The 144179-nt window shown below is 36.1% G+C and overlaps 1 long non-coding RNA gene across 1 annotated transcript; it reads right to left on the minus strand.

Annotated features, from left to right (window-relative positions):
* Positions 1-16599: 16599 nt before the first annotated feature.
* Positions 16600-64891, minus strand: LOC115832301. Its single transcript, XR_004027709.1, has 5 exons — positions 64752-64891; positions 21422-21534; positions 20703-20750; positions 18272-18349; positions 16600-16762 (listed from the first exon to the last, which is right to left on the minus strand). It is a non-coding gene; the product is annotated as an uncharacterized LOC115832301 (long non-coding RNA).
* Positions 64892-144179: the final 79288 nt, after the last annotated feature.

The raw sequence follows: 144179 nt of genomic DNA on the forward strand, positions 1-144179 counted from the left end.
AGTTGGTAAAAATTACAGATTTGTTTCTTTTTCTGAAGCTGGCCAGGAGTCAATCATCATTGTGAAAACTTTGTTTTGTTAGACCCTAAATACGGTCTTTGTTTTGTTAGAATCTAAATATGGTCTATATATTCTGTATTCTTATTCAACAATGTTGAACCATGAAGAGAGGCATCAACCCCTGCCCCAAGGAAAAATGAAAGGATGGATTGTAACAATGTGGTCTTAATATGTTAGAGTCAATTCTCATTGTGAAGTCTGTTTGTTAGACCATATTTAGGTTTCACAATGAGGATTGACTCTAACATAATTAGACCACATTGTTACAATTTATCCTTCCATTTTTCCTTGGGGCAGGGGTTGATGCCTCTCTTCATGGTTTAACATTGTTGAATAAGAATACAGAATATATAGATTTCTCTACATATCATCTATAATCGAAAGTGGTTATTCATTGATGAAATTATTTTACTCACCACAGCAGTCTCAGCTGTGTTTTCCAATATAGCTGCCAATTATCTTACAGATTCTATGGACACTCTGATGTTGTCTAGACAAGAATGTGAAATCATGTATATACTTTTTGTAGCTCGAATGTACTTAGAAATTAGTGTCATAGTAAAAAAATAAAAATCAGAAATTGAATTAAAGAAGCTGAGACTTACTCACTAATTAGTTCCTATATTTTCTTACCTAGCATTAGTTTAACCTTTCTGTAAAAAAGGACTGTGAATTACATTGCCTATCATTTTATTTGTCCCTATCATTATCTGGTCCATCCTTCTCACCCTTATTTTTATGCTTTAATCAACAAGGAAATAAAAACTCAGGAAGTTGAAGTTATCTGCCCAAGGTGTGGGTATGTGTGTGTGTTTGTGTGTGTGTGTGTTTGGCAGAGCCAAGAATAGTACCTAGATTTAGTTTCAAGGTCAACACATTGGGTACATTTTCTTGTTGATCTCTGCCTATCTTTTGAAATGTTAAATAGATGAGATTATATACCTCCTAGATTATCAGAAAGAAGCTGGTAAAAATAGATGTTTCATCCTTAAAAACTGAAGGCTGAGAGTTGATCACAGTAAGTCACCTTCAGGAGTGGAGCAGTGTATGATGAAGTTATCATCATCAGCACCTAGTGTCATCTCCCTGTTACTCTTCCTCTGAAATACCTAAGGTCATACCCCTCTCAATGCAATTTCTGCTTGATATGGTTTATTATTTATTAAGAGCAACTTAATGTGGCTCCCACAGCTCTCTCAGCCCAGAGGACTGAAACCCCCAAATTAGATCTCTGAAATGATGCCACCAAGCTGAACCCATTTAATTTTGTCTGGTTCTATCCATTTGCATAATGAATATTGAGCTTATTTATAGCTCTATGAGAGCACTCCATATTAGCTAGTGGCAAAATAAAACTCTTTTATCACGAGGATTTTGTAAGTAGCATTCACCCAAAATAACTGAAGAAAATATTTAAATTGTGAATTCAACTAAAGATAAGTCTATCTGTATATTTTCAAAGTTAAACAAAAAATTGGAAATAAAAGGAATAATTTGTTATTTAGTATAATTTAGTAATAAAACTAAACGGAGAAGAATTGGGAAAGATGGGTGATTAAATACGTGTTTCTCGTCTGCACTTTTTGTCATCTTCCTGCTTGACACTTGAACGCCTAAAATAATTAGAACTGGCTGTACTTGCCTAGTGGAGTACCAGACATACAGGTCAAAACACTCATGAAAACAAATAGAGGCCGAGTGTGGTGGCTCATGCCTGTAATCCCATCACTTTGGGATGCCCAGGCAGGCAGATCACTTGGAGCCTAGGAGTTTGAAACCAGCCTGAGCAACAGGTGATACCAGGTCTCTACAAAAAATACAAAAATTAGCCAGGCGTGGTGTCCCATGCCTGTAGTCTGAGCTACTTGGGAGGCTGAGGTGGGAGAATCACTTGAGCCCAAGAGGTCAAGGCTTCAGTGAGCTGTGATTGGCCCACTGCACTCCAGCCTGGGCAACAGAGTGAGACCCTGTCTCAAAAAAAAAAAAAAAGGAAAGAAAGAAAAAAAACAGATGCAGTTTAAATTGTGTATGCATCAGAAACCTGCAGGAGCACATAATATTGAGCTAAGCCAAATACCTATGACCATACACTTAATGATTCTATTAATATAAAGTTCTAAATAGGCAAATTTATGGTGATAGAATTCATAATGGAGTGTATTACTTATGTATCACTGCATAACAAATTACAACGAATTTAGAGGCTTAAAACAACACATTCATTATTTATTTCATGATTTCTGTGGGTTAGGAGGTCGGGCATGGTTTAGCTGGGTCCTCGGCGTAGGATCTCACAAAGCAGAGATCAAGGTGTCTGCTCAGTTGAGTTGTCACACGCAGGTTTGGCTGAGAATTTCTTTCCAAATGCGCCCAGGTTGTTGGCAGAATTCATTTCCTTGGCACTGTAGGATTGAGATATCCCAGTTCTTGCTGACTGTTAACCTGAAGCTGCCCACAGGTCCTAGAGGCTTCCTGCAGTTCCTGCCCTCAATTCCTGACCATGTGGTTTCCTCAACATGATCACTTACATCATCAAGCCAATAATAAGTGTCTGCAGAGCCAATTTGCCAGGAAATGAAGTCATATATAATATAATTTAAGCTCGAGTGACATCTCATCACCTTTGTTGTGTTCTTTTGGTTAGAAACAAATCACAAGGCCTACCCATACTCAGTAGGATGGGTTTATACAAAGGCATGAATACAAGAAGACAGAGTTATTGGTAGATGTATTAGTCTGATTTCACACTACTGCTAAAGACATACCTGAGACTGGGAAGAAACAAAAGTTTAATTGGACTTACAGTTCCACATGGCTGGGGAGGCCTCAGAATCATGGCGGAAGGCAAAAGACACTTCCTACATGGCAGCAGCAAGAGAGAATCAGGAAGAAGAAGCAAAAGCGGAAACCCCTGATAAACCCATCAGATCTCATGAAACTTATTCATTATCTTGAGACTAGCATGAGAAATACCAGCACCCATGATTCAATTACCTCCCCCTTGGTTCCTCCCACAACACATGGGAATTCTGGAAGATGCAATTCAAGTTGAGATTTTAGTGGGGACACAGCCAAACCATATTAGTAGGGCTTTGGGGGAAGCCCCTAAAAGTCTGTCTGCCTTGTATGTATACAAAGTTGTACAGTGGGAAATTACTGAAATGGGGCACAAGGGAGATTTTTTTGAAACTGAATATATGGCATTTGTTTTGGTGGTGGTTACAGCAGGATGGTCATTTCATAATAGTTTAGCTAACTATGATTTTATTTTTGCTACTTAAGAATGTTATGTTTTCATTAAACGTGTATTTAAAATAAAGGAAATGTATATGCACGCATTCATTTACAATATATATTTTGTATTTACTATAAATATGGTAATACATTATGTAAATGCAAAAATAGAAACTGGCTTTATTAATAACAATGTTTCATTCAATGCTAACTCCGTTATTTAATAATAAAGGGATAGCTTTCTTTTCCAATGTATACAACCTATAGTGATAGACTAGTCATTACCTTCTTGTACCAAACCTCAAAGCAGGGAAATACATAAATGAAGGTATTTTACAGAATTTGATACATCCAGTAGTCAAAAGTCAAAATTTGAAATACAATCAAGTATTTTCACAGAGATCATCACATGTATACATATTCTTTTCTTAAATTGATGAAATATTCACCGAAAAGCCCACTAATGTAATTATTAACAGAAAATCTAAACTTCCAAATATTTGGTACTTTATAGGATGAATTCTTTTATCATAGTCATATCAGATTACATAACAACAAAGAAATGAACCCATAACAAGTAAACAAAATTTTACCCCTTGAAAGGTAAGAAACAATATTATAAATATTTCCTAATTAAAGTGATGTTAAACCCAGAATTATAAATTATCTAGATGTGAATCAAAGTAACAAATCATAGCAAAATATGAATTTAAGCTAAAGCTACACCCGGAGAAACATTTATACCTCTAAATATTTTTAAATTTAAAAAATAAACTTGTGAATAAATTATTTCTTTCAAGAACCTAGTAAAGTAAAACTAAAAACCAAAATATTGAGAGGAATGTTTTAATAAAGATACAAATCGAAATCAATGAAATAAGAAAGTGGAGAAATTACATGTAATCCAATAAACAGCTACTTTTCAAAACATTGGTTGGTTTGATTAAAGAAAAGAAATAAATACATCCAAAATTAAGAATGAAAAGTATTAACCTGATTTCTGTAAAAATTATAGAAAGTTACAAAATACCATTGTGTAGAACTCTTTGAAAATATATTTAAACTATGAAAAATAGATAATTTTGTAACAAAATATAAATAATACTTTGAGAAAGTTATAAAGCCCTAACAGAAAAATAATCAAAGGAAAGTTTTAGAAATTTGTTAAATAAATGTAACTTAATTTTATTTATTTACTTTGAGACAGACTCTCACTCTGTTACCCAGGCTGGAGTGCAATGGCGGGATCTTGACTCATTGCAACCTCTGCCTCCTGGATTCAAGCAATTCTCATGCCTCATCAAATACAAAAATTAGCCAGCCGTGGTGGCGGGTGCCTGTCATCCCAGCTACTGGGGAGGCTGAGGCAGGAGAATTGCTTGAACTTGGGAGCTGGAGGTTGCGGTGAGCCGAGATCACGCAATTGCACTCCAACCTGGGTGACAAGAGTGAAATTCCGTCTCAAAAAAAAAAAAAAGTGCAAAACTCAGATGAGTTTGCTAGTTCCTCAGGAGTTACATAAAAATTTAGTTAAAGCTGATTTATAATTCTTGTAGGTCCGTACCAAAGAAAAGTCCAATTAATTTTATGGGTTAGCATAAATTTTCTTAACCAAACCTAAAATAGATAGTGCAAACACCATAGACAAAACTCATCTATAAATATAGGCGTGAAAAAAAAAATAAAAAATAAAAAAAATAAAAAAATAAATAAATATAGGTGTGAAAATCCAAGATAAAATATCAATAAATCATATGTCACAATAAGATACTTCTCAGCAAGTTGGAGTTATTCTAGGAGTGCCAGAAATATTCAGTGTTAATCTATCAAAATGCGAACACTGTCTCTAAATTAAAAAGTAACATCTACAAAATATTAAATGAGGCATATATTAATGTAAAAGAACAAAAATACAATCTAAGTAAAATTCAGTGAAAGTAAAATACAAATAGTAGGAAACTACCTATATATGATCCTATTTATCAATCCCAAACTAATAGCAAGCATCATCTTAAAAAGCTAAATGTTGAAGTCATTTTCACTGAAATCTGGATCCAAACAGGTATGATTGATATCGCCACTATTAATCAGTACTTTAACAGATGTTTATCCAGTTAATATGATTCAAAATATTTCATAACATGAAAAAAATGCAATTAACTTAGAAGAATTGATTACATGCTTGTATTTTAGAAAAATCCAAGTGAATCCAATATATTGGAATTAATAAGTTAATTAGATGTTTGATTATAAATCTAGAAATTCCGAAAGTTTTCTTTATTCAAAAGTAATGTCAAGAATGAAAATGAAAGAGTATTTATTATAATGACCACAAAAATATAAAATACTTAAAAATGAATTTAATAAGATAGATATACATGTATATATATGGCACCTAATATAAAGAAATCTAAAGAAGTTATAGAAGAGCATAAAATAAGATCTTGATAAGTAGAGTAACAGATCATTTTACTACATGATATCAATTAACATGAAAATGATGTTTCCTACCAAATATATTAACATCGGATTATTTAATTATACTTTTAAAAACATACTTTGAATCATATCACCAGCTGACATTTTTTAGAAAGAGAAGAAAATGTAGGCCCACAGGTAATTTCATATAGAAGAATAAATATATGGAAATAATTAAGAAAAGGAACAAAAATGTGGTCAATAGTGATAAAGCATTTGTATCTACCTCACATTAGAAAGTTCCTTTCATGTTAATGGTGTGTGATTAGAATAAGGATAGGGAAGTGGATAAGCAGAAGAAAACAAAGTTCAGGAAACATTTTTATTTAATAAAGTAATTTAATATATGTAAAAGATGGCCATTAAATTTAGTGGAAAAGGGATCGATTATTTAATCCGGAATAACTAGATACTTTCCATTTATCCCTCTATATTGCTGCTATAAATCACATATGTAATTTCAAACTGTAGCCACAATTAAAAAGTAAAAAGAGGCCGGGCATGGTGGCTCATGCCTGTAATCCCAGCACTTTGGGAGGCCGAGGCCGGTGGATCACGAGGTCAAGAGATCCAGACCATCTGGCCATCATGGTGAAACCCCCTCTATATTAAAAAAAAATGCAAAAATTACCTGGGTTTGGTGGCGGGCGCCTATAGTCCCAGCTACTCGGGAGGCTGAGGCAGGATAATCGCTTGAACCTGGGAGGAAGAGGTTGCAGTGAGCCGAGATCGTGCCACTGCACTCCAGCCTGGCAACAGAGTGAGATTCCATCTAAAAAAAAAAAAAAATGTAATATATTACCATTTCAGTGCAATGAATATAAACAATTATAAATGAGTATTGCATATTCATTTTCTTTGTTTTTCCTACTAATTCTTTGAAATCCAATACTTATTTCATACATACAGAACATCTCCAGACTGGCCACATTTCAAATACTCAGTAGCTGCCTGTAACTAATGGCTGCCATACTGGATCCTGTCTCTAACCCTCACCATTCACTGAGACCAAAGGTGTGGACTATCTTGATCGGTCCCCTTGTTATCTGGTTTCTTATTGAATTCAGCCTAAGACAGACAACAAAGAAAGAGATGGACTTAGAGAGTAAAAGGAGAGCGATGTTGTGTATATATTCCTCCATGTACCTCTCTGTTGGACTGTGAGTTTGTTTCATTGCTCTCCTGGGGCAATAAATTCATTTAGGTGGCCTTCTCCTGCAAGGTCCTGATAACACATCTCTCCTCCTCTTACCTCTCCAAGTCTAATGAAGGAGAAGGATGCTTCACTGTTTCTTGGTTTCCCTCAACCTTGCCCTCTCCCTTATAAATTATCCTTTTATTAAGTTGTCTACTTTTACCCTGTTTGATATTTTTCATACCAGGATCCTGATTGATATAACTATTCCATTAGAAGAATATAAAAGTATACCTCATCTCATATCACATGCAACACACACACACACACACATACACACACACACGATGAGTTACACCTTTAAATATAATATATAAAAGACAAAACTTTTGAAGAAAATATCTGTATAATTTTGTGGAGAGGAGCAAAAAAGCCAAGAAGCCATAAAGTAATAAGTAAAACAACCCCGACAGATTAGATGACATTGTACTTAAAATTTTTATATGGCTAAATGTGGGCTCATGCTTGTAATCTCAGCACTTTGGGAGGCTGAGGCGGGCGGATCACGAGGTCAGGAGATCGAGACCATCCTTGCTAACATGGTGAAACCCTGTCTCTACTAAAAATACAAAAAAAAAAAAAAAAAATTAGCCGGGCATGGTGGCAGGCGCCTGTAGTCCTGGCTACTCGGGGGGCTGAGGCAGGAGAATGGCATAAACTCGGGAGGCGGAGCTTGGAGTGATCTGAGATTGCGCCACTGCACTCCAGCCTGGGCGACAGAGTGAGACTCTGTCTCAAAAAAAAAAAAAAAAAAAAAATTAACAAAAATCGTCAAAAGGAAAAAACAAGAAGAAAATATTGACATCACAAAAAATGGGCAAAATGTTAATTTCTTTAATATAAAAAGATCTATAAATTGTTTTTAAAAAGAACAACAGAAGGAAAATGGACAATAAATTTCAGTAGGAAATTCACAAGAAATTAAATGCAAACATCAAACAAGCCCATGAAAAGACATCCAACTTCACTAGTAGATAGATAATTGCAAATTAAAACAATAATATGCCTTTTTTTTTTCTATTGGCAAAATGGAAAGGATTATTTTCAGTTGGTACTAAAAAAAAAAGCCTTAGGAATAGCTGCATTCTCATAGACTACTGATGTGAGTGTAAATTTAAACAACCATTTACTATCCTTCTTGGATAGTAAACCCCATGATTACTCGCCATAATGAAGTAAACGTATACGTTAATCTTATCAAAAAAAGAAAATAATAAAGGAAAAACACATGCATTTATATGTATATAGAAAACGATTATGAATGGATAGGTATAGTATTAAACAATTATATCAATAAGTTGGAATTGAAGAGGGAGAAGTCACAGTATTACAGTTACGTAGAGAAAAATACGTAATTGTTCAAATACTTTGAAATAAGAATAAAGAACAACAAAGGAAAGCTATACAAAACATTATGTAATCTTTAAAAAATATAACAACAATGTTCTGTTAACATCCTAAACTCAGATTCTGGCTTCAATCTGGGTACCTGAACGTTGCAAAAAGAGAAGGTTTCCACTCATACAAAACCAGATTCCTATAAGACTGACCTACTGTCAGACCTTCTGTGCATAGAGATCAGTTACCAGTTTAGTTCCTTATGATCATTGTGTATTTATGAATTCATTAACTAATATTAATATAATTATTTGAAAAACTTATTTGACAGTTTTGGCAATAGATCTGTCCAAGTTTAATTCAGGAAAAAAAAGTCTGAATTGGGAAGTGTGAGTTTCTATATCAACATTTTTTTCTATATTAGGGGTACATAGTCAATTTTATACATCTTAACCTAAAATGGTTTTGTAGCACCTGAGGAAGTTGAATAAAATCTATGTCATTTGTTATTAGAACTTTTAATATTTAGTAATCCCTATTCTTGTACTTAGCTATTCTTTAGTAAAGATTTTACTATTTTATTGTAAATGATAATTTCTTTGTTAATTTGTTTTCTCTGCAGATATCTGTACATAATCTGATTTTATAGTAGTATTGATATAGTTTATGAGAGCAAGAAAGAAAACTACAAATTCCCGCTATTCTAAAATAAATGTCTGTTGGAAAATGGCCAACAGATACATGAAAAAGTGCTCAACAGCATTAGTCATCAGGAAAATACGAATCAAGACCGTAATGAGATCTCTCTCACCTCTTAGGATGGCTATATCAAAAGGACAAGAGAAAAGTGTTAGGAGGATTTGAAGAAAAGGGGATCTTTGTACATTTTTTATGGAAATACAAATTAATACAGCAATTATGGAAAACAGTATGTTTGTTCCTCAAAAAAAAAATTAAAAATAGAACTATTGCATGATTCAGCAATCCTACTTCTGGGTATATTTTCAAAGAAAGTGAGATCACTATTTGGAAAACTTATCCTTATCCCTATATTTATTGCAGCATTATCCACAATAGCTAGGATATGAAAATAACTTAAGTACTTGTTCATTGTTAAATGGATTTTTAAAATGTGATAGCCACGCACACTGGAATATTATTCATTTTTTAAAAATAAAGAAACCTGACATTTGTGACAACATGGAAGAGTCTGGAAGACATCATGCTAAGTGAAATAAACCAGAGGCAGAAAGATAATTACTTAATAGTCTCACTTACATGTGGAATGTACTCTCAGAGAAACAGAGAAAGAAAAATGTTACCAGGGATTGAGGACCAGGTGAGGTATAAGAAATGGAAAGATGTTAGTCAAAAGTACAAGCTTTCAACTTTAAGAGGAGTAAGTTCTGGAGACCTAAAGTATGGCATAGTGACAATAGCAAATAGTAAAGTAGTGTATTCATGATATTTGTTAGGAAAGTAGATCTTAAATATACCTACCACAAAAAACAAAATGATAGCTATGTGAGCTGGCAGATATGTTAATTAGCTTGATTGTGGTAATCACAATGTTCATACATATCAAAATATCACATTGTACACAGTAAATAGTACAATTTTTATTTGTCAATTATACCTTAGTAAGGCTTGGGGGAAAAAAGAGATGCCTCTCTTTGGAACTCAAGACGAAAAAAAATGAAAGTTCTTGAATATAACCAAAAGCAAATAAATAAATACAAACAATCAGAATGTGCTGCCAAACAAAACTTACCCTCTGCTTGTTAGGGCTCTCTCTCTTGCCCTTGCTCTCTCTCTCTCTCTCTCTCTCTTCTACTCTCTCTCTCCTTCTCTCTATGTATATAGATACCTCCAATATCTATCTATCTATCTATGTATCTATCTATCTATCTATCTATCGAGAGATACTATGCTATTATGCAAACTGAGGAACTAGCAAAGACAGTGGTGTCATTCAGTCCAAGTCTGAAGGCCTGAAGACCAGAAAAGCCAATACTATAACTACCATTCTTATTCCAAAGTTATGAAAACAAGGGGTGTGTGGCAGTGATTTAAGTCCCCCCAGGCCAAAGCCAAAGGAATAAGAGTTCTGATGTCTAAGGATGGGAGAAAATAGATGATCTAGCTCAAAAAGAGAGAGAGAGAGGAAGTCACCTTTTCTCTCTCTGTTTTATTTGGGCTCTCAATAGATTGGATGATGTCCACTCACATTGATGAGGCTGGACCTTCTCGGCCTACTGATTCAAATACTAGTATCTCCAGGAAATATCCTCACAGATACATCTAGAAATAATATTTTACCGGTACAGCTATCTGGGCATTCCTTAGCCCAGGCAAGTTGATACATAACATTAACCATCACATGCTCTAAATCCAAAATCCTAATATGACAAGTCTATAGTTGGCAACTCTGACTGGCTGTTATCTGGGAGACTACCAAACTTAACATAAATTTATTTTGCTAGGAACCTATGAAAAATCTTTGTAGGTAACAATATGTCTTTTTAGTCCTGCAATTTTCACTTCCTGGCAAGTCCTACCCAATTCTAACCATACCAAATATTTTTTCTACCCAGTCCTTGTTTAAATTCAACATTTTCCGTAATGATTTTCTTAATTACAGTGACTGGAAATTAAATTTATTTTATCTTATCTAATACTGCCATATAATTTTGATAAGTGTCATGAGTTTTGGGATTCTTAATACATTGTAAACTTCCAGTTAGTCAAACTTTGCACATGACATCTTTTTTCATAAGAAAAATATTGAATATCAGAGGATCTTTTATCCTTTTTACACCATGTTAAAGTAATTCCTTAAAAAATTTCAATATGGATGTTTTGGAGAATTGCAGGTACAGCCCAAGTTTCATAACAAAAACTCGTTCATGAGTTAGAAAGTGGGAAAACAAAAGGCAGTCCACTGGTTCCATATCTATTTTATAATACTTTAGAGACCAGAGAATATTGGAATCAGGAGATTTATAAAACACTAGCCCTCCAGCTTTCCAATGTTTAGTTTTCCAGATGGTACATTGCATATTGTGGTTATTCATACAATACAGAGAAGATTAATCAAAAGAGCAAAACATGTAAGTGTCTTTTTAAATTATTACTTTAATACTCTCCTTTCTCCACCTCCAAAGATTTGGATAAAATATTTTTCCACATTGGCAGTATTTTTCTTTGGAATGCAAATTCCTAGTGTGGACCAATCCTATAATTATTCAGGCCAGATATCTCTAAAATGGTAAACATAAGCTGAAGGTTTACCTCTAAATTTGTAGTATGTATTCAAACTCACTGATGATTTTAGATAAACATAAGTAGAGAACCTAAATGAAAATATTTACTTACCTTAGGGAAATAAAGCTTGGAAAGCTGGTATCAACTTTCCTTCTGTCATATAAACCTTGCTTATCCCTACTTCTGACCATTTACTCATGCACTTCCATGCAAAACTTTCCTCTTCTCAGCTCCTTTTTATGAGTTTATATTCAGTGGTTAAGTTCTATCTCAAAACTAGTTTCCTCCAAGTTACTGTTAAAGATTTTCCTACTCTGAAAATTTCTTTACCTAGATTTCCGTTTAGTACATATCTAACCATTGTCGTATAATTTTCTTATCATGTATATGTTCTAACTTGCTAATATGTTATTTTGCCATTATTGGATGGGATTGTCTTTTGTACTTGGAATATAAGCTTCTTAATATCAGAAACTTTGTTTCAAGCTTGTCTAACCTGCAGCTGAAGGGCCACGTGTAGCCCAGCATGGCTTTTAATGCAGCCCAATACACATTTGTGAACTTTCTTAAAACATCATGAGTTTTTTTGGCATTTTTTTTCTAGCTCATCAGCTATCAGTAGTGTTCATGTATTTTATGTGTGGCCCAGGACAATTCTTCTTCCAATGTGACCCAGGAAAGGCAAAAGATTGGACACTCCTGCTTTATTCCATTAATCTTCTACTTAGGGGTTAAATATTGATGGTGGAAAAACACATCATTAATATATTAAATGAGAGAGTTAAAAAACATTAGAGAATACTGAAATCCTGGACTTTGTCTGATGAGGTGAAATTTTGATAATTGTATTATCTTTTGACTCACAGAAACTACAGCCCAAATGCATAATAGAGATATATTGTAGCATAGAATTATATGTGAAAAGGCCAGTGTTATATTTGGCTCTAAACTAAGTCATTGGGAATCAAATCTGCATGTTATAGAAATGATACCTATTGAGAATGGTTGGAGTTCATGATACAAAACTGAAGGAAGGCTCATGAGTTAGGTAAAGCACATAAAAGTCAGTTCATGAAAGCCTTGCATGTCATTATTTTTAGGCCAAGATTTATTGAGCACTGAACAGATGACAGACACTGAAATTAATCAATTTCAGCCCTTGCACTATCCCTAGGATATAGGTGGTTTTATCCACACATTATAAATGCAAAACCTAAGCCTTAGGGAAGTAGAATAGCTAAAAATAAGTAGAGAAGTTTGTATTGGTTATTTGCTATGAAGTTGCAAATAACCAAAAAGAAAATAGTCAGTGAAACAATTTATCCCAAAGAGTGATAGTGTCAGATGTAGTTATAAGACAGAGGGAAACTTCCTTGATTTTCTGTAAAAAATAGTAATCATGAGAGGCGGGAGACCTGTATGCAATTTGGAGGGGAGAGGATAAAACTTGAGATTTTAGTAACCTCTCTACTCACCCATTTGAGAATCACTGTTTCACAAACATTTGTTGACAGCAACATGGAGGGGGGACTTCTATTATGCCCACTTCAATTTAATATTCCAAGAAAGAGAATGTTTGGTCTGTTCTCTGCATGGTCTGTTCTCTACTTTTAATACATCATGTATTTGCAAGGCACTAATTAAGATAAATTGATAAAGTGCCTGTTACTCAGGGTCAAGGAATTAGGATGGTGAAGGCAAAAAATCATTTTATAATCAAAAAGAAATCTGGACATGTATTTAAAGAAGAGAATATTTGTGCAGTGGAGGAAATATGCATTTTGAGTGATCACAAAATATAACTTTTTCAGGGTTCAGCTTGATATAAGTAATTTTTCATAATCATCTTCTACATTGGAATGGATTGTCATTGAAATAGGTGAATTTCTAATCACTGAAGGTTTTAAAACATGCTATGCAACCTCCATAAAAGGCATTATTCTCTCCCAGTTTTTCCACTGGATATGTGAAATTCTTTAACACCAGTATTTTCTATGTTCCAAGCCTACTCAAACCAGCTTAACTTACAAGGGAATTCATTAGCTTATGTAAATGGAAGTCAGGAGATAGGGCAAGCTTCAGGAATAGTTAAGACCCAGAGGGTTATCTACGCTTGATACCAGAGGTATAGTTTCATTTCTCAGGCTGGCTTTCCTCATGTTGACTGCAGGTTGGCATTGCTCTTGAGTTACATGCATCTTGGTTCATATTTAGACAAAAGAAATGTTTGTTTCAATACATTTACCACATTCAGTTTCATATCTATCACTGATAGTTATAATGGTGGAGGTCTCCGTTATAAGCCCATCTCTGACCCAAAACTGTCAGAAATAGATGTGAATATATTGATAAATTTGGCGTATTCCCCTGAGCAAGAGTTTTCAAACTTTGGCATTGTAAGAATCACCTGTATTGCTTGTTAAAACAGATTCCCAGGCCCGACATCCAGAGTTTCTGATTCAGCTGGTGTGAGATCCAATGATTTATATATTTTTCTTTTATTGCATATGTTTATTGTATGCAACATGACATTTTGAAACATGTATACATTATAAAGTAGCTAAATTGAGTAATTAACATATGCATTCCTTCACATAAAATTTGCATTTAACACCTCCCCAGCTGATGATGATGATGAACCACTGCCTAGGCCTGATCTCAAAATAATTAAATGGGAATCTCTGAGGATGGAACCCAAGCATCTGTGTTTTTTAAATGTGCATACAGATCGCCTGGAAATCCTGTTAAAATGCAGATTCTGATTCAGTAATTCTGGAGAGGGGCTTGAGATTCTGAATTGCTAATAAGCTCTCAGATGATACTGATGCTTCCGATTTGAGGTACTGACTTTGAACAACAACAACTCGACAACATTCTGGTTGAATTAATCTGAGGAAGGGCCAGGTGTTTCCAGTGGGTAGACGTAGATGAGAATCATTTTCTGATGTCATCAGGACCCAGGAATTAAAACTCAATGCAAGAGAAAGAGGAGGAGTGGGTTTCTTCTGGAAAGACAGTCCCTTTGCTAGGCAGTGGGTAATTGGATTGGTTGGGTGATCTTTAAGGTATGTTGTAACTTTTAGTTTCCAGGAATTGTCTTGAGTTCTTTTGTGTTAGCCCACAAAAAAACAGAACTTAGCTTCAGAATCAATTTATAGTTGAAAAATCAACTTAAATATAAATATTTGTTTTGTTTTGTCAACTCAAAAGGAATCTGAAATCATAAAAATCTTCCATTACTGGGCTCCAAGTCATCCTGTTTTAAGTCACCAGCATCTTAATCTTTCCTTAGAACCTTAGGCACTTACACAGCTGTCATCATGGAATAAAAGGAAAAAACATTTTCACATGCCACACAGAATTTGGATAAGCACATCAGTGATTTTTTTCCTAACTCTTCTGCAGTGTTTAGTTTACCTTACCAATGTGTCTTGCTTACTAATAGCTGCTGATCAGAGCTGAATGAATAGATTTGTTTATAGGAAAGATTTGCATGATTGAGAATCAATAAGGCACGTTTAAATCCTCAGGTGATAGGAAGACAGGAAATAGGATAGATTAAGCTGGTGAGTGTTTACAATTTAATTGTGAGCAGACAGGTGAAAAAAAATCTACTATGGGAAAAAAAAAAGTTCTATAAAGTCAAGGGTGAAAATATCAGAAAAATGTAAATACAGGAATCTGGATATTTTAGGCCTGTGCCTTGGCCCACACTCATTAAAACTGATTTGAGCTTGTGGTCCATCTGTCCATTATCAATGGGAGAGAATGGCTTCAGGAAACAACTCATTAAATATGCACTCTGTTTGGCCCAATGTGAAGTGATATATCTAAATGGCATTTGTAATTGCTTATGTGAAACTACTTTTAGAAGTGTCTTAAACCACAAATAAAGAGATAGAAAGGAAAAAGAGACATCTTTCTGCGGATGCTTTTGTTCTTGCGGGTACTCATTCTTTTAATTCTGAAGCCTGGTTGGTGGAATTGAGATGAATTTGTTAGGGTCATATTTTAAACCTCAGGTAGCACTTCCCCAGCTATCCACTATCTTTCCATGGCATGTTTTATAGTTTAGATCTGCAGGGTAAGCCTCATAAAAATTACAAATTTTATCACCCCACATTAAAGTGACTGGTATGACGATCTGTATGAGTTAAGAGCATGGCTAATTATCTACCTCTTAGCATTTGCGAGGTCAGTGCATCAGCCGCTAAGAAGGTCAGTACTGGGTGAAGGGCTGACAAGAATTTGGGAAGTTTTGTGAAAAGATCAATGACCTTCATTTGTCTTAGGAGGCAAAACGGGCTGAAACAATTCCGGTAGAGGGCAGCAATACCTACATCAGCATGGCACTGTGTCAGAGGCCAGCAGCAGATGGCAATAATGATAGTTGTAGCAATAACAACAATTACCAATAATAGAGTTTATTACTCTATGTCAGGCTTTTTATATGTATTCTTCCATTTAATTTTCAAAACAACCACATAAGGTTTTTATTATACTCATTTTACTAACAAAGAAGCAGGCTTTGATTTAAGTAATATACCAGAATGGGTTGACCAGATGTATATAATAGAAGTATGACTTTTGAATCAAGGACTGGCAGGCAGGTCAGCACTCCAGAAAACGATGGGTACTACAACTACTATAATTCATAGTGTTCTGACCATGGTCAATGTGACTTCCTCCAACTGTATTCTTAGAACACTAACATTCCTGTTAAGATGTTACTGAGTGTTCTTTGTGTGTGTGTGTGGTGGGGTGGTGGTGGTGGGGTTCCCACATGGGGAGGAGTTGGATAGGATTTATGACAATGTCGAGTTATATAATTTTTAGCAAGTTTATCTCTTGTATTATTTTTGCAAGGAGAGATACAATAGGGAACATGATCAATATATTACAGAATATTATCTCCAGTGGAACACAATTTATAAAGAGCTGAATGAGAAAAAGAATACAAGATCAATAGTTAAAAACCTAGTGTCTTAGTCTATTTGGGCTGCAATAACAGAATACTACAGACTAGGTGCTTATAAACAACCTACATATACTTTTTTTTTACATTTCTGGAGGCCAGGAAGTTCAAGATCAAGGCACTGGCAGACTTAGTGTCTGGTGAGGGCTCGCTTCCTGGTTCCTAGTTGTCCATCTTCTCACTGTGTCCTCACATGGCAGAAGGGATGAAGAAGCAATCTATAGCAAGATTGATTTTATATGTGTATAAGAAAAGAAAGCAAAAAATATCAGACTCACTAGTGAATTTAGTGGATCAAGCCATAAGAAAAAGTAAGAATGCAGACTTCTAGAAGATAATAAATAATATATGGCAATTAAATAGTTTAACCTCAACTTGCTTCTAAACTTCTCAGTGTCTCAAATTTAAATGTCTTCACCTAGTGACTTTGCCTTGTCACTTGGAATTGAAAGTTTGTTTTCAAAGTAGAAAACAAAAACCAAAGAATAGGAACAAATTATATTTTTAGGGGAAATAAGAGAAGAAACTGCAGAAGTTTAGAGAAAGTTAGGAAACAGAGCCAGAGGATTCTGTTTGATCAAAAATACACATTTTAAACTCCTGTATCTAGAGACCTTACTTGAAATGTATACCTCTTCTTCTCTCCAACACTGTATCTATGCAATTCCCTACTTTGATATGAATTGTAAACATAAAAATGGTATTATAATATGTGTTCTTCCCCTGTGGGTCCAAGATATGTCTGCCAAATAAGATTTGCAGAATATAGAAACAAAAGAAAAAATAACATCTGGATTACAACATCAGAGCACATGGTTTAAATGGGAATTTGTTTACTTTGGAGATGGACTAAAAAACAACATCATAGAAACCCTTAAACCATTGGGAATAGAAGAGCCTCACATCTGGCATCCTTTCTACTAAAACAGGAAATTCTTTTTTTGACTAAGATGTTGCCCCCATTGGCTGGGCACAGTGGTTCACGCCTGTAATCCCAGCACTGTGGGAAGCCAAGGCGGGTGGATCATGAGGTCAGGAGATCGAGACCAGCCTGGCTAACACAGTGAAACCTTCTCTCTACTAAAAATACAAAAAAATTAGCTGGGCATGGTGACACACACCTGTAGTCCCAGCTACTCAGGAGGCTGAGGAAGGAGAATCACTTTAACCCGGGAGGCAGAGGTTGCAGTGAGCTGAGAGTGCACCACTGCACTCCAGCCTGGGCAACAGAGCGAGACTCCATCTCAAAAAAAAAAAGAAAAATATTTGCCCCTCTTACTAAGTGTACTCTGCAGGATTTATTTGAACCAAAATTACCTGTACTCATAGAATAGTAGTACTTCGGCTCAAGAAAGTTAAGTCAAAAGAGGCCTTGAGGGGACCAACATTTTCCAAATAAGAAAACTGATGCCTGGTAGGGTGCCATGCTTTCTCAAAGCAGCTTGATGACAGAGCCAGGGCTTCAAGTCTGTAGTCACCCTGTATGCAACCCTTTGAGAAACTGTCCATTTGTCATTTTTATATCTACATTCTCAAAACTGTAGTGTGTTTTATAACTCAAAGAGTGTCAGAGCTAATTGGAAGTCAAAAGAAAAAGGTATCCAATTGAACATCTAAAAGAAAACAGATTTCAAGTAGGCACGCATGGAAGGAGAATGACCTGTGTTTCTGCTTTAGAAAGTGTTTGGGGAATGAGCCTAAGCACTTAAGAGTTAGTTAATATTTACCATGCTATGTTATAATCACAGGAATCTGAGCTGATTCTGTTGGGTAAAAATGGTCTCCATCTTTTCGGAAAGCAGCTTCTACCCAGCCATGGGGACAGAACAAACAAGACCATGGAGAGACATGACTGAATTATTAAAAGCCTCGTCTACTTGTAAGGATTAATTGTGAGTTCTAAATCAATATTTTATCATTTTAGCTAGTGAAAAATTTATGAGACAGCCTCTTTTTTGCAAGTACCCCAGTATAATTAAAAGAGATCTAACCTTTCAATTGGCATATTTTTCTGCTTACACCTAGATGACATTGATTAGCTAAGCCCTAATCGAGCTAGGAACAGTCTCTTAGACCCTCTTTACTCAGTATCATTGTACCCATATTCCCTGTATACACACAATGCTTAATATATTAATTTATTCACTCACAAAACACGTGTTGAGTACTCAAATGAAAATCACTGAAACAGATGCCATGGGGTGTATAGTGATAATAAATATATAGTCCTGGTCCACCCACAAAACCCAAATATCATTATGATTAAGCACCTACCTGTAATCCAGCTTTTCTTAGGTCACACCACTGTGTATATATGTGTGTGATGTGTGTTTTTGTGTGTCGTGTATATGTGTGTATGCAATGGATATAGTTATTGATTCACAATAACAAAACAAAAAGCCTAAATTCTCCTGTCTCCTACTTAACATTGTCAGATATATTCTATATCCTCTTTTTAGTATCTTTCCTAAGATATTACTTGTTTGAAAGCTCTGAAGAAGTGATCCACATAGAAGCAGTGTAAAAAAATGGATGTCAGCATGAGCTTGGAATTTCAATCCAGACTACACAGCTTAATAGTTTTGCTACCATAGACAAGTTTCCTAATCACAGTTTCACCATTTGTAAAATAAAGATAAACAAAGTACCTCCCTCCACATATTTGTTATAAAGATTAATGAGAATAAAAATGTTTGGTACAGTGCCTGATGTAAAATAAGTGATCCATTGTTATTTATTATAAATGTATGTCTAGTTTTATGTATCATATATTTCATTGGCTCTGAAGTGCATTTTTTTCTATTTCAGCATCTTTGAAATTGGGATGTGATTTAGAATCTGCAATGTCTCAAACGTGATGAAAGAGAGAATTATATGAAAGAGAGAATTATATAAAGCACATACTTATATAACAATAAATGATATGTATTATCATGGGCTCATGGACAATTACATCAGCAGTGTTAATATTTCTATTCTTTTATTCCTTCTTGATCCAGTTCAGTGTGGTGAGTCAATGTTTAGGTCCAGGTATCATGATGTGGGCTTTATAGCTGGGACCCAACAAGACTTCTTGCTGTGCTGTTGTCGCTTTTGCTGTCTGCTGATACCTGAACTGGGGTGTCTAGCAGTCAAGATCTGGTGCATCAAGGTAACTATGGAGAGCATTAAGGCCTATTACTACAAGAGTGATTTGAGCTTATTATGACAAAAGTCAGTGTAATTTCTGCTAACGTGGGAGATCTTTTGGCTATACCTTTGTATCACACTCTGTTGCCCACAACTCAAGGCAGTTCTGCCTGAGACCCCTTATACTTGAATGTATTCATTAAGTAGCTCATTCAGGTTTGGTTTGCAGACTGTCCTTGAGCTCAGGCTGGAGGGAGAAGTTAAGTGACTGGCAATGTGTGCTTATCACGCATTGTCCCTTTCTCAGGAAAATATGAATATCTGACTCTTATTCAAAGACAAATTGTTTCCTAGGTGTCTGATCACTCCCAAGTCGCCTGTGTGCACTGCACAAATATCACAGCAGAGCGTTCAGGTGGGGATGTGCAGTGTGTGGTATGGCGGTCCTGGTGTCTGTTCCTGTGCTGTCTGTTTCACTTGTCTGTGCTTAGGTGCATTTCCTGCATTTCCCCTGCTTGGCTTCATATCATAGGGGATTGACCCCTGCAAACACTGTTTCCCAGGACTCCCTCTCCTTCTGGCTTCCAGCTAGGTCTGGCCAACAGTGAACACTCACAAGAGCTTGAACAGGGAGAAAAGAAAAACCTGGGTTAGTTTTCGTTTTCTCTGTTTTTGGCAGTGTTGTTAGAGAGGACTGCATGTCTCCTGTGGTTCCTGTTCTTGCTGGACATCTCCCCTTGACCTCACCTCCTACCGTTTCTACCCCACCAAGGTAACCAGTCTCACGGACTCTGGAAATTCCATTCCGTCCCTTATTCCTATAGCCTAAGGGTGACAGCAACTTTCTGCTTTTGCTAATTTGGGGGTTACCTTTTTATCAACTATTTGGTATTTAAGCTCCTCCCACATGTTTGTAGCTAGTTTTCTATTTTAAAATCTTACTAGTTGGCTACCTGGAATGGGTTTCACTTTCGTGATGTAGGCCCATGCAAATAGACCTCAGGAGTCCCAACCCTACAAAATACCTACCCAGGTGTATCTGAACACTGGTGAAGGCAACATAGACTTAGCTTGGATCTGTAATAAGGCATATATTGAATCAATTAACATATGGTCAAATGTGAAGACAGAGTCATTCAAGAGCCATCTGGAATGATGGAACTTTTGAACGGGCTGACAGAAAAGATGGCGAGGGTGGTGATGAACGTTTCAGTGCATGGGGTTCAGGATGAGGGGTGGCATTTCTGAAAATTGAAACATCACATTTATAGAATAATGAATCATTTAGGCTGGGCGTGATGGCTCAAGCCTGCAATCCCAGCACTTTGGAAGGCTGAGGTCAGAGGTTCAGTTGAGCCCAGGAGTTAAAGACAAGCCTGGGAAACAAAGCAAGAACCCCCCTCTACAAAATAATACTAATACTGCTAATAATAATAATAGAATAATGATTCCGTTTGGAGTATGGTATACTGTGGAAGACAGGGAAGATATTACAAATTAATAACAATTATCAGTGACAACTAATATTTATTTTCATTTTAATATTTGCCAAGCACTAAATGGTCAGTATACATTCTGTAATTTATTCTTAGAAAACCTTGTAATGGAAGCATTGTAAGCCACATGTAATGATGTGGAAACCTAAGATGAGAAATGAGAGTAACTCTTTTAAGTAGAAAATGAAAACTGAGTGGCAGAGCTAAACTATGAAATGTGATGCCAGCCCCATCTACTCAGCCCAGACTTACTTTTCAGCCTTCAGCATGCCAAGCTGATGTCCACTTCAGGGCGTTTTCACATTTGCTTTTATATCCTTGGAATGTTCTGTCTCCTGATCTTCACCTTTTCCTCTTTTTGACATCTAGAAATAGTGTATCCATGTATTTGTTTCTGATTATTTTCCCCTGCTCCTCCTACTTTAGCTAGAATATAAACTTCATAAGAGCAAGAACTTCAGCTCCCTTTCACTGTTTTATGAATTCTGCCCAGAACAGTACATGGTATGGAGCTACATCGTAATTATTCATTGAATAGAAGAATGGTACATAATAGGGCTTTAGTGAATATCCATTCTCAACTCCCTGTGTGTCCAAAAGTCAGTCCCTCAGCCACTTTCAAGGGTATAGACTGCATACCCATAAAGGTCAATGGATCTGCTTTCAGAAAAAAAAAAAAAAAAAAAAAAAAAAGGGACAATCTATAAGCGGCAGCATTTGGGACCATCTCTCCCAGCTAACTATTATCGTTTAGGCTGAGAAATGAGATTCTTACCCTGCCAAACTATTTATACTTTTTAGGTAACTAAAGTAATGAAGTTGTCTGGGAGCACAACACATTGTGTGCTATCCCCTCAGGTCCAATTCATCTGCTTTAGTTTCTGACTCTAGTTAACAGTTTTATGTTGGAAAATCACATAGAATAGTGGGAATTCATGCAGAGCCGCACGAAGGAACAAGCTATTTGCTATTTCCAAGAGAGAAATGAATGAGGAAAGGAAACAGAGCTTAAGTCTGCTTTCTCTGTTTCATGCAAGAACTGTGTATTTTAAATAGGCCTAATGAGGCGTGGGGAGTTTCAGCCTATGCAACACGAGCCCTCTATATGGACATTGGAAAGCACTTTGTATTAAAAAATATATACATAAATGTAAACATATAGAGACAATTTATTTTGCCAGAGATCAGTGTAGCATAAAGGGTATGTGTATTCCTGTAGAAATATTTTTCTCAAACAGGACACAAAGCACTGTTTCTTTGTATGACAAAGCCTTAGGCAGGAAATTGCCTCTAGGGTGGATAGTTTGAGCTTCTGCACACCTTCAACAGCCTCTTCCTTTCTACAAGTTCAGCCTAAGAGGCAGAAGTCTTAAGGCAGGCTCCCATCTATTCTGTCTGGAGGCAATGGCTTTCCTGGTTCCCTACCTCGGACAGCAGAGACCTTGGCTACAGGCCAGCAGGAACACAGACATGCCAGCCAGCAGGTTAGTTATGCTTTCTCATTAGTCACTGCCAATCTCTGGAACACTTTCTTTCTTTTTTTCTAATTTTTCCCTCATTTGTTTTACTATGTAGATGGCTTTCAAATTTTTCTTCAAATAATTACAAATATTCCATACCATTCCAGTTGAGATGTAGAAAAAAGAGTGAAAATATGATGTTCAGAACACTGGGGAAAACCCACCAGGTTTCCTCTCGTCTGGGCCCAGACAGTACTGGGGGGCAAGGTAAATAAATCTTCAGATCTGCCTATAGACACTGGAAGCCACATGTGTGAGCCAATTTTGCTGTTTTTCATGCTGATGTGTTTTACTACGATTCTCTTCACAAATACCCCTTCAAAGATCACCTTCCATCCAGTTCTGATATTCAGATCATGTGTACTAGAATGGCTATATCTGGTCTTTTTGTTTATTAAAAAAAAAAAAACAGAAATATTTCCATACCAGCTGGTAAATAGCCATGCCTTGAGCCCCCTAGATTCCCCAGCTTCCCTGGTCACCTTGGCTCAGAGAACCCTTGATTTTCAGGATCCAAGTTTATATCTGGCCCCACAGGTGGTCTGTCAACCTCTGTTTCAACACTGTAGATGACAGCAGTTGTGACTGCCTGACCAAGTTTTGAAGATTAGGAATAGCACTCCTGCTTCTAATAAAAAGGGGGTTCATCTTTATAGTGCCATCAAGTCTTCCCTCACTTTGGGAATAACTTAGATTCCATGAGAATAACTAGAAGCACTGTTAGGAGACAAAGCTGTACGGCACAATACAGGCTTGGGGGTCAGCCTGAAATGCATTTAAATTTTACTTGCCAGTTGGATGAGTTTCTGCAATTGTCTTCTCCAAACATTGCTATCATATCTTGTCTCTGAACTTCAGTAGCCTGATCTGTGAATCAGAGGGTAGTAATTGGAATGCAAGCAAGAGGAATCAAAGTGACTGATATTTGAAAAACAATTTTTAAGGATGCAATGAAAAATAATTTACTGTAGTTCACAGAGTCAAAGGATGAATTGAGCAATGGAGCATTGATGGGAAGAGTAAAAACCACAGCAGAGCCAGGTGTTTCTGAACAGATGGCCGGGCTTCAACTATGTTCCATTTCCCTTTATATTTTATTTTATTTTATGTCTTGGAGACAGAGTCTCTCTCTCTCTCACCCAGGCTAGAGTACAGTGGCATGATCTAAGCTCACTGCAACCTCTGCCTCCAGGGTTCAAGTGATTCTCCTACCTCACTCTCTCCAGTAACTGGGATTACAGGTGTGCACCACCATGCCTGACTAATTTTTGTATTTTTAATAGAGATGGGGTTTCACCATATTGGCCAGGCTGGTCTTGAACTCCTGACCACAAGTGCTCTGCCCGCCTCAGCCTCCCAAAGTGCTGGGATTACAGGCCAGAGCAACCATGCCTGGCCATTCCTTTGTATTTTATTAAGATTCATATTTTTGGACAGAGAATCTGGTTGCTCTAATTTGTTCTCCTGTCTGTTCCTATATCTAGGAGAGCAAGTCTGTTTTATTGGCAGCCCCAACAGAATAGGGAAGAGGAATTTCCTGAAGAAAAGAAAAACAATCAATAAACAACAATAATCAAGATATCTACTTATCCACTAGACATTAATCACAGGGTACCACAGAGTTTAAAGGAGATAACGTATATCAATTGCTTAGATTAGTATGTACTTCAAACACTCAATAAATAGATCAATGGCAAATCTGAGACTCATTTTCTTCATTAGAGAATGAGGGATATAATAGTTTTTTTGAGTTACTAAATTAAATAACATAATGTACATAAAGCACTTACGGTTCACGGCCAAGTACTAAATTTTTTATGTGTGTTATATGTCCTTATGTGTATATATGTATATATATACCTCTAAACCTAAATGTATATATCTTTATCTGACATATATGAGATTATATCTTAGGACTTTAAAAGAATCATAAAATCCACGATTAAGGTAGGTTTGAGGTTGTGTCTATAGGTAGCCTTTCCTTGACCCACTTCCATCTATAAATAGGCCCTTAGCATCCACGTGTAGATAGAACTGGCATTTCATTCTATAAAACACATCTGCCTCTTGCAGTCTTTGTGTAAGAATATTGTTTCCTCATCAGTTTTAAGGGTGATTTATTGTTGTTTTTGTTGTTATTATTTATTTTCAAATCCCACATTATTCAAAATTAATAACAGCTGCATTTGGAAAATGAGATCTAGGAAGAGATGAAAGAATCTGCTCAGGAAGCAGACCCCAGTCCTGCGTGACTCAAAGCCCACTCCATGCCCCTTTTCTGTGCTTCCTTCTGGAGAAGAAAAGCTCAGAGCCAGAGGGGTTGATGTCATTAAGAACAAATGGACACCTTCCTGGTGACTTCCTTGGGAATTGCTCCTTTGCTTTCCTATCTGAAGTCCACCTTGATAAAGCAGCTGGCCCTTTGTACTGAAAGGAGGGGTTATCTCTTTTCAGGGAAATCTGTGCTTTGAGTTATTCGTCTTTGAAAGTAAATGAATTAATAAAGTTGTCTCACTACAGAAGAGGACACATTCTATCAACCTAGGTCCCCATTATGTGTTTTGTTGGTGATGTTCCAGAATACAAGGGGAGGAACATTAGGCAGAAATGACATTAAAACAGCTTGAGGTCAATAGATGATGGAACTAAGTAGTTGTGACAGTGGTAGTTTTCCCCAACAGCTGCTGTCCATTCAATCCTGGCTAATTGTTTACCCTTTGACACACACCTAGATGTATTTAAAAGTGGTCCCACTCAACTATTTAAATAAATTATGATGCAAAGATATAGTGTAGCAGCGGCAGCTGTTCTTTTTAAAGACTCTATGATGACATGGGAGAAATCTTTCAAATATATTGTTTGGTGGAAAAAAAATGTCAGGATATAAACATGATGTAATATAATCTCAAATAATATGCTTATATAATTTTTTTAAAAAGGCAACTATTCAAAATTCTACTTTCCAAACATTCGATAAGAAATATATGTTTCTTTATAGACATAAAAAACAATGAATAACTGCTCTGCTGTTAAAGAGGGCTTCAGCAGTTCTTTTATGCAGCCTATGGATCCTGGTAAGGAATGTCACTGGACCCACCCATCCCTGGAAATCTAGGATGCCCTCATCCCTTCTCATGAAATTTATTCTTCTACATGTGATTGCCGAGGAAGTTACTTTAGTTTACTTACCACTTAGACTTTGAGATAAGATTCAAAGTCTATACCTGACCACATTATTTCAATTTGAATGGTGGAATCTTGCCACTTCCATACTGAATTCATACTAAGGAATTCCATTATATTCCCCAGTTCATTTTTCCACCTTGTTTTATGATGTATGTACCTAGTAAGCTCTCTCCCTCCAGATTGTGGGCTCTGTGGAGGACATAGAGTGTTAGATTCTGCAATACATTCTTAGTGTCAGCAGATCACCAAAGAGCAAACAGTGCTAAAAATTGGTATGAGCAAATTCTTCTTAATGACAACTGCTTTGGGGTCTGCAAAGATTACTATATTCCACATCTTTTTCTGTCAAGGAGAGAACAAGGTGAGATAAATATGGTGATTATGTGTGACAAGAATGCAAATAACTATTATATGGTTATAAGAGAGAAGACGTGTCAGGTTCATATAGTATAAGCAAAGACTTGAGAGATTCAAAGGAGATTGAAATCATATGGTTTAGTGGGTTTCGGAGGATGACTGATGAAGGATTTGTCCCTCATGTTGGGACTTGAAGGAGATAGAATTTGGTAGGCCGATAATAGGGTACTTGAAGCAAAATGCAAAGCATGAGTAATTGGAAAATGTGGATAATTTCCAAAGATGGGTATATTTCTGGGAGCCAAGAGAATTTACATCTTACTGTGTCATAAGGAATAATATAGAGAATGCAGGGTACTTAAGTCAAGGCCCTATTGCCAGGGTTAGTTTGTTACAGGGAGGTTATTTTCAACTTGGTAGGAACTGGAAAATTACAAGTGGTTTTCATGTAAAGTTATGATATTACTCAACTGTGTGGAAGCCTGATTTATTTAGAAAGAATCTAGGGATGGGGATACTAATTAGGGGATTATTATCTTATTTCCTTAAAGATAAAAGGGGAAACTTTAGATTTGCAGCATCGGGAATAGAAAGGAGAGAAATACTGAAATGCACAAAATCCATGTATCTAAATCATAGCCATTTTGCAAAGTACATAATGTTCTTTACAACCTGTACTTAATTTGTAACTCATGCAATAATGGATTACAAGTCTCACCTACACACATGCATTTTCTGCCTCCATGAGCACATCATTCTTCAAGCAATTCCACATCATTCTCTAGTCTGTTGTTTTGTGCATGCCATCTTTGTCCAGAATACCCTCTCACTAGCTCAAGTGCTGCTTCTCAGTATCTACTGACTCCTCCAGGAAGTTCCATTTAACTTTTCTGACAATATTTAGTCTAATATTTGATAATGCGTGGTAATCTAAATGAATGCATATCTGTCTTTCCCACTAGAGCCTGAGTTCTCACTCCCAACCTCGGGATATCTGCAAATTCAAAAAGCATTTCTTTTAAGCCCTCTAAGTCATTTCCCCAAATATTAAACAGGACAAGGCCAATATTTTTAAATATTTATGGAGGACTGCACTCTGATGAATGCTGTGCAGAATTTAGAAAAAGTAAAATACATACTTCCTGTTCCCAAGTTGCTTACAATATAGTGCAAAAACAAGACTAACACTTGTAAAACAATTAGAGGACAAATATCACATTATATAATTAAGGGTTTAATTGTATGGTGAAGATTTACAGGAGACTTAAGTGGAGGGAGATTGGAGAGCATGAAAAAGTCAAGAACGGCTTCATGGAAGAGATGGAAAGAAACAAAAGACAAATAGCAATAGGACTGGAAGGTGTTTCCTAACTAAACCACCTGCTCTGACTTTTTCAACCTTGTGACATATACCTCTGAGACTTGTCTGGGACAGATGGAGACATGGATGTGCAATGGCTCAGAGTCAGGGTATGAGGCAGGAAAGGACGTGAACATAGACATTTTGAAAATAAAGAACTAAACCAGTAGTTTTATAGGACAAATCAGCTTTATATATGAACAGTTCGTTTCATCTGAAGTTAGAAATAGAGTTCAGCTGACATATTCACTGTCTCTTTCATCAAGATTCAAAAACGTTGGTAAACCAGGAAGAAATTGATTCCTTTAAAATAATTACTAAAAGGTCCTTGTATCCAAATCTTCTTTCCTCTGAACAATTTGAAGCAGTCAAGGAATTGAACTCTAGCTATTCAAATGAGATAAATTTTAGACAACTATAGACATAAACATTAATGCTGATATTTATTTGAAATTATTTGACTTTGATCTATTTTTGGCTTATCATTCTGGAATCAATGACAATACATGATTTGCAGATTATAAAAACCTGGCTCGGCTGGGCGCGATGGCTCACGCCTGTAATCCCAGCACTTTGGGAGGCCGAGACGGGCGGATCACGAGGTCAGGAGACCGAGACCATCCTGGCTAACACGGTGAAACCCTGTCTCTACTAAAAATACAAAAAAATTAGCCGGGCGTGGTGGCAGGCGCCTGTAGTTCCAGCTACTCGGGAGGCTCAGTCAGGAGAATGGCGTGAACCCAGGAGGCGGAGCTTGCAGTGAGCTGAGATGGCGCCACTGCACTCCAGCCTGGCTGACAGAGCGAGATTCCGTCTCAAAAAACAAACAAACAAACAAACAAACAAACAAAAAAGCCTGGCTCAAGCCAGGTATCCTCAGAAATGAGATGTATTCCATTTCCGCATTAAAGCTGCATAATGTTAACACGGTGCATGGAACAAGAGGTTGCCATCAATGAAAACCTGCTGCAGTACTGTATTTTGTCCATAACCTTGTTTTTCTTCAATATCAAGAAATCAATTTTTAAGCTGAGTTTTTTAGTCCATGCATCTGAGAATTAATAACTGTGTAGAATTGAGGATGAGCCAAAAAATCAAAATGTGAAGGTAGATTTAATATTTCTATCTTCAAATGGTTTGCTGTTTTTTTGTATTGATATTTTATGAACACCACCAGCAAAAGTATGCATATACACATATACACACACGTATATGACAGTGTATATACATATATTTTTGCAACACACTACACTTTTCTTGTATAATAATATTGAAACAGAAAGATATTTCTCTGAAATCTTTAGATTAATTTGCATCACTTTCTTTTATATAATTTTCTCTCTGTATGATTGAAGAAATATTTGGGTTGTCAGGCTTAGTTACATATAAAGAGAACAATCAGAAATAGTGAAAATTTACACGTGATATGCTTTTCTCCATCTGACTTTACTGCCTTTTACCCACAAGGTGGCAGTCTCTAGATATGTCTAAATTCAAGCCTTTTTAATGAAGATACGTCAAAATAGAAATCTTCCTCAACCAACCTTCATTGTTAACAGCCTTCCCAAAAAACAAAGTGAATTCACAAATGCAGTTTGGAAAACTAGTATGGTTAAATGTATCACATAGATCCCTAACAAGATGTCACTGTTTATATTGTAAATCTGTAAAGTCCTTAATTCTGGATCAGTCAATTTAGGTCTGATTTTGTTCTCAGTATGAACAGCAAAGCGGATTGTCCCTACTAAATCTGATTAGTCTTGAGGCACCTCTATTCAGTATTTCTTCTTAGGAAGTACACAGGCGCAGCCCAGAGGCTGGGGTTTATGGAGAGAAATCGTGTGCTGTGATTGCAGTGACCACATGTCCCCAGTTTTTTTGGACAAAAATAAATTTAAATGGGCTATTCTAATAACCACATCTGGATATTCATACTTTTAGAGAACATCTTCCTTTCTTCCTTTTATTTTTATTTATTTATTTATTTTGAGACGGAGTCTTGCTGTGTCGCCCAGGCTGGAATGCAGTGGCGCGATCTCGGCTCATTGCAAGCTCCACCTCCCGGGTTCAAGCAATTCTCTGCCTCAGCCTCCAGAGTAGCTGGGACTACAGGCGCCCACCACCATGCCTGGCTGATTTTTGTGTTTTTAATAGAGACAGAGTTTCACCATGTTGGTGAGGATGGTCTTGATCTCCTGACCTGTGATCCACCCGCCGCTGCCTCCCAAAATGCTGGGATTACAGGCATGAGCCACTGTGCCCGGCCCCAAATTTTTAAATTCAGAAATAGTTAATATTAAAGACAGTCTTGATCTCCTTCTCAACCAAGTGTACATGGAGTCTGTTAGCAACATGACAACAGATGTTCAGTCCTTTTTTAAGTTCAATATTGGCCCTGGGAGATGTCCTATTCATTGGCCAGTGGATGCACAAAGATAAGGCTCTGGCAGCTAGATCCTAGGATCAAGTCCTCCCTATCAGCTTTCACTGCCTTTCTTAGAAGCTGTCTCAGGAAAGAGATATGCCCTTTGCTTGAGACACTTCCTTTGAAATTGAACTCTTAAAAATCAGAGAGAGCATACTCCAAAAATAGTTCCATGGATCTACATTCTAGTTTTTCAGTCAGAATTTTATAAAGCCTCTTTTCTTACCATTGAATAATTATAAAATAAAGAGTTTTTCAGTAGAGAAAATGGTGTATTTTCTATATCATGCAATTGCTAGGTACACACTGGGTAGTGCCTACAAATAAGAATATTAGAGATCTCGCCCCTCACGGACCCCCTTATGTATATAAAAGAAAAGCAAGTCATACTGTAACTGGTTGTCACTAAGACAGGTTAGAGTAAGGTAACAGATTTGTTACAATCCACATCTCTGCCTTTTACCTAGGTAGAGATAAATCAGCAACAAATTCTACATTCTACTAATTATTCTACTAGAGATGCAGTCTGCTTATGTTTCAAAGCATTTTCTTGGTACATGGAGCAGCTGATTAAAATGTCCATGAGGGAAAGCTCATGTATAAAATGAACTCAGTTTGAATGAAAGGAGGTGGAGCCTGTAGAAATTTCAAATACAGAAGAATGTGAAGTGGGTAATGATTACCAGGAACCAGCAAAATAGAATAAAATAAAAATTCGATTAACTAAAAAATGGACTAGACAGAGAGAGGCATTGTGTAAAATTTTCATACAAACAATGTCCTCCCTTGTATTATTATGAAAATGACAACTGGGAGGAGTTATGGGCTTGCAAAATTGAGTAGATGCAATAAAATGGGAGTTTTGCTTTGGGAAACATCTTTGATGCATATGGTATTGTGAAAAGCATTACAGCCCTAGCATAAATAATCTAGGTATAAGTATGCCTGATAGACACTTGCAGGCAGTAATGTAAGTGGAAAGTAAACAGAAGGATTTGATTTGATTTAAAATGAGGAGGGAATTTGATAAAACAGAGACTATGATAGAGGAGTCAAATGGAAGAACAGGAGTTATAAAGCAGACACAAATCAGCATAAAGAGATGAATATGAATATAGAGATGAGCGAAATACCAGCCCAGCACTAAATATGTTATACATTGGGCTCCTGCTGTACACAAAGGATATATGCTACCTGACCTCAGAGGCTACAAAGGGGAACAGCATGACACAGAATCTTTTACCAATAATATTATAATCTTATTGAGGAGAAAAGATATAAATACATTAAAAAGTTAGGTTTAATACAAGCATTAACAATACAACAAAATTTTTACAACATAATTCATGAAGAGTTACAGAGAGACAAATCACATAACTGTAAATAGAGTTTATCATCAACATTAAAAGGAAAAAATAGATAATCAATATCATATCAATTTCTTGGACACACTTTTATACAACTGTTTGAACTCTGATAATAAGAACTAACACAAGCTAAGGTAAAATGATATAGGCATATCGAGACTTTGCTTTAGTATTTATGGTTTTCCAAAATGTAAGCTTCAGCCTTTCAGCTCAGCAATTTAAAACTGTAATGGCTATGTTTGATAACTCGGAAAAATATGCTTTCTAAGTCCTTTATTTTTATATGTTTATTTGATTAAAGCAAAGGAAAAAAGACCCTAAAATAGAAAAACGGTCTCTATACTTAAGTTAATTTAGCTTGAGTACCAATATTTTTAAAATTAATTTTTGGATCCCAGGGAGAATCACCCACTCATATTAGATTTTCTTTTTAAATCTTGCCAGTGGTCATTAATTATGTACAATCATTTGTGACATTTAAAACTGTTAATTTCCTTTGTGATTTAGGCTGTGGGGATTTTATTTTTCAAGGAAACAGTTTCTCAAAACCCATACTGTAAATGATTTTAAAAATACCTCAATGAATAGTAACTGTTTCTTCTTATTATTATTCATCTATTTGAGTACCTAGGGCAGGAAATATGTATACATCAACCCTAGTTGACAAATTTGTAGTTAAGTCATTCAAAAGACAGAAACACTCAGAAAGGTAAAGTGGTATTACCCAGCTAGAAAATGGTTGAGGGAAGGTTTATTTCCAAATCTGCCTAATTCCCAAATCATTGTTCTCTCCACCAGCTAATGCTGCCTCCTTAGTGAGAACCATATTGAGATATTGCCATATTATAGATGCCTGTGTGTGTGTGTGTGTGCGCGCGCATGCACTCAGAGGCTTTCACACAAATTTTTATATCCTAAATAAGTCTCTAACCAGCTTTATAATTTGGCAAAAACTGAAGTGCAAATTAGAATTAGATTATTTATTTTATCTTTTCTGTTCTCGGCCTGCACTACCTTCATCCTATTCAAGAAAAGAAACTTCGTTGGGTGGCATGAAATTGGTTGCCAACGACTCTTAGGTGTCTTTTTGTTTTGATTTGCTTCCAGGGACTGATATTTCAATGGCTGCATAGTACCTGACCTAAAGAGGATACTCAATAAATCTCCTTGAAAGACTGAATTGTATTAATCTGTGTTTACATCTGATTGTTCCACACAGAGCCCTTGTTTTCCCTCAAGCCTTGAAAATACCCAAATACACATTGCAATTTTACGTATTAAATAAAATGTATTCTCAGATGCACTTACATATGGACAATGTTTTAAAACTCACTTATATTTGCATTTGAAAAGCTTGTATCAGACCATTATATAATCTAAGAATTATTAGGGCTCTTAGAGATACTATGGTTGAACCCTTTCATCTTACTGAAAGATAAAATTGAATCTTTGAGAAAGCAGGACATCTTTGTTTTAAAATTAAATAAGATTATAAATTCACCTAGGAAATTTAGAGATGTGTTTCTTTCAATAATGGTAGTGTTTCCTTATGTTGGTGACCGCTCCTTCCCTTGCTGGCTTACCTGTTGTGGCTGGGTAGGAGGCAGTGTTGCATGGAGTGTTGGGGTCAGAATGACCTGAGTTTGGGATATAACTCTGACATGCTTGACATGTGGCTTTGAGCAAATTACACAATTTTCTCTACCCAGAATTTCATTTTTGAAATAAATTAATTATTATAATAACTATCCCCAGAGATTATTTTAAAGATTAAATGAGATAGTGTATGATAAGAACTTAGCATAATCCTCTTACAGTAAATGTTCAGTAAGTCTCAGGTTTTAGCACTGTTGTGACATAACCACTGCTTATAGTCTTTGAATTTGAAGATATCTATTTAACCTCTCTAAAATACATTGAAATGAAAAATGTTAATCATTCCTGCTCTGCCTACTGTAGCACTCCTACTGTGATTCCTTACACTAACACCTCCTTTACTGGCTTTTCTCCTGCTCTGAATTTCTTTCTCCACTCTCATCATCTTGTTAAATTTTTACCTTAAATTAACTATGTGCACCCAAACCTTTGACTCAGGCTCTGTCTGTAGGAGAGTTCATCAAAGACAGCCCTTTATATGAATTCACTTTCAGAGCTAAGTAAATTAAAACCAAATTTAAAGCGATTGTTATGATAAAGAAATTTGTTCGATTCACACAATTCAAAGTCCCAGAAAAAATATTTATTCCTGCACTTTTACTAAAGTGCCAATATTACAAAGATTTGATTTCTCTCCAACACCTTGCTTAGACTTCGAATATACCGGCTTTATCCTATGGTTGCTATTCCTCATGGTCTCAAGATGTGTTCCAGAAGCTTCCAAAGTAAGATGCATTGCCATTTATGTGTGATGTGAATGACGTGATGTCTTCATTCCAGGGTGCTTAGAAAATTTCCTGAGATTCACCCTGACTGGATCAGCATATGTTCCATGTCTGTGCCTGTACCAATCACTGTGACCAGGGAAATTAAACATGTGGATTGCCTTAGATTCAGTTATGGGTTTCAGCCTAGAGTGGGTGAAGGAAGCAGCTTCTTTGAACCTATAGAGATTCCCAAGCAGAAGTTGAAGCTGTTGGGAAGGGCAAACACTTGGGAAGGTGGTGAGCAGGAAATAAAAAATGTTGGCTGGGTGTGGTGGCTCACGCCTGTAATCCCAGCACTTTGGCAGGCCAAGGCAGATGCATCTCTTGAGGTCAGGTGTTCAAGACCTGCCTGGCCAACATTGTGAAACCCAGTCTCTACTAAAAATACAAAAATTAGCCAGGCATGGTGGTGCATGCCTGTAATCTCAGCTACTCGGGAGGCTGAGGCAGGAGAATCACTTGAACCTGGTAGGCAGAGGTTGCAGTGAGCCGAGATAGCACCATTGCACTCCAGCCTAGGTGACAAGAGCGAAACTCCGTCTCAAAAAAAAAAAAAAAAAAAAAAAGTCTGCTACTTGACTTCACATGATTGCAGTGAAACAAAAAGGAAATGATATTTGTGAATATTCTCTGTATAGTATAGCTATAAGCTGATATACAAATATCTGGTTATTATCATTTGATTTTCCTTGGCAGGAGCATCTCAAGAGGTCTATCTGTTTGTCTTTAACCCAGACCAAGGACTCTATGCAAAATAGTCCCAAGACCAACTTCACTTCTCCTTGGTGCTCAGTGAGAGTGGTTGCTGCCTTTTGAGCCATGGCACACCAGCAGATGTGCATGGGCAGAAATGCGCTGATGAATTTCTATATAGACAGAAAGAGCAATGCATGTGTTCATCTGGGCAAGATTTGATATTCACTGAAACAGCTGTTATCTCTCAGCCGTTGCACATAAGGTTAAAGTGAATAGGATATTGTTAGTATAGACTCAAGCAGTTTTTTTTTTTTTTTTGTAGCAACAGAACCACAGCACATATGAGCCATTCTGCCATCTATGAGACTGTTCAATTTTGTTCCTCACAAGAGGAAAGAAATAACTTGAATCCACAGAAAACGTTATAATCTACCCTAAATATAGCATGCATTCTGCTTTCCATATTCCAAAGCTCTGAAACAAATTCAGGAAGTAACTTTGACTTCTTGTCATCAACTATGATTTATTTAAGAATAGCATTCCAAAACCTGAGTCCCAGAACCAACTAAATTAAAAAGATGAAACACATTTTAAAATATGTGATGGTGTTTAGATCAAAAGGATCCCAAATGCTGAGGTAATTGTCTTAGTAAATAATACGATGGGCACTTCAAATATGAACAAGTGATGGTCAGACCACAGATAGAATTTTTAGATGACATTTAACAAAATGCAGTGAAGACAGCCAATGTAAATGTTTTTCTTTTTTTCTTAATAAAAGAACATAGGGGCCATATGCTGAGGCACAAACAGTTGGAAAATGCACTAATCCAGGAAAAAGTAGCAGATCAGCATTAATTCTAGCCTTGCTTTGTAGCGATAAATGTGTTTTTTAAAATGACTAATTGAATACATGGCAAGAAATGACATTCCTGGAAAATAACTAGCACTTGAGAACATATCGCTACCTTGCAGAAACCGACTCATAGTAACTTATACTGAAACATGAAGTCAAACAAACAGAGTTAGAATTAATAAACCACAGCAATAACTCAGGGCATTGTGAAATGACTGAAAAAAATAGTCTTTACTCTGCAAACTTTTGGCAGAAAACTGCTTCTTTAAACCTGCTTGTTTTTGCGGGAAATCACACGTGATGAATGATTCTATGAGTAAGAAGTCATGAATATTTCAGGCTATAGTAGTCGATTAAGTACACAGGAAAGGTGAAGAGGGAAATAGCTTGAACTGGTTATTGGCAATGTCTACGACTTGATGGTATATTTACAAAAACCCCCAAAGCATCACCTGGTTTTATGAGTTGTATCCTATCATCTGATGCCACAGATAGGGTGTAGTAGCATGACCAAATCTGAGCCAATTGTATGGGAGAAATATTGCAGGGAAAGATTCAAAATGTCACTATATAAAATACATGAAATATGCAACATTGGGATAGAAGGCAACTACAGTAACTCAGAGGCAAGAAACTGTATCAGTTCATTCAATAGCACTCCAGAGGACACATTCATACAAAGAAGAAAAAGGAAGTTAATTTCAACACAAGACAAAGGAAAACTTTCTACCACTGAAAATAGTTCAAAAGTAGAAGGTCTAATCAGGTCCTTTCCAATGAATGTGGTCAGAGACCTCTACCCCTAGAGATGTTGCACATCCACCTTGGGGCTGAACCAAACAACTAGGTGAGGATGCAAAAGCTCTGGGGGAAATCTTTTTTTAAATTGTTATTGTCAACATTCTTTTTATTTCTTTGGGACTTTAGAAGTGAGGAAGGAACTTCTGGAGCATTTGACAAACATTTTATATGGAGATCTGCAAAGAAGGAAATTTCATGGAAATTCTCAGAATTTATAAATTGCAGGACAAAGTTATTGGCTTTAATTTCTTTGAAAATAGATATTTTTTTAAAATGAGAAGTGTGTATATTAGGACTGAAATTGATGCGGATGCAAAATAGCATTTAAGAATAGCATTACTAAACCTGAAGGCCTAATATGACCAAAAGAGAAAGTTAAAACTTCAGTCGTCAATACAGAAATGTTATGAGATTAAATGAGAATACACGTACTAAAGGTATGTCATATAAACACCAGTTCCCTATCTTTTCATGGAAAACTCAGAAGACATACTTTTATATGTGCATGGTAGAAGTGTACAAATTCTAAAGACCTCTAACTTGGTAGTAATAGTCTACAGTTCAGAAAATCATCCACCCCTAGATTTCAATCTTTGGTTATTTAATCAGGGGCTCTGTAGTGTCTATGAGTTCTTGGAATGAGAGTGTTCAGGTTTTCTCTGCCTTGGATTGTGGTTGAGATTTAAAAATGCCTTGGCACATCCTGTTCGAAGTACAGTAGATGAATCAAGTTCTGGCCATGTCCCAGCTATGGATGCTAAAATGGTATCATCTCCCTCAGCAGCTAAGCTTCCCAGCCATAAAGGCCAGGCTGCTTTAAGGGAAAGTTTCCATGGGTTTATTGACACTTAGTGAAGTTTTATTTATTTATTTATTTATTTATTTTTAATACAGAATGGCACAATCTCTGTTATCTCTTGAGAACAAGATGGTAGAGTTCTGGCTATGGTGTTCCGTTGTACATCAAGGCATAGCCCACTCGGCGTGGGGAAGTGTAAAATGTAATACATTTGAGGTTCCCTGGTAGAAAACAAGAACTTCCCAAACATTAAGAGATGCATGGAGAGAAACGTGGAGATAGCATGCATGTTCTCTCCATGTATGAAGAGAAATCTTATTCATAGAAGACTTGAGCTAGAAGGGGATAAACTGTGACCTTGCCAGGAAAACAGTCTTGGAAGCTGAGGTTACAGCGATGTGGCAAAGTACAGGTTTTTTTTTTTTTTTTTTTTTTTTTTTTTTTTTTTTTTTTTTTTTTTGTGCCTGCTACCTTTGTTAACTGATGGGAGTCCTTCAGAGTGGTTCTTTAAAGGAATAAGATATTTCAGTATCTTGCTTAGGCACAAGATCCATACTTTTAGATGTCTTCGCTATTACACAGTCACTTCTTAGGTGCAAACCAGCCTTGACATTGCAGTGACCTTATGGATTTGGCACCAAGCCTGCTACAGGCCAAGAACCACTCCCTACTCTACCTGAACCACTTAATCCCCCAAACATGGGACATCTTATACACATCACTCCAGACAGTGAGGACTAGCCCCTTGCAATTACCCTCCCAAGGAAGATGACAAGTGAATTCAAGGTGACTTGTCAGTCTCAGTGTGTACTCTGAAATGTTTGGCTCTATTCACTGAATAAATAAAGATGCCAACATACAGTCTAGTGATACATCTTTCTGTTAGGCATAATGTCAGAAAAGATATACAATAGTGTTAATATTAGTGTTAATATTTAAAGCAAACACTCCCTCAGTGTTCCTTTTCAAATCTTCTAAAGTTCATAGGTGAAATTTTTAAGGTAAATTGTAAGATAACTTTGTAAAAAATGTCATCAGGATTTCAATTATGTTTGGTACATATATATTATTTGCAGAATTTTGAAAATATTAGATATATTTATTTCTTCCCACCAGATGAATGATCTATTCCTCCATTTATTTGAACTTTTTACACGTTTTATGATGAATTTCTGTAGTTTCCTGATTTTGGTTCTAGACTTTGTTTTATGACGAAGAGTTTTGGAATATAAAGGGCTAAGAGCTTTATATATATTATATTCTCACGATTATATCTTCATTGTTTTAAAGTTTTAGAGTTAATTTTCTTTTATTTCTAGGGACAGTCATATCATTTTGAAGTAATGTCTGTGTCCTTGTTCTCATTTATTATAATCTCAGTTGACTTTTTGTATTATTCCTGATCTTAGGAGAAAGCATCCAATCTTTCACCCTCACATATGAGATTAACTGTGAGTTTTGATAGATGTCCTTTATCACGTTGAGCAAGCTCCCTTTTTTCCCTATCTTGTTGAGTGTTTTTTTTTTCTAACCATGAAATGAGATTGGATTTCTTTTCAAATACCTTTATGTATCTAGTGAGATGATTGCATAGTTTTTTCCCTTTATTATATTAATATGGTGTTTTGTATTTATTGACATTTGGATATTAAACCAGCTTTACAACCCTGGGATAAAGCCCACTTGGTTATAGAGTGTAATCATTTTATGTGTTATTGGATTTGGTTTGCTAAAATTTTTTCAATATTTTTTGTGTCTATGTGTTTATATTCATAACAAGTATTGGCCTGTAGATTTCTTTTTTTGTGATGTCTTTGGTTTTAATATCAAGGTAATACTGACCTCATAGACAATTTCTTCCTCTTTAAAAAGAGTTTGTGAAGATCTAGTATTGGCTGTTCTTCAAATGTTTGGTAGAAATTACCAAGAAGGCCCTCTGAATCTTAAGCTCTTCTTTGGGAAAAGTATTGAAATTATTAATTTAATCTCCTTACTTTTTATATTTACTTTTTATTTGTATAAAACATCAAATATACTTTATTTGTTAATTTCTTTCAAATTATGTGTGTTTGGTAATGATTAAGAGAATGTCAGTACCAAACACACAGAAATAAAGGAATAATAAGGAGAGTATTGTAACTATGCCAATCAGAGCTTCAGTTGCAAACATATTTCAGCCTTTAGATTTACAAATTTGAATCTTTTATCATTTTTTCTTAATCATCCTAAATTTTTGTCAAGTAAGTAATATTTTAAAAGAACCAGTGTTTTTGTTGATTTTCTCTATGTTTATTTCCTTTGTTCACACACTTATTTTAATTATTCCCTGTCTTGTGCTTGCTTCGTGTTTAGCTTGTTCTTCCTTTCCCAATTTCTTATGGCAATAGATTATCAATTTGATTTCTTCTTTTTTTCCAATATAGATGTTTAAAGCTATAAATGTCTCTGTCAGGACTATTTTAGTTTCATCTTATAAGTTTAAGTTTTAGTATGTTGTATTTTTGTTTCCATTATCTCAGAATTTTCTAGTTTATCTTGTGATTTCTTCCTTGACTCTGGTTATTTAGGAGTGTGTCATTTAATTTCCATATATTTGTGAATTACCCAAATTTATTTTTGTTACTGATTTCTAATTTAATATCATTGTGGTCAGGAAACATGGTTTATATGATTTTAATGTGTTTAAATTTACTGAAGCTTGATTTATAGTCTAGCATATTGTCTGTTTTGAAAATGTTCCATAGTACCAGAGAAGAATGTGTATTCTTCTGCTGAGTGAAGTGCTGTATAGATATTTGTTAGATTTAGTTGGTTCAGTGTTGTTCAGGTCATCTATATCTTTGTTATCTCTCTAGTTCTATCCATTATTGAAGTGAATATTAAAATATCTAACTATTGTTGAATTGTCCCTTTCTCCCTTCAACTCTTACAGACTTCATGAGTTTTGGGGCTGTGTTGTTATGTGTATATTTATTTATAATTGTTATTCCTTCTGGATTTATTGATGCTATTACCATTATAAAATATCCTTCTACTGATATTTTTGTTTCAAAATATATTTTGCCTGGTATTAGTATAGGTCAGTTTTTTTATGATTGCTGGGTACCTGCTATATTTGTCTTCTTCCTCTTACAGTCCAACTGTTTCTATATTTGAATCTAAAGATACAAAGTATCTTTCCATCCTGAGAACAGAATATTGTCAGAAAATTTTTTTTAATACATAAAGTCTAAAAAACCCTGCCCTCAATGCATTTGCATGTAATGTTGTTATTGATATAGTTGGGTTTAGGTCTGCCATTTTTCTTTTTGTGTTTTGTATGTCTCATGTGTTTTCCTCCTATTTTATTCCTCTTTTACTGACTTTCTTTGTGTTAAACCAAGGTTTTCTGGTGTAATGTTTTAATAACTTGACATTTGTTTTCACTTTTTTATTCTCTTAGTCATTGGTCTAGGGCTTGCCATATGTTTGTTATCAGAATCTACTTCAGATTTATACTAACAATTATAATGAAATATAAAAATTTATTCCTATATATCTCAATTCCATCTTCTTCCTTTTCATGCTATTATCATTTTACATATTATATTCATGTTGTAATATAAAAACACATTATTATAAATGATATTTTATATATTTATTAAAAACAGGAAAGAAAGAAGAGCAAGTATATATTTATAAAGTTTACTATATTATTATTCTTATTTTCTGTTTCTGGTTGCCTTCTTTTGTTCCTATGGATTCAAATGACAACTGATGTCATTTTATACTTCAACACAGCTTTGTTCCCACCTGATCCCTCTGTGCTGTTATTGTCAAATACATATGTTCCTCCACTTACAAGGGGTGGTACCATAAACCCATTGTAAGTCAAACATGCATTTAATACCCTTATAAACTCATTATAAAATCAAACATTTATAAATCGAACCATCATAAGTCCAAATGCTCCCCAACTTAGGATGGGGTTTTGTCCAAGTAAACCCATCATAAAGTCTAAAAATCATAAGTCAAACCATCAAAAGTTAGAAACTGTCTGTATACTAGATTTCTGCATGGTATATGCCCAATATAAAAAGTACAATTATATACAAATTGTGTTAGACAATATTTTATCAATCTGTTGAGAGTAGAAAAGAGACAAAACATGCATTTATACTATCATTTTCAATTACACAATACCATTACCAATAATCATTCTTTATTCATGCAGATTTGAATTACCATCTGGGATCACCTACTTTCAGCCTGACGAAATTTCTAAGTATTTTTGTAAGATGAGTCTGCCAACAATGTATTTTCTCAGTGCTTCTGTTATCTGAGAATATATTTATTTCATCTTCATTTTTACAGATAGTTTTGCTGGGTGTATGATTCTTGGTTGACAGCTTTTTTTGTTTTTTTTATTTCTTCTTTCAGTACTTTGAATATGCCACCCGACTCTTTCCTGGTCACCATTATTTCTGATGAGAAGATCTTAATCTCACTAAGATTCCTGTGTCCAAGCAAAGTCATTTTCCACTTGCTGCTTGCAGTATTTTCTGTCTTTAGATTTCAGCATTCTTACTCTGATATGTCTGGGTAGATCTTTTTGCATTCATCCTACTTGGGGTTCAGTGGGCTTCTTTGATTTGCAGATCATTTTTTCATCCATTTTTAGTTTTCACTCATTATTCTTAAAATATTTTTTCTGCTCCTTTCTCTTCTCTTTTTCAGGTACACCCTTTATGTATATGTTGGTATGCTTAATGGTGTCCACATTTCTCTGAGATTCTATACATTTTTTAAAATTTGATTTTCTCTCTGTTTTTTGGGTCACATAATCTCTATCAATTTATCTTCAAATGTGCTAACTGTATCAAATATACTGTTGAGCCTCTCTAATGGATTTTATATTTTGATGATAGAATTTTTCACTCCAGAACTTACATGTGGCTATGTTTATAATCTTCTCAGCTAAAACATTGTCATCATAGCTTCTTTTAATATATTTAAGCATGGTTCCCTTTAGTTTTTTGATATATTTACAAGGGATACTTTGACTCAGTTATTTTTATTCTGTTAAATCTGATATCTGGGCCTTCTTAGAGGCAGATTCTATTGTCTGCCTCTACAAAGCAGACAGTATTCCTGTATATGGCTCACACTTTCCTGTTTCTTTGTATGTCTCATGATTTTGAATTGAAAACTGGATATTTTACTTCATATACTATAACAGCTCTGAATTCTTAGCTTTCTCACCCCTTTTGGCACTTCTTGTTTGTGTGTCTATTTGTTTAGTAACGTGAGACGACTGGACTACTTCAGTGAATTCTATTTCCCCAGTAGTGTATAGCATCTGATGTTTCTTCTCAGAATGTGCAGACTTGGCATGCATAATCTGTATGAGCACCTGGGAAAGTCTGCTTCTATTAATATCACACCTAACTTTTAGCATCCACAAATTGCTTTCTGATTGTTCTATTTTTTTTTTTTTGAAACAATGCTTTGAGGTATAAATTGTTCCACAGTGTGATCCAGTTAAAAGTAAGGCCCCTTTGAGGGAGGATCTTTCCAGTCTTGAAGGCTGCTCCGAACTCATGAAGGCTCTTATCTTATTCTCTGGTTCTCTCTATTAAATATCTATCTCATCTACAATTTTGCTTTTTGTTATGGGTGTCAGAGAGCTACAAGTCTCTTTTTAATTGCTCATTTGGTGATCTCCATTGTGTTCAACAATGCCCTCAGTCATGAACTCACAGTTTCTTCCAAATCAAGTAAACTCATTTAGGAAAAGATTTGAGCTCTTTGTTCTTGTTATCTGCCTCTCCTCTGGATAGAACTTCCGTTCCACTTTACCTGGGCTGATGGTGAAGACAGTGGCCCCACTTCTTTCAGGGTGACACCTCTGCTCAACAAGTGGTACTCTGGGCAGGGAAATAGATCCTGAACTTTTGAATTTGTCCTTGTTGACATTGAAACTCTACCCTAAGCAAGTTGGGCAGGGCTGTTATAGATTCCAATTTCCTCGATCTGTTGTGCTTGGGGCATAACTTCTGCCACTGGAGTGGGTGTTGGGGAAGGTAAAGGAGATCAGTGTTGCCACTCATGGCTACCCAGAATAGAGATTCTGCAATTTAGAGCTGGAGTGGAATGACATGTTCATTCTGTTCCTGGAGTAAAACTGTAATCCTCGACTGAGAGCGAGGTAGGGAGGAAGCCCCATGTCTTCAAATGACTGAACTAGAGTTTTCATCACACAGATCTAGGAGGGGCAGGATAGAAACAGTAGTGAGTTGTGGCTTAATTGCCATATATTTTTGCTGTTCTTACATACATTTAGTAGATTTTCTTGAATAAATGGTTGTTCATTTATTAATATACCCAGATGACAATTTCCAAAGACTTTGCATGGTTAGTTTAAAAAAAAATTCACTCACTAAATGATTTTTATTTTCTACTTGGGAAGGTGGTTCAATATACGCTTTACACCACTATTTCGATAGCAAATTCCTCTGGTTGCCCTTAAAATAACATCGTTGCCTTTGATACTCTGCAGGCTTACTATAATATATATAATTGGACTTGCTTTCATTTATTATGTTGGTGGCTCATTTTATTTCTCAATCTGAAAGCTCTCTCCTCTTTCATTTTGCTGGTATTCTCAGCCATATAGTTTATAACATTGCTTCTTTTTAAATGTGTCCTATTTAATTTCCCCTAGAATATTTAGAGTACGTTGTACAATTTCTATGTTTCTATATCTCTTAACCTCTCTTTTATATTCTCCAGTACAGTTCTCAATTTTGCATGTATCAGAATCATCTGGCGAGCTTCTTAAAAGACAGATTACTGATCCATATCCTTAGAATCTCTAATTCCACAAATCTAGGATAGAGTTTAAGAATTTCATTTCTAACAAGTTTTCAGTGATGCTGAAATTCTGATGTGAGGACCACACTTTGAGACTTACTGCTCTAGTTCTTATATTCCTGTGCTGGATTCAGATGATTTCCTCAAATTTATCATCGGTTTACAGATTAGCCATGTCTGATTTGCTATTTACATCTTCTACGTTTTAAATTTCAATGACTAGTCTTCATTTATAGAAATTCTGTTTTATTAAATCTCTTCTGTTTATTCATGGCTTCTTATTATTTTTTGGTTTATTTTCTGTATTTTGTCTTCGATCCTTTTAATCTCATGTTTTATACTTATTTAAGAACCTATTTCAGATTGTACCATTATATCAAGTTCTGTGATGTTATTTTGTGTTCTGCCAATAGACTGCCTATTAGATAGAATTATTTCTTCATGTATTGGGTGACTTTTGATAAGAGGTTATCGTTGGCAAGAATTATTTGTCCATGAGAGTTTTGCTCATGTTGGGTTATAGTAGTTTCTGTTTTATTGATTAAATTTGGAGTTTTATTTCTGCCAAGAGCTTGGAAAACTTAATAAGCCTAGACCTATTTTAACAATAAGTTCTCATTACATAATTTATGCACCATGTGTGGTGTAAATTTGGATCCCAATTTTGGATTCCATGGGGGATATTTTATTTTAGTTTTACATCTCAGGTTCTGGAGGAATACCAGATGAGCAGAATTTTCTCTATTCCCTTTTGAATTGAGGAGGGTTGATATGTGTGTGTGTGTGGTGTGTGTGTGTGTGTGTGTGTGTGTATAGGCACACATGCATTCATGTGGACAATTTCCCGTCTAGTTTTTCTACCAAATAAGGTCAAGATTTTAGAAACACAGCAGCATATATAGAATTGACTACTACCTACATCATAAACTGGATTGTAAAGTATTATCACTTTTTTTCAGAAATCACTATTTTAGGCTCTGGAATTTTTGTGCCATTTGCCTTTCATATTTTAATCTAAAATTCATTATCTTAAACCAATATTTATCAATTTCTGTATATGAAGCTGGGGACGTACACATCAGCTGAGTCTTACGAATATTGGGAATTTATATTATTTTGTAATCCAAAAAAAATGTTTAAAAAGTTAAAATGAGGTGTTAATCAAGGAATGTGCACTTATGATCTGTACACTTACTGTATGATATATATATATATATATATATGGAGGGAGAGAAGTTTTAAGTATAGGTAGGAAAGCTACTTATACTGAATATTTATAAACAAGCATGCCCTATATTTAAGATTTACATCTTCTGGTTATGTTAACTGTCTTCTTCTATTGGCTACTTGTTACACCAGTCATTGTTGTAATAAAATTACCGATTTAAAGTGTCTTCTATTTCTTGAGAGTCAAAGAAAAGTTGAATTTACTATCACTTTTCAGCAGTGATAGAACTGACAAGCAATTGGACTGACATGTAAGTGCTCTGGTGCCATTATGATGGACAGTTTCCCAGTTCTACAGAAATCATGGTGTGTAGGTACCCCTAGCTTTTTATTTACTGGTATGTTCTAGAATATAGAATAGTGTGTGGCATAAAGTGGATATTTAATACAATTGTTGAACAATGACATGAAGCTGTGAAACTGATCTAACCAAGGAAATGTGACATTTGTAATCAAAGTCTGACATTCCACATATTAATTTCCAATCAGAGCTCTAGCCCCTGAGTCCCCTTTCCTAACTGAAACCCAGAGAATGTTCTAAACCTGACATGAATGTGAAGTAATGGCAAGAATGAAGGTGCTTTGTAGAACTACGACTATTTGTGAAACTCACCACTGCTTAAAACCTTAACTTTGCTGAGATTTTGCGCTTTCTAATGAAACAACTGCTCTTCAGATTAAAAAATATCCCATTGTTTAAGTGTCAGGCAGTTAGATTATTGTTTTAACAAACCCATAAAGAGGAAAAGTGAGCTCACATGCAGAGGCTGGTTAATTTGCTAGTTACTAAGGTCACAACCTGGGCAGAGGATAGGATGAAAGCCAGCACTATTAGAAAGGTCCACTCAGAGCCACAAACATATCCAGTGTTCTTGCTTTTCCCTCATAGACAGAAATCTTGTTACTGGATAGGAGCAGGTAACTGACATAAGGAAAAATTGGCCTTCTTCCAATAGTCTCCAAATATTTGGCCATGGGGTCACATCTGGGCTTTGATTAATGAAAATTTCCCATAGAATATTACAGGTGTTTAATGAGTATTCCCAGAGTGTAATCATTTGTGTGATTTTAAGAAATTCTTCAATGGAAAGTGAGGTAAGGCTGGATTAGACTTTGCCAGTTATCTGCTAAGTTAAAATCAAAGCTTTTAGACTCCTGTTACTTAATTCAAAGAGTTTTTCTTTCCCAGTTTGTCCATCAAGAGTCAGCTCCTCAGAGATCTTTTATTTCAGTCCCAGCATGATCTAGGGGCCACTTCTAAGACTAATAGAGCACACTGAATATACACTAGCATTACATTTACTGTGACTTTTATTAGTAATTAATTAACATACTAGTATTTCCTACTAGATTCTATGCTCCTTGAGAATAAGTTCTGAATCTCATTTTCATAAACCTAGTAGCTGACACGGTACCTGGCACGTCACCTACTCAATACATATTTGTTAAATAAATGCGTGATGCTCCACCCCACCCTACATGATGATTCTCAGCAAAAGCCTCCAAGAATCCAGCAGCATGAAAAAAATCCTTTCCTCATGAGATTACTCCTTCCCACTATTATGGAAAGCACTTGAAATGTCTCTCTGTGTGAGCCAGATGGATTCAAATTAATATAGCTAGAACAATGTGGCTCATCAAAAGTTAAAATAACAAAGAAAAACTGGACCCCCCCATTTTAAAGTCCTCATATTATTTTTCTTAAAATACTAAAATATTTTGTTAAAAACAGAATATTGGAATGCTTAACATGTAGTTTGCTAGTTAGTTTTGTTTCTTCTTGAAATTTTCCTCCAAGGGGTGGCAGACAGAAAAGTAAATGTTGTATTGGAAATTGTTTTATTTAATCAGTTAATGATACAGAATCATCTCCTTTCACCAAAGTGGGTCCCCTGATTAACGAATCTCTTCTGGTTGTCATGACTGAACATTCTTGGGAAGTGGGAGAGGTGGGCAGGAATAGGGGGCACAGAGACATCAGCCAGGAATTTCAGTAAGCCAGACCTGGGTCGGGCACACTGTTTCTCTGCTTTCGTTGTCCTCATCTACTGAATGAGGGTCTTGATCTAGAATATTTCTTCCAGTTTTAACATGCCATCCTCTCTCTGAATTCTGAAACAATCCTGCCCTCTCTGGCACTATTATCACCAACTGATAACAGAGGAATCATATATTTGCAAGGGATCCACTGGGCTTAAGATACAGAAGTAGGGTCAGCGTCAGAGTTTGGGCTGCTGCATCTGCACACAGTCAGGTACCATCAGGATCCTCCATGTGCACACCCTTCATGGGAATGCAGGATTTTCAAATACCAGCATGTTTTCAGGGGATTCTTCTGTAAGGTGGCAGGGTAGGGGTAGAAGAATGGTATATAGCAGGGAACATGAAAAGGAAGGGTGGGGTACAGTTATTACCATGCTTACTACCCATTAATCTATCAATCATTAAACACTTACTGTATACCAGGCACTGTGTTATGAACTTCCACCTCCAAACTCAATCTTCAAAATAAATCTGTGAGTTAGGTATTACTTTGAGTCCATTACACAGATGGAGAAATTAAGTCTCAGAAAGGTGAAATGACACAGATTTTAAGTGGTGTGAATGGTAAACCCAGGCAGTCTGACTCCAGGGGCCAACATCGTAACGACTGACCTATAAAGAGTTTCTCACTTTTGCTAGTTAAAGACAAATAAACAAATGAAACACAGTGAGAAAGAAAGATCTGACGAGTTCCCACATTCTCAATGTGAGCATCAAAACCTGCTCCAAAGAAGAACCTTTGTCTCGAGTTCTTGGAGCAGTTCCTACACCTGCACCTGCAAAGAGCCCTGAATGTGAGATGGTGCAGGATCAGCTCTGAAATGTAGTCCAGAGAGCTAAATCAATAACATATAAACAATGATAATGTTTGATTTTCTGGAGATATATATATATCATTGAAGTAAAATGGAACTCTGCAGGAGCCTAATTTTAAAACATCAATTTCTCAATGATCATGTTAATGCATAAAATGTTTTCTTTTCCTGAGTGTAGGAATTTGCAAATACTTTCTCTATAATTTGATGCCATTATCAAACTTAATTCAATGACACATTGATTTGTTATTCATTCATTTATTCAACAAACATTTATTGAATGCTTTATGTGCGATGGGCACTGTCCCACACCCTAAAAAAGAGTTATAGAAAAATTAGACAACAATCACTGGCCTCATAGAGTTTATGTCATGGTGATATTAAAGGATTTGAAGTTTTATCATTCAGGTTTTATCTATCATCTGAGTATTGGTGGAGAGTAGAATGTTATGACCTTGGTTCTCAGGATCTGGGAGCTACATGAGGAAAATTTTTGCCTAGAATCTTGAAGAAGCTTCCCTATTCCCCACTCTTCTTTAGAAGTTTCTTAGGCCAATAATCTAGAACAGAGAAAAAATAGAGAGCAACTTAATCTGCAGAGTCTAGAATCTCTGGCTATGAAAGAAGACTTGGGGAGAAAAGCTTACTTTTCTGTTTTTCTTCCCTTCAACGTCACTATGGCCAGCATAAGTTTCTTAGACAAAAGTATGTATGGTATCAGATGAAACAAGACAGTCATATTGGGCCACAATGAGGGGGATAGCCTTTAATACGCTTGTATTATAATAAATTTTTGATTTCTTATTAAGTGTTTTTCTCCATGTTTAATGGTCTCACTTCATTTTTTTCCAGGGTACCATGAAGTGCTAGTCCCAGTTACCATAAACCAGTTGGGCTTGAGCACTGTAAAACATGGCAGAGCATGAATAGTATACAGATGTGGGTACCTGGGCATGACCAAGTGTATACTGATTTTCCAGAATTAAATCCATGGTTGTCTTCATTTTTCAAAATTAAAACACAAACATAAATCACTGTGTTTTATCAGAAAACATTTCACTGTCTAGATGTAAGTAGTCACCGGAAAAGAGTCTATAGCCTGAATTTTGATCTTCCTTGGTTTCTTTTAGGATCTCTGCAATTTTAAAGTGACATAGGGTCAAAAATCAAAGCATCTTTTTGATGCTAACTTATCTCCTTTCTTTGGAGATTTATGATAATATCTTAATGGTCCATGAGCCTGTGCCTAATCTTTGTTAAGTCACTTAAAATTTTCCTTTAATTGCAATGGGTGGCTACATTTCATAAAATCATGGAATTGGAAGGTAACTTAGGTGACACACACACACACACACTCACTTGAAATCCCTGTGTGTCTTTGGCCAGTGCTCAATCAAAATTTTATTTCACTGATTCTAGTAAATGTAAGCTGTATCTGAAGGCCACCTTTTCTTTTTGAGCATATTTTTATTAAGAAAGTTATTTAGTTATTATAACACATTTCATGGTTACTTCTATTGCTGTTTTGTCTTTTCTGGCTCCACATGAAATAGCATGTCCACTTCCATGTGAGAGTCCTTCCTGCGTTTGAAGAAAGCTTTTAGAAACTTTCAGTTTTCATGATGCTTGCCCTTTCTATTCATTCTGTTTCTCCAAACAATCAAAATGTATTTTTAGCATTTTGCCTAGATTACAGAATCAGAATATAAAATGTCCTGAATCCTATCATCCCCAAATCATCACTGTAAATGTTTGACTGCTGCCTGTATATTTAGTTTCAGAAGAGCCCATAGCCTTGCTGAGATTCTGTCATGCTGTGACACTCTACTCCATCCTAGATTCACGGTTTCCTTCAATATATGGGGTCAGATGACAACTAGCCACGAAAAGTCAAGAATTAATATCTTCTTTTACAAATCCTTGATCTACATTTTGTGGTACACACAATAAATAAATACTAGAAACTGGAACTATGGCCTCTATCCCCTGTAGCACTCCTGCAGCACTTCTGTGCAATCTTGGTTTAGAAACTATTGGGGACATAAAAGAAGGAAAGAGCATCTGCCACCAAGAAACACACAGTTTACTTAAGGAGTCATGGCACCTGGAGGATATTATACTAAGTGAAATGAAATAAAAATATTGTATGGTCTCTCTTATATGTGAAATCTAAAAAGTGTAACTCACAGGAATGGAGAGTAGAACTGTGGTCACCCAGGAACTGGGGATTGGGGAAAATGGGGACATGCTGATTAAATGGTACAAACTTTTAGTTTTAAAATGAACAAGTTCTGGCAATATAATGTACAGCATGGGTGGTATTTGAAGTGTTAATTTTATTTTGATAATCATTACACAATGCACAGATGTTCTTTGGCTTGTGGTGGGGCTACATCCCAATAAATCCATCACAATTTGAAAATAACGTCATTTGAAAATCATCTAATACAAAGCCTATTTTATAATAAAGTGTTGAATATCTCATGTGATTTACTGAAAGTGAAAAGCATAATAGTTTTATGAGTACTGTATAAATGCCTATCACTTTTGCACCATTCTAAAGTTGAAAAAATGTAAATTGAATCGGCATAAGTTGGGAACTATCTGCATACATATATCAAATCATGTTGTATACCTTGAATATATACAATTTTTAATAAGTTATGGCAGATGGTCATTAAGTAAAGAACAAAATATATAACACATTTCTGTGACATCATCTTCTGTGATTACTTGTGTTTTGTGTGTGTGTGTGTGTGTATTTGTGTGAGATAGTAGAAATCAATATGACAGGGTTATTTGGAAAATTATTCCTAGGAGAGGAGGAATGCAAGTTTACTACTTTGATTACTTCAAAATATAAATCATCTGAAAGAAGAATACTAATGCTTGGTATTTAAACATTTATATTCCTTAAATTCCAGTAAAGCATGGGATTTTGCTATATCTTAATGATTTATGTGCTTTGAATTTCATGTTTAAAAGAGAAATAATGTGGGGTGCCTACACTGTAGAGCCTTAATGCAAAATTATTTTCCACTTCCTCCTTGCCCCTATTCATCTAGCTAAGATTTCTTTCTTTTCTCCATGGTCAGCTAAATAACTGTGGAAGATAATAACTCATGGATGTGAACTTCATTGTCATTTTTGCACGTGTAGATATGTCCCTTGCTTTCTCAAATCCATGACCACAACTCTAAACTCTAGCAGGTACCAGAGGACGTAAGAAGTAGTTACAGAGTATTATGCTACATGAAAGGTTCAGAAACACCACAGTTTCTGGTTTATTCTTTGCTTTTTATACCTTTATCTAAATATTGATTTAGATAAATATTAGAGGAGTGGTAACTATATGTGTGACTTTGCAGTTTTGTTTTCTACTTATTCTTTCTTGACTTATAGGAGAAATATAGCCAAAACAAGAGCTGCAGTGTCATAATGCAAAATAAAGTTAATTAGTTCACACACACACACAAACACACACACACCCCAACATCTGCGATGGCTGAGAAATTAAAAATAGAACAGAATGAGAGTTTGCGTGACATATTCCAGCTTGAATCTTTAAGAGCAGTTTAGCTGAGGCCCTTTGATGAAAAATAACATTGTGCTTCTTTTGCTACCATCTTTGTCTTAATTTCTAATCCAAACCTTAAATCTTGACAGATTGGTGGGGGTGGAAAGAAAAACAGGGCTTCTTGCTTCTAGCAGAGTCTCAATGTCCTGCTGAGTTTCCTGCCAAATCTGCAGGAATCCATATAGCCACCACTGCCCTATTAAGTGGGTCATCAGACCCTATAGCTAGAAAAGACTTCCATATGCTGTCCATTTCAGTTCTACCCCATACCTGTTGCAATCACACTCCTGGCTGGCATGAACCTAAATCCTAAACTGGAGAACTAGTGGATGCCTAATCAACCCAATGGTTTTTATTTTTCTTATTTTAAATATTTGATTGACATCATATATATTTAAGATAGACAATGCAATGGTTTGATACATGTGTAGACTGTGTAATCTTACCACAATCAAATTAATACATCCATCATTAGCCATAGTTATCATTTGTGTGTGTAGAGGGCTGAAGACATTTAAAATCCACTGTTTCCATACAGTATTATTAACTATAGTCACCATGCTATGCATTAGTCCTCACAACATATTCATCTTACAACAAAAACTTTTTAGAAAGTTTTAGTCTGATCGGATGGTGACTACAGTTAATAGTGACGTATCATATACCTGAAACATGCTGAGCAAGTAGATCTTAAATGTTCTCGACACAAATAAGTATGTGAAGTGATGAATATGCTAATTAGCTTGATTTAAACATTTCACAACACATATATCAAAAATTACATTGTTCATACATATATATGATTTATATTTGTCAATTATACCTTAACAAAACTGAACAATAATTTTAAAAAGTTTGTTCCCTATGAACAATATCTCTCCACTTCGTCCACCCTTCAGCCCCTGACAACCACTGTTCTACTCTCTGCTTCTATGAGTTTTACTTTTTTAGATTCCATACATAAGCGAGATTATATAGTATTTTTCTTTCTCTGTCTGGTTTATTTCACTTAGCATAATGTCCTCCAGGTTTATCTATGATGTAACAAATGGCAGAATGTCCTTATTTTTATGGCTGATAAATATTCCATGATACATGTGGCATCCATTAATGGACACTTCGATTATGTGTAGCTGTTGACTATTCTGAATAATGGTGAAATCAACATGTGGTGCAGACATCTCTTCAATATACTGATTTCAGGTTATCAAGATATATCTCCAGAAGTATATATTGCTGGAAAATATAATAATTCTATTTTTAATTTTTTAAGGAATCTCTATACTATTTTCCATAATGGCCGTGCCAACTTACATTCCCACTAATGGTGTACAAGGGTTTCCTTTCTCCATACCCTGGCCAACACTTGTTATCTCTTGTCTTTTTGATAATAGCCATTCTAAAAAGAGTGAGGCAATATCTCACTATGGTTTTGATTTGAATTTCCTTGATGATTTGTGATGTTGAACACCTTTTTCATATACCTGTTGGTCATTTGTATGTCTTCTTCAGAAAAATATCTATTCAGTTTTTTGTTCATTTTTAAATCAGGTTTATTTGTATTTTTATATTGCCATATATATTGAATTATTTGGATTCCTTATATATTTCCATATACCATATATATTTCCATATACCTGGTCAGATATATGGTTTGCAAATGTTTTTCCCACTCTGTAGGTTGCCTTTTCATTTTGTTGATTTCTTTTTCTTTTTTGTTGAGATAGGGCCTTGCTCTGTCACCCTGGCTGCAGTGCACTGGCATGAATACAGCTCACTGCAGCCTGAACCTCCCAGGCTCGAGCAATCCTCCCACCTCAGCCTCACAAGTAACTGTGACTACAGGCATACATCACCATGCCCAGCTAATTAAAAAAATGCTACTCAGAGAGGCTGAGGCAGGAGAATGGCGTGAACCCGGGAGGCGGAGCTTGCAGTGAGCCGAGATTGCGCCACTGCACTCCAGCCTGGGCGACAGAGCGAGACTCCGTCTCAAAAAAAAAAAAAATGCAGAGATGGGGTCTCACTATGTTGCTGAGGCTGGTCTCGAACTACTAGGCTTTCAAGGCATCTTCCTGCCTCAACCTCCCAAAGTGCTGGAATTACAGGCATTTGACATCATGCCCAGATGATTGTTTTCTTTTCTATGCAGAAGTTTTGTTTTTTTTTTTTAATTTGATGTAGTCCCACTTGTTTAGTTTTGCTTTTATTGTCTATGCTTTTGGTGTCATATCCAAAAAGTGATTGCCAAGACCAATATCATGGAGTCTTCCCCTATTTTCTTCTAGGATTTTTATGGCTTCTGGTCTTACATTTAAATCTTTAATCTATGTCAAGTTAATTTTTTAATATGGTATATAAGAAGGGTCCAATTTCATTCTTTTACACATGGATATCCAGTTTTCCCATCACCCTCTATTGAAGAGACTATCTTTTCCCCATTGTGTATTCTTGGCAGTCTTGTCAAAGTGTAATTAATCATATATGTATGGGTTCATTTCTGGGCTCTCTATTCCTGTCCATGAATGTATGTGTCTGTTTGTGCCAGTACTGTGATGTTTTGATTACAGTAGCTTTGTAATATATTTTAAAATCAGGGACTGTGATGCTTCCAGCTTTTTTGTTCTGTCTTAAGAATTGCTTTTGTTATTTGGGCTATGTAATGGTTCTATCCAAATTTAGATTGTTTTTTCTATTTCTGTGAAAAATGTCACTGGAATTTTGATAAGGATTGCATTAAGCATATAATATCCTCTTTGGGTAGTATGAACATTTTAACAATATTCTTCCAATCCAATCCACAGAATAGTTTTTCATTTATTTATGTCTTCTTCAATTTCTTTATTCAATATCTTACAGATTTCAGATAGTTTGTTGTTAGTGTATAGAAAACAACTGATTTTTATATGTTTATTTTGTATCCTGAAATGTTATTGAATTCCTTTCTTAGTTCCAACAGTTTTTTGGTGGTCTTTAGGGTTTTCTATATGTAATATCATGGCATCTGCAAACAATTTAACTTCTTTTTTATGACTTTAATGTCTTTGATTTCTGTGCCTTTTATCCCCTGTGTAAGGTCAATGCTCATTGTTTACTTATATGATCACATTTTTAAGTAGACATTGTAGTTATTCCCACTTTAATTATAATGAAACTGAATATTAGAGAGATCAAGTGACTTGGCCAAGATGCTTCATTAACAAATGGTAAAGCCAGATTAAAATTCAGATAGATCTTCCTTTCTCCAAAGCTCACACTGTTCACTAGCAAACTATACTGTCATCTTTTAACTTAAAATACAGAATCTCATTAAAATGCATATTACCCTGGAGATTAAGAAGTTGGAAAGGAAGTGGTAAGGGGATCCTAACAAAGGGAGTTTGTCCCTTGCTGTAGTCTCCTAAGGCTGCTGTAACCAAGTACTGCTAAATGTATAGCTTAAAAGGACAGAAATGTGTTCTCTCACAGTTCTGGAGGCTAGAAACCTGAAATAAAGGTGTCAGCAGGCTCCTGCTCCCTCTAAGGACTCTGTTTAAGCTTGCTTTTGTGTCTTTTCCAGCTTCTGGTGATTACTGGCAGTTCTTGCTATTCTTTGAACTGTAGCTTTATCATCCTAATATCTAATTCGGTTGTTATGTGGCCGTCTTTCCTCTGTGTCTTTGTGTCTCTGTGTCTTCACATGGCCTTCCATAAAGGTGTCAGTCATTGGATATAGGGCTCACTGTACCTAGTATGACATTATCTTAACTCCTTATGTTTGTAAAGGCCCTATTTCTAAATACGGTCACATTTATAGGTACTGGGTTTAAGGACTTCAGTTTGTCTTTACTGAGGACACAAGTTAACCCACAGCACTACCTTCCCATTTTCTTTTTTAGCTATGATTCCTTCAAAAGTTATGCTTGGGTTAGCTGGTGATTATTATATTTCTTGTAGGATGTAAAAAGACCATTAAAACTGTCTTTCCACTCAATCCTAAGGATTTTTAAATAAATTAGTGGGAAGAACAAAATCTTCCATTGCCGTATATTTCCCCAGGCCTATCTTTTGAGCAAATGAGCTGTTCACTAAAAGAGTTGCACATTGGAGAGATGCTCACTGTGTGCAACTGCGCTCTCCTACTAGAGAAGGAAAGGAAATAAGTAAGACCCCCTAAAGCTACATAGAATATTCAGGGAGTGATATAGTGTTGTCTTTCCTAACGTAGTGCACATTGCTATTTGTTGATTGTTGAATAAACAAGGATCATTCTTCCCTTGGAAAGTCTCAGTATGATTTGAAGAGCCCTGGGAAATATCATGCCATCTCACTATTTCATTCATACTTTTCTATTCTTTATTTATAAACTGCATTGTTCCAACAATTTAAAATAACAAGCTATAATAAATGTAAACTAAAGAAAATAAAAGGATGTAGATGATAATATTTTAGAGTCTGGTTCCTCCAAAACAAATCTTGTACTCTCCACTTGATGATTTTGGTGTCCCATAAATTAGTTAAAATTTGGGTATATTAAAAATATAGTGAACTGCTATAACTAGAATATTGTGTAGCTAATTGAATCCAGGAACAAATAACTGTACTTTAAAGGGAAGTGATATATTTGAAAAGAATTGGTGAGTTGTTTTTATCTAATCTTTCTGGGTGCTAGATGCTTGGCTGCTTGCAATGAAACGTCCTCAAAAAGTAAGGGACCTATGGCCCTTTGGTCATTTCTCCAGGGCAACCTGAGGCAAGAGAGCAGGCATGTATCAGGTCATACAACTGCCATCTATTTGCTGAACCCTGATCACAGAAACACTGTGCCACTTGTGATTCAAGTCAAGATCCACTTTCCTTGGTGACCAAGAAGCAGAAAGATGTTAATTAATTTTCCTTTTTCAGTGTCAATATTTGCCATACCTGCTCTAGAAGGGTGAAAATCCATTGGTTGAGAATGCTTCTCTTTATTCCCACTTGATTTAGGAAAAATAAGAGGGTCCACTAAATCGTGATTGTTTGTTTGTTTCCTTTTCCCCATGATTTTTTAAAAAAATGGTTGAATTGTTTAAGTTGCCTTCATTAAGAGAAAAATGGTTCTTGGAAAAGCATTTATCATCAGTCATTATGTTGGGACCACAGGCATAAACTAGGATTGTTTATGGGTCCCAGGCACCCCAGAACATGTGGCTATGCTGTATGTAAGTATCATCAGTGTATGTTTATAGCATTGCAGCAAACTCTGATTCTGTAAAAGCAATTCTATGGTGAGCAGGTAGGAGGGATAGATTGGACAAGTTTGTTTCTCAGACGATCTGACTCAATGGAAGGATAGATTTTAGAGAACCCAGTGTCATCAAGAGGTAGCATATTCTCCAAGCAGTCCTCCACCAGTACTTTCTGATGAATTTTGAAACCTGAGCTCCTAGGAATCTGAGATTAACTTTCTTGAGAAGTTCTTGGATTGAAGGTTTTCCAGATTCATAGTCAAATGCAGCATCTTAGCCTTTAATAATCAAATATAACCAAGTATAAATTGACCTTTTCTTTAAAGAAATGTATGGATACCAACACACACTGAAATAGGAGGCCTTGCTTCATATGCTCTGATGTGAGCAACATTTGCTTCTACTTTGCAAGCAATGAATGCTTTGGCTTATTGGCAGCTAGTCGCTCTCTACCTTTTCCACATTCTACATTTGTCTACTGGTTATCTGGGTGCTGAACAGACTCTGCCTGGAACTTATGGCATGTATTCTACGAGGCATTCCATCATCTTGATTTCATCGTCATTAAAAAGTCCCTGGCAACTCAGATGTTGAATGCTCATAGCGGGTCTGCCTGGTGGGGCACCTGTCCTCTTAGTCACCATTGGCTCTCTCAGCCGTGGTTTCTTTCTTTTGGCAATATTATCAAAACGTTCATTTCATTCATAATACCATCAACTTTTCTAGTCTGAAATAATTTCAAAGTTCATCAAGTTCACATATTTTTTTTTTTTTTTAGAGTTACGGAAATTGAAGTGTAGAGGTCATATGAGCTCTTAGTAGCAAAGCCCATAATAGAATCCAGACATCTTGACATCTAGCTTAATCTATTTTCTGCTTTTGTAAATTTCAGGCCGTTCTGCTGAAAAAGATTGAACACACTTGATTTACACATCCCTCTTGCTCAAACATCTCTTTATGGGTTAATTTGTCATTAAAAAATGTATTTTTCATTTCTCCCAGAATGTATCAACTGCAGGCAAGTTCAGGTAAAGTTTTCCATTTGGTTTTTCAGTTGACTTACATAAATAGGATTTATTCTCCAGGCTTGATATCACCTGAGATACTATAGCTCTCATGACTTTGGAATGTATCTAGTTGTGGTCAGATAAATACTAAGCACCCCCAGAGCTTCTCTAATCTGAAAATCTTCGAGAACGGGGGTCTGCAAACTGTAGCCCCTGAGCCACATCTGGTATGCTGCCTGCTTTTGTAAATAGTTTTATCAACCATGCTCGTTTGTTCACAAAGGCTGCTTTCAACTACAGCGGCAGAGTTGAGTAGCAGTGACAGAGAGTGTTTAGCGTGCACAGCTTGAAATATTTAGTCTGACCCTTTATAGAAAAGGTTTGCCAACTGCTGCTTTGGAAACTATAAAAATCCCTTCTAATAATCAAGATGCTGTTTGTTAGATACTATTTCTTTTTTATTTTCTACAAGAAAAACATTAGGTAATTTTAGAGTCATGCTAAGGTTTGTAAATAGACAATTTAGTTAATGACTTCCAGAACAATCAATATTGTTTTCCTTTTTGTTGTATGGTGATTCTTCCTGTGTTCTTGAATATTCATTTTTCCTGAAAGCTGACAGGTAATTATAAATTGAAATGACATCTCTTACATAAACATGGATGGTTTCTCTTTTTACATGTAGGAACCTGAAGATACAAATGTGTCTTTGATTTGTGAATTGACATTTGCAAGGCTTTAATGAATTATCCATAAGAAGAATATGGGAGAAATCAACATGCTTTGAAATTACTCTTGAGTTTTGTCCCCACTCTTGTTCTTAGTGAAGATGCTGAGGCAATAGATTTTTTTTTTTTAGTGATTATATTCATAGAATTGGCTTTGTAGTAAATTGCCAAAGTCTTGGATAATTTTTTGAGAAATTTTCAAGCAAATCTAATAAACAACCTGGCACCATTTATAAAGTTGACTTAATTTTGTTAGGTGCATTTCACCATTCAGCCTAATCATATTCTAAACAAAAAATAAATATCTGCACTTTGTATGCTTAGTCTTTTTCTTCCAATTTTCTCCAACAACACTGGTCAGTATTTCAATGCCTTTTCTTAGTATTGATATTTTAGGCAGTAGTTACTTTGTTACTGAATTCTGCAATGATTAATCACCATCACTCTGAAACTATCCTTCCTTCATCATAGTCATGAGTCGCTTAACAGTGGGAATGTGTTCTGAAAAAGTATTCCTTAGGTGATTTTGTCATTGTGCAAACATTATAGAATGTAAAAGATTTAAAAAACAAAAAGGTATGCCTATGTAAGGTACTTCCTGTGACTGAAGCATACAGGACTAAATGTTGCTCTAGGTGAGTGAGTGAGTTGTGATTGAATGTGAAGGCCTAGGACACTGCTGAACACTACTGGAGACTTCGTAAACACTATATAATCAGGCTACAGTACATTTATAAACAAATATTTTTAATAATAAATTAACCTTAACTGTAATTTTTTACTTTATAAGCTTTTAATTGTTTAACTTTTTGATTCTTGTAATAACTTTTAGTTCAAAACACAAACACACTGTATAGCTGTACAAAAATATTTTCTTTCATTATATCATTATTCTATGAGCTTTTTTCTATTGCAAATTTATTTATTTTACTTTAAAACTTTTTCTTAAAAATTAAGACACAAGCACACGTTTTAGCCTAGACCTACAAAAGATCAAGATGATAAAGATATCATTAGGTGGTAAAAATTTTTTGGCTCCACAATAATCTTATGGAACCACCATCGTATATGTGGTCTGTTCTTCACCAAAATGTTGTTTGGTGCATAGCTGTACTATAGTCACTTATTTTAAAATCACTCTTTCATTTGTATGTTCCGTGAAATCAGACACCAACTATATACTCATCACTGTTGTATCCTCATTTATTAGTAACTTCTTTATTCTGGACATATTATTGAGCATGTGCTATTGAGCTTTGCTAATCCTGAAAAGGAGCAGTTTGAAGCAGTCATGTCCCAATCCTCCTGGAGTTTGCAATTATTTCCTAGCACAGTACTGAGCACATAGAAATTGCTTAGAGATCCTCATTGAAGAAATATATTAATGGAGGATATTAGTGTTTGGTACTAAATCAGTAACAATTACAGTTAATTTTCTTTTATTCCACAGCTACAAGCCTCACATCTCAATAAGTAAGACTATTGACAACAAAAAGGATGAGAAATAGTATAGTTCAACACTCATCCACTACTAGAAAAATAATACCTGACAAATTATGAGTGATGCAGAAAAGTTGAACTTAAATTTCATTTCCTATTAAAATTTTTAAGTAAACATTTGTATTTATTGGGTATAAATGCCAAGATATTTATAGAGGCCTCTAAAGGCCCATATAATCTGGCTCCCCTGGAATTATAACCCATATCCTACATCTCTCCCCTTCATTCATTCTGCTCTCACCACACTGGCCTCTTTGTTCTTCAATCATGTCAGATGTGTTTCTGCCTCTAGATCTTTATTCTCTTTCCTCTATCTGAAACATTCTTCTTCAAAGAATGCACAAGGCTTACATTCTCAGCTCCTTTGGTCAGATCTTACTTTACTCATGTTATCTTGTCAGAGACCCTCTCTCTGACTTCCCTATCATAAGTTGAATACACCCCTCCCCAGGTACTAACTTTCTGCTGGCTTTATTCATTCATTTGTTTCTGCATGTATTTATTTTTATTTTTACTTCATCTATCTGTCCATCCATTCATGTGTTCATTCACATATACTCAGTTATTTACATTCTTGGACCATTGTTACTACAGATTTAAGGGTCATTTGTATATATTACGAGAAGCAAAGTTATATCAACATGGGTAAGGTAATGGAGCGTGCCTTGGCAAAATACAAATACAAATTTAATGCTATTAACATTCAAAAGAGTAGTGGTTACTGAATATTTCAATAATATCAAAAGAATCTAGTCTCTGTTTCTTACTAAATTTAGAACTCATCTGAACGAAAGTCAATGGCTACAAATGTTCATAGATGGTTTCCAAATATTCTCTGATCAATCTCTGTGCAACATTTGAGCAAATGCTATGTGCAAATGACTCATGTATTTTTTTCGGCATTTTGAGGTCCCGAGGTATGACCTTTTCACTCTACTCCAAAATTTCAAATGGTTATGCTTACTAGAGTCCAGGCTGAACATTGTTCAGGGTTGAAACAGGTAAAAGCTAGAAGCTACAGACTTTTGCCTTTTGATTGTGTTGTCTCAATGCAGAAGTCCTTGAAAGCATCTTTTAAACTTTATCAACCCAAATACCAAAACTTGCTGTGCTCCCTGGAAAATGTTCTGAAAATTCTTAACCCACAGTGTCAACTTCACCAAACCTAGGACCAGCAACTCAGGCATGCAAGTATGACATATTGTTTCCTATGCTATTCCTACATGGGCTTGGCTTAGATAAATACATCATACTATATAAATCTCAATATCTACATGGAGTTACGTGAATTATGTTGTGTAAAAACAGGCCACAATTTCAAAATTCAAAATCACTACTTTGATAATGATAAGACTACATTAGAGGAAGCATATGCAAGTACAGCCAGACACCTCACCTAAACATTGTCGTGCAATCTGCAAGCCAGAGGAGCCACTTGACTTTCAGTAGATGAGAAAACATGACACTTAGCTGTGGAGGGGAAATTGGACTTTATTGTTAGAAATTAGCCATTTGGAAAATTGTACTGATAATACATCTTAAAGGACTGTGGTACTTATCCAGGACAATATTTTGACTAAAAATAAAATTATAATTTTTGTTCATAGAAGTGTTTCAAAATCTATGAAGAGATTACAATGTTGTGAAGATTTTCTTTGGGAGGGAGGAATAAAACTTTAGGAATTTCTTCAAAAGTTGCATTTTATGTTTAAGAATATGAACCCAGTCTAGAGTTCTGTTGATTATGGATGCAGATTTTATTTTCAGTGTGTGTAGATGTTTGTAGCCATCTTATATCCACATATATCTATAAGTGTTTATTTGCAGGTTCTGAGGGTGCCACATAATTTTTGAACATGCCATGGAAAGTTATCTTTTTCTCCCAGTCCAGCTGTTAGCTTGCTTAGTGTCCTTCTCAGATATCCCACACACTCTTTGGTCGCTGTTGGAGACAGTTTGATACCACAGCCTGGGATCATGGACCCTTCTGCCCAGGGAATGCATGACACATTTGCTGTTGGAGAACTGTAGTTCACAAGCCCAAGCCTAACAGGTCTCCCTAAGCTTGCATGGTTCCACAAGAAAGCAGGAAGTAAAGGGTGGTTGAGTAGAACCTGTTGGTTTGCAGATCTCATTCCTAGTTTAGAGTAAATCAGTCACAGAAGATGCTGAAGGCAGCTGGTTTCTCAATCTCATCTGAAAATTGTAGTTCTATCATCATATATTTTCTATGGTAAGTAGAAATATATATGATTGAATCTATTTCCATTAGTTTTCTCATTTAAGAAATTAAGTCAACATTCTGTCTTTCACCTTGAGGCTTTCTCTGGTCAACAAATACATAATTGAGCTTTGTTAGAAGCTATGAGCTTCTTCAGTGGCCTGCATTTTGCCCTGGATCCTAGTACTGGATATCCTACTAGAAATGTTGGCAGTTCTTTCCTAAAGGCATGTTGAAGCCTTCAGTCCAGGAACATATGACCAAGGAGCAAGCCAAGAGCAAGGGTAGAGTCAACTGAATGGCACAATCAGCAAATTTGGGATAAGTCAACTTTTCCTAGACCCTAGCCTTGGTACTAGCTCCACTGCATTCATTTCATAGACGCTGTTCTCATGGCCTTAATATTTTCTCCAGGACCTTGTAAAACAATATGCATGGGATTATCAAAATCTGTGATGATTTCCATCAGGAGCCACAAACATCCTATCCCATGTTATTATCGTTAAGATTATGTAGAAGTCATTGAAATTGTGGTTAGAAACAAATGTGGTATCCATTTGTAGACGTAATTGTTAATGGGATTTAGTCTTGAGAAAATACTGTACAAAGGTTGAAGCAAATCCTTTATTATCTGGATTATTTTTCTAGAAATCATCTCTGCTTCTGCCTACAGAGCTCAGAGATAGGCTAGACACGGATCGAATTCCCATGTCTATAAACGTAGGACTGAAGCACAGGTAAACAACAGGTTAACTAATAAATATTGACTTTAGTAAAACAAGTGTCATCTCAATTAGTAAAACAAGTGTCATCTCAATTGCTTTCTCATAGCTGTGAGCTCTAAATGATGATATAGAGTACAACCACCAAAATCAGAAGAATCATTTTTGGCAACAGCACTCTTGAAGAAATAGGAGAGCCATAGTAATAACAAAGCAAGTGTTTTGTATTATACCTCAGGGCAGGGTTTTGTTTGCTTTTCAAGGAAATGGGATTAATAAAGAACTAGAAAGATTTTATTCCGAGCCTAGTTAGAGCACATCTCACATTCTTGATCTGTTTGAATATATTATGGCAACTCGGAAAATAATATAGTAATCTAAATCATAGGTACTCTGGATTTGTGTGGCAGGCAGAAACAAGACATAGGTTCAGAAGAAATGTATGCAAAATAGTTACAGGTTCTCTGTGAATGTCAGACAATACGTTAAGCCAGATAAGATTTCTAGAATCATTGAAAGAACTGTTCCTTCTAAAGTATCCATCTTAGAGCTAATGATATCTCTTTTCCTCCTCATCATCCTGGTAAGGAAAGGAAAGTCTGCTATGTAGGAACTTGTTTGTTAGGCTTCTATCAAGCAGCTGGTTTATTTGTTGACATTAGGATTAGGTCTATGGTATACTAGTGCCTGAGTTTTTATGAGGTTATTTCCAATATACTCTGCTTGATATCATCTTTGCTGGACAAGGAAGTAGAACTGACAGTTTGAATATCAGCTTCTTTCCTGGTTTTACATTTGAAAGATTTGTTTGTAGAAATATTCATATGAATGACTTTAGTGTACAATTAAAGATATTTTAACATTATGTTATAAATTATAAATTAATATAATTATAAATTATAATAAATTGTTGCATTCTCATGCAACCCTATTCCCTGTTAAGCAACTAGGGTCATCCTTTTGATCCTATATATGAATCTGCCCTGGCAAACCAGAGGCTTCTGTACCACCTGCAAGGGTCTCATCATTACCCATATATTATCTCAGGGTCCTCTACAGTGTCTCGTTTTATATTCACTTCCATGGAGGAAATGATGTCAATCACCAAATCAAGAGAATTCTTTGGGTTCTTTATTATAAGGGGACTAATCTCATTCGTGAGGGCTACACCCATGTGACTTAATCACCTCCCAAAGCCTCCACCTCCTAATACCATCATCTTGGGGGTTAAGATTTCAACATATGAATTTTGTGGAGACACACATATTCAGACAATAGCACTTATATTTTGGTGACCCCTCAGAAAATTAAAAATAGAATTACTGTATGATCTAGCAATTCCATGCCTGGATGTATACCCCCAAAAATGGAAAGCAGGATCCTAAAGAGATATTTGTATACCCTTTATCATAACATAATTATTCACAATAGCAAAAAGGTGAAAGCACCTCATGTGTCTAGAAACAGGTGAATGGATAAACAAATGTGGTATATACATACAAGGAAATTTTACTTAACCTTATAAAGGAAGGAAATTGTGACATATGCTACATCATGGATGGACTTTGAAGAAATTATCTATGTGAAATAAACCTGTCATAAAAACACAAATACTGTGTTATTTTATTTATATGAGATAAGTAGAGTAGTCACATTTATTAAAAACAAAAGTAGTAGGGAGGTTGCCAGGACTCCAGGAAAGGGAAGAATAGGAATTGTTGTTTAACGGGCACAGAGTTTCAGTTTTTCAAGATGAAAAGAGTTCTGGAGATTGATTGTACAACAATGTGAATACACTTACCACTACTGAACTGTGCACTTAAACAGCGCTAAGATGATAAATTTTACATGTGTTATGCCACAATTAAGAATAAAATAAAATATAATACTCACATATTAATGCCGCATTTGATATTTTATATCTTCTTGGTAATCTTTAAAACAGTTTCATTCATTTCCAGGGCACCAGTCCAGAGCAAGAGGTTCATCAAGAGTCATTTCTGTTTTGTTAGGTTTTGTTTTCTCTAGGATTCTATGTGTGGAACACTTTCTCTTGGCTGCCTGGCAAATCTTCAACAAGACCCCATACACTCTGACATCAAGGAGGGTATTGTCCCAGAGCTTTCTCCCAAGATACTCAAACCTGGTGGTTTGCAGGCATGAGGTGGCCACCACCAACCTTTAGTCAATAGCCAGCAGGCTGTGCATGGGCATCAGCCCTTGGTCACAAAAGTGACTGAAAGGAGCTGCTAAATGCCCCAGTATGAGCATGAGTGGGGCTTCTGAGAAGAAAGGGCAGCAGAGCACCAGGAGGAGAAGCCTAAAGAACAAAATGCATTTGCTGATCCTGGGGGAACTTGCAGTTTCTATGCCCTTGATACTGTTACCAAGCTGAGCAAGAGGGAGAGGAAGCAGCGCTCAGCGAGTAAGTCCTTGACCAGGCCTTCTGTAGCCTGAGATTTGCCACAAGCTGTTTCAGCCCCAGCTGTTGCAAGCAGGATGAGCAAGCGAGAATATTCACCTGGCCATCCACTCCAGTAGTGACGAGGTGTGTCGAACAGTGTCTGCAGCTTGGGTCATTCCAGGTACATGTGGATAGAAGACATCTCAGAGACTAGCCCAAACTTCTCACTTTACGTATGAAGAAAACTGAGGTCCACATTCATAGATTTACAGTTCAGTGCTTACTTTACTTTGTTTGAAGTAAGTTATGTGCCAAAAAATGTGGGGGTGACGTGGAGAGTATTAAAATAGTACTGAGCTCCAAAGGAAGAATTTCTAGTATCTTACTCTCTCCTATTCCCAAGCCTTCCCCTTTCTTCCTAACAGAAAGGAAGATTCGTCACTTCCATCGTCTTCTTTTTCTTGCTTTCAAACTGGAGAAAGCCCACCTGTATTTTACCTTTCTTCTCTCCCTTCAGTAAAAAGATTATGGTAAGTAAAGTACAATATTCTTCACTCACCAAAGATAAAACCCAGGCATCTTTCTCCTCCTCTCTCCCCTCCAGAATCTACCCCAGCAGCCAGGCTGGAGAAGCTGTCTGGGTGATCTCCCTTAACATCATCATAAGTGAACATTCTTTCTTGGTTTGGGTCTTTCTATGATTATTACCTTTGTTCTAGTCCTTCCTTCACATCATAAGATAAAGGTCTAACTTTTACGTTTGAATAGTCCCAGACAAATGCAGAGTGTCAAGTCTCTCCTGTCTATAGAACTTCAACATTTAAACCAAGCTACCTTAAACATAAGTTTACTAGGTTGGGCATGGTGCCACATGCCTGTAATCCCGGCATTTTGGGAGGGTACACTGGGAAGATCACTTGAAGCCAGGAGTTTGAGATCAGCCTGGGCAACAAAGCGAGACCCCATCTCTTAAAAAAAAAAAAAAGCCAGGCATGCTGACACATGCCTGTAAGCCCAGCTACTTGGGAGCTGAGGCGAGAGCATTGCTTGAGCCCAGGACTTCAAAGCTGCACTGAGCTATGATCTTCCCACTGTATTCCAGCCCAGGTCACAGAACGAGACCGTCTCAAAAAAAAATAAAAATAAAAAAAGGAAGTTTACTAAATGTTCTAGTCCAGTTTATAAAATACTTTTCATTTTATATTTGATACCTAAGTCACTACTTAAAAAATATTTTTTGGCCAGGCACAGTGGTTCACTCCTATAATCTGAGCACTTTGGGAGGTTGAGGCAAATGGATTTCTTGAGCCAAGGTGTTCAAGAATCCCCATCTCTCCAAATGAAAGTATCTAATTCAAGTATCTATTGGCATGTGTGTGTGTGTGTGTGTGTGTGTGTGTGAAGGTGCACAGGGAAAAGGCACCTATCTTCATAGATTAATGTTATTTAGCATCCCTGGGAAAATAGTAACTCTGACTACAGAAAAAAACAATCTCCAATTTAAAAAAGTTTATATAACTTCCAAGGTCAATGGTTACCTTATTTAATTTCAGATGATAACCAGAACTTCTTGAAATTTTAAAGGACTGCAGAGTGGTTAACCAGGGAAAAACTGTGATTAAATTCTTACTGTAAAGAGCCAGATCAAGCTAAGTGAATATATTTCAAGGAAATGACTGCATTAAGGAATCAATATATAGTTGCAAGAGCTTTCCAGTGAGTCTACCATCCACAGAGTAAAACATTTTCTACAACTATTATATCAATATGTGGCAAATAATATCTTAAGATTTATTCACAAGTTGTTCCCACTTGAATATGTAGCCTGTTCTTTGAAATTACGCTTTAAAGTGATTATTTGTAAGTGTAAGAGTAACTGCAATTCTTGTGTCTTTCATTTCAAAATATCAGAAGTCATTGGTGAATACATGGGTAAAGATGAAAGAAATTAATGATTGCTAGATATATACTTCAGGTTTTAATTAACTTCTTTATGTCAGTGATTTATAAATAGTTCTGTGGAACACAAAGTCTGAAAAATGTCCTAACAGAAAAGTTAAATGTTCTGTGAAGCAATGAATTTTGGAAACACTGCCTTACTGTAATGAGGAATATTAAAGAGATTTTGATTTGGAGATAGCAAAGGGATTTGGATTTGGGGATATAATATAACCAAGTGGGGTTCATCCCAGGTAAGTGAATTTAATATTTAAAATCTATTAGTAATAATGATTTTCTCAATGGAAAAAAGACAATTTAATATAATTAAACACTTATAATAAATATTCTCAACATACTTGAAGCAGAAGAAAACCTTCTCAATCTGGTAAAGATTTTCAACACAAAGGCATCAGATAGCATAATTCTTCATGATTAAATAAGTATTGAATAATGTCCTTTGATTTTAGGAAGTAGACAAGGATATGTATGATCTCATTTTTGTGTCTGGCTTCTTTCATTTAGCATAATGCTCTTGAGATTCATCCACGTTGTTTCAAATATTAATAGTTCACTGCCTTTGTTGCTGAGTACGAGTTAATTGTGTGGATATAGCATAATTAGATTATACATTCACCAGTTGAATGCGTATATTGTTTTATATTGTTGAATGAACCATATAAATGTTTCCAGGTTTGACTATTATTAATACAGCTGCTATATACATTTGCGTTCAGTCTTTGTATGCACGTGTTTTGTTTCTTTTGGGTGGGGTGGAATTTCTGGGCAATAGAGTGTCTGTGTAACTTGACAAGAAACTGACAAACTCTCTTCCAAAATGACTATTATTTTTATTCTTTCTAAAATAAACATTTAATCCTATACATTTTCCACTAAACACTGCTCCCACAGCATCTCTCAAATTTTGATATGTTGTATTTTCATTTTATTTCTCTTGAAAATATTTTCCAATTTCTCTTAGGATCTTCTCTTTGACCCATGGACTATTTGAAAATGTATTGTTTAATTTCCAAGACTTTGGAAATTTACCTATCTTTCTATTATTTATTTATAGTTTAATTCAGTTATGGTCAGTGTGTTAGTCTGTTTAGTGTGTCTATAACAGAATACCTGAGACTGGGTAGTTTATTTTCTATATGCATTTATTTAGCACAGGATTCTACAGGCTGGGAAGCTCGAGAGCATAGGGCCACATGTTGGGTCAAAAACCGGCATGGGAAAAGAGATCACATGGCAAGGGAGGAAGAGAGAGTGTAGGAAGTCCATCTTGCTTTTCTAACAGTTCACTCTCTAGGAACTAATCCAATCCTGGGAGAGCAAAATTTCACTCCCATGGGAGGGCATGAATCTACTCATAAAGGATCACCTCTGAGACTCAAACACCTCCCCCTAGGCCTCAACTCCCAGCAACACCACACTGAGAATCAAGTTCCAGCATGAGTTTGGGTGGGAAAACCACAGCAATCAGGGAACATATTTTGTATGATATCAATTCTTTTATGTTGTTAAGATTTGTTTTATGAATCAGGATATCCTTATTTGGTGAGTGTTGGGTATACACTTGAAAATAATGAATATTTTCCTGCTTGGGGTGGATAATTATGTAAATATCAATTAGAACCCATTGATTATTGGTGGTATTCAGTCCCTTTATATCTTTGCCAATATTCTATCTACTAGTTTATCTATGACTGATAAATACATCTACAGATATAATTGTGGATTTTTCTACTTCTCCATTCAGTTTTTTCAGTTTTTCCTTCATGTTCTGAGGCTCTTTTGTTATATTCATGTACATGTAGGGTTGTTATGGCTTATTGGTGGATTTACCCTTTTATTGTTATGTAATGTGTCTATTTTGGTAATTTTCTTTGCTCTGAAATCTACTTTGTCTGATACTAATATAGCTATTCTAGCTTTCTTTTGATTCGCATTTGTATGGGAAATGTTTTTCCAACCCTTTAACTTTAATCTAACTCTATCATTGCATTTGGCATGAGTTTGTCATAGATAGCACTTGGCTGAATCCATTTTAAAAAATCCATGTTGTCCGTCTCACTTCTTTAGTTAGTATATTTAGATCATTTAGAGCCCATTGGTTTATAAACAACTTCATGGGTTTGTATTCCTGAGCTCTCCCTAAAATCTCCCAGGTATTTTCCAGTTCCCTAGTGCTTTCTTTTTCTGTCCTCTGGCCAGAAAGCTGGAGCATTGGTTACTCTATGCTGCCATATACTACCCATGGCCGTGTCAACATTAGGGGTAGTGAAGATCATAGTAATTGAAGCTCCAGGTTTCTGGCCTGTGGGAAGACAAAGAGGAAAAAATATATAATTGGAGTTTTCTCCACTCTCTTGGGACAACAGATCCTCTGGTTAGAGTGGCAGATTTTCCTCCCTCAAAGTTTATATGCTCCTGGATGGATGTACAATCATTTTGGAGGTCAATATGCAACGCAATATCTAACAAACTTGAAGATGAACAGCCCTGTAATCCTGTTCCTCATCATACACCCTAAAGAAACACTTCAATGTGTATACAAGAGACAAAAATTACTTTATCATTTTTATAGTAGCAAAAGATTAAAATTAACCTAAATTTTCATCAACAGAGGAGTGAACACTTTGCTTCCTCACTTTATTCATGTCTCTGACCTAAAATGCAGCCTCTTTAGAAAGGCCTTTCATGGCCACTATATTAAAAATAATACAATCTTCTCCATCAACCCCTATCTCCTTCAATCTCCTTATCCTATTTTATTGCTCCTAATAGTTCTCATTATGATCTGACACTAGATCGTATTATTAGCTGGTCTCCTGTTGTTCTCTCCCACCATAATCCCACACATATGTGGATTCTTTGCTGTTCATTTTATATACTTCATTACTTCACATTATATACTTATTTGTTAACATGTTTGTTTACTACCTCTCTCTCCAACTAGAATATAAATTCCATGAGATTTGGGAAATTTGTCTTAGTCACTGTTGTATCACCCATGTCTAAGAATGTGTGGTACTTAATAAGTGCTCAAAATATTTGTAGAATATATCAACAAATAAATTATGTAAATCTTAGTAAAGACTGCATGACATTTTATAATACTCTATGTTTTTATATTTTATACCTTTTTTTTTTTGAGAAAGGTTCTTGCTCTGTCACCCAGACTGGAATGCAGTGGCATGATCTCTGCTCACTGCAACCTCTGCCTTCCAGGTTCAAGCGATTCTTCCACCTCAGCCTCTGAAAGTGCTGGGAGTACAGGCATGAGCCACCGTGCCCAGCCTATATTTTATAACTTTTGAAAGAGAAAATAACAATACATTCTTTTAAATAATCTTTCAGTGATTAATTTATAAGTGATTTTTTCCTTATGTTTTATTTTTAAAAACTTCTTTGAACAGATTTTATTTTTATAAGTATAATAATATTTTTGCTATTAATATTTTATTTTATAATTTAGCTATAACTCTTTTGGTTAGCATTCAAGGTCTATTTCATTTTATATCTACTCCCTTGCCAACCTACCTTTCTAGCCCAACCATTCAGTAGTCATGAACAAGTATTCTGCATGCAAAACAAAATGGAAGATCGGTAGTTTTCATATTATGCTCTGTGCTTATTTCTCTCACTCCTGACTTGCACTGTTCTCTTCATCTGGAAAGAAAATCCTTTCTCCCAGCCCTGTCACTTTTTCCCATCAAAATTGCAATCCTTTTTCAATGGCACCTTGAGTGACTTTTCACACTTTCCTATGGCAATAAATGCATGCAGCAGAGGTGTTATTTGTGTATCTCCCTATCTTCTTGCCTTAATGTCTTTGTTGACCAACCCCGTTTCCTAAAACACATTTTACAAAATTCTCATTTCACAGAATGTTAATCTAGGTCATATGGAGAGAAAAAAAAATGATTCCATGGTAACTCAATTTTGAAATGGCTGTATTTAAAAAAAAATTTAAATAGATTATTTTAATTTTGGACCTATCAAGAATATTTTGTCAATGTCCATTATGAAACTTCAGGAGGGACCTATAATATTCAGACTTTCAACTTGTTGTCCATAAAACTACTTTGCACATTTTAATGGTTTCCCTCTAAAAATTTCTTTGTGTGAGTATTTCACAGTGTGGGCAATTATATTTTGTTATATTTCATATTTCGTGTGGGAACTTATCTCTCATTTTACCTTCAAAATTCACTCACTGCAGTTGATTAGCATAATAGATACTATATCAACACGATAAATACATGATTAATCTATTTCTATTAGGAACTTCTATAGAGAGTTTAGTACTTTGTCTAGTGTGACCCTTTAGGAATATACTTTTTTAATCATCTTTTTTTAGATAAGGAAATCTAGCCTGTGAAATTGACCCCCAAGTCTAATCCTCCTCTGCTTTCCAAAGTTGATAGTGAGTTGATAAAGTATCTGTGGAGAATTCATCCTCTCTTGTTACCGCTGAATAGTTCACTGTGTGAGCATGTTCTGTACATATGAGTGAAAATCAATTTGACAGATGACAGTTACCTTCAAACTTTTGATGGGAATGAGAGGACAAAAGACAACCTGAATTTTTCTCCACTTGTTTAATGCTTGTTGATAGTGGAAATTTGTAAGAATTAGTAAGACTGTGGTTGTAGAGAAAGAATGGGTTGGAATTTTATATGGTTTCATGGTCAAACAAATTGACTAATTTGGATTAAGGCTGAGTTCTGAATGGAGACTTACTTTACTTTCATAGAATTTCAATGTTTGTCCACTTCAAAATGTATTCAGAGAATGAGCCATTTTTTCTCTACATGTTTTGCATCTGACAAGTGTAATCCTTGTAGAAAGGTTTCGGCTGAAATCACTTACGAGCTAGAAAGGCCTATGGTGACAACATTGAATTTGGGAAACCCTTCTGTACTTTAAAAATTATTTCAGCAGAATAATGAGTAGATCCCTACAAAATAGTTCCAATTAGGGCTTCATAATTCATATTATTGACTGACTCCCAAATCTGTAAATGTCTTTTTATGATTGTCTCTGCTCATTTACCCTCATTTTTTGATGATTGAGGCATGTTTCCAAATTATGTGGTAGTATTATTGTTAGCACTAGTGTTGTGATTAAAACCTATTGTGCATCAGACATTTCCTAAAGTACCAGGAAATATTTTACATATATTATTTCATTTAATATTTTACATACATTATTTAATATTTTACATATATTTTAATATATTACTTATTTTACATATAATCATCTCCAAAGTTATGAGATTAGTGGAATGTTACTCCTTTTTATTATCCTCTACCAGTAAGAAGACTTACATGACAAGAAGATTAGTTACTTTGTTCAAAGTCACAGAAGTAGTAAAAGGTTAAATTGGGATTCAAACACACACAATCTTAATCCAAAACCTGAATGTCCAGTTATGGCTATACAGTATACAAATGAGTTTAAAAGTATAAGCTCTCAAGTAAAAAAGTATTCCAAATTGTAGGCTCTGCTCTATATTAGTTGTATGTATTTGGGTTCATTGCTGAATCTACTTAAACCTCAGTGTACTCAAGTGTAAATTAAGGCTAAATAAGGCACATATTTCAGATGGTATTTGTAAAGACTAAATAAGTTTATGCACATGCATAGACGAATAGAGTAAATGATCAGTAATTGTTACCTATTGACATGACATCTACCAGTATTATTGTGACTATGTTAAGAAAGTTTCTCCAAATGAACTTGTTGATTTCTCTATAGAAAGTTCTGTCAAAAGGCTTATCTGGGAAAAAAAAATGTAGCAATACAGTAAATTTTAGTGTGTTTTAAGTCAAAGATAAGATTTCCTGCAAGAATATATCATTTTTAAATCAATCTGGAATTAATCTTTTCCTTTTTGAAAGGGGAGCAGTTCAATACCATTATCATAATCTTTATCACCAAATATCACATTCATGATCAATAAAGGCATAAAGAAGTATTTAAAAATGTGTGCTCCAATCAGCAGAGAAACAGCACTTCTGTCCTCTCTGTTGACCACAGAGGCAGCCTCACTAATAGATTCTTCAGTGTTCTATGTGGTTCCAATCAGCTTCTCAATCCATAACACCAGATCAGAGATTCTACTTGTGGAACAGATTGATGATTTGTGAGAAGATAATGTATGCACTAATTCATAATTCTTTAACAGACACAAAGCAGATTTACCCTCCTTAAAAGACCCAGAAAATAATAAATTCCTAAGGAATATTTTGGAAAATTAGTCTTTTTATTGCACGTATTATATGAAAAATGGCCTTCGATACTAAACAAGTTCATAAATTCTGTTTATTTCTCACATATTTTTTGTGATCCAGGTACTTTTTAAAGTAAATTTATTCTTCTCTCTAGAATTCAGATTTAGTCATAATCTACTTAAAAGCTCAACTCAAGTTATCGTCTTCTGCAGGCAATTTGCTGGTTTCACACACAAATCTCCCTTGGCAGAATCCAGTATAGTAAAATGTATTACTGCACATTACAGTCATTGTCTATAATTCCTTTGATTCTTCCCTACTTTTTTGCAGTACCTAAATTTGTCAGTTTGTATCTTATTCTTGAATTGCCATTATTTCACTCTCACACCCATAATGTTTGTGGCTGCAGTCTAACTATATCATTATGTGTCTACAAAGGGGTTTTTGCATTATAAAGATAAGGCAGTGGTAAACTGTATTGTGTCTATAAAACCAAAAGTCTGATTGTAGAGACTTTCTCAATTTGGGTCTTACACTGTTGCTTCAACAAAATAATGTAGAAAACAACTGAACAGGTGATTTTGAAATCTGCTACACTCACTTTTGCCTCTTATGTTGTTCATCTGGACAAAGACATTTTTGTTAGGGATTATTTAATTTTACCCTCCATGATTTTTCTCTTGAATGTAACGTTAAAGGCTTTATCTTGTGTCTATCATTGACTGTATACAGTTCTAAATAGCTTCCCATAAGTGGCAAAGGCAAGGGCCTCTTTGGATTATCAATAAGGTATTGCATTTTTACAAGAAAACTTCACATATTATCATATTAAGTCTCCTCCTCTAACATGATGTTTATCCTTTAGCCCCCAATCAAGAAAGGTTTAGTGGTCCCAGACACCACCTAGATGCCAACATCAGCTCTAACATTTATGGTTTGTCCTTTCCTGAGCTTGCTTGCCTTTTTTTTTTCTTTTTGGCTGAGGAGGGGGTAAGATAAAAATTAATTTTTTTGACTCTGTGAAAATGATCTAAAAAGAGTTGACATCTTCTAACAAGTCTATACTACTTTTTATTCATCTTCATTTTCCTTCCGCTCTCTAATTTGCTCCATTCTGTTCCAACTTCCATATAAACTGCTCCTTTCAATGGCCAAATTAAATGGTCATTTCTTTCTGTATTTATCTTGCTTTAAGTCTCAGCAGCAGCGTTTTTAAACAGTTTTCTGTGGCATTTGACTCACTCTCCTTCTCTCTCTTGCTCTCCCTCTCTTCTAAAACTTTTCTTAGATTGTAGGAGATCATGCTCACTTAGTTCTTAGGTATCTCTTGTTTCTCAGTGTCTCTTCACAGCTGCTCCTTCTCAACTTGTTCTTTGAGTACTGAGAAGTTGAATCTTCTTATATAAAGACCTATATATATATACACACACACATGCACACATATATGTCTTTATGTATATAGATGTCTTTATATAAGACTCAACTTTATATATACACACATATATGTCTTTAAGTACCTCATTTATGTCTATATTTATATATAGACAAATAAATGTCTTTAAGTACCTCATTTATATACATTTATATATAGACATATATATGTATGTCTTTAAGTACCTCATTTATATATATTTTTATATAGACATACATATATAGTCTGTCTTTGAGTACCTCATTCAGTTCCAGAGCTGGAAATACTCTGATGACTCTCAGATTAGAATCTAAAGTCATGCACTCTCCCTTAAGCTTGGATTTAGACATCAAAATGAACATGGAAGAACTAAGCAAGATATACATTAAAAATCTCAAATTTGATATGTCCCCCAATTTCCCACAGAAACATCTTACTCCTCTCTCTCCTGTCTACATAAATGGAGCTACAGTCTGCCGTCTTTATTTACTCCAAAACATAGACAGTTATACTTAACTGCTTTCTGCCCTTTATTTTGCACTTTCTCAGAGAAACTGATCAGTTCTGTCCCTCAAATATGCCTTTAATTTGTTCACATTTCCTCACCTCCACTGTCACTGCTACATATCACTATCAGTTCTCACCCGATTTACAGTGGTGGCCTTTTAACTGGTCATCAATTTTCCTCTCTTAACTTTCCCAAATCAGGATGCACTATAGTAACAGAGGGATGTTTTGAAAATGAAAATCTGGTTGTGTCATTCCCCTTTGATGACTTGTCACTGGATTCCTACAACTCTTAGAATAAATTCCTAAATCCTCACCTTTGAGAAGACAACATGAACCGGCCCTCATCCAAGGTCTGGCCTCATGCAGCTTTGGTAGTGTACATCTTTAATAACGCCAACTCATTCTCTCCTTAGTGCTTAGCATAGATGCCCTTTCCTCTGGCTCTTCAAATCTCTGGCTCCTCATTAGACAGGTTTCATTTCAAATATCACTCCCTAATGGGCCAAGCCTTTTCTGAACACTTCACCTATGTAGCCCCTCCCCAGTCACTCCCCCAGCCCATGGCTTCATTATCTTCCTTGCATTCATCAGTATCTAAAATTATCTGATGTATTTTTTTCAATTATTTATTGTAGTTGTCTTTTCCATTAGAATGTAAGCTGTCTGTGGACGAAGACCCTTTTCATTTTGTTCATTGCTTTGCCAGCTGCCCAAGAAGAGTATCAGAGACATAGAATATATTCAATATATATTTGGAAATGAAAGAGTGAATGTATTTTCCATGAATGTTTACTCATTCTTGCTGAATCCTGACTTAGGTGCCCTGAACAGTCATTCTGAGTTTTTGTTTCCAGTCACTACTTTAACTCTTTGTTGCTAAGGACCTACTGTGCATTCATACCATTACCAGGCCTATGACGGTGGCCCATTTCAATTTCTAGAAACCTGACAGTTTTCTTCAGGGTAGTGAAAGTTCTTGGCTGGGTGTTGTGGCTTACACCTATAAACTCAGCACTTTGGGAGGCTAAGGCAGGAGGATCACTTGAGGCCAGGAGTTTGAGATCAGCCTGGAGAACATAAAAAGACCCTATCTCTACAAAAAAAAAAAAAAAATATATATATATATATATATATATGAAAATTAGCTGGGTGATGCATGCCTGTAGTTCCAGCTATTTTGGAGGCTGAGGCAGGAAGATCACTTGAGCCCAGGAGGTCAAGGCTTCAGTGAGGCAAGATCATGCCATTACACTTCAGCCTGGGCAACAGAGTAAGACCACGTCTCAAAAAAATGTTATAGATGCCTATTCGCAAATCTAAAATCTATATTTTTCTGGAAACCACACCTCTACTGCATCTGCTTTCCATATGTCCAAGTAGCTATGACATTAAGGACCACTTGGGCTGTACTAATTCCTGAGAGCAATTCCTCTGCTGCACTGAGGATTGAAAGATGACCTGGAATTACTGATGCCTGCCCTCCCAATGCCTGCTGGGCTTGAACTCCACCTCCTCATGTCTAGTGAATACAACCTGGGGAGGGAGCAGGGCATCAGGCTGCAAGTCCTGATGAAGAGTCTTGGATGTGCTTAGGAGAAATGCTGTCAGAGAGAACAGACATGAATGAATTTAATGGTTCTGCTGGGTTCTGGTATTGCTTCATTCAAACTGCATTATGGCCTAGACACTGCCTGCTGAAGAGGAGACTCTTATTTTTATCAGTGAGGATTAATGAGTAAAGTATCAAGGACAAAAATCAAAGGAAAGGAATGAACCTCAGATAGTTGGGATGTGGTGTGTGTGCGTAAGGTATTATGACACTGATGGTCTCTAGCATGGAAGCCCAACAAGCTGGGATAGACATAGATATTTTACGTGGATATTAAGTTTGATATATATTATATATGTATATATAAATTTTCATGTGAAAGAAATGGACAACTATAGGGTTTCAGAAAAGAAAGATATTGCATCCAGTTTTGTTTATTAGGACAGACGTGATGCTAAAATCCTTTCGAATGAAACGAGATAGGAACAAAATGTTCAAAGAAGAACCAAATCTCAGAGAATATGAATCAATTAATTTTAACCAAAATATATGGTTTGTTTAGGACAGTAATAGTGGGAGGCTCTTAATGTAATGATCTATCTGGCCCAATCTCTTTAATCTCCTTAATTTTTGTCTCATTTTCTTGATTATCCTAACAGTCAGCCTTCTGGATTTGTAACTTTTACTATATTTTTATGTTGCATGTTCAATGATGAGACCATTAAACATAATACAATGAAATTCTAATTATATTCTAAAAATGTGTCTAATGTATAATTGTTGAAAGAAATAAAAGGACACATTTCCAGACTTAGGATATTTTAACTATAATGTTCCTCTTCTGTGAACTATTTTCATTTTAAAACCATTGCATTAATGGCTGTAATTTTTATTATGAGCAGCTGACTCCACAGATGTAGCATCAAGCTCATTGACAACCCTCATAGGAGGCAGAGGTCAAAATGAACATGACTGAATCAGTTTGCACATGGAATCAGAGGAAACACATCTTTATCACAAGGCCTTTCATTCTTTCATTTTTTTTAAATGTAGAAATGAATTCACTCTGATGTAAGAAAATAAAACAGTGATGCGTAGAATGTTAACTATCTTTATCTTATATCATCAAACTTCATGAGTGGAAGTGAGTGAGCTAGTCTCCATGTTAAAATGTTTCAATTCATACACAATTTTCAACTTGGAAAATAGATAGGGTTGAAAAGCAGGCATTTTATATAATTGAATTCCTAAAAAGAAAGACTTTTTGTATACATGGAATCACGTACCTTTGAAACAAGAATGAATTCAAGTGAAGACAGTGTCTGTCTTCTTGGAAGTTAACAAGTCCAGAGGGGGAAGAAAGGAATGTGGTTTCACAAGTATCACATGATTCTTAAACAGATGCTGTCATAACTTTTGAGGGTCGGGGTAAATTGCAAATGCCAGTGTAAAACGCAGCATTCCCATACATTTTTATTAAAATAATTGTGGGGAAAGCTACCCCTTGCAATTAGCCTAAAGACCATTCTGGAAATGTATATGTTTGAAAAGCTACAGTGGCAAAAAATAAAAGAAAATAATTGTCTAATTGTAAGGCAGCCAAGGAAAGACCGACTGATCCTCTACTCTTTATCCTACTTCTTTCTCAGAATTCCCTTCCTCTTCCCTTTCACTCTGCACTGGGAAGTATGAGAAGACCATCAGAAGAGGAGCAGAAAGTACTCCATTATCCAGCACCCACCATCTGAAGACTTTGGTGGTATTTATAAATATTTGACAAAAAAAAAATGGTACTTTTGGAGACAGGTGCTCCTACTCTAGATGAACTTACTTAAACCAGGGGTTGGCAAACTTTCTAGATGAAGCCAGATAGTAAATATTTTATGCTGTGTGGGCCATATAGTTTTGTTGCAGCTATGTAACTTTGCCATTATAGGGTAAAAGCTTCCATAAATAATATGCAAGCAAATAAACACGGCTGTGTTCCAATAAAAACTTTTTCTCTTTTCTTTTCTTTTTTTTTTTTGAGATGGAGTCTCGCTGTGTCACCCAGGCTGGAGTGCAGTGGCATTATTTTGGATCACTGCAACCTCTGCTTCCCGGGTTCAAACAATTCTCCCTGCCTCTGCCTCCCAAGTAGCTGGGATTACAGGCACCCACTACCATGCCAGCTAAATTTTTTGTATTTTTAGTAGAGATGGGGTTTCACCGTGTTGGCCAGGCTGGTCTTGAACCCTTGACTTCAGGTGATCCGCCTACCTTGGCCTCCCAAAGTGCCGGGATTACAGGCGTGAGCCCAATAAAACTTTATGTACCAAAACAGGTGAATGGTCAGATTTGGCCTGGAGGCCTTATGTTGCCTATCGCTGTCTTCGACTATTGAATAATATTTACTAAGGGAGTATTTATTAGAAAAAAAAGACAAATCTTTAGTGTAATATTCACTAGACCCATGGTTCTAGGGACCTCGCTCACTGAGGGCATCCAGTTCATGTAAACACACACACCCACACACGGAAATAGAATATATGTAACCTTGTAATGTTTAGTTTTAACTGAAAATAAAAGAATGCTAATTCAAATATATAACAATATGCTATTTACGTGATGTGGGGGAATAGTAAACAGAATTCCAATATCTGAACCCTGATTTTTAGAGCTGCACTAAAAGGAAAAAAAATATACTTAAATGGCTCTGTTTGCTGTCATCTTTTTGGAATAAATTGAGTCATACATTTGGTAATTTTTCAGTAAATCTCCTGTTAGGGCTGTAGAAATCTCTCTCCAAACTTTCTGAGAGCTCTTAAGCCATGTCTGAAATCTTAAAAGCTCTTTGAATGTAAATAAATATGCTTTAAATCCACTATAGCTGAAGTAGGAGGTACAATTGCAACTTTTAAGAATTTACCATTTACTCTTCTAATTACATCCTTGTATATAATTGTCACTATATTCTAAGTATCTTTCACCAAAGCATCAGATTTGCCATCATTTTAGATTGGAAAAGAAACATTTGTAAATCAAGCTGTTGTTAGCAATGTTAAAAAATATGCAAAATTTGGATCCAAGTAGTAAGCATATACTAACAAGCACGTAGTTTTAGACACAAAGGGTCAAACTACCTTTTCAGTAGATTCTAAAAGCTTTATACATGCTACGGAATTGAGTCCAATCTTCAGGAACTGCTTAGATTTTAACCTAAAAATAATGATATATGAGACAATGGATGGAATAAAGGAAACACTGGCATAATTAGATACTAGTGAAAAGAACATGGAGCTTAGATTATAAGGCAAGTGAGTTAAGGTCAAACCATTGAAAGATTGTTATGGGTTGAATGATGGATTTAAAGAAAGAGTGTGGGATTTTTTAGAATCTGTAAATTGGAGGGTTTGAAAACGATCCTCCTTACACATTGACAAAAAACCTCTTTGGCTGTAAGATTCACAATCTTTTTACCCCACAGGTTGGTATAACAAAAACATCCAGCAATCCATACAGCCATTATTAACAAAAAGTCCCAATTATTTACAAAGATATATTAAATAGATTTTTGTTTTGTTATGTTTCTATTTTCCCACTATGGAAGTTAGAACATGAGTGGTCCCCTAAAGAAAACATGATCTTAAGAATGCAAAACTAATTATTCTCTCATTAGGATTTGAAGAAGGAAAGAGAAAGCAGTAGATTATTTTTTTTTCCAGTTAGAGTACAGCAAATTTTCATGTTCACCAGAGCCTATGGAATTGTTTCAATTAGTCACTGTAGCCTAGTACCAAACCTCTTGCATACTGTCTAAAACACATGTAGGCCACCCACAGTCCTAGAAGAGCTGCACATATTTCTGAATTGTGTACTGTGGCTTTAACGTCCATAGATTCTTGCTTTCTATAGCAGCCTTAGGATGAAAAGGTACATTTTTATAACACACCATGATGTGCATAACGTTTTGCCTCCAGTCCCTGTATCTTAGAAGTGTATTTTCTGTGACATATAGCATACAAGGTAAATGCGCTGTGGAGTAACAAATCAAAAAGCTTTTACAGAAACCTCTAAATACTATTTATGACTCCCCTGGTATTACCTAAACTTGTTACTGCTCAAATAATTACACGTTTTCCAATGAGCGTGAGGTAGGCATTGTTGACTAACAATAGATGCAATGAGCAGTGCAATTTATTTTGAAGGCTGAGCCATCAAGGTAGTTTTTATCAATGATGTCCTTTGTGTGCACTGCCGGGGAGACAATGAGAAAGGGCATTTTTAAAAACGCTGGTATTTTTCTGCACTGTCACAGTTCTTCCTGGGTGAGAACACCTCAATCCTGTCCCTTTTATTTAGTATATAACATCGATATTATTTTTAAAATGAGCAGATACACAGATACACTCACCTGGTTATATAGGAATTTAAATATCGTGAAAAGTTTGCAGTGCATCTGCAGTTATATAATTAATAAATTTAATGAGACCTATCTATAGGCTGCAGTCCCAGCAGTTTGGGAGCCTGAGGTGGGCAGATCATTTGAGATCAGGAGTTTGAGACCAGACTGGCCAACATGGCGAAACCCCATCTCTACTAAAAATACAAAAATTAGCTGGGCGTGGTGGTGTGTGCCTGTAATCCCAGCTACTTGGGAGGCTGAGGTAGGAGAATCACTTGAACCCAGGAGGTGGAGGTGGAGGTTGCAGTGAGCCGAGATCATGCCACTGCACTCCAACCAGTGCTACAGACCGAGATTCTGTATCAAAAAACAAACAACAAAAAAGAAAAGAACAGAAAAGTGGTTTTTTGATCTCAAGGGGATCATGATCTAGTAAATAATTCTTTGGTTTATGATTCTTTTTCAAAACAATGACAAAGTGGCGTGAATTTGATTCATCCAAAATTTATTGAGCATCTACTATGTATCAGCTATTGGCTAGACTCTGGGACTCAAACATAAATTCCCTGGCCTCTGGATGTTCATGATCTCCCGAAGGACGGAGAAGGTTACATAAATAGCACTTGTAGATGGTAGACAGGGGTAGGTGATCTGAGTTCCAACCAATGTGGTATTGAAGGAGGCAAATTAAGATTCTGAGTGGATCTGAGGGGGTATTAGGAATAGATATTAGGAATAAGGTAGAAGGTGAGCTTGCAAATGTGATTTAGGACTGGGATGAAAGGGCTTTCCAGGTAAATAATGACTTATTTTTTAAAAAAATACATGAAGATAAAACTAGCAGAAATATATAATTTATGCAAGACTGAATATCAGCCAGAATTATTATTTGGACAGCTGTTTGATGGGATGATATAGAGGTAAAATTAAAAGAAAAAGGATAATTATCGTTTTCGTGATACATGCAGCCTAACTGGAGAGTAAAAGAATCCATTCTGCGGGATCAGATATGTTTCCACATATTCTGTGTAATGATAAAAACTTGGATTTTGAAGCGTAACAGTTGTTCCCACCCTATCTGTTAGGGATTTTATGACTATAAAGAAGAACACACTTGGAATTGCTTTAAAAATTTTTAAACTTCAAAGAAATGTCAATATTCTGGAATGAATTGAGAGATATATAAGTACTGCTTGTCCTGACATATCACACAATTGACTTCCCAGCAATCCAGCTGCTGTGTTGGGCAGTGCAGACAATGCTGGCCATTTGGACATGACTGGCAGTGACAAAATACTGTCTGTAATGATGGTGCCTCTTTGGCAGGTCAGATGATGTCATATTTTACCAGGCTATGAATGCCCTTTGTGCAGCTGACAATCAAGAAGTCTAGAAAGAAAGTTGCTATCATTTACAGAGAGTGTCAGTGTGGTAGTCTTTGCCTCTCATGTTGGAAGCCTCAGGTCTGCCTCCATCAGTGAGGTGGGAGACACTAGGCTGGACCTTTAAACACATAAGCAACAAAAAGTACAGAAGCAGCAATAGCACAGGTGGCCAGGAATCCCATACTTGTATAGAATGCTGATGGAACCTATTGTCATTCCTGGATGGAACCACGGGTTTTTGGTGGCTTGTTGGGTTGTTCTGATTCCTTGCTTTATTCCCACTTAGGTGAGTCCAGGCTAAACAGGGCAGATCAGGAAGCCCTCTGAAATGTGGGATTATGATGGGAAGGATTACCTCAGGATGTAGAGAAAGAAAAAATTGCAGAGATAGACTCAAAATCAATCCTAACTGATTATGTAAAGGTGGATCCTTCTTTCTTTGAGACAGAGTCTCCTCTGTCACCCAGGCTGGAGTGCAGCCTGACTATCACCACCCACTGCAGCCTCCACCTACTAGGATCAAGTGATCCACCCACCTCAGCCTCCCAAGTAGCTGGGACCACAGGCAGGAATGACAATTCCGGGCTATTTTATTTTCAGTAGACATGAGGTCCTGCTATGTTGCCCAGGATGTTCTCAAACAGCTGAGCTCCACTGATCCTCCCACTTCGGCTTCCCAAAGTGCTTGGGATTATAGGCCTGAGGCACTGCACCTGGGCCTGGATCCTTCTTGTGCAGCCCAGGCTGTTGTTCCAAATACTCCCTACTACCCACCTGATATGGTTTGGATTTGTGTGTTCACCCAAATCTCATATCAAATTGGAGGAAAGTCTTGGCGGGAGGTGATTGGATCATGGGGGCGAATTTTCCCCTTGCTGTTCTTCTGAGAGTGAATGAGTCCCCAGGAGCTCTGGTTGTTTAAAAGTGTGGCATCTCCCAGTTTTCTTTCTCTCTCCTGCTCTACTGCGGCAAAACGTGCGTAATTCCCCTTCACCTTCTTCCATGATTGTACATTTCCTAAGGCCTCACAACCAGGTTTCCTGTACAGCCTGTGGAACTGTGAGTAAAGTTCTTTTCTTCATAACTTACCCAGTCTCAAGTAGTTCTTTATAGCAGTATGAGAATGGACTAAAGTACCACCCATATTTTAGTTTTAAAATATTTCATTTTTATATTTTTCAGGTGAATCATATTATTATGCCCCCTCTAGTCCTCACGCAAATCTGAAAAGTAGATGAACACTGTATTTGATCTCTTTGACACTTCGTGTTGTTTTTCCATGGCTCCTCATTTCTCAGACCCTTTATGTATCCGTGTTCTTTTCTCTTTTTTAAATTTTATTTTATTTTAAGGTCCAAGATACATGTGCAAGACACGCAAGTTTGTTACATAGGTAAATCTGTGCCATGGTAGTTTGCTGCACCTATCAACCCATCACTTAGGTATTAAGCCCAGCTGCATTAGCTATTTATCCTGATGTTCTCCCTCTCCCTGCCCCACCAACAGGCCCCAATGTGTATTGTTCCCCTCCCCGTGTCCATGTGCTCTCATTGTTCAGCTCCCACTTATGAGTGAAAACATGCAGTGTTTGGTTTTCTGGTCCTGTGTTAGTTTGCTGAGGATAAGGGCATCCAGCTCCATCCATATCCCTGCAAAGGACATGATCTTGTTCTTTTTATGGCTGCATAGTATTCCATGGTATCTATGTACCACATTTTTTTAATCCAGTCTATGGGCATTTGGGTTGATTCTATGTCTTTGCTATTGTAAAAGTGTTGCAATGAACGTAACATGTGCATGTATCTTTATAATAGAATGATTTACATTCCTTTGGGTATATACCTAGTAATGGGATTGCTGGGTCAAATGGTACTTCTGGTTCCAGCTCTTTAAAGAATTGCCACACAGTCTTCCACAATGGTTGAACTAATTTACATTACCACCAACAGTGTAAAAGCATTCCTATTTGTCCACAGCCTCACCAGCATCTGTTGTTCCTTGACTTTTAATAATTTAATGCCATCTGAATGGCATCAGATGTCATCTCATTGTGGTTTTGATTTGCGTTTCTTTAATGATCAGTGATGCTGAGCCTTTTTTTCATGTTTGTTGGCCACATAAATGTCTTCTTTTGAGAACTGTCTGTTCATGTTCTTTGGCCACTTTTTGATTTGGTTGTTTGTTTCTTGTAAATTTGTTTAAGTTCCTTGTAGATTCTGGATATTAGACTTTTGTCAGATGGATAGATGGCGAAAATTTTCTCCCATTCTGTAGGATATCTGTTCACTCTGACAATGGTTTCTTTTGCTGTGCAGAAGCTCTTTAGTTTAATTAGATCCCATTTGTCAAATTTTGCTTTTGTTTGCTTTGGGTGTTTTCATCATGAAATCTTTGCCTGTGCCTATGTCTTGAATAGGATTGCCTAGATTTTCTTCTAGGGTTTTTATAGTTTGGGTTTTACATTTAAGTCTTTAATCCATGTTGAGTTAATTTTTGTGTAAGTTATAAGGAAGGGATCCAGTTTCAATTTTCTGCATGTGGCTAGCCTGTTTTCCAGGCACCATTTATTAAACAGGGAATCCTTTCCTCATTGCTTGCTTTTATCAGGTTTGTCAAAGATCAGATGGCTATAGATGTGCAGTCTTATTTCTGAGATCTCTCTTCTGTTCCATTGGTCTATGTGTCTGTTTTTGTACCAGTACCATGCTGTTTTGGTTACTGTAGACTTGTAGTATAGTTTGACATTGGGTAGCGAGATGCCTCTAACTTTGTTCTTTTGGCTTAGGATTGTGTTGGCTCTATGGGCTCTTTTTGGTTCCATGTGAATTTTAAAGTAGTTTTTTTTTTTCCTAATTCTATGAAGAATGTCAACGGTAGTTTGATGGGAATAGCACTGAATCTATAAATTACTTTGGGCCATATGGCCATTTTCACAATATTGATTCTTCCTATCCATGAGCATGGGATATTTTCCCATTTGTTTGTGTTCTCTCTGATTTCCTTGAGCAGTGGTTTGTAGTTCTCCTTGAAGAGGTCCTTCACTTCTTTTGTTAGCTATATTCCTAGGTATTTTATTCTCTTTGTAGCAATTGTGAATGAGAGTTCATTCATGATTTGCCTATCTGCTTGTCCATTGTTGGTGTATAGGAATGCTTGTGACTTTTGCACATTGATTTTGTATCATGGGACTTTGCTGAATTTGCTTATCAATCAGCTTAAGGAGCTTTTGGGCTGAGACAATGGGGTTTTCTAGATATAGGATCATGTAGTTTGCAAACAGACAGTTTGACTTCCTCTCTTCCTATTTGAATACTCTTTATTTCTTTGTCTTGCCTAATTGCCCTGGCCAGAACTTCCAATACTATGTTGAATAAGCATGGTGAGACATGGCATCCTTATCTTGTGCCAGCTTTCAAGGAGACTGCCTCCATCTTTTGCCCATTCAGTATATCTGCTACAGGTTTGTCATAAATGGCTGTTAACATTTTGAGGTATGTTTCGTCAATACCTAGTTTATTGAGAGTTTTTAACATAGAGGGATGTTGAATTTTATCAAAACCTTTTCTGGATCTATTGAGATAATCATGTGGTTTTTGTCTTTAGTTCTGTTTATGTGATGAATTACGTTTATTCATTTGCATATGTTGAACCAGGCTTGCATCCTGGGGATAAAGCCAACTTGATGATGCTGGATAAGCTTTTTGTTGTGCTGCTGTATTTGGTTTGCCAGTATTTTATTGTGGATTTTTGCATAGATGTTCATCAGGGATATTGGCCTGAAGTTTTCTTTTTTTGTTCTATCCCTGCCAGGTTTTGGTATCAGGATGATGCTGGCCTCATAACGTGAGTTAGGGAGAAGTCCCTCCTTTTCAATTGTTTGTAATCATTTCAGAAGAAATGGTACCAGCTCGTCTTTGTACCTCTAGTAGAATTCAGCTGTAAATGTCTGGTCCCGGTCTTTTTATGGTTGGTAGGCTATTTATTACTGCCTCAATTTCAGAACTTGTTATTGGTCTATTCAGGGATTCAACTTCTTCCTGGTTTAGTCTTGGGAGAGTATATGTGTCTAGGAATTTATCCATTTCTTCTAGATTTTCTAGTTTATTTGCATAGAGCCATTTATAGTATTCTCAGATGGTTGTATTTCTGTGGGGTCAGCAGTGATATCCCCTTTCTCATTTTTATTGTGTCTATTTGATTCCTCTCTTTTCTTCTTCTTTATTAGTCTAGCTAGCAGTGTATTTATTTTATTAATTTTTTTTTCAAAAAAACACCTCCTGGATTCATTGATTTTTTGAATGGATTTTTGTGTCTCTGTCTCCTTCAGTTCCACTCTGATCTTAGTTATTTCTTGTCTTCTGCTAGCTTTTGGGGTTGTTTGCTTTGGGATTTCTAGTTCTTTTAGTTGTTATGTTAGGATGTTAATTTGAGATCTTTCTAGCTTTTTGATGTGAACATTTAGTGCTATAAATTTCCCTCTTAACACTGCTTTAGCTGCATCCCAGAGATTCTGGTACATTGTTTCTTTGTTCTTTTTGGTTTCAAATAACTTTTTGATTTCTGCCTTAATTTCTTTATTTACACAGAAATCATTTAGGAGCAGGTTGTTCAATTTCCATGTAGTTGTGTGGTTTTGAGTTTCTTGATCTTGAGTTCTAATTTGATTGCACTGTGGTCTGAGAGATGTTACAATTTCAGTTCTTCTGCATTTGCTGAGAAGTGTTTTACTTCCAATTATGTGATTGATTTTAGAATAAGTGCCATGTGGTCCTGAGAAGAATGTATATTCTGTATATTCTGTTGTTTTTGGGTGGAGAGTTCTGTGGATATCTATCAGGTCCACTTGATCCAGAGCTGTGTTCAAGTGGTGAATATTCTTGTTAATTTTTTTCTTGTTGATCTGTCTAATATTGACAGTGAAGTGTTAAAGTCTCCCAACTATTATTCTGTGAGAGTCTAAGTCTCTTTGTAGGTCTCTAAGAATTTGTTTTTTTATAAATCTGGGTGCTCCTGTATTGGGTGCATATACATTTAGGATAGGTACTCTTCTTGTTGAATTCCTCTCTTTACCATTAAGTAATACCCTTCTTTGTCTTTTTTGATCTTTGTTGGCTTAAAGTGTGTTTTGTCAAAAACTAGGATTGCAACCTCTGCTTTTTTTCTGCTTTCCATGTGCTTGGTAAATTTTCCTCCATCCCTTTATTTTAAGCCTATGTGTGTCTTGCGCATGAGATGGGTCTCTTGAATACAGCATACCAATGGGTCTTGACTATCCAGCTTGTGATTCTGTGTCTTTTAATTGGGGCATTTTGCCCATTTACATGTAAGGTTAATATTGTTATATGTGAATTTTATCCTATCATCATGATGCTTGCTGATTATTTTGCAGACTTGTTGATGTTGTTGCTTCATAGTATTATCGGTCTTCATACTTCAGTGTGTTTTGCAGTGGCTGGTAATAGTTTTTCCCTTCCATATTTAGTGCTTCTTTCAGGAGCTCTTGCAAGGCAGGCCTGGTGGTGACGATTCCCTCAGCATTTGCTTGTCTGAAAAGGATTTTATTTCCTCCTCATTTGTGAAGCTTAGTTTGGCTGGACATGCAATTCTGGGTTGGAAATTATTTTCTTTAAGAATGTTGAATATTGGCCCCCAATCTCTTCTGGCTTAAAGGGTTTCTACTGAGAAGTCCATTGTTAGTCTGATGGGCTTCCCTTTGCAGGTGCCCTGGTCTTTCTCTCTTGCTGCCCTTAACATTATTTTCCTTAATCTTGACCTTGGAGAATCTGACGATGATGTGTCTTGGGATTGATCTTCTCATGGAGTATCTCACTGGGGTTCTCTGTATTTCCCGAATTTGAATGTTGGCCTGTCTTGTTAGGTTGGGGAAGTTCTCCTAGATGATATCCTCGTATGTTTTCCAACTTGATTCCATTCTCCCTGTCTCTTTCAGGTACCCCAAGCAGTCATAGGTTTGGTCTTTTTACGTAATCCCATAGTTCTTGGAGATTTTGTTCATTCCTTTTCATTATTTTTTCTCTAATCTTGTCTGCCTGTCTTATTTCAGCAAGATAGCCTTCAAGCTCTGAAATTCTTCCCTCTGCTTGGTCTATTTAGTTATTGATACATGTGTTTGCATTGTGAAGTTCTTGTGTTGTGTTTTTCAGCTCCATCAGGCCATCGCTTCCTCTCTAAACTGGCTATTATGGTAACAGCTCCTGTAATGTTTTATCATGGTTCTTAGCTTCTTTGCATTGGGTTAGAACATGCACCTTTAGCTAAGCAAAGTTTGTTATTACCCACCTTCTGAAGCCCACTTCTGTCAGTTTGCTCATTTCAGCCTCTGTCCTTTTCTGTGCCCTTGCTGGAGAGGTATTTCAATCATTTGGAGGAGAAGAGGCACTCTGGTGTTTTGGGTTCTCAGCATTTTTTCGTTGATTCTTTCTTATCTTCATGAGGTTGCCTAGCTTCAATCTTTGAGGCTGCTGACCTTTGAATGGGGTTTTTATGGGGGCTTTGTGTTGATGCTGTTGTTGTTGCTGTTTTTCTTTTAACAGTCACGCCCCTCTTCTGAAAGGCTGCTGCTGTTGGCTGGGGTTCCATTCCAGACCCTATTTGCCTGGTCCTTCCCGCACCTGAAGGTGTCACGCATGGAGGCTGCAGAACAGCACAGATGGCTGCCTGCTCCTTCCTCTGGGATCTCTGTCCACACAGAGCACTGACCTGATGCCAGTGGGAACACTACTGTGTAAGGTACATTGGGGGTTCTCACCCAGTTAAGGGGCATGAGATTCAGGACTCGCTTAATGAAGTACTCTGGCTGCCCCTTGGTGGACGGGTTGTGCTGTTCTTGGGGAAATTCCACTCATTTGGGCTGCCCAGATTCCTCAGATCCAGCAGGGGGAAAGACTAAGTCTGCTGATCTGTAGAGACCACGGCCACCCTTCCCTAAAGGGGCTCAGTCCCAGGGAGATCAGAGTTTTGTCCCTAAACCCCTGGCTGGAGTTCTGAAATCCCTGCAGGGAGGCCCTGTCCGGTGAGGAGGGATGGGGTCAGGGTCTGGCCTAAGGAGGCAGTATGGCCATGATCTCCCACAGCTGCTGTGCTGCGCTCGTGGGGAATTCCTCCTGGGTCCAAACCATCCAGTCTTCCTGGCACCAGCAGGAAAAACATGGCAGACTGGAGCTGCAGTGATGGCTGCTGCCCCTCTCCCCGGGAACTCAGTCATCTTAGGCAGCAGGCAGCATAGTGATGGCAGACACCCCTCCCCCCGGGGAACTCGGTAGTCTTAGGGAGCGTCCAGCAGAGCAGCTACTGGGAATCGGCACAGCTTTGTGCTTGGGACCCAAGGCCTTGGTGGTGTGGACTCACAAGGGAGATCTCCTACTCCACAGGTTGTACAGATCTATGGAAAAGCCAAGGCTGCCCTGACAGGGTAGCACAATCTCTCACTGCCTCCCTTGGCTGCCAGTAGGAGCTCCCCTTTCCCTCTGTGGATCTCAGGTAGGTCGTTGCACCACCCTGCAATTTCTTTGCCCTCCATGGGTCATGCCAACTGCCTAGTCAGTCCTAATGAGAGAACCTGATACCTCAGTTGCTGGTGCAGGATTCACTTGCCATTTTGATTCTTCTCTGTGGGAACCTCCAACACAGCTGTTTCTAGTCAGCCATCTTGGCCCCTCCCCCACATTATTTTCTTAATGTTCCAATATGGCTTTGCCCAGTTCCCTAGATTTTCCTATTCCTGCCTTTGGACAGATAGAACTAATATTGGCATCTCATCTATATCATGTTCTAAAATCAATAATGGCTACTGGCATTTATTCTAACTGGCCTCTTTACTGACAGTTTCATAGCCTGAGAAAGGAGTTGGAGCATAAAAAATGTACTGTTCTCTCATATTTATAGCTCATTCAAAGCCCCAATAGATTCTAAGTCATTGGGAAATCATCAATGTATCTCTGTGCATTGCCACATCTTTATAATCTTTAGGCAGAATTTATCCAAATTGATGCACTGGTATCCAAAGATGATGAATAAAAATGCAAACTAGATGGGTACACATAACTCATTTACCCAATACTTAATACTAGAAGTCTGGTGCATATTACCCCAAATTTCATCTAATTGCTTTTATCTCAAGTTTAAAATGACTCACAAATATTCATATAATTAGAAAGTCCAATTATTTCAGTTGATGTGTGCTTAGCAGAAGGTGTCTCAGACCTAACAAAAATCTTTCTATATTTGTGCACGTTAAAAGATTCTGCATTTTCCCATTTTCTGTGATCTTGTATGTATTTTAAATACTAAAGGATTAAGAAGCTTTAAAAAAAAGATTGTCATGGGTTGACCTGCATAGATAAATAAAAGTGTTAATCTGAGAGAAGAAGATTTGAATTAGAAATGAGATAATTAAAAGTGAAGATATAATGGCACAAATAAGTAGATAAGGATGAAATATTTAGGTCTACCAATGAAGAGAGTCTTAATAATTTTGCCATGCTATCTCATTGATTTGATTAACTTAGTGCCTACAAACTGCATATTCTTAGTGGAAACAGTAGGAAGTCTATCAATCAGTAATGTGGTGTAAAATAAGAAAGCCAACCAGCACTTTACTTGATACAATATATTTGGGCCCATCACCAATGAACCATGACAGTAGAAACCACATTTTTAAATTAATTAATTAATGGTGTGCCCTTTAAATGACCCTGGTGTCTTTGATATTACTTTCGTGGCTCTTTACATTTTAGCTCTGGATCGCCTTTCACACAGTTTTCATAATGAGCATTAGTCTGTATTGCTTCATTTGCACACACAGGAGGCAATCTCTGCAGTAAAGCAATAGGGGATGCATTTCCTGTTCCGGCGTGACTTCTTTTGCATGAGGTCCCAGGAGCAAACTGGGGACTATAATTTCTTTAAAATGGATGGAATAATATTTCGACATCTATTACTTTGAAATGCTGAGTGTGTAATTATTCCATCTAATAGGAATAGGACATCTCGGTGTTATAAAATTAATATAATTCACGTTGGAAAGTACACCAAGTGTTTAAAATTATTACCACTATCCTAAGTCTTGTTTTCTAAGTCTTATTTTCTATCAATAAGAGAGGGACTTTAATAGTGAGCTGTTGTCATTGTCATCAGGTTATTTTTTTTAGTAATATTTTATTCCCAAAAACAAGCAGTTTTCCAAAAATACTTAAATGTTTCTCAAGAATTTTGAATACTCTCTCATTATACCTAAGAACATTGTGACTCTATACAAATACAATTTCACATAACTTTGGATGGATGCTATATTATTCTGTTTTCAGTGACTTGAACCGTGTTACTGAAATGTTGATCCAAAAATAACCATTAAAAAAATTCTACATCACCTGGTTAATTCAACAGTGGTGAAAAGACACTGTCTCCATCAGGGTCTGGCCTATTGTGTCCTACCCCAGGTGACTCGTCTTATAAAGAGAAAGTCCAGATGGCATGTTCTGCCTGTTTCCCTATACCTGACAGTGAAGCTGCAAGAATGAGAAAGTATCTGTGAAGTGTTTTGAGATTTCCAGGTGAAAAGAAATCTGTAAGTGAAAGGCATCATTGTTATTATAAATGGAAATATCATGGATTCCTGGGAGGTAATTCTAGAGTCCTGATCATTTTCCAAAACATTGCAGTGCCCTTTTCCTCCCACTATCCGTGATCAAACAAAGAGAACACTCTCTCCTTTTCTCCACCAAACTTAAACATTTGTGCTTTGGATATTGTGTTATAGATGTCCCTAACTGGCTGTATATAAATGAACATTTACTCTGACAGGTCATTCAATATGTTCCATGCTGTCCAGCCAGCATACAGTATGAAATGAAATTACAGGGCAGCACTTTCTATCAGCAGGAATATATAATTACAATATATTTACCATGTGTATACCTGGAAGCTTTATTAAATTACCATGTAATTAAAAGGCAGTATGTCCTTCACTCAAGCTGCTACTTTTCCCAGTATGTGTGGAAGTTTCCTATAAACGTTAAAGAAACACTGACATTTTATACAACCGTTGAGAACACAGGTGAATAATCTAAAAGTAAGTGAATGCAAGCTGTTTTTATTAACCATTTTTTATTAACCATTCATTGGACTTCAATTAATTCCCATTTTAATTCTGTTTCATTATTTCAGGCAAAAGAAGATAGTGCTCTTTCTGGTGACCAAACACTCAGTTGGATAACATGGTAAATAGTTTATTAGACTGATAATATTTATGTTACCTTCTTACATTTTTTTATTTAGTACAAAGAATGAAGAACCTTTTGGAAAACTTGTTCCTGAAAATACCAGGCTTATAGACTGCAGTAGGTTCTGTTCCACTTCACAGATCCTAACCCAATGGTAAAAGCAGAATGACAACTGGTCAGATTTATTATGCATTTAGGTATACAGATATTAAGGAGAGAAATAGTAGATGGTGGCAAAAGACCATTCAGTAATAAAATCTAGCAATAATTTTCTACTCTCCCCTCCCCCCCCATATTTGGTTACTACATACTCTAGAGCAGAGATTATGAAGATCTTGTTTACTGTGTTTCCGGGGGATGACTAAGAACAATGTATTTCAACTGGAAATGCTTAAACAGTCCAAATTTTAAGTTACCCTCGAAAATATTAGGGGGAAACTAATGGCTGCAGCAGAAATTGGCAATTCAAATAGCATTCATTTTTTTCTTCTGTGCAGCAAACTGCTTTCATTCAGAAAAACAACAATGCAAAGCCAAACAACCCTATATATGCTTTGAATACCTACCACACAGAGTAATGTTGAAGTAGTGCTAATTGTTATATCACTATGATTTCTCATCTAATTTTATCAATGCTTTGCAAGGTACAGTTAATGTTTTAAAATATTTTGAATTCAGTAATAATTACCTGGACCTTTCTCATACTCTTGCCGTTAAGGTCCTATGCATAATGAGATAGTTGTGTGTTAACATTGATTGGGTGCTGTTTCTTTTCATCTTTTCTACACCCATAATTGGGCCTTTGGTAAAGGAGTAGAGCAGGAATAATAGCACAGTTAAATTTCCTCTCGGGGTTTCTTTTACCTGCAGATATTATAAGATTTGCATTGTTTATTTTTTCATCAAAAATTATGCTACAATGCTCCAAGTCAGCTAAATAAATGGTGAGGTCAGCCATCTAAAAGAATGTAAAAATAGACAAAACCATTGGAGATCCCATCTTACTTACAGTTCCACAAAAGAGAACCACCTGGAATTCTGCACAAGCTGGAATTTGTTTTTCAGGCATCTCCCAGGATTCATCCTGTGATGAAAATAGATTTGTCAGGTGCAAAGAAAATTTGGCAGAGAGGAAAATAAGTGGTAGATAGAAGATAAAATAAAGAAGAAGTAATTTGTCTACATCATTCTAAAAGAAGTTTCTAAAAGAAGTTTGAAAAGTAAAAATAAAGGTAACTGGGTATTACAGAACATATATTGGAATAAACACAAAATTGTCTGATGATTTCTCTGAATCAATAGGTTGCTTTGTGATTATATAGACGGAGCCTGAAGAGCTATATGTGAAAGGCGTGCTTCACTTTCCTCCTCAACACAGACACAAAGTTTTGCACATACTTATGCATGCCCATGCAAACGCACACAACTTTTATTTTTTACTGGAATACACTTGTATTTGGAATAGTGACAGACAGGTTTGTAGAAATAGGGAATAATTACTGTTTTGTTTTCTCTCTGATTGGGTTCCAAGAAAGATACAACAAATAAAACACGAATGAGTGTTTCATATACATTCTTTTAGATTTTTACCTATGTTTGTATGTATTTTTCCCATTACTCCTCTTCTTTTTCTCTCTTCTATTTTTTATTTATTGCCTCAGAGGAGGGATACAAAATAGAAAATGTGCAGAGCCCCCTGGCTTTGGTTTCTAAAAGCCTATAAACCGTTTCAGAAACAAAGCCTTCAGAATCTCAGTGAAATAATGGGGAGAAACATAGAGTAAAAAGGACCTTGCCATTTTAGACGAAAAACAGATTTGCTTAGCCAGTGAAGCAGGCAGAAAAGTAACGTAAGGAAAGACACTGATGTATTGAAGAAAAAGGAGCTTTTGCCTTTCTCATACACAGCTCTTGAAAAGTGTGTCCTGTAATATAAGGCAGATTGGACCACAGAAAGGCTTCAGGAAATTCCTGTATCCCTGGTGTGTCCTAGTTGCAGTAGAGATAATCCCATTAAACCAACATTGGCAGGGAAACATTAGAGAGAATTGATAGACAAATTTTGCCAGCAGAGCACCGTCAATCTGTGCAGACCAATAAAAATTCACATTTGTCAATTCCTGAGCAGTACATATTCAAGTCATTTGAAATACCAGAAGGACTCTAAAAAGACTGTGGCTCAATTTTCCCATCATCAAACTCCATTTTCCCAATCCTAGTAGATGAAGGCTTGAGATTAAAATAACTGTGGTTGTAGAACGCAGTAAAATGGTTACTGTATACCTGAGATTGTAAACTGCTGAGATTGTAAACTGCTGATTTTGAATGCAGTTAGGCTCAGTTCTCAAATGGTGTATTTTCTTAGGTTAAGTTCTCATGAAAAGAGAAGTTAGAGACAAGGACATATTTGCAGACAGTTTACTTAGGAAGTCATCCCAAGAACCCAGAGTGAGGGAGAAGGGGAAGTGAGGCAGAAAAAGAATAAAAAACAATATAATGGTGTGTCATTGTGGGTTACTGCTGCTGATAATAAGGGATTGATTGATTGATTCTTCTGGGATTTCTGAGAAACATAGCAACAGCCTCCCAGAATTGTTCACTGGCTCCCATACCCCACTGATGAAAGGTGGATTCTTGCAGGGGAAGTTTAAACTTTCACTCTGACAATTCAGTGATTGAGTCCTTCTGCTGAAATAAACTGGCAATAGATAAATTACCAGAAGAAAAGTCATACAAATTTATAAACATGTACATGAACCTGGAAGTCTCACAAATGTGAGATTCAGAGAAAAGCCAGATGGTTGAGACTTAAATACCCTCTTAATAGGGAAGAGGGAAATCATAGAGGGGGGCACTTGTGAGGGGTAACAAATGAAATAAAGTTTTTCTGAGCTCTAGGGGAGGTAGGTGGTGAGAAGGTGCAGGGAAGAACTTCACTGTGAACAAAGTTATCTTATTACACAGATAAAGTCTCCCAGGTAACCTCTTGAAGCTGCTCTCAGAATAGGTGAAAAGTATGTGGGACATAATGTGTTTTAGTCTTTTCTGCTGTAGTTAATCTTTCCTGGTTTGTTGATGAGATTCCTAGGGAAAGAGTCTTAAGACAATTGCTTTTTTTTTTTTTTTAGAAGAAATTTTTCTTAGATAAGGGAACATTCCGAGAGATCCCCTCCCTGCACTTGGAGAAGAAAAGCAAGACAAGGTTAGAAAGTCCTTGTTTCTGAAGCAGCTTCTAAGACCTTCCAATTTTCTTCAATTCAACAGTGCTCAGCATGCCAAAGCACCTCACTTTGAGAATATCATTCTCTGTGCCCCAGCACTTCTGAGAACAGTAACTATTAAGTCTACATTATGTTTTCACTTAGGATGATTGGAATTCTGTGGCTTTCGAGGAGGCCCGGAAGTACAAAAGCAGAGAAAGGCACACAGTAGGCGTGGAAATGTTCACCACCATGGCATCAAAAATTAGAGTTGGGCCAACCAAAAAGGATAAGGAACATAAAAAGCATCTGCTATAGTCCCATCATTTCACGACTCGGGTTCACTTTTGCTCAACATTATGTACACTTCTTATTGACTCTTGCACGTGGGGCCAGACACAATCTCTATAATGAGCTTAAATAAGGAAGGATTAGTGGAACATGCTACAGGCCCTACTGTTACAAACAAACAAACAGTGCTGAATCTCTTCCTGTTTCCACCGAATGTACATTCCGTACAATTTTGCCAGCCCTTTAGCTGTGCTGTATTACTTGCATGTTGAGGTGACTCAGCTCTCATCCCTGAGAGATCCGAGCACCAGGTTGCCTTGACTTTGGTAATCTGTAGTTGCTGACACAAAAGCATCGAGAAAATCCCCCCGTGAACTTCTTGAGTCCTAAAGAAAGATGTTTTATCCTGCCTCCCATTATGAAGCAGCAACCCTTGCTCTTAGGAAAAGCAAGGTAAAAACAGTATTAATAGTACAAGGTGATCAGAATGCAGTTATAATTATAGGTTTAAAGGAAAATTTGTTGTATTCCCTTATGGAAGCACCTCCCACTCCCAACACACACACTCTCTCTCTGTCTCTATTGGCTACCAAGGCCTCTAATCTAAAAGAGGATGAGAAATACAAATGCTGAAAGTGGCTCACTAGGAGTAATGGTGAGAAAGATCAATTTTTTCTTCCACAACTTAACCACCAGAACTGTTTATTTTATATATATTCTATCTACTAGAGACTCAGCATCATCTATTGGCTACTAGTTTATTATTGCATATATTGTATTCTAGAAGACAGAAACCCAAATCTGTAGGATGCTATTCTTGAACCTTAGAGGAGCTTTTAATTGTCCTAACATTCTATTAGACTAATTTCATGTAAGGTGGCATATGGTAAGATAAGTGAGTTATGTGATCATGCAATAATTGTTATTTTTTCTTTACTTTAAATGTGGCCAATTAGTCTGACATGATGTTATACAACAGCAGTCTTCAACCCTTTTGGCACCAGGGACTAGTTTCATGGAACGTAATTTTTCCATGGATTGGGCATGGAGGTGGGGGGCTGGTTTCAGGATGATTCAAGCACATTACATTCATTGTGCACTTTATTTCTATGATTATTACATCATAATATATAATGAAATAATTATACAACTTACTATAGTGTAGAATCAGCGGGAGCCCCGAGCTTGTTTTCCTGCAACTAGATGGTCCCACTTGGGGGTGAAGGGAAACAGTGATAGATCAGCAGGCATTAGATTCTCATAAGGAGTGTGTAACCTAGATCCCTCACACGCATAGTTCACAATAGTGTTTGCACTCCTATGAGAATCTAATGCTACTGCTGATCTGACAGGAGGCAGAGCTCAGGTGGTAATGCAAGCCATGAGGATGGCTGTAAATACAGATGAAGCTTTGCTCATTTGCCCGCTTCTGACCTCCTTCTGTGAAGCCTTGTTTCTAACAGGCATTGGACAGGTACCGGTCCATATGATGTTCCCTGGGGGTTGTGGACCCTTGTTATACAATATTCCATGTCAGTTATCAAATATTCTGTAAATACTATGGTCATGCTGCTATAAAATCTCTTTGAGAAGAAAAACCTATGTCTAAGTTTCAAGTCTAATAAGGATCCATAATTGCCGGAATCAAAGGATCTAATATCAGCTTCACACAAAGCACCAAGCTAGTCTCCTCAAGGGATTTTGCCACATGAGAGTCTCAGACTTGGATTGTGCTGCTGATATGCCCAGTGTTCAGCCATTTCGGTAGCTGGATCAGCTTACTTAGAAGGAGACTTTGCTCCTGGGACCATACACTGACTTCATTCAAGATAAATATACCTTTTCTTTCTAAGCCTATTGCACAAGCAATAGAGTGACAGAACACAAAAGCTGGCTAGAGTCCATTGAATAATTCTGTATACCTGCTATTGGGCGCCTTCTTTGCAGTGGTATTTCTCTGATGTTTATTTATATGATACGCAAATATCCCATATATTTTATGCCCATCTGCGTAAATTCATGCATAGACATCTACCCAAAGCTCCTTAGATATGATGTTCCTGTATTTTTTTTTTTTTCAGTCCACTGACCACAGCCAAGCTATTTGCAATTTTTCGGGAGTCTGTATACATCCCAACTTCATATCAATTCTCTTACCAAACAACACTGGCAAAAAAAATGTACTTTTAAAGTTGTCCACTAAGAACAGTTAGTGTTATTTAGGGCCACTTCTGGAACAAGCTTTAGAGGGGCAGAGTAACATTGTCAGCTTGCACTGATATAGTTAGACAAAGCATCACACAGCAAGCCTGAATGTTTTCTTCTCATTAACCTGGTTATAAGGAATGCTGCACAAGGCCATAGCCATGACCACTGGTGCAACCTACTTAAGCAGTATGAGTGTTTGATCTGTATGTTCATGAAACTGACTTTTACTCTCTAGACCTGCTTGTGTATGATTCTAAATGTATTGTTTTCATCATATGATAGATTGCTCCTTATTAGCATAACGTTATCAATAAAGAGTTCAAATACAGTGTTCTACAGAATGTGAAGATGATTAACATTCCTGTGGTCTGTATTATGATGGAGATCAGAAGAGTTACGTTAGCCCTGAGTCAACTGAATGTACATTTCTGTCTTTCCCACATAAAAGCAAACTGAATTGTATCCTCCTTATTGATGGGGTTTGAAAAGGCTGTAATATCAGGTAAACAATTCCATACCAAATTGTTGATGTATTCCGAAAAATAAATCATCTCTATCGGAAAAGTTAAACCACTTCTATATCAGACAAGTAGGATATCAGTTAATTAAGTTTATATAGTAATGACTAGTCACCCAAAACAATCCTCTAATTTTTGTAAGGGTTATACATTCTTTCAATTTTTGAAAATGGTGTTCATCTATAACATGTAATGGATTATAGGGTACCATTATACTTCAGGTTTCGCTGTCAGAATGAGGACTGTTTTAGAGGCTTACATTTGGCCCTACCTACTGTAATATTAATATAGGGATCATGAAACCAATGTGAGAATCCTGGCAGCTGCTAAAAAAATCAACTCCAATTATGCTCCTATCTGTACTGCACAAAATATTTAAAAAGTATTTGAAGACACTGGAGAAGAATCAAAGTGGAGAAGAATCAAAGCAGGCAGAAATCTGAGGAATACGATTCTTGGAAAAAGAGATGCACTAGGTAAGCTTCATACTTACCTGCCTTTCTGTTTAAGGGGATTCCCTACTTTACCCCCAAACAATATGTTGCAGTCTTAGTGGACAGAGAAGAAAGAGTCATCTTTCACAGACTCTAGATTTTGTGCATTACTGGCATTCAATCAATCAATCAAAAAAGTATTATTTTTAAAAAAGGATTCGTTATTTTAAAACTAAGAAAAGCAATCAAAGTGACTCAATAATAAGTTGTTTAGATATTAGAGTTGAAGCAGAATTTTAACTATTAAAATGTATTAAAATAGAGGAAAAGTTTATCAAAATTGAAGGTAACAAAATACAAAAATCTGGTTTAGAACTTAAAACATATATGCAGAATCAAAGGCACATTGAATGGATAGTTTAAAAGTCTGGGCATAGTAGAAAACAGGATTTGTGAATTCAGCGACAGGTCAATAGAAACATATCTAGACTGAAGCACAGAGAAAAATAAAATGTAAAGAATATAACAGAGTGTAAAAGGTATGTGATACATAGTCAAAAGCCTAACATGTATAATTGGCAGCCTATAAAGGGAAGAGAGAGGGAATGAGGAAGAAGCAACATTTGAAGAGATAATGACTGAAAATACACTAAAATTGACAAAAAAATCTCAACCCACACATTGCAGAAGATCAGTGAAACCAAAACAGGAGAAATACAAAGAAAAATCCCACTTAGACGCATCATAGCCAAATTGCTAAACATCAAAGTTAAAGAAAACCTTAAAGGAGCTAGAGAAAATAGATACATTATCTTCAGAGAAGCAACAATAAAACTGGTGTCTGGCTTTTCAACAGAAACTATGGAATCTGAAAACAATAAAATGACATTTTTTAAAGCGTTGAACCAAAAAAGAACTCTAATCTTAAACTCCATACCTAGTGAAAATATTATTCAACAGTGAAGTCAAAATGAAGACTTTTTCAGACAAACAAAACCTGAGAAAATTGATCATCAGAAGATCCATGATGCATAAAATAAGGGTAATCCTAAAGAAAGTTTTTCAGGCTGAAAGAAAATAATTTCAGATAAAGGCTTTGAACTACGCGAAAGAATGAGGGATTCCAGAAGGAATAAAGTTGTGACAAAGACTTTATGACTAAAACACCCAAAGCCATTGCCACAAAAGCAAAAATTGATAAAAGGGATCTAATCAAACTAAACAGCTTCTGCACAGCAAAAGAAACTATCATCAGAGTAAACAGAATGGGAGAAAATTTTTGCAAGTTACCCATCTGACAAAGGTCTAATATACAGAATCTATCAATCAAGGAACTTGGAACTTAAACAAATTTACAAGAAAAAAACAACCCCATCAAAAAGTGGCTGAAGGATATGAACAGACAATTCTCAAAAGAAGACATTTATGCAGCCAAAAAACATATGAAAAAAAGCTCAAAAGCACTGGTCATTAGAGAAATTCAAATGAAAACCACAATGAGATACCATCTCACGCCAGTTAAAATGGCAATTATTAAAAAGTCAGGAAACAACAGATGCTGGCAAGGTTGTGGAGAAATAGGAAGGCTTTTACATTGTTGGTGGGAGTGTAAATTAGTTCAACCATTGAGGAACACAGTGTGGTGATTCCTCAAGGATCTATAACCAGAAATACCATTTGACCTGGCAATCCCATTACTGGGTATATGCCCAAAGGATTATACTTCATTCTACTATAAAGACACAGGCACACGTATGTTTATTGCATCACTATTTACAATACCAAAGACTTGGAACCAACCCAAATGCCCATCAATGATAGACTGAATAAAGAAAATGTGGCACATATACACCATGGAATACTGTGCAGCCATAGGAGAGAATGAGTTCATGTCCTTTGCAGGGACATAAATGAAGCTGGAAGCCATCATTCTCAGCAAACTAACAGAGGAACAGAAAACCAAACACTGCATGTTCTCACTCATAAGTGGGAGTTTAACAATGAGAACACATGGACACAGGGAGGGGAACATCACATACCCGGGCCTGTTGGGGATTGGGGGGGCAAAAGGAGAGAGAGCATTAGGACAAATACCTAATGCATGTGGGGCTTAAAACATAGATAACGGGTTTATAGGTGCAGCAAACCACGACACATGTATACCTATGTAACAAACCTGCATGTTCTGGCACATCATGTATGCCAGATTTTAAGTGAAATTAAAAAAAGATGTGAGTAAATGTGAAAGAACACTAACTATATAAAACAATAATAATAGCTATGTCTTGTGTAACAGATATAGAAGAAAACTATATGATAGCAAAACCACAAAATCAGGAGGGGTAGAGTTAAACTTTTAAAGTTTCTTGCATTTTTCTGGAAGTGGTAAATATACTAATAAAAAGTAGGCAATAATTTGACAAATATACACATCTTGGATATCTACTAAAAGGACAACACAAAAATTACTAAAAATGTTTAGCAAATTACTAAAACTTCCTAAAAATTCAATAAAATACTTATTCAATTATAATTTTGTAATCAAGTAGGGGAGAAAAAACCATAGGGTGTAGCTGAGGGGCCTTCGCACACACTGTTAGATGGAAGTTCGCCATGACCGTATTTATCACCTGTCACTTTAGAAGCTCCCACCAAATCAGAGCTCCATGATGGTATTTTTAGTCTCCTGGTGTCAATGTCAGATCAGACCCTGTATCTGTCACCTCTCATAAGTTATGTGATTAATGGCTGCAGGTCCACTTGCAGAAGGATTGGCAGGTTGATTATTGTATTGACTTTCAATGGCACTTCATGGTCCCTACTAGCCAAGTAGAAATTGGCCTCCCACCCAAACGGCAGGATCTGTATCTGAAAACTGGAGATGGAAATACTTTTCTATTAAGACTGCTGACATCAGGCTTCTCAGAAGCTCTGTCAGTCATTTTTCTGTTTTTACAAGTCAAGCAGTACCTTCATCAGCTGCTTCTCTATCTTACCCAAGAACCCCACGTTTTCTTAGCCATTAACATAGACCTTTGCATAAGGTGTAAGGAAGGGATCCAGTTGCAGCTTTCTACATATGGCTAGCCAGTTTTCCCAGCACCATTTATTAAATAGGGAATCCTTTCCCCATTTCTTGTTTTTGTCAGGTTTGTCAAAGATCAGATAGTTGTAGCTATGCGGCATCATTTCTGAGGGCTCTGTTCTGTTCCATTGATCTATGTCTCTGTTGTGGTACCAGTACCATGCTGTTTTGGTTACTGTAGCCTTGTAGTATAGTTTAAAGTCAGGTAGTGTGATGCCTCCAGCTTTGTTCTTTTGGCTTAGGATTGACTTGGCGATGCGGGCTCTTTTTATATGTTAGACCTAAAACCATTAAAATCCTACAAGAAAACCTAGGCAATACCATTCAGGACATAGGCGTGGGCAAGGACTTCATGTCTAAAACACCAAAAGCAATGGCAACAAAAGCCAAAATCGACAAATGGGATCTCATTAAACTAAAGAGCTTCTGCACAGCAAAAGAAACTATCATCAGAATTAACAGGCAACCTACAGAATGGGAGAAAATTTTTGCAACCTACTCATCTGACAAAGGGCTAATATCCAGAATCTATAATGAACTCAAACAAATTTACAAGAAAAAAACAAACAACCCCATCAAAAAGTGGGCAAAGGACATGAACAGACACTTCTCAAAATAAGACATTTATGCAGCCAGAAAACACATGAAGAAATGCTCATCATCACTGGCCATCAGAGAAATGCAAATCAAAACCACAGTGAGATACCATCTCACACCAGTTAGAATGGCCATCATTAAAAAATCAGGAAACAACAGGTGCTGGAGAGGATGTGGAGAAATAGGAACACTTTTACACTGTTGGTGGGACTGTAAACTAGTTCAACCATTGTGGAAGTCAGTGTGGCGATTCCTCAGGGATCTCGAACTAGAAATACCATTTGACCCAGCCATCCCATTACTGGGTATATACCCAAAGGACTATAAATCATGCTGCTATAAAGACACATGCACACGTATGTTTATTGCGGCACTATTCACAATAGCAAAGAGTTGGAACCAACCCAAATGTCCAACAACGATAGACTGGATTAAGAAAATGTGGCACATATACACCATGGAATACTATGCAGCCATAAAAAATGATGAGTTCGTGTCCTTTGTAGGGACATGGATGAAACTGGAAAACATCATTCTCAGTAAACTATCGCAAGGACAAAAAACCAAACACCGCATGTTCTCACTCATAGGTGGGAATTGAACAATGAGAACTCATGGACACAGGAAGGTGAACATCACACTCCGGGGTCTGTTGTGGGGTGGGGGGAGGGGGGAGGGACAGCATTAGGAGATACACCTAATGCTAAATGACGAGTTAATGGGTGCAGGAAATCAACATGGCACATGGATACATATGTAACAAACCTGCACATTGTGCACATGTACCCTAAAACCCTAAAGTATAATAAAAAATAAAAAAATAAAAAAATAAAATAAAAAATAAAAAAAAACATAGACCTCTGCATGAAAAGTCACCTTGGTTGTTGCTTTAGTCTTGCTGTCATTAGAAGAAAACTGTCCACTTTGCCTCTTATGGTTGAGTTTCACCACATGGTCTCTGTTAGTTATTTCCATTGACACTAGGGAACTAAGCTCCAAGGCAACTCTGTCACCACCAACCCTGCAGTACAGAGAACAGTCACCCTAAACCAAGCAAGAGTTCTCGCAACCTAGACAGTTCCTAAGAAATTACCCAGGCATTTCTACTTTACTCACAAATCTGAGGGTCCCAAATAAAGGTCCAGACTTTACCCTGGGCTGCCTGTCGAGGTTTTACATTATTTACTTGGCAACTCTGCTAGCAATTAAACTCTGAGCCTAATTTTCAGCACAGCACTGACTTCACGGAAAGGCCTCTAACAACGCCAAGAAGATCTTCAGGCTTTTGTCATTGTTCTGATACTTGAGACCTTGTCATTCCCTTTCTTAAAGACTTTCAAGAAATTTAACAAAAACCACCCACCTCCTAATTTTTATTACCATTGTCCCACACCATTCAAGGGCTAGAACTAATGCATAAGTTAGTTAATATGTCCTCTTTCAATTGTATTTAATTTTAGTCCATCATAGGTGAGGCTACTGGTGGTTGTGACATTGACTCACACATCAGAAGTTATCATCATTCTGTTTATTGCCAGTAAGAACTGATATCTGAGCAGTGAGAGATCCAGTTCCGAAATCCCACCTTAAGAATATGTTTTTTAGGAGCACTTCTGGGACAACTGTCTTTGTTTAGGCATGCTCAATTATAGGGCTTGAAAGAAAATTTGTGAGGGGAACTATAAAATAGTTGAGAGAGAGAATGAAAAAGAAACATTTAAATTAAGGACAAGTATTCAAAGTAGGTCTGAGGGTAACAGGGACTCAATTCTACTGACCCTTCTGAGAAGCATACAAAATACCTCACACTATTATATGTCCAATAAGCATGAGAGCACCCACCTACTGAGAGTTGCTTCTGGAAGCATTAACTCCTCTGCATTTTAGGACCAAAAAAAATATGTAAACTGAACGAATTTCTCAATTTTAGGAAAATGATCTGAGGTTGAAAAGGAGAAAGACGTTTTCATCATTTGAAATGGAAGTCTTTCAATATGCACGAAACTATCTACCACAGTTGGGGCTAAAATCAAAATAGGCCCAAGAAACCAAAATGGTGTACAAACTAATATGCTACACACAGGGTTCTGGATCTGCCTTAATCAGGGTCTTTGCAAACAGAGTGAAAATTAAAACATACACATTAGACCATATTGGTTTACTCAGTCACGTGAGATGACTTGGAACAGACAACTACCGTACATTGAAGAATCTGCTGAGGAGAAGTAGAGGGATACTTTTTGGCTCTCTTCTTCCATTTCTGTCACCAATTCTCCACAAGGCTTTAAATTGCTGCATTTCCTAGTTGTGTCACTAGGCCTCTCTGGATATGAGTGTGGAAACTAGTTGCTGTTCTTAATGGAATGGTGCTTTGTCTGAGTTGAGAGTTAAGTCAAATAGGAGCTTCTGTGTGTCTGCTTCTTTCAGGCTTGATTACTAATGCTACTTTTGCTCCTACCAGAGTGGACATATGGATACCATGCCAGAAAAGTACTCTAACTAACTTCAGAAATCAAAACCAACTGGGGCTATTAGGTGATATAACAGCAGTGACTGAGTCTCCTTAATGACCAAGTAGGGACTGGGAGGCAAGTATATTTGGTATGCAAATAGATTATTTCTTGTGGGGGCCTATGTATCAATACAATCAGTACATACAATGCATATATATGTCACTCACAGGTTATAAGTTATTTCTAATTTATAATCAGATATCAATTCTATTTTCCCTTCAAGGAGCAAATGTACAAGTTTTAAAACAAAGTAAGGCTGGTGCTGTTTTCTATTTTATTTATTTATTTATTTATTTTGTTATGTGATCGGCTTTTTTGCCCTGGGTCTTTATGGCTGTGGACACAGGAAATGCATAAAATGATGCCCTTGGTAAGTGAATCTATGTTAAGCTGCTGTGAGACATTGCTGGTCACTCAAGCTATGCTGTATTCCAATAGAACTTTGTTGAAAATTTCCTCATTTAAAAAGTCGTATGTACCATATTGTTGTGGTAATATCCAGGTCAATGTGAAAGTCAAATAGCAAAACTTATTAAAAAGTGGAAACCTTTTATGTCTATTTGCTGGTTTGTAGCATTTTAATTTTTCCCCTTTTCTTTTTCTAAATAGGTGGCAAGATACATTGCATCCAAGCTGAGAACCCAAGAAAACTACCCATAATGACATCACAATTATATGTGTTGCTTCAATTATTAGTTTACTCAATCACCAGTTCCCAGAAGATATTATTGAAATGGTTACATTGTTGAAATGCTAAACAAAGGTGGTACTTGGTACCATATTTACTTGAGAAAACAAAATCTGACTGGTAGGAAATTTTTATGCCTGCCATTCCTCTTTGAACTTGACATTAGGTCTGTTTGTTACACAAGAATATATCTGAGTCCTGTCTGACATAAAGGATACTACTTTGAAGATGCAAAGAATATGTGGACCTTAAGCTGGCCTTACAATACTCTTTTCTTGTTCTAACATATTGCAAGTCAAATTTAGCCTGACATTTTATCAGATTGTTTAATTTCAGGAATATGCATCCAATCATTCTGATGGCTCTTTCTTTAAAATTCTCCATGATTTTTTCTTTGTTTTAAAATTAAGTTGGCAGAACAGAGATCCAACCCTTATTTTCAGTAAAATCAAAGCAATTGCTGATTAGAAAAAAGGGAAGAAACATTCAGACCTCATGATGATAGATGATATTACCAACCTCGAGCTTCATATAGTTACCCCTTAAGTTCCTTAACAATGGATAGATTGAAGCATCCTTTAAATCCAGTTCCCTTTTCTAGTTTGAGTAATTGTTACAATGAGATTGCCTAGTGTATTGCTCTCCAGAAAGTCTCCAGAAGTCATACGTACCAGATCTTCAGGCATCAGAAACTTGGTTTGCATATGCAAAATGTCCCAAATTTGATATAGTTCAGAATCACATATAAAAGTTATGAGGCCCTAGTGTAAAACTTCTGGAATGGTGGAATGAAAGTCTTTATAAACCAGCTCCTCATAAAGCAATTAAATTTCTGGCAACATTGTCAAAATCAAAATTTTCACAACTCAGGAAATTAAAAACGAAATCAGTAGACACTGTCCCAGCAGGCATCCAGATGTTGGACTTAGTATACAAGACTTTACATATGACTCTTATAAATATGTTTGAAGAGCTATGAAAACATTGCCTAAAATATGACAATGATGTCTCACCAAAAAGAGAATCCTGGTTAAGAGAGAGAAATTTGTAAAAGAACCAAATATTCATTCTTGAAAAATGAGGCATTACCAATCTTATAAAAATAAAATGAATTATAACAAAATAATATGACACATCAAAATCATCACTGTCCAAAGACAAATACAAAGAGAGGATTTTGAAAGCAGCAAGAGTGGAGACTCATCACATACAAGAGATCCTTAACATGATTAGCAGGTATTTATAACCAGAAACCATGAATGCTGTAAGGAAGTCGGAAAACATATTTAAGATGCTGAAGAAAAATTTCAAAAATCAGGAATTCTCCACTCAGCTATTATCCTTGGAAAATGAAACAGAAATTAAGACATTCCTGCCACTAACAGATATTCCCTACAGGAAATACTAATGGGATCTCATCAAGCCAACATGAAAATATGCTTGAATCCAAATGATAAAATTAAGCATATCAATGTGGCAGGCTGAATAATAGCCCCTAAAGATGTCAATTTCTTAACCCCTAGAACCTGTAGATGCCGCTCTATTTGACAAAAGGACTTTGCAGATGTGTTTAAATAAAGAATCTTGAGATGGAAAAAGTGTACTAGATTACTAGGTAGGCTCTAATTATAATCACAAGTATTTTTATAAGAGGGAAGCAGAGGGAGACTCAACTACATAGGCTGAGAAGGCAATGCGATGATGGAAAATAGATTGGAATGATGCGCTGCGAAGAGAAAGGAAGAGGCCACAAGCCAAGCAAATGGGTGGTCCACTAGAAACTGAAAAATTCAAGGAAAAAGATTCTCACCTCAGAGCCACTAGAAAGAACTGGGCCCGCCAACAAATGTACTTTGGCCAGGGAAACTGACTTCAAGTTTCTGATCTCCAGAAATGCGACAGAACAAATATGTGTTGTTTTAGGCCACCAAGTTTGTGGCAATTTCTTGCAGGTAAATATAGGTAAATCTAAAGGAGAGTAAGTATAAATATATATTTGTAACTCATCTGTCTGATTTAAAAGGTAGCTGTATAAAGCAATAACTATAAAAACTCTGTTGAGTTTCTACCGTATAAAGTTGCAATATGTATTACAAAAACAGCACTAAGGAAATTGAAAGGAATGGGGCTCCATGGAAAAAATTCTGTATACTACTGAAATTAAGTTAGTAATAAAACTAGATTTTTTTTGTTAAGATGCTAATTGTAATACCCAAGGCAACGACTAGGAAAATAACTAAAATATACAGAACAAAAGAAACAACAACATAATTAAAATAGTACACTAGAACATATCTAGTTGACGTTTAAAGATTCAGTAGTGTAGAAATGGAGAAACAAAAAAGGCAGGACATATAGAAAACAATCGGAAAATAGAAGACATGAATCCTAATTTATCAGTAATTATATTATCTCATTGTTTCTTTTATTCATATTTTTAATTATTACCTTAGTGGCTGCCTTGGATATTATAATTAGTATCTATATGTCACCACATGAAGTAAATCTAAATTAATGTTGACTGTACAAAATACTCCAACTGTCCTATCAGGTTTAAAATGCACATAAAAATAAAATATGTCACAAGAACACCACAGGTGATAGTGAAATGAAATAAAAATATTTTAGTATCTCAGTAGTGCCAGAGGTAATAAAAGAATAAAGTTTAGGTTTCCACTTGGGGAAGCATGATATAATTTCTGGGGTATTTTTGAAATAAATTTTTTAAAAGTATAAATAATATGCAAATAGAAAAGATAATGGATTAGCAAAAAAAAATACTTCATTAATCTAATACGAGATAAGAGACAAAAAGGGGAAAATAATGGGACAAATAAAAAGTAATAAATGGTAGATATGTAACCAAATAGATCGATGATTACATAACATGTACATGAACTATTTTACTAAAAAGAAAATCATTAGACTACATAAAATATAAAACTCAACAATATGATGCTTACAAGAGAGGTCATTAATTAAAAAGCAGGAATGTTTTGAAATAAAATGTATGGAAAAAGAACAAAACATACCATTCAAACACTGACCAAAAGACAAGACCGATTTCAAGGTAAGTAATATTGCTATAGGTTGAGAGGCATATCATAACAATAAAATGAACAATTCACCAAAATAATATATCAATTCTAAATTGCCACATACCTCATATCAATTCTAATATATGTAATATATTGCCACAAGCCTCATAACAAGCTTATAAATATTTAAGCAAAAGTTACAATATTAAAAAGTGACTTGGTAAACAAACAAACAAAAAAAAGCATTTGCCTCAGTGAATCAAAGCAACTATATCAAGAACCAGTGTGATTGAAATATGACATCAAAATTAGAGATAAGGAGCTGATAAAACTTGCTTAGATTATATGAAAATATTGTGAATACCTTTTAGGTTTAAGTATATTTTGCTTTGTTTTAAAGCCTGGAATAGAGTTCAAGACACAGAATCACTTATATTAGATGCAGTGATTGTACAGTCTCCCTTAATGCCTTGATCAGCTGCTTATGAACATGAGTAGAATAATCCAGGAAGTTAGTCGTGCTGTTATTTTGATATTTGTATTATTTTATATGAAGACTCCACACAGTACCTGGCAAATAAAAATTATTAAATAAATGTTATTTGCCTCATTTTATCTCATTTACCCTTCACAATCACACTAAGATTTCTTATGTTAATTTTAAAAATAAAGAAACTGAGTCACATAGCAGAAAATTAGCAAAAGTCACATAGCTAGTGACCTGGAGCTGAGGTTCAGACCCAGGTTCTCTAACACACAGACACACACAGACACACACACACACACACAGAAACACTCTTAATCATATGCTCTATGGCCTCATAATTAGTATTCCAAAAGCCAAATGCTTATTTTGTGATGATGACCAAGAGGAGAATAGTTAATATACATTAACTGTGTAAAATACTATGTTTTTTCCTATACATACATATATATGATAAAGGTTACTTTATAAATTAGGTACATTAAGAGATTAACTATGATGATTATCTGACATATATCTCATTATCTATTAATTGTTATTAATTATAAGCAATATTAGTTTCTACTTTTATCTGTCAATAGTACCATTTTTCTCCTAATCAAATGACATACATATTAGTATTCACATTATATAGTACTTTTTTCTCTTGAAGGCACAGAGATTTCTGACTGAGTTTAAAATCATTTTATAATGTCTTAAATCTGTTTATTCTGAAATATTCAATATATAAATGAAATATATATGTTATAAAATATAATAAAATGGTAAAATATGTTTTACCACTGTTAAATTGAAATATGTTTGGCCTAAACCTGCCTTCATACATATTTTAAGTTAAGTTTGGCCTGAAGGTTTCTCTGTAGGTAGTGAACTGTGAACTTGTAGGTAGTGAACTTGATGTATAAACAGACTATAACGCAACATGAAAGTATACTCTTCTAACAAACAAGTAGCCAAGTCTCAGCTAATCATAGCAGCTAAGCCCCCAGCCAATCAGAGGCTGAAGGCTAACGAAACATTACCATATAAGACGAATGCCGACTGTAACCATTTAAATTATTTCTGTATGTCACTACCTTTTCACTGGATATAAATATAACCTGCACATGTGGTGGGTGGGATGGATCGTTATAAACCATTTTTGGTCAGGACTGCTGCCTGATTCATGAATCATTTCTTTGCTCAAATAAACTTGGCTAAATTTAATTTGTCTAAAGTATTTTTTTTAACAACCACACAGCTTATAAAACAGAACACTATTGAAGCCTTGTGTTTTTCCCTGATCACATTCTCCCTTCCTTCCCAATCAGGATAGCCACTATATGGGGTGTATGATTATCATTCTTTTACTTAAATTATAAAATAGGCGAGTATTCCCATATGAAATGGGGCTTGTAAGCCCCCATTATCCATGAGGCATGCTTCTAAGATCCCCAGTTGGTGCCTGAAACCACTGATAGTACTGAATGAACTCTCTATATACAATGTTTTTCCTACACACACATACATATGATAAAGGTTAATTTATAAATTAGGCCCAGTAAGATATTAACAATAACTAATGAAATAGAGCAATTGTAATGATTATATACAGAAATAAAAGTTATGTGAATGAGGTCTTTATTTCTCTCTGTTGTACAGTAGTTTATTGCATTATACCAAGGGTAACTGAAACTGAAAAATGCAAAATTGTGGATAAGGGAAGGCCACTGTGCTCTTTAGTTTTATACGTTTTGAAATTTATATAAATGGTGTTAGACTGAGTTTATTCTACTGTGACTTTATTTATTAAGCAACATTGTTGATGTGATTAATTCATGTTGATACAGGTAGCTCATTTATTTCCAAGGCTGTATCAAAATATACCGTAATTTATTATCCCTTCTCCTGTCAGTGGACATTTAGTTTGTTTTCAGATTTTTGCTATTATAAGGAATGCTGCTACAAACATTTTTTTTATGTCTTTTGGTGCAGTGATGAAAGAGTTTTTTCAGAGTGTAGATACCTAAGAGTGAAAATAATGATTGGTGAGAATGTGCAGTTTCAACTTTACAAAATATGCCATATTATTTCTCAAAGTCCTTGTACTGATTTAGATTTATTCATATAATAAATAGTTCTCATTGCATTATATCTTTATCAACATTTGGAGCTATTTAATTGCCTTACATCTATCTATCTACTTATCTACCTGATGATATATATAGAGAGATAGATATAGATATCTATTTAAATATCTATAGATCTATAGATCTACATCTGTCTCTATTTGTATATTAATTTTAAACTACATCTATCTACCTATAACGAGAGAATTTATAGTTGACTCCACACCTATGTTGAAATTTGTAGTGCATGAAATAGGGATTTACCCAAGAAATCAAAAATTGGAGGTATGTGGGAAAAGGCATTTGAGGGTTTATGTAAACTTAAGAACCCTGAACACTATGGTTTAGCCATACAAGAATACAAGAAATGCTTCAATGTCGGGAAAACAGACATCAAAAGCCCCTAAGAACCTGAAAAATCCCTCGGGATCTGGATGATCATTCAGAATTCAGCACTGCTTTTGAGAGCTAGTGCTCTCATTGTCTTTGCAGCAGTAGTAAATTATTAAACTCTACCATTGGACACTTTCTTTCTTGTTATTTTCTAAATAGTGGGATCAGAACCAAAAAAGATATTCAGAAATTAACAGAATGAGATATGCATATATATATTTGTATTATATATATATATATATGTATTTATTTCTAGTTCAATCTCAAGACACGTACTTACCCAATTTTTGTTATTCTAATTGGCCAAAGATCTCCTAGAAATTTGCTTAATAATTATTTTATACAAATATAAAATCAGACTATCAGACTATACATTTTCTTTTTTTTTTTTTTTTTTTTTTTTGAGACAGAGTCTTGCTCTGTCACCCAGGCTGGAGTGCAGTGGCGCAATCTTGGCTCACTGCAAGCTCCGCCTCCCGGGTTCACGCCATTCTCCTGCCTCAGCCTCTCCGAGTAGCTGGGACTACAGGCGCCCGCCACCACGCCCGGCTAATTTTTTGTATTTTTAGTAGAGACGGGGTTTCACCATGGTCTCGATCTCCTGACCTCGTGATCCGCCCGCCTCGGCCTCCCAAAGTGCTGGGATTACAAGCGTGAGCCACCGCGCCCGGCCAGACTATACATTTTCATTTGTACCCGCTTTTTGCAGTTTTAATTACAAGCCCACATTATTAGATGTTCTTCCTCAACATGATTTGTCTGCCTATAATATTCTACATTATACTTATATGTACGTCTGGTTCCATCTCTTACCTTCTGTTCTTTCTGGACCCCTGTCTCTGCACACCCTATCCTCATCCACAGGACCATTGTATTGTCTGTCCTGCACCACAGGATATTGCTCTGGTGTGGCATTTAGGCTGCTGTACTCCAGCCTCTGATCATCCCTGCTTTCATTGTTCTTCCTCCTTAAATTCTGTCAATCAGAATTCACTTTTGCTGGATCCCAGTCTAATTGGTTACTCACAGTGGGGAGTATTGGCTGCTCCTAGCTGGATAAGTTACCATTCATGTGTGCATTTCTATCCAGGAGCTTTGGAGAAGATGTCCTAAGTATGAGAACTGGTGGGATTTCATGGCACAGTGACAAGGTAGACAAATAGTGGGATTTAAGGCACTGTGATATGATAGATGTGAAACCACATGACTCTCTTTACAGGACTGCAAAATAAGGTTTAGTGTTTCTACCTCATATTTATGGTCAGCCCTCTATGTTGGCTTTTATTTCGTAACAATAAATCAAAGCAGTATCACTTAGAAATTCTTTCAGATATAATGTGAACATGCATAAGGAAAAGACTGATCACTAAAGTAAAGCCTTTTTAAACTTTTTAAAACTCATCTTACCTGCGTATGGACAACATTGCCAGAAATTAAAAGAAACTGGTTGAATAAGGGGCTTTTAACTTTCTTAGGTCAACTTTTGGAGAGATCCCTATCTATAATTTAAATTCTTTATTGAGTAAAGAAATAGACTATACATCGAATAGTCTAGATTATCAAAACTTCATAGATTAAAAGTTTCTAGATGATTTGATGATGCTACTGAAGGCTGGGAGCTTTTTAGTGAGAAGGAGAGTTCAACTGTAACTGTCTTCTTTCAGCAACACTGGAATGAGTATCAAACTCAATTTGAATCCTAAGATAATAGTCCCTAACTATACAGATTTTACAGATTTATTTGGATTTTGCTTTACTGAACTTACTATTCATGCTCTGTATAGCTAATATTTTTCAGACCAAACCTACACATTGATGATCCTCAAATGACATAGGTTTTATTTCATAATACCTTAAGTCAGCAGCATGCAGCAGTCACTGCCCCTGCCCCATCATGATACACATGTATATACACAGATTACATATATCTCTATTAATCTCTATTAAGGACTTTTCTTCTTCTTTTTTTTTTTGAGATGGGAGTTTTGCTCTTGTTGTCCAGGTTGGAGTGCAATGGCGGGATCTTGGCTCACCGCAACCTCTGCCTCCGAGGTTCAAGCAATTCTCCTGCCTCAGCCTCCCGAGTAGCTGGGATTACAAGTATGCACCACCACGCCCAGCTAATTTTGTATTTTTAGTAGAGATGGAGTTTCTCCATGTTGGTCAGGCTGGTCTCGAAATCCTGACCTCAGGTGATCAGCCCACCTCAGCCTCCCAAAGTGCTGGGATTACAGGTGTGAGCCACCGCACCTGGCCCTTTTTTTTTTTTTTTTTTTTGAGACAGGGTATTGCTCTGTTGCCCATTGGTGGAATCATGGCTCACCACAGACTCAACCTCCACGACTCAGGTGATCCTCCCACCTCAGCCTCCCAAGTAGCTGGGACTATAGGCACACACCATCACGCCTGGCTACTTTTTGTATTTGTCTTAGAGACCAGGTTTCACCATGTTGCCCAGGCTGGTTTCAAACTCCTGGCCTCAAGTGATCCAACTGTCTCTGCCTCCCAAAGTGCTGGGATTATAGGCATTATAGGCTGAGGAGTTTTCTTTTTAATAAATCACTTAGTTCCATTATTTAACCTCCATATCCTGTGATAAACTGCATTTCATGACCCGTCCTTAAAGCCAGGAGAATAAAGTAACTGAAATTAGTGTGTGTTAGTGATCTCTTTTGTAGTTCAAGAGACTTCCAGATAAGAAGTAATATACATGAGATCAGCTTCTCCCAGTTATGCTGCTAGCCACAGGCAGTAAGTAATTGCCTGAAGGACCTCTGCCACCCTTAGGGTGTAACCCCAGATGGCACCTGTGGGGAGGTGGGGGGTGCAGAATATTGGAAATACTGCTGCTCTCTTTTTGGAAGTATGACTGGGGTCAGGAAGATTACTTGTTGAAATTTGTAATTACAGCTTATAAGGATAAAAGAAACCCAAAGAACTTTTTCCAACCTCTTTGAGTTTCCTTTATCCACTTTTTCTTTAAGTGAGAGATTAGTTTTGAGTATATGTCTCATTTGTTAAACAAGAAATTTTCTTTCATTGAATTCTGGAGCACTCTGCCAGACACTGCACTCCTTTATCATCTTGACAATATTCACTGGTAATATCTTCAGTTAGTAACAAATCTAAGATTATTTATTTATAATGCCAGGTTATTAAATCTGCAGATCTCTTAATGGCCCTCCCCAATCTGTTCTCAATTTAATGATTTTTATATTGAATAATTTTAGGATTAGATTTAATAAACATTATCAGTGATAAATTTTTATTGAGCTATCTGATTTGTTTGAATTGGAAATATTGTGATTATTTAGGTGATCAATAGGAAATCTGAGGACATACCCTTTCGTTTTCTATGTCAATATTTATTTCCCAAAGTTGTCTTTGTACTCTTACATGCTATTGACCAGTGCGATTACTAAAAACTGATTCTTAGACTGCATTCCGGATCCATTTAATCAGATTCTTGGGGAAAGGGGTGAAGAAATCTGCCTTTAACCTGCATTTAATATACATTCCTCTTTTGTGATTATTTCGCTAACATTAGCAAAGCAGTTATCTGGGGCTAAAATAAATCATACTTTAACCCATTTTATTCTGAATATATGGTTATGCTGACTATTAAATCAATTTTAGGATTTGCCGGTGCTCTCAATGCTGCCATGCCTTTGCTTGTATAATTGTTAAACTGAATCTGGCCTGAGGCTGCCTCCATACCTTGAGTCCCTGCTCAAGGAACTGCAACCTAACTTGGTATGTACACAGACTGAAAACCTAATTTAGGAGTATTTTTTTTTTAAATAAATATAGTTGAGTCTCAGCCAATCACAGGCTGCCTACTGATCAGACCATGCTATTTTTTGCAGCTCACTTCCTTTTCTATCTATAAATACTCTCTGCCTACCTTCAGAGAGAAGCTCTTTCAACCTCTTCTGATTCTGAGGGCTGCCCAATTGATGAATCATTCTTTGCTCAAAATTAAAAAAAAAAAACTGTTCAATTTAATTGGTCAAAAGTTTTTTCTTTTTTACATAATGTTGGATGGGATGCTTCTAGAACACGTGAAGGAGATTGGGAATTGAATTTGGTGTTCAAAATCCTGACTCTCTCACTTACTAGTTCAGTAAATGAATAAGCTAGACAAAAACTTTTGAAACATCAGCTGCTTTATCTGAAAATGGGGTTAATTAATAATGATACCTTTTATTTAAAGTGGTTGTTTTATAGCATTTATGATGTTGGGATTTGAGTTCCTTTGCCTGCTATTTTGAGGAAAACATACAGGGAAAAATGAAGGTTCAATCCAACTGATTCTTCCATAAAATCATTCATTTTTCTCTAAAGTAGAAGCAAACAAGAAATATTGAAACTGTGAGTACTGTGTAAAACTTTCTAACAAATGCACTCCTTCCCATTAAAGTCTGATTTGCAGAGCTGATTCTTTAAAATAGCTCTGAATGTCTCTATGGTGTCTCCTGTTGTTGAAGATGTAGCATGCAGTGATTTTTGCTAATTAGTCTTAATATGGTTAACAGATGGTGAAATTTAAATTTGTGGGGGAAAAATGTGTGCAAGTCTATATGGTTACCTCAAGCTATATGTGAACCCTTTAAGGGCATAAAGATGTAAGTACAGTTCCATTTGTGAATATGTCAGAGTATTGTGATATCAAGAAAAGAAATATCATATAAAGTTGAAATATAAAAATTACAATATACAGTCATGAATTGCCTAACAATGGAGGTACATTCTGAGAAATGTGTCTTAAGGTGATTTCAGTGTTGTGGGAACATTGAGAGTGTACTGACACAAACCTAGATGTTATAGCTTACTATACACCTAGGCTATAAGGCGTAGCCTATTGCTCCTGTGTTACAAAACTGTACAGCATGTTACTGTGCTGAATACTTTAGGCAATCGTAACACAATGGGAAGTATTTACTTATCTAAACATATCTAAACATGGAAAGGGCACAGCAGAAATTGTATAAAAGATTTTTAAAAAACGATACACTTTTATATGGCATTTACCATGAAAAGAGCTTGCAGGAAAACGAAGTTGCTTTGGGTGAATCAGTAAGTGAATGGTGAGTGAATGCGAAGGCCTGGGACATAACTGTACGCTACTGTAGACTTTATAAACATTGTACACTTAGGCTATGCTAAATTTATAAAAAATAATTATTCATTCATCAATAAATTAACCTTAACTTACTGTAACTTTTTTACTTTATAAGGTTTTACATTTTTGAAACTTTTTAGCTCTTTTGTAATAACACTTAGCTTAAAACACATTTTACAAGTATACAAAAATATTTTCTTTCTTTGTATCCTTATTCTGTTTTTTCTACTGTAAATATTTTTATTTTTATTAACTTTTTAAACTTTTTTGTTAAAAACTAAGACACAAACACACTTATTAGCTTACGCCTACACAAGGTCAGAGTCATCCATGTCACTGTCTCCCAACCTCCATCTCTTATCCCACTAGAAGGCCTCCCAGGGCAAAAATATGCATGGAGCTATTATCTCCTACGATAGCAACGCCTTCTTCGAAAATACCTTCTGAAGTACCTTCCTGAGGTTCTTTTATAGTTCTTTTCTATATATAAGTAGAACAATCACATTCTAAAATAATGATACAAAGTATAGTATGGTAAAAATAAATCACTACTGTAGTCATTCATTATCATTATCAAATACTAAATACTCAATCTAATTATAAGTATTATACTTTTATATGACTGGGAGCACAGTAGATTTATTTATGCCAGTATCACCACAAACGTGAGTAATGCTTTGTACTACAGTGTTATGCCAGCTACATTACTAGGTGATAGGAAATTTTCAGCTCCATTACAGTCTTATGGGGTCACCATCCCATATGCGGTCTGTCATTGACTAAAATGTCATTATGTGGCACTGACTGTATTTATGAAAGTATTCACTAACAAAGATAATACTAATCAAATTTATTTGCTTATTTCTTGACTAAGAACCAAAACTCTTGTTTAGAGAGAATGAAGATTTATTTATGTTTGGATTATTTGCTGGCTGCCATTAATGAGTTGCTCATTAGAATGCATATTTTACTCCGAACCTGGCTTTAGTAGATGATCAATAGACACTTTTCAGTTAAAGAATGTTATGATAGCTATCAATATCTAAAGAGATGAATCTTAGGGTGATTGGTTAAAAAGACATCACTTCTACTTTTTGTGTTTTTTTGCCTTCTTAGATATCTAACAATATTTATGATTTCTGAATTTCAGTTTAATTCCAGGTAACTACATAATCTCAACATAGTTCAAAAATAGTTTTGAAAAGGCTATCATAGTTGCCTTCGTGTCAATGTTGCTGAATTCACATTTCTTTAACTTGGAATTAAGGGTCTATTTTAACAAGTGGAAGCAATAGGACAATTTGTCACTCATCCCCCAGTAGAAGTTCTTGGAATAAAAGTTATCTTTCCATCTTTGTCTCTAGAAAAGTTGTTCTTTGCTGTGTTATGTGTGACCAAGAGAATCTGTGGTGTTTTGAAAATCACAGGATACTGCTAATAAACTTTGAAAATGCTTTTCTTTAAAAAGAAGTACAGCGTCAAGGTTGTACCTACGACAACCTTATTCTCACACATTTGCTTTATGATATGTTTTTTTAAGCAGGAAAGGGCAAATCCTTAATTTGTGTAAATATTATCCTTATCTAGTGTATAGTTCTGAATTGAACATGTGACAGTTATGTGAGGTATATGTCATGGCAAGAAAAAATGTCTACAAATAATTTACCTGTATATAATATTTCTGCTTTCTGCAAATTCAAAGGGGAAGATAATTAGTTTAGTAACAAATCCTTTTAATGTTTATTTCCAGGGAAACAATGCACTGTATCTTAAAAATAAACAAAAATTAAGAGGCTTGAATGTTTTCTTGGGGCTATTTAGTTGAACCTTTAGAATTTGCTACTTCCTCCTGGGACCCTTACTGATTTACTGGTTCTAAAGGGAACTATTAAGAGAACTTTACAGACACGTCGGTATGGTTAATTAAACCACAGGAAATGGTGACATCGAGGGACTAGCAACAAAAGAAAGTCATTTCCATCCCTAGTCTGATGAAAGGAGAGGAGGGAACTGTACAACAGGAGCCTTCAGAAAATGTTGAATTATGGAAGAGGAAGCATCCTCTAGAAGCTGTAAATGTTGAGCGCATCCACCAAAAGCTGTAGATGACACACAAAGAAGGAGAGGAAATAAATACCCCAGTCTCAGTCTCCTGCCTTCCAATTCCTGCCAAATGCAAGGAAGAAAGTCCAAATGATGTCTATAGGGGTCAACACTCTAGAGCACAGAGCAGGAAAAGACCAGAGGGTGTGTCAGAGAGGAAACAGGAGTGTCACCAGCAAGAGGATCACTTTGTAACATGTGAAGCAAAAATAAAATGAGCAAAATCAGCTTTGTCCTCTTTCCTCCAGGTGACTTTGTCAACTACCTATGTCTATATACTCAGAGAATATAAGTGAGTATTAACATCATGCTGGGAAAATCTGGAGCCAATATATTATCTATTTCAAATAGATTGAAGACAAGCTTTTGATAGTGATGACTCCTGGTAAGTGACATTTATACTTTGGACATTCTAACTGTAATCAGGGGAGTCTATATTATGCAATTTCTATGATATTTCTATATTAAAATCCAGATGGGAGTAATGCTTTTCTTTGATGGCTGGTCTGCCTTAGTCAATGCTATGAAAGATAGACATGTCAAGTTATACATTATTTTATCTGCTTCTGACAAGTGTGATACTCTATTTCAGCATGTGTTATGACTACTTTTCCTAGAAACAAAGGAAGAAAAATTATTAAGCCATTAAAAATCCTTTTGAATATTCATAACAATATGCCTGTGCAGGGTTCTTTAGAAGAGGAAGTCACTATCAGATAAATAAGTTAAAAATGTATAATTTTTCTTCCGTTAGCCTTATTCAGTCAGTTTTGAGACAACTACTTATAGTTTATCTTCATTATTGCTAAATCATTTTTGCTTTGGACTTTCTACTAGCAAAAGTATGTAGACTATGGGGAGCCATCCATATCAAAACTAGCACTTGAACAAATAAAGTACTTTACTTGTTATATATTAATCATGGATTAATGGGGAATGGAAATACAATTGACTCAGTAAGTGCTCAAATTTTTCTTAATCAGAAATGTGCCTGAGGAACACTTTTTAAGAGAGGAAGATAGATTAATAACAAACCTCCTAGATACAACGAAAGAATAATCTGCATAAAGAGTTTGTTATAATTTTATGGGTTTACAGTATGATGACTTGGCCAAGAGATGTTACAGACATAAATTTCCAGGCTCCCATTGCAGACATCTGCAATTGATCCAAAAATCTCTATCTGATAAGAAAAGTTTAATAAACCATACATATGGAAAATTTAATTATATACTCAATCTAGATGCAATTAGGAATACCTGGGTAAGGACAAAGACAATGAAGTACAGAAAACTTGGTGGTACTAACTTACCCATTAAAATATAGGAGTATGAGGCCGGGCGCGGTGGCTCATGCCTGTAATCCCAGCACTTTGGGAGGCCGAGACAGGCGGATCACGAGGTCAGGAGATCGAGACCATCCTGGCTAACACGGTGAAACCCCGTCTCTACTAAAAATACAAAAAATTAGCCGGGCGTGGTGGTGGTCCCAGCTACTCCGGAGGCTGAGGCAGAAGAATGGCGTGAACCTGGGAGGTGGAGCTTGCAGTGAGCCAAGATCGCGCCACTGCACTCCAGCCTGGGTGGCAGAGCCAGACTCCGTCTCAAAAAAATAATAATAATAATAATAGGAGTATGAGTTATTTTGTCTCTACATATTTATTTAGCATTTATAGTTTTAAAGTTTATTCTTTGAAAAACTGTTTGTAGATTTTCCCAAAAATTGTAGCTAATATGCAAATATATTTTGAGTGTCCTTCTATATCTATGATTTACTAGATCATGACCCCCCTTGACCACAGTAACAAGTTCCCAGCACATATCCTAGATTCTGGATCATAGAGAATACTTGAAAATATTGGAATGAATACATACATGCTTTGAATACAGGAGGTTGTCAGAGTTGATGCAAGTTACAAATGTATGATATACCAAGTTTTATTTTGTTTGTTGTTTGTTTTTAGAGACAAGGTCTTGCTCTGTTGCCCAGACTGGAGTGCAGTGGTGCAATTATGGCTCATTGCAGCCTAGAACGCCAAGACTCAAGTGATCCTCCTGCTTCAGCCTCCTGAGTAGCCGGGACTATAGATGTTCACCACCATGCCCTAAGTTTTTTATTTTTGTGTTTGTAGAGTTGGGGTCCCACTATGTTGCCTTCACTGATCTACAACTCCTGAGCTCAAGCAATCCTCCTGTCTCAGGCTTCCAAATGCTGAGATTACAGGCACGACCTACCATGTCTGGCCTGTACCAAGTTTTAATTCAAAACAATAGCAGGGAATATACATCATATGTTATTTTTTTTCTTTTTTTTAAATAGAGAACTTACTAGTGTGAAAGGAATCAATAATTCAAAAACATCTTTTTATAGCACAGGTTTCCTTTGGAAAAATGAACATTTAGTAGAATTTATGCTACTTGTCAGTTATCCAAATAACAACAATAAAAATTAAAACTTGGATTATCACAGTTTAAATGAATAGGAGGATTATTTACTTATGTCAGTCAATAATGTCAAAGATCAAGACATATTCTATTTTCCTACTTCTTTATGCTCGCAAGGGTATTTGCAGGAGACCTGTGATGGTGATAGCCATCCTATACATATTTAAGATAGAAGTACAGGAGAAAACAGCAGTGCCAACTGCTTTCATACCCTTTGCTTAGGAGTGTAAAAGATTTCTCAGAAACCTCTGCGCCAAATTTTACTTAGTTTGCATATATTATAATTGAATAATTAGGCTATTTAGGTATATTTTTACTGAAGAGAATCTTAAAATGCTGTAACATAATAAAAGATTGGAATGATGGATTAAAGCGAGAGTGATTCATCTCTGGGTTCTGGGTTTTTCATTGCAGACATGGCCAATTGTCGTCTGCTCAACATCTTTCCCTGTTTCCTCTTCATTCCTAACAAAACCTTGGATTGGTTCATAGGAGTCCAGTGCTTAAGCCAAACCAGAAGAGGTCACTGGGGATGATCAAGCCAATGAATCATGTGATAGGATGGAATAAACACTGACATAGATGTTAGGATATCTGGATTCTGGTCCCAACTATTTCCAGAGCTAGCACATCAAAATCAGTCCTTTTTCAGGGCCTGTTAATTCATCTATAAAATTTAAAAGGTTGGAAAAGATAGGGGATTTCAAACTATGTTCTTCACATCTGAAGTTCTGCAGAAATATGGAGTGTTCCCCATGGAAATGTGAGTAAGGAGAATCTAAAAGGGAAGGGCCATGACCCCCACTTAAAACAGATGAAGGAGGAATTGTTTTGACTTATTTGTTGAGATTCCACCAATGTTTCATTTGCCAAAATGTTGTATTTTATTTAAAATGTTTTAAAAATCACTGGGAAAGAGGCCTTTTTCGGCCTTCTCCATCTATCATATGTTTAACAGGCTATGTTTTAATATATAAATTAGAAGAGAAATGAAACTATATATCTCCCACCAAACCCAAAGACTTCTAATTCTAATTGTGTTTGACATGAAAATATCCCAGAAAACTGTAGAACTGAATCATATGCCATTTGGATCTGAATTCTTACTTATTTTTAAAAACTTATTGTTAGAAATGTCAGTGGATTCTGAGGGAGGACAACTCCAATTCTTGTGATTGCAACATAAGTTATGATTCATTTCCTTACCTAGGGGAGAGTAGCTAAAAAACATCCAAGCGAATGGAGTATATTCCATAGGGGATAGACTAAAGTGGTTAGGATGCCTAAGTTTATATATTTCGACCAAGAGTGAGTAAGATTAGAATTCATAAAATTAGGACAAGGATTAATAGAAAGAGGACAGTTGAAGTATAGAAACAAGGAAACTTAGATTCAAGGCAAATAAGATATGTATCTTATGCAGATAAAAATTAAGTACAAATACATGCCTTTAAGCCTTACAAATTTTGCAGAGGTAACATAAGTTTAAACTATTTATAAGCTCATGATAAAACTGCAATAGATGACAAAGGTAAGTTAGCATTTTTTGACATTGCTTTAAAAATAAATACAGTCATGAGATATGTTGTTCAACTCTGGCCTCTTTCTTATAATAAGAATTCCTTGGTATTACTAACTCATAGACTGAAAGATATATTTTCAAAGTTATTATGAATTTATATCTAAAGCATACTGTTCTCTAGTACTCCATGCTGAGCACAATTAAGCATACAAAGAGATATAAGGCACAGTGCCTACCTTTATAGATGCTTAAAATCAAGTTAGGAAATTAAAATATGGAAATATAAATGAAAATACATTTAAAGATATTGCCATACAACCTGAAATATTGAAATTACTCAATAAAGTTTAACTTTTAATTCAGTGAATTCTCACATAAACCATATTACACGGTGTGATTGTTACCCGTTTTGTAAACGGAACTGCTTTAGTTTGGGAAGTAACTTTCCGAGGACTTCATAGCAAGTAAGCAGTATGTCGGGGGTGAGGGAGGAGCTCTTTCTTTTCATTATCAAGAGGCTCATGCTCTGAACCACTACACTAACATACATTTTAGATGACAAATTATTTCAAACCTTTCTGTTTCCTCAGGCCTCTTCTCTAGCAGATGATATTATGTTCTCCTAACAAAGGAAACTGAGAGCTTGGAGTAAAAACTCTGGGATGTACATTTTTTCTTCCTGAAGACAATAATGAAGGAAATACAGTTGAGTACAGACAGAATAGAAGTCCTTCCAAATAATTCTCTTACCACCATCTTGAGGCCAGTGATTTTGACTTTCCAGACATCTTTTTACATCATTAGCCACTGTTCTTTCTCTGTCTCTCTCTCCCTGCCTACCCCCAGTGCTCTTACTCCTCCCTCCGTTATGACTAACTTACCTCATCATTAAAAGGGAATTCTTGCTCTATCTAAGGAACACAACCTTTTCCAATCTGGCCATCAGTTTTTCCATCATGACCACACTCAATAAAGAAACACTAGCCTTTAAAATTTTTTTAAAGTGACTTCTTTCTCCTAAACCCAAGATCATGGATCTAGTCAGCAAGAGCTCTGTTAAGAAAGGATGGTGGCAAAGGAAACAAATGAGCAGTTATTGGTCAAAGGGTACCAAGTTTCAGATAGGTACAAGGAGTAAGTTTTGAGATCTATTGCATAACAGGGTGACTATAGTCAAAATATCACATTGTACCTCATAAAACATATACAATTATGATTTTTCAATTAAAATAATAATAAAAAATAAAGGGCAAAAAAATAGCTAATAACAATCCCTTTAAAAAATGGTCAAGGATACCAATGACCTTTTGACTCTCCAATTAAAATGGAAACTGAAGGGTCCTTAGTTTGGTAGGCATTATTATGGCAAATACCAAATAAATATCAAATAAAGCTTTTGATGACAACTTATTTTTTCTTGAAATTATCATCTCCTTTTGCTTGAATATGCATTTTTTTCTCTTTGCTACCTCAGTTTTTGGAATAGCCCATCACATTTACCTCTCCACATTCCCCTTTGTTGTATTCTTTTCAAATGGCAGTGATCCTCTGGATTGTGTCTTTCTTGACTTCTCTACTTAGATTCAATACATTCCTCTGTAACAGATGTTCTATAACAATGACTGTATCTTTGACCCACTGCTCTGTTGAACTCCAATTCAGCCTAATGTGAGCCTCCGTTCTGACAGTTCTTTTGAACCTGAAAATCAGTATGTCACTGTCTAAACTCGTATCTTTTCACTAAATCCTCTTCTGTTGCCTCTTTTGTCTTTAAACATGTCTCATTATTTGCCTTTTTTCTCTAATAACTAATTTCTCTCTAACACTTCAGTCTGTCTAGTTCTGACCTCTCCTGCCATCCCATTCTACCTTTTCAGGTGACATCTCAATTGGAATGCTCCCTCATCATCTTAGTTATAGTTTCAATTACAAATCTCACTCCTAACCCTATTGTATTCCATTTCTATAAATGCTCCACCACAAACATCATTGCTCTTGCTTAAAATCTCTATTGTTTGCCAGATGGTAACTGCTCATTTTTTTTTACAAAATATATATATATTAATACTTTTAAAGCCCTCCCTGTTCCTTATATCACCACTTCCATATTCAACTAATTCAAAGTCCCTCCACAGTATCTTTTGAACTGGAGATTTCATTCTCCCTATTGCCATTGCCAGATACCCATTGTCCATATTGCAATAGCTTTCTACCTCATTTCATTGTCTTTAGTGTCTTCACCTATTAGATACCGTTGATGATTAATGCAACTAAAGCATAGCTCTGACTCTGTCTTCTCCTAGGCCCAAAATTTTTCTTTGATCATTCCACCACATATCTTCATGTCCTGGACCAAATACGCATTTCCATGTTTCTACCTCCATTAGAATTATTCAGCCTATATTCAAACAGATAGATGATAGATAGACAGATACATAGATAGAGAGACAGATGACAGACAGACAGACAGATAGAATGGTCCCTTTGCCTTCTTTCTGCCTTTGCACCCACTGTTTACCACTTTCTGTCATGTCATGTCATCTCATCTCTACACATTCCATGACTTCTACCTTTAGAGCCCAATTAAAATGCTTCACAGCATATCCAACACTTCGTTAGCTATTACCTAGACTGTGGTGATAGAATCAGAGATGTCTGCCTACATCCAAACTCACCAAATTGTACACATCAAACATGTATAGTTCTTTGTATAGCATTTCCACCTCAATAAATATGTTTTGAAAATGTTTCTTAAAAATTTTTATGATCTATGCAGAAACAACTCCTTTCTTCTCCAGCTTCAATGGCACATTGAATTGTGCCAACATAATGAGTATAAATACTTTTTTTGTAATGATTTTATTTATTCAAAATTATTTATGGAGTGTCTACTAGGTTTCAGGTTATAATGGTGAAACAAACAAGCTGAGAGTATAGCCACATAAGTTTCAAGGGCCAGAGGGAGAGAGATATTCTGACTGTCCAAAGTTCTCAGAGCAACAAATGCATATGATAACTAATGAGGAAACTAGTCTTAAAGAAATTACATTTTTGTTGAGACATGAAGGATGGATAAATACAAGTATTTCCTCTGATAGACTTTGTTCAGGCAAGAACTTTATGTGCTTTGTCTTTTAGTCTCCTGTGTTAGCTTCTAGCTTGGATTTTCGCATGATAAACAAGAAATATTTGTTGAATGAAGGCATCGAAATATTACCCTAGTACATAATCCTGTCACACCGGAAACTATCATTTTGGAGGGAGCACCATGTGAAGGGTGGCCCCAGATGAAAGTATGCCAGCCCACGCAGATAAGAGGTTCCACATGCTATGACAACAGCACCTGTTTCTAATTAGCATTGGCATTTTCTTTGTGGTTTGTGGGGCTGATGGTGACCCATGCTGTGTTGTAGAAAACCATTTCATCTTAGCTGACACAACTAAGGTGGGATACAATAACGTAGATGTCACCTCATATCATCAGCCCGAAACATTTTTTTTTTCTTCAGGAAGATAAATAAGCTGGCATTTAAGTGTCTAAGACACACAACTAAGCATGTTCTTGTCAGCAAAATGGAATGTTGTCACAAACTCGTAGATTCCTGCTGCTCCTTAATGCCACAGTCTTGATTTTTGCTGATCTCATAGTGAGATTGTTTTCTCTCATATAAGGCAGTTGATACAGATATAATCACTCAAGTTCTTACATGCCACTGCTTGACATGCATTGCTGAGAAATGATTCAACCGATTGCCTTCAAAGGCAGAAGACTTAGCTGTCCAAGGATCTACATCAAAACATGGAAACCAAATAGTTTTTTTTTTTTTTTTCATTTCCATTGCACACTTGTATCAATCAGATGTGGTTGCCTGTAATACTCTTCAAAGAAGGATTTTAAGTGTGTGTCAGGCTCAGAAAAAACAAGGATCTCTAACTCTTCTAGCATTCAGCCCCCTAGCTCCTTTATTTAAAAAAATTACAGCATACTGTCCTAACTTTTCATTTTTTAATATGTCATTCCAATATCTTAATCTCTGCCTCACTTAATTTCATGCTCAACCTAGAATCTGAATAATCCAACAGTCCAACTGCTTCTTACTCTCAAATCCCTTTCCACTTTATCCTGCCATCATTCCTGCTCATTCCAAACCAAATAAGTTAAAAACAAAACCAAAAAAAAAAAAAACAAAACAAACAAACAAAAATACATACTGTCATCTCTCTGGCTTGCCTTCACTGTACTCACCTATGCATTGCTTATCTTGAATGAGAATAGGATTCCCATGACTCACAAAAGTTAAAATTAAAGTTTAAATAAGTTGTGACAGGAAGCACCTACAATGTTTCTAAAATGTATGTGATGCTATTCTACACTCTACCTGAAAGACATACATAATTAAAAAAAAAAGTGTACGTGCTCAGAAACCATGACTATTCAGTGTTCAGATGAGTTTCTTATTTTGTAGTGTTTGGCAATAGTGGTTACTTATGAGTCAATATGATGCAAATTCTATTAATACTCGCACGCTAAATTGATCAAGAAAATCTTCCCAGAGTTGGTAGATCATTATGTCAGCTTTCAAAGAGACAAGGCTGAAATTGGGTTTCCTGCATTGAGAAATTTTCCTAGGCCATTTGGATCTGAATCCTTAAACTATTCTAATTCAGTTTACTCAGAGCAAAGGATTAAGTAATATGTATTTTCAATTAGCTATTGCTTTGGGTTTCATACATGCTGTGACTTTTATTCCCAGGGCTTGTCCAGCCTTTTCATTTGTAGCTGTGTGTGCCTGTGTGAGTGGGAGAGAGGAAGGGAGTATCAGAGAAAGAGAGAAATGAGTGCTGACCCAGGAGAAATTTATTTAATTATATAGATTATCGATTACATCTGTTTTTTTAAAAAAATCTGCTTTCAGTAAGAGAAGAAGCTATCATAAGTTTACAATAGTTTTCCTTTAGAAATTGGCTAATTATTGAGCTTATTAGAACTTTTATGTGAAGCTACACAAAAAACACTAGAACTGAAAAGACTCATTTAAAAAAATCACCATGTTAATGGTCTTAGATAAATTTTTTAGTTTACCACTTTACAGTTTATTCATTCATAGAATTTGATTTTATAACTTTTTTCTTCAATTTAGAGGCAGGTGAACATTTTAACTGTTGCTTAGTGTTTTAAAGCAGTGTTTTAAACAGACACATTCTTACACAGAATCACTCTAACTTGAAATAAAGGGATCAAAGAGTTTGTTTGATTTATTTTTGAAAGGGTGAAGAAACATTCAGAAAGAAGATACCCTTGATGAGGACTTGATTACTTAGTCGAATGTGTATATATCTAGGTATTAAAGCATACAGATCATAAAAATAATTAAAATAATGAAATAGAATGCTATGAAAGAATCTACATTGGCCTATGACTACAAAGACATCTTGAAAATCTAACTCTAGTAAGAACAAAACTCAAGACAGAAATTTAACCAAATTTTTTTTACACAAACAGCTCTATCCATGTCTTCTGATGATATTTTGATCATAATATCCTTTTAATTTATGCTAAGTGAGTTGAATTGCCAGTTCATTGTCAGAACTCTCATGATTTTGAATTTAGTAGATTGAGGGATGGCTAATAAAGTATTCCAATATGAATTTCACCAAGTTTTAAGCTTTATGCTGTTAGATCACCTACTAGTCATGCTCAATATATTTTTACCAAAGTTTCATCATTTCATTAAAGAGTTAAGTAAGAGTTAGGTATGTAATTACTTAAATACAACTTGTTTGAAGGTTTTCAGTTTAAAGGTTTAATAGAAGTCCAAACAAATACTAGTGCTGATAAGATGGTTTGGAGACTTATATGTAATTCCTACTCAAATTTAGTCTATCTCTATTATTTTAAATATTAGAATTTACATTAATACAAAACCCTTCATCTACACATATTTAAAGTTTCCACAGCCTTCATTTTCTCAGCCTTCCAGTGATGTTTTTTAAATTTCACAAATGGAGAAACTGGGGGAGGTTAATTGGCTTTCCACTGCAATGAAGGGTGAGTCAGTGACAGGGACAGAAATAGACACCAGGGCTTCATCTCTCCTCATCCTGGTTCACAACATGAGAAAAAGCTTTCTGCTTATAAATACATTTAATGACATGGTTCCTGGAACTGTTAATTAGGAGAGTTTTTAAAACCCACCTGGTTTTAGAAACAGATTGAAACTTCCAAAGTTGGGCATGTTTTGATGAAAAGTTTGGGAGATCTGTATCAATTTTTTGAGAATTAGAAATCAGTTCAACACTTAAGGAAACAAAAAATATATATAGTGATATGTGGATATAGTTGCCTTCATATATGCTTGTCAATGTGTTCCACCCTGTTCTGGTGCTAAGATAGCTACAAAAGCTGTATTTATACCTATATGAGTCAAGAGTACATTGATTTTGTTGGAAACATGAACACATAAAAAGCATACACATATAAATATGGAAGAAAAACTGAGCTAAAGGGAAAACTGAGCAAAAGAAAAAAGGGAATTATGATTGATTTAGTCTGTCTTAGTGGAATATTTGATGCATGTGGATGTTCCTTAACTTACAATGGGATTACACCCCCAATAAATCATTTGTAACTTGAAAATATCATAAGTTAAAAATGCATTTAATATACACAACCTACCAAACACTATAGCTTAACATGGCCTACCTTAAACATGCTCAGAAATTTACATTAGCCTATAGTTGGGAAAAATCATCTAATACAAAGCCTATTTTTTATGAAGTGTTGAATATCTCATGTAATTTATTGAACATTATATGGAAACAAAAAAAAACAGAATGATACTATGGGTACTCAAAATAGTTTCTACTGAATAGATATCACTTTGGACCATTGTAAAATTGAAAGACTGTATATCAAGACATCATAAGTCGGGGATCGTATGTATTTAGGAGTTTCTATCAATGATGAATCTATAAGAAGAGTGAGCTCACAGAAATAATCAGGAAGCAGTGGCTGCCAAAAATGATGATGATAATAATAATAATGTGACTTTAAACTTTATTAAATGGAAGTGTGAGGAAAGTAATCTTTTTTTCAATTCTACTGGATAGAACATACTCCCAGAACTGTTTTAGTTTTGGGTGTCTTTTTTTTTTAAGAGACAGAAGGCAATTGGTTATGTTTTAAGTTAGCAGCCAGAAGAGAGAAGGCCTTTGAAACTGTTAATTTAAAATGGAAGATATTTAACTGGAAAAAGAGAAGATTCATGAGGATATTAATATTTTATAGGATATGATGCGGAAATGGCGTTAGACTCACTCCAAGGGAGACAGCTATTTGTGGGTCAGAATCATTTCGGAGGGCTTGTTAAAACCCAGATTACTAGACCCCATCCACAAAATTTCTGAATTGGTGGATGTAGGTGGGTCCTGAGAATTTGCATTTCATCTCCTGGGTGATGCTGACGCTGGTGATCAGCAGAAGACACAGCATGTAGATAACCACTGCTCCAACTCAGATACTCACTGGGGGAAGCAGTAGAAAGTGTCTTCTAAACTATTGAAAAACTCTCTCTCTCTCTCTCTCTCTCTCTCTCTCCTTCCTCCTTCCAATAAATGAAATCACATATATGAGATAAATGGTTGTACAAGATCCCATGGTACCTATTGTACCCAACTCTTATGCAAGTAATATTCAAAAATTATTTTGGGCAAGACAATTAAAAGGAATAAGACATAAGTAAAATAAACACATTCTTGATGGATGAAGAGTTTCTGGGCCACGTAGGGAGAAACCCACTGATTTCACATTTCATTCTCAATCAAAGATAAACTGATCAAAATCAGTCTCTTGTTGGTTTATCTTACATTAACGTTCAAATACTGCCAGTTCTGCACCACACCACACCTATTCCAAAATTGACCACATAGTTGGAAGTAAAGCACTCCTCAGCAAATGTAAAAGAACAGAAATTATAACAAACTGTCTCTCAGACCACAGTGCAATCAAACTAGAATTCAGGATTAAGAAACTCACTCAAAACCGCTCAACCACAAGGAAACTGAACAACCTGCTCCGGAATGACTACTGGGTACATAATGAAATGAAGGCAGAAATAAAGATGTTCTTTGAAACCAACGAGAACAAAGACACAACATACCAGAATCTCTGGGACACATTCAAAGCAGTGTGTAGAGGGAAATTATAGCACTAAATGCCCACAAGAGAAAGCAGGAAAGATCCAAAATTGACACCCTAACATCACCATTAAAAGAACTAGAAAAGCAAGAGCAAACACATTCAAAAGCTAGCAGAAGGCTAGAAATAACTAAAATCAGAGCAGAACTGAAGGAAATAGAGACACAAAAAACCCTTCAAAAAAATTAATGAATCCAGGAGCTGGTTTTTTGAAAAGATCAACAAAATTGATAGACCGCTAGCAAGACTAATAAAGAAGAAAAGAGAGAAGAATCAAATAGATGCAATAAAAAAATGAAAAAGGGGATATCACCACCAATCCCACAGAAATACAATCTACCATCAGAGAACACTACAAACACCTCTACGCAAAAAACTAGAAAATCTAGAAGAATGGATAAATTCCTCGACAAATACACCCTCCCAAGACTAAACCAGGAAGAAGTTGAATCTCTGAATAGACCAATAACAGGCTCTGAAATTGTGACAATAATCAATAGCTTACCAACCAGAAAGAGTCCAGGACCTGATGGATTCACAGCCGAATTCTACCAGAGGTACAAGGAGGAACTGGTACCATTCCTTCTGAAACTATTCCAATCAATAGAAAAAGAGGGAATCCTCCCTAACACATTTTATGAGGTCAGCATCGTGCTGATACCAAAGCCTGGCAGAGACATAACCAAAAAAGAGAATTTCAGACCAATATCCTTGATGAACATTGATGCAGAAATCCTCAATAAAATACTGGCAAACCGAATCCAGCAGCACATCAAAAAGCTTATACACCATGATCAAGTGGGCTTCATCCCTGGGATGCAAGGCTGGTTCAACATATGCAAATCAATAAATGTAATCCAGCATATAAACAGAATCAAAGACAAAAACCACATGATTATCTCAATAGATGCAGAAAAGCCCTTTGACAAAATTCAACAACCCTTCATGCTAAAAACTCTCAATAAATTAGGTATTGATGGGACATATCTCAAAATAATAAGAGCTATCTATGACAAACCCACAGCCAATATCATACTGAATGGGCAAAAACTGGAAGCATTCCCTGTGAAAACTGGCACAAGACAGGGATGCCCTCTCTCACCACTCCTATTCAACATAGTGCTGGAAGTTCTGGCCAGGGCAATCAGGCAGGAGAAGGAAATAAAAGGTATTCAATTAGGAAAAGAGGAAGTCAAATTGTCCCTGTTTGCAGATGACATGATTGTATATCTAGAAAACCCCACTGTCTCAGCCCAAAATCCCCTTAAGCTGATTAGCAACTTCAGCAAAGTCTCAGGATACAAAATCAATGTACAAAAATCACAAGCATTCTTGTACACCAATCACAGACAAACAGAGGGCCAAATCATGAGTGAACTCCCATTCACAATTGCTTCAAAGAGAATAAAATACCTAGGAATCCAACTTACAAGGGACGTGAAGGACCTCTTCAAGGAGAACTACAAACCACTGCTCAATGAAATAAAAGAAGATACAAACAAATGGAAGAACATTCCATGCTCATGGGTTGAAAGAATCAATATCATGAAAATGGCCATACTCCCCAAAGTAATTTATAGATTCAATGCCATCCCATCAAGCTACCAATGACTTTCTTCACAGAATTCGAAAAAACTACTTCAAAGTTCATATGGAACCAAAAAAGAGCCCGCATCGCAAAGTCAATCCTAAGCCAGAAGAACAAAGCTGGAGGCATCACGCTACCTGACTTCAAACTATACTGCAAGGCTACAGTAACCAAAACAGCATGGTACTGGTACCAAAACAGAGATATAGATCAATGGAACAGAACAGAGCCCTCAGAAATGATGCCACATATCTACAACTATCTGATCTTTGACAAACCTGACAAAAACAAGAAATGGGGAGAGGATTCCTTGTTTAATAAATGGTGGTGGGAAAACTGGCCAGCCATATGTAGAAAGCTGGAACTGGATCCCCTCCTTACACCTTATAGAAAAACTAATTCAAGATGGATTAAAGACTTACATGTTAGGCCTAAAACAACAAAAACCCTAGGAGAAAACCTAGGCAATACCATTCAGGACATAGGCATGGGCAAGGACTTCATGTCTAAAACACCAAAAGCAATGGCAACAAAAGCCAAAATTGACAAATGGGATCTAATTAAACTAAAGAGCTTCTGCACAGCAAAAGAAACTACCATCAGAGTGAACAGGCAACCTACAGAATGGGAGAAAATTTTTGCAACCTACTCATCTGACAAAGGGCTAATATCCAGAATCTACAATGAACTCAAACAAATTTACAAGAAAAAAACAAACAACCCCATCAAAAAGTGGGCAAAGGACATGAACAGACACTTCTCAAAAGAAGACATTTATGCAGCCAAAAGACACATGAAAAAATGCTCATCATCACTGGCCATCAGAGAAATGCAAATCAAAACCACCATGAGATACCATCTCACACCAGTTAGAAAGGCCATCATTAAAAAGTCAGGAAACAACAGGTGCTGGAGAGGATGTGGAGAAATAGGAACACTTTTACACTGTTGGTGGGACTGTAAACTAGTTCAACCATTGTGGAAGTCAGTGTGGCGATTCCTCAGGGATCTAGAACTAGAAATACCATTTGACCCAGCCATCCCATTACTGGGTATATACCTAAAGGACTATAAATCATGCTGCTATAAAGACACATGCACACGTATGTTTATTGCGGCACTATTCACGATAGCAAAGACTTGGAACCAACCCAAATGTCCAACAACGATAGACTGGATTAAGAAAATATGGCACATATACACCATGGAATACTATGCAGCCATAAAAACGATGAGTTCATGTCCTTTGTAGGGACATGGATGAAACTGGAAACCGTCATTCTCAGTAAACTATCACAAGGACAAAAAACCAAACACCGCATGTTCTCACTCATAGGTGGGAATTGAACAATGAGAATTCATGGACACAGGAAGGGGAACATCACACTCCGGGGACTGTTGTGGGGTGGGGGGAGGGGGGAGGGACAGCATTAGGAGATATACCTAATGCTAAATGACGAGTTAATGGGTGCAGCAAACCAACCTGGCACATGGATACATATGTAACAAACCTGCACATTGTGCGCATGTACCCTAAAACCTAAAGTATAAAAAAACAAAACAAAAAAAAAACAAATATTGCCAGTTCTGGTACTGCAGATTTAGAAGGACAATGCCAGCACAGGAGAATAGAGAGAATTACTACTTTAAACTTTAGAGGTCTTATTACATGCTAAAGATTGTTCTCTAATATTTTAAATACTTTTCCACTATCACGATGCAGATGTATTTAAAAGATACCTGCTTCCTTTAATGACCAAACTATTTAGGCAAATAAAATCAAGACAATAGTCTGCTTATCCCTGAACTTGTGAATAAAACAAAGTGTAGCTCATCTCTTTAAGCAAGAGATCAAAAATTGAAACTACATGTGACAAGCCTAATTTATCTGTACCAGTATCCTTTTTTTTTTTTTTTGCTAAACACCATATCCATTTTCCTAACTACTTTATTCAGTTTGCTTCTGTAAAATTCAGTTAAAGCTCTTGTTTTAAATTGCTTTTATTTTACATTGCCCCAAATTGTTTACTTAGTTCCATTTGATTCAAAGTCTGCTTTTGCTTTCAGGCCTCTTCATTCCTCTACCCATTATGCACAGGCTCCTTGCTTAAAAGAATCCTCTTGTGGGTGGGTTATTATCATGTCTCTCCTAATGGCATAGTTAAGGTTGTGCCAAAAGTGTACTTGCATGGTAGGATAAATTACTCTTTTCTAGAATTTGCTGAAGTGAAAGTAATTATTTCCAGTTGCAGTGGTACCATGGTGAATCTACTGTAAGTGAAAACTGAGCATATTTAAATTTATTGGTGGAGTAAATGCAGCTCTTTTTTCCATCACTTGATGGAAAAAAGGGCTGCATCTTGCCTTATAGTTAGTTATACTCCAAAATGTGTAAGAAGTGGAGAATGATTTGTTTCTACATTTGCAGAAAGGCAAAATGTCTTTCATGCATTTCATGTTTGTGCATTAAAAACAGTAATTAATGAATACTTTCACTGCATCTGGGTTGACAGATTAAGAAAAAAGAGAGTGCAAGGTGACTTTTTTCAGGCTTTCAGGAAAATCTGTGGATACCAAATTTATGTATAATCATGTTGTTATTGAGTGCATTAAGGGCTTCTTCAGATTGAGCAAAAGTTAATGAGAGGGTGTCTTTAAGTACTTTTTTAAACTTTAAGTTTTACCACTGTTACTGCTTTCTGAATTACAATGTGAGGCAAAACTCACTGCAAGCAGCAGAGAACAGTAGGAGCCTTAGCTTACTATTTGTGTACTCAAAGATTATAGAACAATCCTGTCAACATCACAAATCTAAGGGAGGAATTGGCTGATGCAATAGGTGCTTAATGTTACACACACACACACGTGCACTTGCACACACACACACCCCTTAAATTCTGATTCTACTAAGATGAATGAGAGGGAATATAGCATGGCTTTTTGGAGGGGTTCATGCAGATGATAGTGATAATAATATCCAGTCAAGGTGGGAGTGCCTATCTGCTTCTTAACAAAGGAAAATTGATTGGGTTGTCAAGAATTCAGATTTAACAATTCAAGTTCCTATAGTGAAGGTTGTCTTTGTCAGAGAATGGAAGGAACTCAAGTTTCCATGTAAGTCAATATAATAAATTGTGGTCCTTTGTCTAACAAATTCTATATAATTTCCTCCTTGTAATATAAATATTCATGTTTTTCAGTCGTGAGGCATAAAACATTTGGTATTTGACTGCCCCAATTTTACTGTCAAATAGTTACATCAGGAATCTTATTAAAAATCATTACATTGATATATCCTGCATAATTGGCAAAACTAACAACAAAGTAAAAGATTTCAAAATAGGAGGCTTGCTTTTAAGTGTGTCTTATATATTCAAAATAATTCTGTGCTTGTAATTGGCTCAGTTCAAGCCAAGATACACATCTTGAGTGCCAGTGATTATAAAGATACCGTGCTAGACCATGCAGTGAGCAAGAGGGATTGAAGTATTTGTCTTCAAGAAGCGCACAATCTATTTATGGTAGTCTTGTATGAGATGCTTAATTTGAGATTTTGACAAGAATCCTAGGCAGTTACATGAAAATAAATGATTGATTATGAACAAGAGGCATTCAAGGAAATATCTCCAAAAAGTTTGGCATTTGAAATCAACTTTAAAAGGGCTCATTGATTAGCCCTCTCTACCTGCCTGGAATGCCATCTCTCATATCTTGGAATGTCAAAGGCATAAGAAATGGTAGTTCAATCTATATGCAGGTAATGGTGAGTGTTCCACTGTAATTAGAATATGGGTGACAAAAGTGTAGCTGCAAAAGTACCTAGGAAAGCGTGCCGCATAATTGTAAACTTTGTTTAATCGTATAGACACAGTTTTCCTATTTTGTCAATGAGGAACTAGATAATTAAAGAGTTTAAACCTAAGTCCACTGTGGTAGTTGATTAAGCAATGTAAGTCTGTTTTCTATGGAACTGAAGTCAGCAAGGCTAGTAGTCAGGAAAGGAAGACGGACACAAAGTGACAGATGCAGGAACAAGTCTGAAACTATGAGAACTGTATGTGTTTCTCACCTTCTATAAACAGGTGCCCTTCACCACAGAGATGCACACACATTGTCCTGGGATTCAGAGAAGCTAACAAAATAGAGTGGAAGCTGGTTGAACTGTGGGCCCATCAACTGCCTCACTTTACAAGTTAAGCAGCAGATTAGTGAAAATGTGTGATCTGTAATAGTATCTGCCTTTAGTGACCTTCATAGCATAAAACACATCTACTCCTTCACTCATGCCTTCCAAATTCCATGCACATTGCTCTTGTGGCCAACACTAACTCAGAGCCACATAGTGAAGGGAATTCTGAAAAGGTAATCTCAGCTTAGTTAAATTGATTTGTACGACGCCACTGCAGCTCCAGAGACTGGCTACTGTCAGATTCCTTTGAAGAGAGGTTTTTGTTCTAGAAGGAAATTCATGTGACTGAACTTTAACTTCATACTTTATCTCCTAGTCTGTAGGCTGCCACTAAAATCTCCACATAGCTTTTCTCAATTGACCTACTGGGGTCTTGGTGACACCTGTGTTGCTTAGCTGTCCACTTTGAGCAGATTTTATATACATTCCTTCTGTGTTTCCCCTTTTTCCTGGATTTCTCCACTAATTTTTGTCTGCCAGCTTTTATCACTGAACTCTGTCCAGTTAAACCTCAGGCCAGTAGCTGCCCTGAGCCACATACATTTTCAGAACTGTCTTACCAGGTACAATCCTGTCTTGCAGGGCTAGTGCTATGGATTGAATGTTTCTATTTCCCCAAAATATATATGTTAGAGCCCCAAATCCCAATGTGATGCTATTTGGAGGAGGGGGCTTTGGGAAGCAATTATGTTTAGATGGGCTCATGAAAGTGGAACCCTTGTGATTTAATCAGTGTCTTTATAAGAAGAGGCGACTTTTTATCAGAGCTAACTTTCTTCTCCAAAGTGCATAAAGAAGAGATCATGTGAACACACAGCAAGATGGTGGCCACCTACAAGCCAAAAGAAGAAGCCTCAGAATAAAATCCACCTTGAACTTGGGCTTCTCAGCCTCCAGCACTGTGAGAAATAAAAGTCTATCTTTAAGCCACTCAGTCTTTGGGATTTTGTTATGGTAGCTGAAGCAGACTAAGACAGGTAGTTTTCACTCCAGCTTCTGTCTAATACTTGTTATTCTCCAGTGCCTGCAAAAATAGTCCTATGAATGTTTTGCTACATTATATAATTGTTATCTGTGTAAGGCTTAGAGTGATAGAGCTATTCCACTATTATTAGAAGTCAGAGGTTTATTTTTCTTGATAACAGTGTATTATCAACTGAAAAAAGTTGTTTCAAAAATATATGAAATATATGATATTCTTTAAAATTTTCTGAATAAACACATTTATATATGCAGAGAAACAAACATCTGGGAAGTTCTGCAGCAAAACATTAAGAGTGACTTTGTTACTGTTCTGAGCCTGTGAGTATTGTTTTTCTTCTATTTGCCCATCATATTTTCGGTTTTCTTATATTGATCATGAAATATTGTGTAATTATATAAGTGAAAAGTCCATCTCAACCCCAAATTTTCTTAAGCTGATTAGCAACTTCAGCAAAGTTTCAGGATACAAAATTAATGTGCAAAAATCATAAGCATTCCTATACATCAACAATAGACAAGCAGAAGGCCAAATCATGAATGAACTCCCATTCACAATTGCACAAAGAGAATAAAATACCTAGGAATACAAGTAACAAGAAAAGTGAAGGACCTATTCAAGGAGAACTACAAACCACTGCTTAAGGAAGTCAGAGAGGATACAAACAAATGGAAAAACATTCCATGCTCATGGATAGGAATAATCAATACCGTGAAAAACGCCATACTTTCCAAATAATTTATAGATTCAATGCTATTTCCCTTAAACTACCACTGACATTCTTCACAGAATTAGAAAAAAACTACTTTAAAATTCATATGGAACCAAAAAAAGATCCTGTATGGCCCAGACAATCTTACGCATAAAAAACAAAGCTGTAGACATCATGCTACCTGACTTAAAACTACAATACAAGGCTACAGTAACCAAGACAGGATGGTACTGGTACAAAAACAGACACGTAGACCAATGGAACAGAATACAGATCTCAGAAGTAAGACTGCACATCTACAATCATCTGATCTTCACAAACCTGACTGAAAAAAAAAAAAAAAAAAAAAAAAAGCAATGGGGAAAGGATTCCCTATTTAATAAATGATGCTGGAAAAACTGGCTAGCCATTTGCAGAAAATTGAAACTGGACCCCTTCCTTATACCTTATACAAAAAATAACTCAAGATCAATTAAAGACTTAAATGTAAAATTCAAAACTCTGAAAACCCTATAAGAAAATCTAGGCAGTAGTATTCAGGACATAGGCAAAGGCAAAAATTTCATGATGAAAACATCAAAAGCAATTACAACAAAAGCAAAAATTGACAAATGAGATCTAATTAAACTAAGGAGCTTCTGCACAGCAAAATAAACTATCATTGGAGTGAGCAGACATATTACAGAATAGGATAAAATTTTTGCAATCTATCCATCTGACAAAGGTCTAATGTCCAAAATCTACAAGGAATGTAAACAAATTTACAAGAAAAAAAAACAAACAGTCCTATTAAAAAGTGGGCAAAGGACATGAACACACACTTCTCAAAGCATAATATACGAAGAAAAGCTCAACATCACTCATCATCAGAGAAATGCAAATCAAAACCGCAATGAGATACCATCTGATGCCAGCCAGAATGACGATTATTAAAAAGTTAAGAAACAACAGATACTGCCGAGGCTGTGGAGAAATAGAAATGCTTTTACACTGTTGACAGGAAAGTAAATTAGTTCAACCATTGTGGAAGACAGTGTTGCCATTCCTCAAAGACCTAGAACCAGAAATACCATTTGACTGAGCAATCCCATTACTGGGTATACACCCAAAGGGATATAATCATTCTGTTATAAAGATACATGCACGTGTATGTTCATTGCATACATACATGCACATGTATGTTCATTGCAGCACTATTCACAATAGCAAAGACATCAATGCCCATCAATGATAGACTGGATAAAGAAAATGTGGCTCATATACAACATGGAATACTATGCAGCCATAAAAAGGAATGAGATCATGTTCTTTGCAGGGACATGGATGTAGCTGGAAGCCATTATCCTCAGCAAATTAACACAGAAACAGAAAACCAAACACCACATGATCTCACTTGTAAGTGGGAGCTGAACAGTGAGAACACATGGACACCTGGAGGGGAACAACACACACTGGTGCCTGCCATGCAGGGGCTGAGTGGTGTGTGAAGGGAGAGCATCAGGCAAATAGCCAATGCATGCAGGGCTTAATACCTAGGTGATGAGTTGATAGGTGCAGCAAGCCACCATGGAACCCAATTACCTATGTAACAAACCTGCACGTCCTGCACATACATCCCAGAACTTAAATTTTTTAAAAAGAAAGTAGAGTCAGCCTGAATCTTTTATTCTGTGATCATGAAAATGTGTCTTTAGATATTAAATAATCCTTCTCAAATCAGTTTACTATAACGATGTACTTTGGTGTTTTTAATTTTCTTCTGAAAAACTAGAATTTGTTTTTTAAATAAATGATCCATGAACTTTCTCTCTCTTTTCTTCTTTATTTTTCTTTCCTATATCCTTTATTTTATCTTCCTTTTTCTGCCCTTCTTCCCAATATTTACCAAGTTTATACTCCATGATAAATATTATTCTACACTCTGGAGATCCAGAGTTGAATAAACTCTAGTCTCTCAGGGAATCTGTTTGGGAAGATAGACAAGTGCATATTGCAGCATGGTGTGATGACATTATGGACAGAAGTATGCACAGGGGGCTGAGGAAAGGGTAGCAGAGGCACTGGGCCATCTGAGAAAATGAGGAGAGTAAAGGCTTGCTGCTCCTGGATGGCTTTCATGAGAAAAGACATGAAAAGCACAGTCAGATAATTTATCTTCTTTCTCTCCCTTACAGATTCATCTTTTTGTATACTCCAATTCTCTATTACTTTGAAGACTGTCTTATTAATATTTACTTAGTTTTCAAGTTGACATATAAAATTATTATGTATTCATCATATGCAACATGATGTTTATAAGCATATATACATTGTGGAATGGTTAACCCTAGCTAATTAACAAATGCATCACCTCCCATGGTTACCATTTTTGATGAGACACTTAACATCCATCGTCTTAGCATTTTACAAGAATACAATAGGTCAACATTAACTACAGTCAGCACAGATCTCTTGAAGTTATTTCTGCTATCTAACTATTAATATGTATTTTTGACCAACATCACCCCTACCTCCTATCCCTGCTAACCACCCAGTCTCTGGTAAGCCACCACTGTATTGTCCATTTCTATGAGATCAACTGTTAAGATTCCACATATGAGTGAAATCATGCAGTATCTGTCTTTCTGTGCCTTGCTTATTTAGCTTATCGTAATATTCTGCAGATTTATTCAAGTTGTTGCAAACAACAGAATTTCATTCTTTTTATGGTTAAATATTATTCCACTGTGATTATATACTACATTTTCTTTATCCATTCATCCATTGATGGACTCTTTAGTTGAATCCATATCTTGGCTATTCTGAATAGCACTGCAATAAACATAAGAGTGCAGATATCTCTTCAACATACTGATTTCATTCCCTTTGGATATACAACCAGGATTGCTGGATCATATGGTAGGCGGTTCTATTTTTAATTTTTTGTGAAACCGTCATACTGTTTTTCAGAATAGCTTTATTCATTTAAATTCCCACCAATAGTGTCTAAGTGTGGTCATTTCTCCACATCCTCCCCAACACTTATCTCTTGCCTTTTTTATAATAGCCATCCTAAAAGGAGTGAAATGATACCTCATTGTGGTTTTGATTTGCATCTCCCTAATGATTAGTGATGTTGAATATTTTTTCACATACCTTTGGCCATTTGTATGTCTTCTTTTGAAAAAATGTCTATTCAAGGCCTTTGCCCGTTTTTTAATTGATTAATTTGATTTCTTGCTATTGAGTTGTTAACCCCTTATCTGGTATATTGTATACAAATATTTTCTCCTATTCTGTAGGTTGTCTTTTCATTTTGTTGATGGTTTCCTTTGTTCTGCAGAAGCTTTTTAGTTTAATGTAATCCCACTTATCTATTTTTGCATTTGTTGTCTATCCAGAAAATCATCTTAAATTATTATTTTACATTTTAAGTTCTCTTTCAGCAGATAGAGACAAAGAACTTTTATATATTAAGCATTTTTTACCATAATCATAATTTATATTACAGAGGCATTCCTGTTTACTTTAAATGTGCTATAACAGCCCATATAGATACTTAAAGGGTTGATTCAGTCATGACTAGGACAATAGTGACAGAATCACATTTATCTTACAATCTAGATCACCTACTTAAAGGGTGAGGGAAATGGGTGGCTCTTAGCTGATAATAGATTTGTACATATCAAAATGACTTCAGCATTAGCATTTGGATCAAGCTTCATTTAAAGAGACATAAAAATAAAATTTTGCACAGTAGTTTTACACCACTTTTGATGAAGCTGATTGATCTCCTACATTAGATAGAGAAAACTAAAATCCCCCAGGGAAACACTTAACCAGAATAAAAAGCGAGGGAAAATTAATACACCCTGTCTATGGGTCCTGCATATTTCATTTCTTTCGTAGTTCATATCATGATTGTTGAAAACTTAGTGACTTTGCACATATTTGAAGTAAAACTCCCCTCTGACTTCACTGGGTAAAATGCGCATGATAACAAATGCATTTACCCTTTAAATGAACCCAACTCACAGTAAGTGATGGGTGCTTTAAAACTAATGATGGACAGGCCTTGGGAATCTGGGGAGGTTGGTACAAGTTTCAACACTTTATCTGAAGCTAATGTGAGCTATTTGATTCAGCTTATGAGATCGAAAGTCTCATAGGAGTAAGAATTAGCACACTCAGCAACCTCACAATATTATAGAAGTCAACATTTGTTGGGCAGATGAATTTTTGGTGTCAAACATAAAAATAGGCTTTCTTTTCTGTAACCTACTGTAGAGATCCATGTGGAATCATAAATCTGAAATATTGTGAATTTTCAAAAGAGAATGTCAAAGATTAATTACTTCTAAGAGAATAGCACTGAGCTTTTGCATGATTCACACTGACAGGGAGAAGTTTATCCCCTCTTATTTGAAAGGGAAAAAATGCGTATTTCTTTTCATATAGTCAGAAGTAGAAAACCTTGAAAGATAAAGTCATCATCCTATATGATTTAAAATTTTTAAAATATTCATCTTTTCAAAGAATAAATATAGGTATGCCTTTTTATCCCCACATGCATTATTTAAATTAAGATATGAGAAACTCAACTAATTCAGCTTTTATTCTTCATTTTGTAAATTCAATAAATACTGGTTTCTCTGTAATGCTACCTTCCACATTGCCAATACCACAAACCAGATACAGTCTAACTCTAACAAATTGAACCAACAGAAAAAGGTTACATTTATTTCAGCATCTCAGTGCCCCTATGCCTTCCTGTACTGTGAACTAGGCAAAACAGGGAAGCAAACAGGATATAAAAGAAGTTCAGTTCAGTTCCAGCCAAGAAAATCTATCCTCTTATT

Source organism: Nomascus leucogenys, chromosome 3, assembly GCF_006542625.1.
Source record: "Nomascus leucogenys isolate Asia chromosome 3, Asia_NLE_v1, whole genome shotgun sequence".
NCBI classification, from domain to species: Eukaryota; Metazoa; Chordata; class Mammalia; order Primates; family Hylobatidae; genus Nomascus; species Nomascus leucogenys.